This window comes from Rhipicephalus sanguineus, chromosome 4, assembly GCF_013339695.2.
Source record: "Rhipicephalus sanguineus isolate Rsan-2018 chromosome 4, BIME_Rsan_1.4, whole genome shotgun sequence".
NCBI classification, from domain to species: domain Eukaryota; kingdom Metazoa; phylum Arthropoda; class Arachnida; order Ixodida; family Ixodidae; genus Rhipicephalus; species Rhipicephalus sanguineus.
This window is the reverse complement of record NC_051179.1, coordinates 17,497,574-17,621,692: the sequence shown is the minus strand read 5'-3', so window position 1 is coordinate 17,621,692 and position 124,119 is coordinate 17,497,574. Positions and strand designations below refer to the sequence as shown.

General features: G+C 43.7%; 4 protein-coding genes across 11 annotated transcripts in view; 3 read left to right on the top strand and 1 right to left on the bottom strand.

Annotated features, from left to right (window-relative positions):
* Positions 1-4,270: 4,270 nt before the first annotated feature.
* On the top strand, positions 4,271-38,444 carry LOC119389508 (rabankyrin-5). The gene is made up of 23 exons (XM_037656802.2): positions 4,271-4,380; positions 7,013-7,199; positions 7,407-7,525; positions 8,275-8,410; positions 8,995-9,118; positions 9,759-9,908; positions 10,247-10,412; positions 12,726-12,921; positions 13,528-13,742; positions 14,391-14,488; positions 15,685-15,886; positions 16,384-16,616; positions 18,458-18,652; positions 19,946-20,064; positions 20,843-20,999; positions 21,702-21,902; positions 27,194-27,370; positions 29,759-29,906; positions 30,633-30,723; positions 31,927-32,051; positions 32,360-32,506; positions 34,199-34,289; positions 37,947-38,444. The coding sequence occupies exons 1-23, from the start codon at positions 4,368-4,370 to the stop codon at positions 38,080-38,082; spliced, it is 3,426 nt and encodes a 1,141-aa protein (XP_037512730.1). The 5' UTR covers positions 4,271-4,367; the 3' UTR covers positions 38,083-38,444.
* Positions 38,445-39,904: 1,460 nt separating this feature from the next.
* On the bottom strand, positions 39,905-55,782 carry LOC119389510 (NFATC2-interacting protein). Its single transcript, XM_037656806.2, has 8 exons — positions 55,641-55,782; positions 55,337-55,516; positions 48,740-48,833; positions 48,063-48,188; positions 46,426-46,600; positions 43,315-43,459; positions 42,744-42,853; positions 39,905-40,081 (listed from the first exon to the last, which is right to left on the bottom strand). Exons 1-8 carry the CDS (start codon positions 55,642-55,644, stop codon positions 39,917-39,919), a joined length of 999 nt encoding a protein of 332 aa, XP_037512734.1. The 5' UTR covers positions 55,645-55,782; the 3' UTR covers positions 39,905-39,916.
* Positions 55,783-56,195: 413 nt separating this feature from the next.
* On the top strand, positions 56,196-93,572 carry LOC119389509 (MLX-interacting protein). Of its 2 annotated transcripts, none has more exons than XM_037656803.2 (20): positions 56,196-56,698; positions 62,500-62,606; positions 64,274-64,347; positions 66,655-66,780; positions 67,451-67,583; positions 68,534-68,629; positions 69,235-69,305; positions 71,961-72,392; positions 72,824-73,270; positions 74,735-74,984; positions 76,711-76,883; positions 77,661-77,760; positions 78,395-78,438; positions 80,408-80,536; positions 80,898-80,985; positions 82,045-82,144; positions 88,638-88,761; positions 89,125-89,254; positions 89,944-90,055; positions 90,599-93,572. In XM_037656803.2, the coding sequence occupies exons 1-20, from the start codon at positions 56,352-56,354 to the stop codon at positions 90,633-90,635; spliced, it is 3,120 nt and encodes a 1,039-aa protein (XP_037512731.1). In that variant the 5' UTR covers positions 56,196-56,351; the 3' UTR covers positions 90,636-93,572. The 2 variants fall into 2 exon arrangements, with proteins under 2 accessions (XP_037512731.1, XP_037512732.1); XM_037656804.2 differs by having other exon boundaries at positions 56,197-56,698; positions 74,738-74,984.
* A 10,510-nt stretch (positions 93,573-104,082) lies between these two features.
* LOC119389507 (ubiquitin carboxyl-terminal hydrolase 32-like) overlaps positions 104,083-124,119 on the top strand; it is a 214,190-nt gene continuing 194,153 nt past the window's right edge. For 6 of the 7 annotated variants that reach the window (XM_049414446.1, XM_049414445.1, XM_049414448.1 and 3 more), the window contains exons 1-8: positions 104,083-104,275; positions 108,051-108,178; positions 111,737-111,842; positions 112,445-112,566; positions 114,268-114,427; positions 122,485-122,616; positions 123,091-123,198; positions 123,921-124,030. In XM_049414446.1, the coding sequence (XP_049270403.1) occupies positions 104,218-104,275; positions 108,051-108,178; positions 111,737-111,842; positions 112,445-112,566; positions 114,268-114,427; positions 122,485-122,616; positions 123,091-123,198; positions 123,921-124,030 (924 nt within the window). In that variant the 5' untranslated portion in view covers positions 104,083-104,217. The remainder of the gene's footprint in view (positions 104,276-108,050; positions 108,179-111,736; positions 111,843-112,444; positions 112,567-114,267; positions 114,428-122,484; positions 122,617-123,090; positions 123,199-123,920; positions 124,031-124,119) is intronic. The other variant, XM_049414447.1, reaches the window with a different exon arrangement.

Here is a 124,119-nt window from a genome sequence, read left to right as displayed (position 1 = left end):
AGGGTTCCTCTCCAGGGGGGGGGGGGGGAGAGGGGGGTGCGAAGGCGGGCGAAGGTTCATCTCCATATTAAGTCAATGTATGGGGCAGACCTTGCGCCCCCCCCCCTCTTAGGTGACTCCCGCTGCCCCCCCCCCCCCCCCTTGCGCACGCCTATGGCAATGACGATCAATCTTTGCGTCTAATTCATTTTTTTCCTGTGTTCGTCCGACTCTATATATTAGCGAGTTTTAGTATAGCGGATAACAGCAAACGCAAGGATTTAGCGTTAGCGTTAGCGTTGCGTGCTCCTAACTGCGCATGAGCAGAACGTAAACGTAGCCGGACCTCTTACGTACGAACGCTATTTCTGGAATATAGCGTTCAGCGCTAACGCACGCAAGAGATCCCGTACGTAGGGCAAGATGGCGGTGCCTGTTGAAGCGAGAGCCGTCCACTTCGAATCTTTGTAGCCGTCGTCCTGCATTACTAAACTTATTCATTCCCTAATAATGTTCGTATTTGATTTAGATTTGAGTAATGAGGCTTCGCCAACCGTGCACCGCCGATAAAATAGCTCCGTTTTTCAGATACAAAGTGGTTTTGCGCTGCAGAAGGCTTAGCAAGATTTGTTTGCAAGGTTCGCTCATGTTTTCTGTAGCAGTGCAGAGATGGCGACGCTGTCTTTAGTCAGCTCTTTCCAAGATACAGCCACAAGTCAAGCACATACATGTCCGGCGTCGCTTCCCTTTATGCCTTTCGCGACAGTGCATGAATGTGACGCGTGATGCGTCCCAGCTTAAAAAGGCCAGGTAATAGGGGTCTTGAAGAATTCTCGAACGCGGCTTGTCGACAGAAACTATAGTGCCTAGAATACCAATGTGTCAGAACTCAGCACTTCTGCAAACGCGACATGGAGACGCAACAGTGGTGACTTTGGATCAGCTCGACTTGGTGGGGCTTTTGTGGATTCTACAGTCCATTTAGTGTTTTTATGTCTAGATGGCGCCGTATGTGCTTGCGTTAGCGTTAGCGGGAATGCCTTCCGCTGTACTAAAAGACCACCAGTTGACACGCAGCGCGTTCCGTTTTAGCGTTAGCGTTTAGACACACGCTAACGCTAACGTAAGCGTTTCCCGCTATACTAAAACTCGCTATTATGCGCAACGATTCCCACCATAGACACACACCAACTCTCCCAGCAAGAAGTTCTTCTAAAATACGATCAATCTCGTAGGACTTGGCTGAAAGCCAAATAATGCAGCCTCTTGCCGACTGTATCGCATCGAATATACCGTATTTTCTCGCATATAACCCGCACCATACGGAAAAATGTGCCTAAAAAGCGGAGGTGTTATATATATATAACACCTCCGCTTTTTGTATATATATATATATATATATATATATATATATATATATATATATATATATATATATATATATATATATATATATATATATATATATATATATATATATATATATATATATATATATATATATATATATATATTGAATGTGGTTAATCCCGCTGCAATTAAACTTTGCAGCGGGATACATGGGGAGCTTAAAAACCCCTGTAACTTTGCTTCTAAGGCACCTAGGAACATGCGAATTTCAGATTCGTGTTCCCCTAAAAAAATACAGGAGGCGTACGGAATTTCTAAGCTCACAATTTTGAGAAAATATTTTCACACACCTGCGAGTATGGCCCAAGCATGCGCCCCAGGCACCTCCTCGTTGCTGCTTGGAACGGTGTCCGTTTTTGAATCGCTGTTTTGCAAAGCGTCGAAGCGAAAATGATTCGCGACGTCGCGTATCGCGGTGACTCTAAGTTCCAGAATGTCATCTTCAACACTAGTCGATACTTTTGACGGCGACGACGGCGATGCTGGTGACAAGGCACGACTGAACGTGCGCGCCTAGCAGACGAATGTTAGCTGAGGAGCTGATCCTCACGTCGACCAGATACCGCCCTAGTTCTCCATAGACGATGCCAACCAGTGATCCGCTTGAGTTACTCAAATGACTCGGCGGGCGCAGCTTCCGGGAAACCAAAGTATTTGGGTTCTGGGGGAAGTATGGTTGCAAAGCTGAAACTTAAGGAATTGACGGAAGGGCACCACCAGAAGTGGAGCCTGCGGCTTAATGCAAAGCTGACAAGGCCTGGGGTGCAGCCTCACTGGCGACCACAGCCAGCAATGCACTCCCTCACCAGAGCAGGATTGGCCACCCTGGTGTAGCCACTTGGCCACTACCTCCCACATAAATACACCTATTAACCCTCGGCCCTCAGTCCCCAGCGGCTGCGAATTAAGCAACTGACCAAGGCGGCGGTCAGACCTGCGACGCAGCAGAGGGTGCTATAGGAATCTCTGGCTCCGGACAGGCCGCCATTGGAATCTGAACTTGGCAACGTATAAACGCTAGAACTTTATCTAGTGAGGCAAGTCTAGCTGTCCTATTCGAGGAATTAGAGGGTGTTAAATGGGATATGTAATAGGGCTCAGTGAGGATAGGAGGCCACAGGAGGCTTATACAGTGCTGAAGAACGGACACGCCCTATATGCTATCGTGGCTTAGCTGACAGAAGATAACTGGGAGTGGGGTTCCTTATTCGATCATAAAAATATAGCTGGCAATATAGAGGAATAGCGTTAATGAGAGGGTGATTTTAATAAGAGGTACAAGACGAAGGTGGTTTAACCACCTTCGTCTTGTACCTTCATCTATAAAAGAAAGGTAATTCCATCCACTGTGCGAAGTGTGGCTGCCAGCCACGTTTCGACGAGACCCGGGTGCTGCGCTCATACAACAATTTGACAGCACGTGAACTGTATGAGGCTTATGTGATTAAATGTAAAAACGATACTTGTGCGAGCGCGCCATCGATAAACATTACAGACAAGGAGTGTTACTATCTCCGAAACTAATCATCATGACAAAACATTTTAGTTCCGTTGGACGCAGGCGCAGCTAGAAGCACTGATATGTACCCCCTTCCCCGATTTAATCTGTTCCTTGTATATATTTGAGCGTGTGCACAATAAACAGTTCAGTTGGCAGTCAGCGCTGGTCCTGTGTACTTCCTAGACCGTGTCTACGTCGCGCTGTTTTTTCACTATGGAAGTATAGTAAGACCGTGTTTTATGTTCAGCGGAACCGTCGTTTGAATATAACAACCAGTGGTGCCGCCAGGGGGTCACACACCGGACCCGTGCACCACCCCGAATTACTTTTGTGCCATGTGATACATTTCTTCTCTCTCTCTCTCTCTCGTCACACAGAGCACAAAATGACACTCGACCAAACTTACCTACCCGGACCTCATGTCGGATCAAAGGGATGCCCCCCCCCCCCCCCCCCTCGAAACAAATTTCTGCCTACGCCACTGGTAACAGTACTGTTAACAAAAAAAGTGGTCGTCTGGTCGATAAGAATCGAATTAATCGAACATATGGAGATTACGCCTCCGTAAATATTTTGAATCCACTTCCATCCCTCCGCCCGCTCTTTACTTGAGGATTACTCCTGAAGCTTCAGCAGCCTTCGGGATGAACTCAATGCGAGCACAACAAATAAGACAAATTTCGAGGGGGTTTGACCCCCCCCCCCCCCCGCCAGTGCTGCGGCGATTTCATACGTACATAGGCTCTCACACGGTATCAAAAGGGTGGCAGCGAAGTTGGGAGTTCCCGTAGTGTTTTCTGTCCCTTGGAAGTCGGCAAGGGCGCCTCAGAAGTTCCCGTTTGCCCCGTTGCTAACGGGATCAGCACAATGGGTTCACGGCTAACACTTGGCAGGTGTCCTGGAAAGGGGGAAGTGCATGGGGTTCTCTCTGAAAACACATTACCACATTACTGCGCGGATTGCTGTAGATCGCTGAGCGCCTGTTCTGCATAAGGATAACGGAAGTTGGAGGTTAGCGAAAGAGCAGCTAGCAGCTAATGAAAACCGAAACCCAAAACTGCCATGCTCCTAGATTACTTCACGCAGCTTTTGGTTCGAATCAAGCGTGAGAACAGCGCGACAGCGCTGCTGCACTATGGCTGCAGTTGGGCTAAAGCTCACTTTAGTTGGGCTCACCTCCATGCAAGCCCGTAGCCAGCCAGCCCCCTCCCCCCCCCCCGAAATTCTGATGGAGGGGGGTGTTTTACGGAAAAAAATGATAAAAATAGGCGTTTTTCAAGGCTTTCACCAAGTGGGCCCGCCCCCCTGAAAAAATTTCTGGCTACGGGCCTGCCTCCATGGGCTGCACTAAATCAAATCCAGCTCTGCCACTATTCGTCTGCAGCCAGAGCCAGCCAGTGCCTGACCGCTCCGACTCCGCGATTCGCGAGCGCTGTTCTGGCGCTGCTCAATCCTTCCCTGTCACCACGGGGCGGCGATGGCGGAAGGAGGTATTGCGTTCGTTTACTTTTCGCCTTGCTCTTTGCTAGATATGAATGATATGTAACTATCTTTGTGTCAGTGAGAGGTGCTCACTCGGCAAATTACGCAGGGCGCGGGTTTGAAACTGAACGGGAATGGGCGTCAGCTAGTGCGGTCAAGCAAACGTAACTTGATTCCCTACATGTTTTCTTTTTGAGCTTGCTTTCCGGCGTATGTTTACTCAACCTTAGCAACGCAGTTAACTCAGCGCAGAAGGAACTTTAGTACTCGCTTTAACCGTGCACTTTGGCGATTGATGCTGTGGAATAAGTCGCCACACAAATCGTTGGTCTGCAAGGCCTGTCACTTGGTCGGTGCGCTTGTGTCCGCCTCTTCAGTGGGCCAATCTGTTGCCCATGTCTTGAACTTGTTTATCGGTGGGCAGAGTTTACTGAGCGTTTTCAAAGAACAGGGATAGGGCGACGAAAACGATGCACAATCTTCGATTCGTTGAAGAAGGTGTTGATGGGGTTTCAGGTTAATGGGGCTGCAAAGGCGGGCGTCGCCTCTTACGAGTGTCGAAGTTCTTGCATGTGGGAACGTTAACTATTAGGTTAGTTTCAGTAACGGTGTCGTGTCACTAAGAAAAACGCTACATATGCTTTTGTCTGCATATGTGGTGTCATAGGACGTAACACAATTGTATTTGGGTCCCTGAAATATCTAAGTGCTAGCAATCTTAAGTTTTTAGATTATGAGTGCCCTCACCCGTATTTCGTTTAAATCGTCCGTGTTTTGTTTTTCTTAATGTGAATGTTGACGTAATGGCAGTGGCTGCTTGAGGAATTATAACGTGTTAGATGTATACACTGCTAGCAAGATTCAGTGGCCCATCTGTAAGGGCAGGTTCCAATAGTAAAATTTGCAAATTAGGTTCATCTGCTGAATCTGTAGAGAATCCTATATTGCCAACTCGAAAACGTTTTGTTGCCCTGTTTGATTGCTTACGTTACTGGGTGGATGGACGTAACTGTATGCACACGAGACTACCACAAACTACTGCTCGTAAAACCAGTGTGCATGTTGCACGTTGCAGCCCAACTGCCTGCCTCTTCCCTCATTAAAACAGTAATAATGAGCACAACACCTTCATTATTGCAGCTGAAAGTTCACTCCAATTTAAGGGTGCCTCGGTACTGCAATACATTTAAAAATGAAGGCGCACACACACAAACACACCATCACAAGAGGCTTCATAACAGCATAGTGGCACCAGGATAGCAGGAGGAACAAGAAAGGAGGCAGAGTCAGCAAAAGATGCCTTGTCATGTTATCAGTGTCAAGACGTTTATTAGCGGGCACTCGGCAACGGCGACAGTCAAAGCGGGGCCGACTCTCTCCACGAGGGGCGTGCTCTCAGAGAGGACGCGACCCACTAGAAGGCGCTTGAGAGGACGACCCATTACAGACTACGAACGCTTCGCTACATCAGGCTGTTTTTCTGTGATGATGAGCCACATAGCCCGACAATGTCATTACAAGCATTCATTGTTTTCACCTGACTTTTTTTCTTTTTTTGTATGACACTGCACTTACTAGGTATGTTAAAATATTACTGCAACACAGAAACACAGTACTGCTACTCAACTAGCCCAACAAAAAGTTCTGCTTGAATTCCCTACTCTACTTTGGTGCCCAAGTTTTCTAAGCTTTTTTTTCCCCTGCACAACGCATATAAAACCTACCATTATTAGCGTTTGCTTAAATGTCTGCAAGAGCACACGTTCTTCTTGCACTCATAACAAAGAAGTGTCCAAGAATTCACTGTCTAGCTAGCCGCTGCGGTGGTATAATGATTATGGTGCTCGGCTGCTGACCTGAAGGTCGCGGTTTCAATCCCGACTGCGGTGGTCACATTTCGATGGAGGCGAAATGCTAGAGGACAGTGCACTTAGATTTAGATGCACCTAAAGAACCCCAAGTGGTCGAAATTTTCGGAGCCCTCCACTTCAACTTGCTTCATAATCATATTGTGGTTTTGCCACATAAAACCCCAGATATTATTTCTATTAAGAACTCACTGTCTTGTAGGGGTCACCCACCAGGGTGGCTTTAGCATCTATGGCATTGCACTGTAGAGAACAAGGGTGTGTATTTGATTCCCGGCCCTGACAGCCACACTTCAATTAAGGCAAATGCAAAAATGACAGCATAAAATATTTTGGTGCACATAAGAGAATCACAGGTGGTGAAAAATAATCCAGAGTCACCCATTATAGTAGAAATGTTATATGGAAAGCGCAATAAAACATGGACACAAGAAGGAATGAAGAGGACGAGACAAGCACTTGTCTCGTCCTCTTCCTTTTTTTCTTGTGTCCATGTTTTGTTGTGCTATCCAGATAACATTCCTACTATGACTGACCAACAAGCCCATTTCGCCACCCTCATCCCCCCCATGGCTTGCCTCGTAATTCTATCTTGGTCTTGGCATGGAAAATCCCACAGTTTTTGTTGTTGCTGCAAAGTAATGATTTCTCATAAAGCACCTCAGCTTTTCTCCACTTTTAATTTCTTGTCAGCCAGCTTTCGTCACACTGCATTGTATGTTAGTCATCAGTTGCCTTCACCTTTGCTTCTAAAACTGCATGTCCTTTTCAGATGTGGTCAAACTCCAGCGCCATTTGTCCCTCCTGCGTGAGGAGTATGTTAAGCTGCAGGCACGCTACGCAGATGTTGAGAGGAAATACAATGTGGCCGTGGCAGCATCTGGCAATGCGGGCTCGGACAGCTTTGTCTCTCGCCTGCTCAAAACTGTGGCAAGTCTGTTTGATCAGGAGCTCTACAGGTAAACATTATCATTCGTAGTATGCCTTGCATGATTGTGGTATTGCAAATTTGTTATGCATGTGCAGCGTGAAAGTATATATTGATAATCCTAAAGATCTGTGTTGTTTAATTCACTTGCGAAGTGCCAAAACCTTTTACAAAGGATTCTAACTGAAAAACAGCACTGAAGTGGCTTAGATCATGTTTTATTTTCTTTATTTTGCAGTGACCTGACAGTTCAACTGAATGGCAAGTCGGTACGAGCTCACAAGTTTGTCTTGTCTTGCCGAAGCCAAACATGGGGAGTGGGAAACCTGGCCGATGTTGACACACTGGACTTGACAGGTTTGCTTCATCTGTGTGTCTTGAACTGTCTGTCATTGCTCTGAACGTACCATTCATATCTGTGGAACTGCATTAGGATGTGCCTGCCTCTCATTCCTCGTCACATTCTAAGAAATTTTTTCCTTGTAGATTGTGCCATGAAATTGCCTCAGTCGTTTATTAGTAAATTGTAGTGAACACACTGCACTCGGGTACAAAATGCAAAATGGCCAAGATCGGCACCTGTTGTGAGGAGGAGGAGGAGGACAACTTGCGGTGCAAACAGGCATTCTAGAAGATGGTTGAGGCACCTCCTTGGTCTTTTGTTGAAAGTGCCCTTTCAATCCATTCTTACCTCTCCCCACTAGTTTTCCTCCACTCATCCAGTTTAGATGTACAGCAGCTGAGAAAAATATGCACAGTGGAAGGCTCTACGAACGGAGCATCTTGGCTAATTTGTGCACAATAAAGTGTTGGCGTCACTTGTGCTTCACAAACACAATGCTTCCCTGGCAGAGCAAGGAGTTTCACAACACCGCATCACCTGAGCAGGGTTAAGGTGGGAACAGGGATAGCTAGAAGGAGGAAGGCATAATGAAATCAATACACTGACATGATGACACATGCACTTCTCTTGTCAATAATGCCTGAGCATTCTTGACCTGTAGCTTACTTTTTGGGTACCTACGTGATCTACAGCACTGCTTTTTTCGCTCATTGTTTAAGGAACGCTGTGTCCCATCTGAAAGCTTCCTTTGTTGGCATTCCAGACATCCAGCCAGATGTGGGCTTGGTATTGTTGCGCTGGGTTTACACAGACCAAATGGAGTCTGGGCTGCAGGACGGCTTTCTGCTGGACTTGATGAAGACTGCCAAGCGCTTCTCTCTGGACAGCCTTTTGAGCAGGTGCTGGTTTTGCACAGGACTATCTTGCTATTTGTCTGGCATAGGCACATTATCAGTTTTTAGAAATCTGCATAGTGTGCTAATCAAGTGTCTGTGTGTGTCTGTGTGTGTCTGTGTGTGTGCCTGTGCTTATGTGCAGGGTGGATTGATTTGCATAACAGAGGAATCGTAAGGCAGAGCCTAAAATGTGCTTTTTCTAATGCATTCCAACATCCTTAAAGCTGCTGTAGCTTTTACAAGAGTGATCTCACCCAGAACTTCGTGCTTGCTTATCTGCACTACGCTTCTACACTGAAGTACTGTGCTATACCATGTAGCTTTTGTCTTAGGTGATTGTGCAGCACTAGACGATATGGGATATCTACATTGTTGTATGCTACACTATTTAGCCTTATTGTCACATACTGATTTAGCTGATGGAGTTCAGGATAATGCCGTAACTGCCTGACCCCATCTTCTTTTCACGGTCTCGGGCCACTTCTGTCGTTTTCACGGTTGCAAAAATGGTCTCTGTGACAGTGACCGGTATAAAGATGAGTAATTAGCTCAAATTGTTTGTTTTCATCTTGCACACATTTTTGCAGGTGTGAAGAAGCCCTCATGTCATCCGTGAATGTCAAGAACTGTGTGAGATACTACCAGCTGGCTGATGAGATAGGTGCTCATAACTTGCAACATCACTGTTCTGAACTCATCTCTAATCATTGGGTTAGTAAATATCTCTCGCAGTTTTCTTCTGAAGAGCTACAAAGAGATTGCATTCTTTCAATCCACTCTGTTTTGTTGTCATTTATGCATCAGTATAATGCTAGCAGAAGCCTTCTTTGCATGATAAGCATTTAATTTGTTATAATTCAGTTATAGTAAATATGTTGATGTGTGTTCATACTTTCGTTTATTATTATTTGCATCTCATTATAATAGTAAGTACTACTCAAACCTCAATATAACGAACATGGATATAACGAATTATCGGTTATAACGATGTAAATTAGAAATATTCTTGTCATAGATACTGTGTTATGAATGCACGTTTATAGTGAATTTTCGGGTATAACGAAGTTATTTTCGTGTCAGATGTGACTTTGTTATAATGAGGTTATAGTGTATTTTGTAATTGCACCTGTTTGTTTGCTACTGCAAAAGTAGTTTGTTCTGCTGTAAAATAGTTTATGAAATAATAAATTTTATTTATTTATTTATTGATCCATCCATCCATCCATTGATCATGGATTTTTTTTTTCTCTCTGTTCTTTAAAGTGGGATCATGCATTATTGCCTAATGTTTCAATTGCAAACAGCATGTAAAGATGCCTTACTATTTGTCCCGTTCCTCCTCCCTGTGTAGAATGACTTTGGAAGTGAAGATTTTGCCCACATGAGTGCACCGCTCCTGTACAGCATGTTTAAGGCAAAAACACGCTACCCTTTGCACACAGCCATCAGGACCCATCGTGAAGACGTCGTTTTCCTGTACCTCATAGAATTCGATTCACTGGTAAGTCATCTACCTGCCATGTTTTGTTCAGTATGTATTTCAGCAAGCTTTCTTGCCGGAAGATAGTTGCCAATAAGTCTATTGTTATATTAGCAGTGTTGTAGCATACCCTTGCATGACCAAACTTGATTCTGATTCTGATGCTCTTGTGCTTCGAAAGTACTATTTCAATAAACAAACAAATCAATGAATAAATCTACCAAGCGTTTGGAAGCACGTCAAAATAATAACCAGCAGCCTGATTAATTTGGAGCCCGCCACTATGGTATCCATCATAGCAGCTGTACTACTTTGGGACATTAAAAGACTTAAATCAATCATGGCCTATGCGCTTGCAGCTGCCTGGCAAGCTGAATGAGCTGGATGACACCGGACAGCTGCCCCTGGACTTGGCTCTATCCTCTCGTCAGGAGGGCATTGCCAGCACACTGCTCAACCATCGAGCTGACGTGAATGCCACAGATTTCAAGGGTCACACTCTGCTGCACAAGGCTATTGAAAGAGGTGCGTGTACTTTGGCGTGGGCTGCAGCTGTGCATTCCCTTCAGCTGCAGTTTAATTCTGTGCACTAAAATTATGCCGGGAGTGCAACTTTATTTCATTGTCAGCATTTGTAAAGACAAGCAGCTGTAGAAACTTGTTTTATTTAGTCTTTTCTACAGTATTTGTGCAGGAGCAAACACATCCATTTCAAGCACAGTGTGTGAGGAAGACGCATGGCTGTTCTGGAAACTTCATGTTGCAGTTAAATCCGCCATGGTGGTCTAGTGGTTATGGTGCTCAACTGCTGACCTGAAGTTGGCAGGATCGAATCCCGGCCGCATTTGCCACATTTTCAGTGGAGGCAAGAATGCTTGAGGCCTGTGTTCTGAGATTTAGGTGCATTTTAAAGAACACCAGGAGGTCGAAATTTCCGGAGCCCTCCACTACAGCGTCCCTTGTAATCATATCGTGGTGTTGGGACATTAAACCCCACCAGTTATATTTATATATTGCGTTGCAGTTAACAGTACTATAACATGTTTTCAAGTGCTCTACGATCAATACATGCACAGCCAGGTAGTCATGGGGCTGGTCTTGTGTTTAAACATTTGCAAAGAGCAGCACTCTATGGAGTTTGCTTCCCCAGGTGTGGCTCGCAGTGGGATGCAATTGTCATTGATTAGTTTGCACAAATTTTGCTATATTTTTTCTTGCACTGACATTTCAGTCAGAATGTAGGATTTGTTACACATGTAAAGAGAAATTGCGCGGCTGAACATGATTGTTTTAGTCCATCGGTGTGAGTAGCACAAGGCAAAAAGGACACGAGAACGAATGACACAAGTGCCCTTGTTTGCATCATACTTTCATTACAAAGATTACGTAACAAGCCTGTGTTTCAACTGTCTTATTTTAGACCACGACCTACCTGGTAATCTGAACAGTCTGATTAATTTAACATGATTGATCATGCATATATTTTATTTGATGTAGTCTGTACGGTACATAGTATGTTGAAGTAAAATCTCTTGCCTTTTGCTTTTTTGGTCAGGGTAGTACCCAGGAACTACTTGTGCGAGGGATATAGCAGAAACATAGCAATATTCACTTCATTTTGCATGTGAATCAAGCATATCACTGTCATATAATAGCTCAAGTATATATTTCAATGTTACATATAAATATGTGTGTGTAAGCTGTGCTAAACATCAGTACATATATTGCCACAGCAATCATTTTGGGTGATGTCGGAACCCCCTTCACCTGGTTACAGCCGTGTTTCTTATACCTCTGGCTTTTGTAATAGTATTGCCGTTCACAATCATTAAGCAGTTTTACAGTATTTTAGCATATTCATTTTGACAACAGTGGTGATATATCTATACAGGGTGCCCTAGCTATCTTTTGCCAGAGTTTAAAAATATGCCGACACACTCTATGACGACGCGGCCGAGTGCATCTAGCTGACTATTGCCTGGAGTACATCACATTATTTCCTGTGTTCTTAATTGCCTAATTAGGCACATTTAATTAACTTACTTTTGAAGCAATGAAGCTGGGTGAATATTCCTATGAGAATGTTGTAGATCAGTTTGCAAAACGTTGGATTAGACAGTTTCAAATTTATATTTATTAAGTATTAGTGTTTTTCTGCTTACTACAGATGCCCACGAAGTACAAAAAATTATCATGTGACATGCCCGCTTGCGCGCCTACGTGCATCGTGATTGCAGTGCTCCCCAACGTTCCACGTATAACCGATATGCTTCCTTATTGGCAGTTCATGATAACGATAAACAGACGCAGCGATTACCGTTTGGGTTGCCGCTAGCAAAGCGTGTGTCATCACACAGCCCTGTCGAGGCAGCACATTCGGCCAAATGCTATAGTCGTTTTCGCACGGAACATTAAGGAGCACTGTAATACAGCGTGCCATCAGTCATGTCGCGTGGTATTTATTTTGTATTTCGTGGGCATGTGTAGTAAACGTAAAACAATAATACTTGATGGAAAGTTAGAAACTGTCTAATCAGATGTTGTGCAAACTGATCTACAACTTTCTCATTAGAATTTTTTGCCCAGCTCCATTGCTCTAAAAGTTGGTTATTTAAACACACCTAATTAGGAAATTAAGAGGAACACAAGAAATTGTGTGACATACTCCAGGCAATAGTCAGTAACATGCATTTGGTCGTGTCGTCAAGGAGCGCTTCGGCATATTTTGAAGCTCTGGCAAGAGATAGCTGGGGCACCCTGTATAATTAGCCTTGTATGAAATTCGTGCAGCGGAATAAACGCAGTGTGCAATAGAGAGAATTTCGATGCCATGTGCAGGGGACGAGTTCTCGGCCCTGTTCTTGGTTGAGCACAATGCTTCGGTGGAGCTGGCTGTGCCTTTGAAGAAGGAGACTGCCTTGCACATGGTTGCTGGATTTGAAGGCAGCCGCGAGTCTGCCGAAGGCATGGTTCGTGTGGCCGCCTGCCTTCTCAAGCATGGTGCTGACGTCAATGCCCAAGACAGCAACGGAAAGTGAGGGGAACCTGTGTTTGAAGCTTAGAGAGTCTCAAATTCACGATAACAGTAGCTGCTGGTAATGCGCTGGTGTTGATAAAAGCTCTTAAAAAAATCTAGGTAATTTTCTTTAAGCATATGGAAAGCGTTGTGGAAATGTCTTTTTTATTACTAACACATATGCTGTTTCACCATTTTAAAACAGTCATCATGAATTATGTTGCCACTGCTCTATGTATCGTGCAAACTTTGCCCACTTAGGTTCTTAGTAAGCTGTGCATGGAGTCTGTAAACAGAACTGAGAGCTTGTGATGTGAACGCTCCTAGGTCGAATACTTTTGATAGTGGAAGTGTGACTGTAGTCAAGTTGTATTTTAGCAGTTTTTAAGCTCGTAGCAAATCTGAATAGAGCAGTGTAGTAGAATTAGGTTAAAAAATATGAATTTCCTTGGGCATAAGTTATTTTTTCTTCTTCCAAGAAAGTTTGGTGCGTATTTCCTACTGGAACTGAAAGATGTCTCTTCACAGGTACTATTAATGGCAAGTGCTGCATCGGCATTTTAGTGTCACGTTGCTGAAAAGTTTCTTTTCCTAAACGTCATTGTACTTATGTTCTTCATGCAGTACCCCTGTCCATCGGAGCATAGAGGCCAAGAATATGGGTGTTTTCTGCCTGCTGCTTGAAAGTCAAGCTGTCAACCTGGAACTGAGAAACAATGAACAACACACACCGCTTGGCTTTGCGCTTCACTTTGGTGATGGCCCATATGGCTGGGAAAGCTTTGCTGGCCGGTTAGCAGATCGTGGAGCGAGCCTTGATGCTGTGAGCAAAATAACAGGTGAGTTGTTTACTCTTTGTGTTCTTTGCTTGTGTTCTTTCACACTTTTAATTTTATGTCTCCTGAACCAAACCCTGCAGATAATTAATATTTTACATGTCCTGGCAATAATGCTAGCCTCCACAAGTTTGTTGGCCTTATGTTTTAAAAGAACATTAAGTATAGACGCACATTTGTCTTAATGGTATCAATAATTGCTCTTATAGGAGGAGATAGACAAGTGGGAAGGTTGACATATTTGTTTTTATTTTTACTTTAACAGCAACTATTTGCTGCTAACCTCAGTATGAAGCCTGTAACTTATAGTTTGCAAAAATCATGTTATTCAGTGCAGCCCTTTGAAAACACGCACCAATTATGTCTTATGTCGCAGTGTTACAAAATGCTGATACTATATGAGCCACCAATTGTGGAGTGTCCTCAAGCAACGTCGCATTGCTAAAAGCAGAGAGTTGCGGTATAACCACATCAGTTAGCTTTCTCCCTGCGGCATAATTATATAGTAATGAGGGTTCTTCGGTGCAAGTCTTTAGGGAATATGGAGTATCCCTTGTAAAGAGTTTTGTAAAGACAGTTGCACTATCTGCAGTATAATGTGTTTAATCAGTCACTGATGATGTATGCGTTGGTTGATTGCATCTATTGCAGGGGACTCCCAGCTACATCTAGTAGCTCGTGCTGGCAATGAAGATGCTGGCATCTTTCTTGCTGAACGGGGGGCACAATGTAATATAAGCAATAATAAGGTGAGTATAAATAAAATACAATTATGTTCTGAATGCTTTCCACACGAGAATGCTGACCAATAGTTACCTTGCACAAATGCAGTGCTGTATTATTGCACCTTAAAAACAGGCTTTGTGCTCATTCTATTTGAAACTGCTGTGTTAATATACTTTGCTCTGTATTGCACTGGGCATGAGCAATGTTAAAAGTCGCGCAATGCATGCAAATGAACTTCTGTGCAGACAGGAGATGCAAAATAGGATAGCCCTGTGAAATGGACCAAGGGTCCTATTTTTTGGGGGGAGGGGGGGGGGGGGGGCCTACACCAATTGCAATCTGTAAGAAGCTATAATTGGAGCAGATTTGTAGGTCCAACAACATTCGGACGCCAACTAGCAAGCCATTTCTTTTACCACTTTTCATTTATTGGAATTCTCATACCTGCACTATATTTACTGCCACATTATATTCATGCAGAGATTGTAGTAACCAGAAACGCACTTTGTGGTCGAGCGTTTCCGCTAGGCATCCTTTTATATATTTGATGACCTTTATGTTTTGCTTCTTATAAAAGAAGCGCAGCTAAAATGTAGGGATGGGCGAATAGTAAATTTGAGGTTCGAAGCGAATCCAAAGCAAATAGTGATTTGGTCGAATAATTTCGAATTGAATAGTTCGAATAGTACTCACCACATATTATTAAGAAAAGTGAGCATTTTCGTCATGACCCTTGCACAATATTTTTAAGAATTGGAACTAGGTATGAGGGAATGTCACCTTTTTTAGTTTGAAATGAAGCGGAAGAAACCTTGAATAGTATAAAAATTTGAATAACAGTAGGGTGCAAGTTATAAGTGGTACAATATCTTACAATTTAAAAATTACTAGACTTAGCGCATATAAACCCATATAACACGCTTTTAAACTTTAAAAAAAAAAGTACATTTAACCTTGAAGTGTGGCATCGCGGCAGTGCAGATTTCCCCTGCATGGGTGGTTTCACGGCACAGCAACCAGACCCTGCAGTGAAACCACCTTTACAGGGAGTTATGTGTGATCAAATATATAAATATATTCGTTCACTTCAAATACTTCGAAATATCGAATAATCTAAATTCGTATCGAAGCGAATTCGAATACTTTAATATTCGTTCGAATATTCGAAACGCCCGAATATTCGCCCATCCCTACTAAAATGTCATGTTGTGCCATGCAGGGAGAGACACCACTGCACGCTGCGTGCCAGGCAGGTTTAGCACGACTGGTGCAAACGCTCTTGGAGCACGGTGCTGACCCGAACAAGCAGACACTGGGCTCTGCAGCAGATGATGATGACGCTCGCTACCTGGAAACACCATTACACCGCGCTGTGCTCAACAAGCATGTTGAGGCAGTTCGCAGTATCCTCCGACATAAAGGTACTTAATGGCTGGGCACGTTAGGAGAGACTTCATTTTAGAAGCAGTCTCTGTATGCTGTCTTTTCTCGTGTTTCTTCCTCAGCGTTTGTCTTTTTGTACAGCGCTACGCACGAAGTGAAATTCTGCTGTTAGCACACGTGATGAAATTGATATGATGCACAGTGCAGCATTTAGTTGACATGTCTAGGTGTAAGAGGGAAGGTCTTTCCACCTGTGTTTGTACCTCGTGAAGCTTTTTAATGAGCCCCTGAATAAGCATTTTCACGGTGTAGCTGTCCTATGCTGCAGCGAAACGAGTGTTTCAGGTTGGTTACATGCGGCAAGATATGTCTATTCGTTACTTGCGAATAGTTTGAAATTTTCTATATCTTAAATTCATGTCAAAGCAAATTTTAATGCGGTGACATTCGTTCCAGAATTCGAAGCGCTCGAATATTCCAACATGCCTGGTGCATATAAATTGCAATTTTAAGGACTTTCTCCATTTGCACGCAGAGCTGGCAGTGAAGACGCCCGGGGCGGGTCTGCTGATAGCCAATTTGAACTTGAAGAACTCCAAGGATGAAACTGCGCTGAGCCTGTCCCTCGAGCTGGGCCTGCACGACATGGCTCGTGAGTTGCTTGCTGCGGGTGCCAGCTTGGATGTGGTGGATGCCGAAGGCCTCTCTCTGCTGCATCGTGCCATTTTGCACCAGGACACTGCGGGAGCCATATTTCTCTTGGACCAGGTGTGTTGGACATTTGGAACAAGACAGGCCTTTTGAATGGTGTCTGTGTAACTTTCGGCGTTGACAAATACTTCACATTTAAGTCAATTGGCCTTGTGCTTGCTTGTTCGCTGTTTAGTTTAGTGGGGACGCAGGACTGCAGTAGGCGGATCCACTCGTGTTCCTCACAGCAGCACAAAAAATGCAGGTCCTATCGGCTCTGATAAGGAATCTAAAGTGCAGGCGAACTGTGAGGAACATTAGGACCCAGCTCAAAAGGGTAAGGGAATCGCAAAAGTGAGGAGCAGAGCTGCATTGGTTGCTTTGGTGTCTGTCACATGAATTTGAGCGCTGAGGAATCGTCGTATGAAGCCTACCGTAAAATGCCGAGCAAGTGCCTCCCCTACAGTGAAGGATAATCGGACCAGATTTGGAGGGGGGTGCTTGCTTGGTCCCGGACCGAAATTCAAGATGGCGGCGGGAGAGCCGCTAAAAATTAAAAATGCCCGTCCATGTTTCTAATGAAATGCTTTATTTATTAATGTTTTTATTCCCCCTCGTCACTGTCACACCATTAAAGGAGCGACCAGTTTGACCAATATACGACCGGCCTCATAACAACAGAATTTCATAAACAACATTAGATATGCATTCAGTGTACTTATTCTTGTGGTTCCTTTTACACAAGTGATGCTCATCTTGAAAAAAGATTGGCTTCGGGGGAAGGGGGAGGGGTCGCTTGCTCGGTCATTGGCACTCATTTCAGATCTCCCGAAAAAGGGAGGGGGGCGCCTGCTCGGCATTTTACGGTATGTAAATTTTACATAAATAGAGCAACAAAGAAATAGATGGGACAAATGTCTTGAGTAGTGTGTGTTTCTGGTCTGTTTGCCGTGGCACGGTTAGATGTGTGTAGGCTTGTGCGAATATTCGAGCACTTCGAATATTAGAATGAATATTACAATATTCGAATTTGCTTCGATTTGAATTTGAATTAGTGGAAATTTCGAAGTATTTGAAATGAACGAATAGGTGTATATTAGTCTGCATATAACCCCCCTGTAAAGGTGGTTTTACTGCAGTGGAGTGCTATGCTGTGAATGCACCTTTCCAGAAAAAACCCGCACTGCCGCGAAGCCCCCTTTCAATATTAAATGAACATATTACCCTCACATCGATTCATCATTTTTTAAGTTTAAAAGCTTGTTATACCGGCTTATATGCCCCAAGTATAGCAAATTTTAAAATGTAACATATTTTACAGGTTATCACTTGCATTCTACCGAAAGCCAAATCCAAGGTTGCTTCCCTTGAACTGACATTTACACATGCCTTGTCTCAATTTTAAAAAGCATTGTGCAGGTGGGTTGGGCCATGACAAGTATGGTATAATATTGTGATATATAATATTCGAATTCGATTCGAAATTATTCATCCAAAATCACTATTAGTTTCAAATTCGCTTCGAACCCAAAATTTACTATTCACACAAGCCTAGATGTGTGTTTTTCAGATGCTTTGTTGTTCCCTCAGTTTGTATCTTCATTCTGCTGCTGGAGCTGGCTTATGTGCTGACGGGCTGAACTGTTGTCTCAGTCCGGTGTGCAATATTTTTGTGTACTCATTGTTGGGTGTGCAGTGATTAAACCTCCTCTGGCTCACTCATATCCCGACCAGATAAGCAACTGTCAATCCAGACTGAGTAATGGCAATGGTGCAGTGTCTTTTCTGTACGTTTGTGGCACTACTTGTATCAGCGCTTAAAAAGTGTGCCATTTTGTTTGCATCATGTTGACTTGTACGAACTGCGTCTGTGGTTACTGTACAGGTTGTCTTAGCAGCATTACGTGTTCTCTGTGCAGGGCGCTGACCTCAACCTGCGCACTCAGGATGGGGAGAGCCCACTTCAGCTTGCCATCAAGCGCCACCTGCCGGCAGTGGTCAAGGCTTTGTGTGAGCGAGGTGCTGATATGTCGATAACGGATGAAGCCAGTAGCTGCAAGAGTGCCCTCTGGCTGGCCTTAGAAGGTGGTCAGGAAGATGTTGCCTCTGTCCTAGTGAGTACTGCTCGTTTCACAACTGACGTCCATTTTGCTTTTACAGCAAGCACGCCGAAGTGCTTATGCTTAGGGACACTCAAGTGGAACATCAAGTCAGTTTAGACAGATAAGTTGTTCTTCTGGAACTCTATTGTCATTAATTTCGCTATTATAGGTTAATTATGAGAAAAGAAAACGGACGTCAAAGTTTCATTTTTGAATTTCAAGCCGAAACTTCAGCGTGTGAGCATCAGCATCACGTCACAAATTTGTCTTTTTGCATATATTCACCACATTGGCTCAATGAAATTTTCTGAAACTCAGTATGTTAAGACTTTGGGTGTTTTAGAATGCAATGTAGACAATTTGTACCCACAAACAATTATGCAGGCACTAGTAGATGCCGTCCAAATCTGACGTCACGGTGAGCTGGTGAGGGAACTTCAAGGCAGCGTCGTTACCTGTATTTTATTTCTGCGTGTTTTCTCACATGCCAAGTGTCTTCTTATGGTAACAGTGGTGCTTTTGGTATTGTGGAATTCTAATTTATTAATACAAGAAAAATCGTTTTCGTGTTTAGTGTCCCTTTAATAGGGCACGGGCGCGGAGAAGACGCTGCATCTAGGGCTTTATTCCAATTCTCATTCTAACGAAGACTATTAATAAAGAGCGCTTCTCAGTTGATCAGTGCAGAGGAAGCAGCAGGGCTCATTCTCATATGAGAATAAGAACAATTATGCAGGCAGTGTTATCACTGTTGAGGTGTGCCTTGACTGCCTGCCTTGAGCTGATAGTCGTGCGACTGTGTTAACATAATATGCTTTGTGACCCAGACTAGTTCGTTTGAACAGGACAAACTTGATGAACAACTGTTGCTTTCCTGCAGTCAAGAGCAATCCCATCATTACTTTCGCTCTTATAGCTCCTGCACAACTATACATCAAGTGTGCTTTCTAATGCCAGTGCAACAACAGCTGATGGAGAGGTTGATTGATTTTGTGGGACCATTGATGGTACTCGTACGTCGTGACATGTATGTGCCATTGATACATTAATGGCCGTTGATAAGTCCATGTTGTTATTGAATTTACCCATCTGCTTTTTCCGCTTAACAGACTGGTGTGTGCTTCAAAGGTTTCTAAACTGTTCAGATTAGCAGTGTGTGCACATTAGCAGAGTTCATTTATTGCAGTCTAACCTGAAAATAGAAAATGGTCTACATGTTGACTACATACCAGTTCATCACTGTGCAGTTTTACCAGAGTGCTCTCATTCAGCAGCATTATTTGATATTTGGCAACATTGTTGTAGGTCCAGTATGGCTGCGATACCGACTGCTGGTCAGAGGGCCCTGGGGGTTGCTACCAAACATTGCTGCACAGGGCCATTGATGAAAATAATGACTCCGTGGCCTGCTTCCTGGTTAGGAGGTGTGTCTTTTGCCATCCTCTGCCTGCTTTTTCATTTAGACAGCACATTGCTGGCTTCTCTTTCCAATACACCAGTCACACAGAGCACTTTCTGTCGTGATCAAGCCTGATATGATTGCATTTCTTGAGTGCAATTGGCTCCCCTCTGAACCACACTAAGGAGCCAATTTCGGTTTAGAAAGTAAATTCCAACTTCGCTCAGTGCTATCAAAGGCGTCCCGTGTGACTGGGGTATAACATTAAAGGGGGATTGATTAAATTTTCTTGTAATTCTGTATGAAAAGGTTGCATTTTAGCAGTAGTATCTTTTCTTCCATACACACACAAATTAATGGACAGAAGTGAGAAATGTCACACTGCTCATGATAAAGGCATCTGTATTCATAATTTAACAAATACACATTCCTCTCACAAAAAAACATGCAAAGCATAGTACTAGTGAAAGATGGAAGATAACGGTGACATTGAGCATTTACGAAAATGTTTACAACCATACAAGAACAAAGAAAAGAAATCACAATCTGCTCACATCTATGTGTGATAACAGCAGTGTACAGTAACTTGGATATAAATTCTGGGTAGCAAGTAGTGCAGTGGTAAGTACTGCTACAGCATTAGGGTATGCATTAGTACTTCTGTCTGGCATTGCTTCCTCAACAAATTGACAACATTCATGGCTTACACTTATTGCTTGACGTGTGAGCCTTTTCATTTTTGTATTAAGAATTATTCCAGACATTATTGCATGACATACAAACCTTTCTCGTGATCTTTTCAGTGGGTGTGACCTCAATAGTCCTAGAAGGCCTGGGCCTCATGGTGAAGGTGACGAAGAAGCATTTGATGGGCAAACACCACTCCATCTCTCTTGCGCATGGAGCCTGGAGCCAGTGGTTCAAACACTGATTGAGCACAATGCGAACGTAAATGCTCAGGTCAGTTGCACAGGTTGAATAAAGCACCTGAAGACGTGTGAAGTGACGTAGTGCTATTGGGAAGGAAACTACAAATTGGAGCTCTGCCTTTGCTGTGTTTGTTGTATTGGTTAGATAATGAGGTTTGGCATGACATTGGTGACTTTTGACCTCTGTGGCAAGACCTTTAGTTGCATGCGATGCAGAAATGTTTGCGCATTACGTATTGATGTCTGTTCACAAGTTCAGTCCGCATTCAGTGGACTTCACAAGCACTGAAACTTGTTGATGTGTCTAGTGGCGCTGTAGCCATCCATGACCTTATCACTTATGCAAAACTGGCGTAAGAATAATGGTTATGGTGCTTTACTGCTGACCCGAAGGTCGTGGGATGGAATCCTGGCTGCCGCGGCCGCATTTTCGATGGAGGTGAAGATGCCAGAGGCCCGTGTGCTTATATTTAGGTGCACGTTAAAGGACCCCAGGTGTTCCAAATTTCTAGAGCCCTCCGCTACAGCATCCCTAATAATCATATCGTGGTTTTGGGATGTAAAACCCCGACAACTATATTACATAGCGTAACAATAATTTGCAACATAACAAAAGTTAAGCTCAAATCAGCAGTAGTGTAGACAAAATTTGTTTTTGTTTTTGTGCTCAGTAAATGCAGCTATATCCATCTTGGCTGTGCACCCAGGCTCACGTGATCAAATTTATCTCCAGGACTCTGAAGGTAGAACACCGCTGCATGTTGCCATCAGCAACCAAAACTCGGTGATCATCTCGTTGCTTCTCGGCCACCCTGCCATTAATCTAAGTTTGCGAGACAAGCAAGGATTGACACCATTTGCAATGGCCATGACCACACGTAACAACAAGGCTGCAGAGACCATTATTGCCCGAGAACCAACTGCACCTGAACAAGTAAGTGACAACCTTTTGATTAAACAGTGCTACTTTGATAACACTTCTCATGTCCCGTGTAACTATTAAGACATCATGATAGGCTTGGTGTACAGCATGAAACCAGAGGTATGTAGAAGCAGTTTAGGAGGTGGCTGGCTCACTAGTCTTTTGCTGTCATTGCAAAGGGACCCAATCTGAGCTTTTGGTGTCATTAATATTTATTGCACTTTCATTCCACTTGTTCTTAGTTTATTGTAGTATGTGCCCTAGAGTTCTGATCGCATAGTACTGTAGGAGTCCTTTGTAGTGAACAAGGATATAGCCAGTGTATTCGGTGTTCAATTTTTAGTAAATAGAAACATTACTTAGCTTGCATGATTGCCTAAACGGAATGACTCTTCATTAGGCCTCTATAAAATGTTCTGTGTACTGTATGTATTCAGTGATTCCACTCCTGCGCCAACTGCGCCAAAGTGCGCCAAATTGTATTTACTGCGCCATCCTGATAATATCGACGAAAATTGCGCCAAACTGCGCCAAAGTCTAGGGTTTGGGGGCGTATATCACCGGCAATCGCACGGCCAGCGCGTCAGAACATGTGCAGCTTGATCTTGGGGCTGCCAGAGTCGCAACCATGGACCAAGAATTATTCCGCTGAATAAATAGCGCTCGCGCGTGCGTCCCGAATAAGCCACGATGCCAAGCACGGTGCCGACGCAGCTTCTGTTCTGCATGTCGGCTCGACAGCAAAAGGCGCTCTCCGCAGAGGCTCGTGACGTCTAGGCCTCTCGGTAGCGAGAAAGTGCGACGGCGATTCATCGGCGGACGTCGTCTGTTCTAGAAACGCTGCTGATAGCTCGTTTCAAGCGTCGCACGGCACGTAAGGAAAGCAATGTTCAGTAATAACTACATGTGTGCTGTTAAAATGTCTGTCACTTCTGTTTCCGGACATCGCGGAATGAAATCTGGGATCGCTAGCAGTATATATATGGAACAATATCGAATTTTCCTTGCTTCGCGTTTATGGAAGAGCACACGAACGGTGGAAACGCGTTCACACTTTTCCTCGGATATACTTTATCCATGGATCTTCATTAGGAAGAGCTTTTTCGTAATTGTTTATACCAGCACGTCCGAGTTTAGTCACTCTGCGGTGAATACCCCCTAAAAGGCCCTGCCCTTTCGAGCTCACGTGCTAGGGTTCCAATTCGAATTTTTTGCTAGCTTTTTAAAAATGTCATCTCAATAATAAAAGCATATATCCTGGTCGGAGCAGCCGCAAATACGCAGCTGTCAGTAGCGGGCCCGTCGCTGACGGCCCACAGTGAAGTGGCTACCCCATGTTACACGTCCGCCCCTCGCTTTCGGGTGTTAATAGCTGACGGGTAAAAAAACTCAGTTTCGCTTAAATGGGGAAGAGGGTTTTTAAAAATCATCAAGATTCCCTTTACCAAATTTAATGAAACTGCACAGTCTTGTTTAGTTTTCTTTGCTGATTCCAAATATGCAATTATTCTTCAAATATGTCCATTAGTTCCAAAGTTAATTAAAATTAATTAGCATTGTTTGCAGGAACAATGGAGCAAGAACTACTCATCGAAATCTTGCTTTAGGCACATAGCCAGATACTAGGAAACATAAGCTTCAAAAGGGTAGGAATACTTTTTTGATGTGCAAACTATTAAAAATTATACAGCATATCAAAGCTTTCTGTTCAACTAGGGTGGCGATGTGGGCTTGTTGGTTCATCATACTTGAGAAAGAGGTAGCGCCCTTAATTCTTAATAGTTTGCACATCAAAAAAGTATTCCTACCCTTTTGAAGCTTATGTTTCCTAGTATCCGGCTATGTGCCTAAAGCAAGATTTCGATGAGTAGTTCTTGCTCCATTGTTCCTGCAAACAATGCTAATTAATTTTAATTAACTTTGGAACTAATGGACATATTTGAAGAATAATTGCATATTTGGAATCAGCAAAGAAAACTAAACAAGACTGTGCAGTTTCATTAAATTTGGTAAAGGGAATCTTGATGATTTTTAAAAACCCTCTTCCCCCCTTAAGGGCGAAGCAATGAATGCGATACCAACAAATTGTATTGTTAAACGAAGTAAGGCTAGCAGCTAACTCTTTTGGATTCGATCTCGCGTAACTCAACAAAACACTAGTTTAAGGGAATATGGCCGCTCCAGGAACCGAAGCGTTTTCTCTTGCTCTGAGTTCTCTAAACACGAAGTAAGCGTTGAGAGCACAGCAAGTTTACGAGCCATCTCCTGATGCCTCGAGATGGTGCGCGCGCAAGCGACTGCGCCCTTTGAACGATGCGCGCCCCCCCCCCCCCCCGCTCCTCTGGCGTCCTTTCGTGCTCCTTACGAAAGACGGGCGGGGCGTTTCCTCTCTGTTTGATGAGCAATCGACGGCAGGCCCGCACGCGGGAAGATGTTATCTCATGCGCTGTCCGTGCGATGGAGACAGACGGCCGGCTAGCTTAATCTCCGCTTCAGCCGCGTTCGTCGCCAGCGCTCGCGAGCTTTTACCCGCGGCTAGAATGCGCGTGGTGATATTAATTTCGTCTTTATACAGAAAATTACGGCAATGGCGACGACAAAAATCTGTGGAGAGCGTCCATATAATTGTTATCACATTAAACATTTAAAAAAAGTTGAGGAGCCATTTCGCTCTGTGAAGTGGATAAGCGAAGCTGTTTCGCGCATGGCAAGGAGGTGACATGGTGGAGGACAGTTGGTATGTAAGGCCAGGTTGTTAACGTTCAATACGCAATATTAATGCGAAAGCATCAGATGCTTTATCAAACACAAAAGTTGACCGTCGGCGGCGTCAATCGATTGATGCAAAAAATAATCATGTGATGGCGCCATCACGATGTCATAGATCGTCAAAACTTGTGACGTCATCATGGCGTCATATATCGTGATGTCACGTGATGACGCCATCACGACATCGTCGCTTTACACTGCTTCCGTAATCGGTGCGCCGATCATGGAGCTAGCGCAAAACCAGGTGAGGTGCAGAAAGCTTGGAGAGAAGGAGGGGAGGATCAGCCCGTCGATCGAGAAGAAAAAGAACCTGGCTTTCGCCTAGGAGTTTTCTTAGGGGAATGCATTAGGGACCTAGAGAGAGAGAGACAACGAGAAGAGGAAAGGCAGGGAGGTTAACCAGACGAAAGTCCGGTTTGCTACCCTGCGCTGGGGATAAGGGAATGGGGTATAGAAAGAGGAAGAGAGAGAGAAGGAGAGCACTGCACGTGCAAAGGAGTACAATCAGTCACTGAGGCTGGAACTTCTCTGACCTACGTGACATCAGCGCTCTGACATTCCATTGGGGAATCGCGGCATTTGAAAGGGCCATGGGCGAGCTGTGGTGATTACTGAAGCGCTGAAAACACTGGATCGACAATCTCCAGCAGTTGCAGGGCAGTTCGGGCTGTCGGAGTGTTTAGCTTGTTCAAAAGCATGAGTATGGTGTCGAGGAGAGAGCAAAGCATCGCAGCAATGTCCTGGTCTTTCTCGGGCATGTTGTGGGGAACCAGTGCTGTCGTTGACTCGGTCAATTTCTGCTGCGACAATTGGAGTCGCTGTGGATTGTGCTGTGGCTTTGGCTGTTGCTGTGGTTCTGGCTGTGGCTCTGGCTGCAGCTTTGGTAATGCCGGCCATGCTTCAGAGTCCATGTGTTCTGGTGCGGTCTTGTCCTGAGAAATCGACTCGGACGTGTCTGGTCTAGGAAGCAGAGGAGGAGGTGTCACCTGTGAACTGCGATTCACAGAGTTCCTTGAACCTCTACGGCGTCGAGAGCGTCGCTTTCTGACGACAGCAACAGCTTCCCGACGAGACGAACGGTCTCGCACCATCTGCTTTAGGATCTCGTTTTCCTTCTGTTTCTTGGGGCACTCATTTGACGAAGCGTCATGGGACCCGAGGCAATTGCGGCACTTGAGGACCGTGGCATTGCAGGAGTCTGCAGCGTGTGGTTCGGCGCAGCGCGAGCAAATTATCGTGCTCTGACACACGGCGCTTACGTGTCCAAACCTCATACATTTGTGGCATTGCAGCCGCCTTGGAATGAACGGTCGTACAGGATGCCGAAAGTGGCCTACCTTGACATGCGAGGGCAGAGATTCACCCTTGAATGTTAGTTTTAAACAGCGAGATGAGCCCACGCGCGACATATGTATTATAGGGATGCCATCTACTGCTGGTTTCACCAGACTTGGCAAGTCTGTGCTGGAAAGAGAGACGTCCACATGTGTGGCTCTTTGGCATTGAGGCACTGCTGTACATCACGGCGTTTGTCTACAATGTATGCTGATAACCACACAGATGTATGTAGAGTGTTATTTCATAAAGTTCAATTTTATTGATCTGGTGTGGCTCTTTGGCATTGAGGCACTGCTGTACATCACGGCGTTTGTCTACAATGTCTGCTGATAACCACATAGATGTATTTAGAGTGTTATTTCATAAAGTTCAATTTTATTGATCTGCTATTCTGTTTATTTGCTAGTGTCGAAAATAATCGCCGAAGAGCTTAATCCAGAACACTCAACTGCATGAGCCCTTATTTTTTCATTAGCGCGTGAAGTATGGAGTTCTCCTGAGATGATTTTTTCCATGGGATTTGCAATGAATCGAAATATTTCTAGCCTTCATAAGAGCCCCATAGTAATATTCCGGTGCTTGAATTTATTGCAATATGCTTCTGTAGTGCACTCCAGGATGTAAAATTCGCTGCTCCAGAGTGCTCCCAGATGCAAAATTATCTGCTCCAAAGTGCTCCAAGATGAAAATTTTGCTGCTCCAAAAATTGCTCCAAATCAGAAGTCCTCGGTAGCATCACTGTGTATTATATATGTATTTGTATACCTGAACAGTATATATTTAACATTCTTTTAATGCCACATTTGATTAAAGGGGCAGGTTTAGAAAGTCTATGCATGAGCACCTATAATAATGATGTTTTTTTGTTTTTGTTTTTTTTGTCATACAAAGCAAAAGAATTCGTGTGGTCTTAAATCTTCACAGTAGTGCAAAAATATACTAAAGGGCATTTATTGCACATTCTATGCAAGAATGCCAGCTATTAAGTATATTACCTGTTTTGGTGATGTCACTAAGTTGTATTGCTTTGTACTTTGGTCAAATGCCAATTCCATTAATATGAACAATCATACTTGGATGGTTTCTGCCAGAATTTCTTTTTTTGCTTCAGTGCATGTTGCGTGACGTCATGCTAAGTTTTTATGTCTGAATGGTGTATTAACTTTCTCCTTTTTTTTTCTTTTGCATTCTTTCAGTATGATAATCGAGGCCGTAATTTCCTCCACGTTGCCATTCAAAAGAGTGACATTGAAAGTGTGCTGTTTCTTCTGAGCATACACGTCAACATCCACTCAAGGACGCAAGATGCCTCACAGCTCACTCCACTTCACCTGGCCGTGGAAGCAGGGTCCGAAATGATTGTGCGCAACCTGGTAATGTACTGCATGTTATCAAAAAATGTCAATAGATTGGTGGCTGCCAAGAACAATAACATTGGGCAGTTGCGTTATGTCAGTGTCTTGTGCTGTTAAACCTGATGTGGTTACAGTTAAACCTGATGGGTGTTAAACCGGATGTGGTTACGTATTTGCAGTAGTGCAAATCAGTTTTGCAGAATCCCAAAAGGTGGCGGAAGGGTTAAGGACGGGAAATTGACAACCACCCGTTTGTACCACAAAGCCACAAGGAAATCCAACTAAGAACTACGGTAACTAAGAAGCTTTCATCAAATAAGAACTAAGGCAGCTAAGAAGCTTTCTTTCTGAAAAATCTGTATGGATTTCCTTGTCTTCATAATGCAAATGGGTGGTTGCCAATTTCCCTTCCTTATTTCAAGCAGTGTTTGCCACAACATCAGGACAAGTGCTAGATAAAGTTTTATGAAAACTTTTGAACAGTTTAGTCTCAGGACAATCTAGTCTCACAGTCACCAGTAAAGTTGTTTGGAGCGCTGGTCAACTTGGAACGACCTATTGGATCATGCGCCATAAAACAGTTGTTTATGGTTACTATTAGTTCACTTGAACAATTTCTGGTTAGTATCTATTATTTTCTGGCTTTGAGTCGTTTAACCCTCATAAATCAAACAATCAATATGCCACTAGTTGCCATTTGATTGACAGGTTTACTGCTGTGGGACTGCTGCAGGGGCTCAGTAGCTGCCGATTCTGAGATCACAAGCTCAGCTCCTAGCCATGGACGTTAAAGTGGCAGTTTATGTACTTGATCCTGATGTATTTTGAAGAAACCGAAGGGGTCGGAATTCATGTTGTGTTATCCTACAGCGACTCATGCTACCCTTTGGGACTTAGTTATTATAACTGTTATTTACTACATTAGGGCTAAAATGAAATGCACACTTAATAATATCAATGTGAGTTTGTTAATGTTAAATGTTTCCCGTGTTGCTTGATGTATCCAGTGTGAATAATTTTGACGGATGAATTCACTCTGAGTGATTAGCTGTCAATTAGTTGTACACAGTGAGCGCTTGTAGTCATGTGCTTGATTATAGCCTAATAATTAGAGCTGTGCGAATAGCAAAATTTTGGGTGCGAAGCGAATTCGAATATTGAAGTGTGAGTGCAAATCGAATAGAATATTTTTCGAATATTTCTCGAATACTTCTAGAATATTTTTCGAATACTTCGAAGCGAAATTGCAGAAAAAAAAGTTGGAGAGATTCTTATGAGATAGCAACATGAAAGTGTTTCTTTTCGCTAGGTTGATGAAGCACTGGCGGGGTGGTGTTTCATAGTTGTCTTATCAAGAATGAGGCAATGTAGAGGCCGAACTGTATTTATGTACATAATTTGGTGCAACCAAAGTGTTGCCGACAACACTTTACATGTGATAGGCAAAGATGCCATTTCCTCAGCCTCTCCTTCTCTTTCAACTTCTGTGGAAGCCCAACTGATGTGGCAGACAAGAGTGTGATCCCTTCAAGTCCGGAGTTCCAAATCTGCCTCGTAGACGTCGATGTATAAGAACATCTGAAATTTTGGATGCTAAAAAGCTTCGGCTTCCGATTTTTCGGACTTCCTGCCCAAATTTCAGATCCAAAGCATCATTAATTGTGCCCCCACCTCTGCCACATCTTTCATCTCCACGTTGGAACCAGCATTTTTTTTAGTTAATACATGTGCGACCATAGCAGCTTGAAAGGCAGCTTTGCCTCAATACCAGATTGTGATGAGGTGAAGCATATTGAAAATTTAGGGACCATTTCTAATCAGACGTTGACTGTCTCTTGACAGTTCAACCGTAACGGAGCTTGAAAGGCAGCTTTGCCGCAATACCAGGGTGTGGTGAGGTGAGGCATATTGAAAATTTAGGGACCACTTCCAATTGGACGTTGTCTCTTGGCAAAGTTCGACCATAACGGAGCTTTAAAGGCAGCTTTGCCGCAATACCGGGGTGGTCTTGTTCCCTCCCTCTGTGTCCCTGTCTGTGATGAGGTGAATCATATTGAAAATCTAGGGACCACTTCCAATCAGACGTTGACTGTTTCTTGGCCAAGTTCGACCGTAACGGAGCTTGAAAAGCAGCTTTGCCGCAATACAAGAGTGTAATGAGGTGAAGCATATTAAAAATCTGAAGGGGTCACTTTCAATCGGACGTTGACTGTATTTGTTTTTGGAAAGTTCGAATAGTTTGAATAGTAAAATTCCAGTGCGAATCGAATCGAATAGCAAACCCTATTCGAAAAATATTCGAAATTTCGAATATTCGCACACCCCTACTAATAATACATCCCGAGGGCTTTTTTTTTTGTTATATGCAGTGTTTTAACACTGCTCTTTTCTCTTCTTTTTTTGTAGATCCTGGCTGGTGCCAATGTCAATGACCTGACCTTGCAAAAGCAGACTGCTTTGCACCTGGCCGCAGCCAAAGATCACAGTGCAATATGCAACGTGCTGATAGAAAATAATATTAATTACGATTTGGCTGACAGCGGTATCAATAATGGTGATTATATTTTATTTATAAACTGAAACTGTGGTTCTATAATCCGTACTTTGTGTGACGGCAACTTGCTTTCATGTAGTAAAGGTAGATCTGAGGCATCTTACAGTGGCAGTTTATAAAATGAATATGCAGAACAGAAGAAGTGAAATGGAAGTGAAATGTTTAAAACCCATTTGTGTTTGCTATTTTCGCATGGGCAGTAAGATAAAAAGCATCTGGCTATCCAAGACATAATAAAACGGTGCTTTCTGAAATGATTTAATTGAATATATATATTGTGCGTTTTTTTTGTGAATTCAAGTTTTCATGTGCGACCTGTTGCAGCAGTGTGCCCTTTAAAGAGTGTCACCCACAGTGATGGGTTGCTTTTTGTGCTGTGATGTTCCAACAGATATGCAATGTATCGCTTGGAAATGGTTAATATGCATGTGCCAAGGTAACTCTGTATTGAAAACTTTAACCAGCCTATTAACCACCTCTTTACTGCCTTTGCTCTCAACCTTTGAAGAAGACGCCAAATGCGGCGTGCTCGATCGCATCAGACTTAACTGTGCTTTTAAGCACAAAAATTTATAGATTGCCTCAGCTGAATGTTAAGGTGAATATAAATGTTTTCATTTGGATATGTGGTGCTGTATCCCTTGTCTCTCGGCAGTATGATGTCACAGTTGTTCTGTGTCACTTTGTGCATCATTTCTGAAAGCTCGAAATATTCCCACCTTTCAGCTCTCCATGTTGCTTGCCTGAAAGGCCACTTGGCAACATGCAGGGTGCTGCTCACGGAGAGTCGAATAAATGCCGAAGCAGTGAACATGAGGCAAGTGTTCCCAAGGAAACCTTTTTCATGAACCTTGTCAGACTTCTATGCAGACTCCATGGCTGGAAGATTAAGGCACTGCTTTCACCACATTTCTTACAGTAAGGTTCTGACAAATGGAAGGCAGGATTAATAGGATTAGTTGTATTTTAAAGGGAGATGCGTCTTGAGAGATTTATTTTTGTTACCTCCATGGAGAGTTTGTGAATTCGTCCAAGTACTGGAAAAAACTGGAGATTGAACTGCTGCCACTTCAGTCAGATACAGTGCTCACCTGTTCTTGCACCACGAAGGTGCACCATTTTTACAACAGATTGGTTGTTAGCGACATTATTTTAGCATGAGTGGAAAAATTGCGCTCCTGCAGCTACCATGACAAAATTAGGATGATTTTGAGTCTCTTGTATGGAGAAAGAGCTCAATTTATTTGTTTTATTTTGTTTGTTATATCCTATAGGCACAGTACTGCACAATATAGCACAGTATGCAAGCACAATCTTGCCAGCTAAGACTAAAAAAAATTTGTTAAAAGATAAATTCGTTTCCAACCACCATCTTCACTTAAAGATGTACTTCTTAGAGAACAAATCTACGAAGAGCTAAGAACTTCGAAGACAGGTATCATTGTAGTTGCTTGCTCTTTTAGCCTGTACTATGGCTCTCTTTACAAACGTGCACCTTGTCTGTGTGGCTTTGGACATAGCCTCTGTCAGCCACAGGATATACGTAAAGAAAGAAAAGTTACAATCTGGTTCCACCTCAGAATTTGACCCCACATTTGCTGCCTGTCGGACAGGCACTGTATTACATAGCACAGCTGCATTGCCAAACCTTGTGCCATGGGTGAGAAAGGAAATGTCAATATTGTGCAACCCGTACCATAGTTAACTGAATAACTAATTTGAAATTAGTAAAAGGGAAGTACGTCGGTACGTTTTTCTTTCATAAAATGCAACACAACACTTGCATGAATATTTTCAAAGACCATCCTTGCCCAGGCATTTGTATTTGGCCCCCTGCACCTTTTTATCAAAATTAATTCACTGAGAGGGCAACCAAGAACGGAGAGGACCAACAATTAAGGCTGCAGTTATCACTTCACATATCGTCAATTGCATGGGACGGTTACCTTTTTATAATTTATGGTGTTGTGGAAGTGTGTCCATGATATGTGACACCCCTTCCCACCTCCTTTTTCTACAGAGGCCAAAACCCGCTGCATGTGCTCTGTCAGCACGGCAAAGAGAATGCAGCAGCCATTTTTGAGCTTTTCTTGGAATGCATGCCACAGTACCCCATCAACAAACCTGACATTGAAGGAAACTCTCGTGAGTCATTTTGCATTTGCACTTGTGCATAGCTCACTAGAAACATATCGACAGTAAGATTTCAGGTTTTTGGTAGCACACATCTGGGTTTGGCCAAAGAGTTCAATGCATGTCTAGATCCTTCTTAGTAGGGCTTGTAATTGTCAACGAAGATTATTGTTGTGATAGGTGATTGTTTCACAGTGAAAACAAGAGTTTACTGTCACGCATGAAGAAACAAACCTGAGTATTGTCACTTTTGCTTTGTAAAACCACTCCTTCATTCATACTGCAAAAGTCAAGTGGCATGCTCCATTTGCTTTCTACAGCTCTGCTGCTGGCATACATGCAAGGCAATGGCAATCTGTGCCGGTCGCTCGTACGGGCTGGCGCATGTTTGGGTGCTTGCAACCAGGCAGGGGTCAACATCTTCAACTACCAGGTGGCCACCAAGCAGCTTCTAGTACGGCTTCTAGGCAAGTTGTGCTTTGTTCTCAATTCGTGGGCGTATAAGCTGCAACTGCCATTGCTTTATTTATACGTGCACACAACTTTCCTTTGGTGTGCATTGATCGAAGCAGTACTGAGGAAACTTATTTGGCTTGGAGTTAAGTAGCCATACTGAACTCTCAGGAGCCTGACGAAACAGCACCAGGAAGAATCAACAAGACACATCAATCTTTTGTGTTCACCATCTGACATATGGCAGAAGCAAGATAGATAAAACGAAGAAAACTATTTAAATTAAATGTAAAGCAAGAGAAACATGTTCACATTGTGATGTGCCATCAAGATCAGGGGCCACATGAATGCAAAGGGTATTCAATCTTTTCATTGCTAGTGCAATGGATGATTGGCTTGCACATTCATATTGAAGTGCAGTAATCCTTCATTATCGCTTGATTCGAAATTTCTTCCGATACCAACCTAAACGCATGCATATTAAGCCCATTACTCGAAGCGAACCCGCTTAGAACGAAGCGGCGAACCTTTTGCGCATACATTGTCAAATTAATGCCGCCGACGAACAGGCCACGGAAGTACCAAACCCATGACTAATGATCGCCTAGTGATGGGTACCAAGCGAGTGCCCAGTGCTCCCAGCTGTTTATAGTACTGCAGAGCAAACGGGAGCTGTCAAAGTCCATGGTTCAGCACGCCAGAACTGTTAATCTCGGTCGTAATCACATTGCTGGTCTCCCCCGTAGTGGTTGACACATTTTTCCACAAAATAATGGGGGCCGGTATACGAAAGGAACATTGCATTGGATGAATAGCTGTGTGTGCTTTACACCACTCCTGGATGTCCACGCTATTGTCCTCATGTTTTAGTTTGGATCTGTCAGGAATACAAACTCTAGACAACTGACCCAGTAAAGGGTTCACTATTAACACCATGTTAATACTGCGTATGTCATCAATATTCTTTAACTTATGCAGCGACTTGTGTACATACGAATTGCAGTTGGCTTCTTTTCATGCCAGTACTCTTTTACTTTCCCTGTTTTCTGATTTACCCATCTCTCGTATTTGTCACATGCAGCAGTTCTGGTAAACTGCCACAAACATTCTAGCTAATTGCTCCTGAAAGCTTATTTTCATGCTGTGGTCACAAGATATTGAGACGGCAAAGTGCAGGCAAGAAAAAGCAGTGACATTCTTTATTAACTTCTAATGGCTGGATAAAAATAAAGGACTTAGATCATGGCTGGTCGTGCCAGCACGTCCTTGTACAAAGGATACATTACATCTGGAAACTTCAGTTGGCTGTCACCAAATTTTTCATAATGAAACACAGCCCGAGGCCTTCCTCACACTAATGTTGATTGCAGTTCCATTATCTGTAGCCTTGCGTACAGCAAAATTATGAATCAACATATTGCAAAAAATGCTCAGTCAACTCTGCTGAGGAAATGTGCTACCTTCAAGAAGATGCAGACTGTGAGGTATAGAAAGCATCATTCCAACCAAGGAGCAGGCTTCTTTTAACTTTGCATTGGCATGTTAAAGAACCCCAGGTGGTCGAAATTTCCGGAGCCCGCCACTACGGCATCCCTCATAATCATATTGTGGTTTTGGGACGTTAAACCCCCATCAATTATTATTATTAACTCAGTACCAGCCCACCTTTCAGGTGCACTACAAATCACTTTTGCATGTTCCCTTAGATTTCCTGCCAAAGGAACCTCCGTGGTCTGATGGGGACATCTGCCTGGAGTGTGGCAACAAGTTTGGCATTAAAACAAGGAAACACCACTGGTAAGCATCTAGATCCAAGGTTTTCCTACACCGTATCATCATTGCATTTGAATGTGACTGGACATTACGAGGTTTGCTTTGGTCACTTCAGGGTTCATTCCATAAAGCAGTGTCCATACTCGATAGTAATCATTCTGCCATATATTATAGTAGAACACATGGCTGTTCATTTTTTCTTTAATCTTGAATTCAGGCATTTATTTATTTTAGGCAAGGTCCTGTATGTACTGACAACTATCTTCATCCACGCAACTAAAACTAGAATTCAGGCAAAACGTCTGAGAGTAGTGTCAGGGGTTTTTTGAACGCGATAGGGTCGGACCTGCTGTAGTGGCTCAGTAGCAATGAGTTCTGCTTTTCAGCACACCACCCCGAGTTCCATGCATAGCCATGAGAACCGCATTTTGATGGGAGTGGAATGCAAAAATGTCCATGTTCTGTGCTTTAGGCAAACTGTAACAAACTGTAACTGTGGTCTGTACTAATCTTGAGTCCTCTTATTGTGGTGCCTCTCATAGCCAGTGAGTTGCTTTGGAATGTTAAACACAAATTTTTAAATGGGGTTACATAATCAATTTTAAAGGGTGAACCCTTTTAAATTGATTATTTTTCTTTCTAAAAAAAAAGTGCAGTGGAAATGGTTTCGAAGTCCCTTTCAAGTGGACAGTGTGCAGGACTTTAAAGTACACAGCACCAAAACAAAAAAAGAAATTAACACTAAAGGCAGGACAAAAGGGGAGAGGATGTTGACACTTGATGTGCCGAATTTTAGCAGACTTTATTGACAGGAAACATTGCACACGTATATCAAAACAGTTGCATATGCTTACTCTATGCAGAAATCACCTCAAGAACTCTGGTTTCTTCTCTGAAAGTGCAATAGGTTTTGGGATCTTGTATGAAGCGAGTATGCATGAATGTTTTTATATATGTTGCAGTGTTTCCTGTAAACAAAAAAATTGAAACTAAGCACATCACACGTCTACGTGCTTTTCCTTTTGTCATTGTTCTTTCGGGCACTGTGTAATTGAAGTCAAGATGTACCAAATCGCCTAAAGTGTCGTCAGGGGGGACATAGCTTGTGGAGACCAAAAAATCATCAAAGAAAAGTGTTTCTTTCATTGCATTATTGAGATCTACAGCTACTCTTTCGCATGTAAAGCTTATCTTAAAGGAGTCCTGCAACACTTTTCGAGCATGGTCTCGAACACTGCCAATCGGTGGTCGAGGCTCCCGAGAACACGCAAGCCAAACATTATAGCGCAGCACGCGGCCCGGAATTTACAATTAATTCTCAGTCAGCTAGAAATCGTTCCCTCTTCTCTACAAAGGATGCCATATACCTAAATTACTGTGCCATATGCCGGAAGTCACCGCCAGTGGCTGTTGAGCGTTGCGAATGGAATAGTTACCGTGGTTGCCGCAGGATGCCGCTACATGCCCGTATGCGTGCTTGCAATCACACTGAAAGTCAGCCGCGCGTTCAAAGAAAAAAAAGTGCTCAAGGTCATGACGTGCGCTGACGAAGGGCCGCATCTTCTTGCCCTCTTGTAATCCTCCTCCCTGCGTAGCTTTCAATGCGCTCGCTGGTACGAGAGAAGTGAGAAGGCGCTTGAAGTGTGCGACAAATCCCTGTAACTCTGCTCGTACTTTACGGATTCTAAAAATTTTTGCGGCATGTGATTCCTGAAGCATCATGCGCTAATAGTGAGACTATACCATTATAACTCACAGAAGTGTTGCAGGACCCCTTTAAGTCTTGCAACATCAGTATTTCATCTGCAGTTTAGATCTGTGCAACAAGTACAAGCTGAACGTTAAATGTTTTTGGGTCACTTATTCAGCTTTTCGGAGTGATATCCCATGATCTAGAACAGCTAGAGCTGCAATTCCTTTTTTAACATAAAGCCCAAGCTGTGTATCACAAAGTGCTGAGAGCTGAATTCTCATTTTTTGCTGAGATTTTTAAATTTTGATTGTTTTTTCTTTATGGTAGTCATGGTACAAACATTGAATTTCGATCATCTATAGAATGTCTAGATATGATTCGATCTGAAAACTGTTTGCAGCGTTGCACTTATTGCATATTGTATCTAGCTATCTGATAACATGCAATTTCTGCTGAACGTCTTTACTTTTTCCATATTGTCTCCAGAAACAAGAGAGGCAGCTTTGTGCATAACCAGCTTACCTACAAGAAATATTATTGCATATTTGAAATCAGCATGAAAAACTAAATAAGTCTACAGTGAAACCTCGGTGATACGATCACAGCTCATACGAATTTCGGGGTGATACGAATTTTTCGTTGGTCCCGGCCAAGGCCCATTGGCTGCAATGTAATGGAGTACGGTTGCTGCGAACGGATTTTCACCAGCGACGTTTGATACGAACGTACGCTACCGCCCAGGTAGGAAGAGGTGCTGTCCCCGCTGTCGTGGAAGACGCGCCAAGCACGTGCGAGCGCGGGAACGCAAGCGTGGCCAATGCGCGCCGCACCGCCAAATCGTCAGAATCACGGTGCAAGAAAAAACACTTTTCTTAAGGTCAGAATAAACATTGAGAGACGCGTCACGGCCTCCGAGATTGTGTGCGTGAATCTTTGAGGCTCTTATGTCCCTCCGTGTTTAGATTACAGGGCACATTAGCGCCATGCTTTTTTCTTCTAACGCACCGACGCGGGCTGCTGTCTTTGCACTGTGTTTACACGTGCCTGCCTCGTGTATCTGATATCCTACGAAAGGTGGACGAGGACCGAAAGAAGGCGAGGACGGTCTTCGCGAAGGAGTCAGGCCTCACAACAACATGCGCAACCGTTGAGGCCGCACCTGTGCGGGCACGGCCGTAAATCTCCAATACCTCCGCAATAACAAAGTCATAACACAGGACCACGGTTTTGTAATTTTGTGGCCTTGATGCATCGCGTCAAAGCGCTTCTTTTGTTGCTTTCGTTGCAGTACTTCGGTGTCATGCAAAAAAAGGCTACCAAAATTTGGAAGGGGCTACCGCTGTCACAGGTCACAAGGCACCTGGTTCATTAATGAAATACCGGCGTACCGGCCGTATATTTACGAGCGCTGGTATGATCGTCGACATCTAAAAACTTAACAGGGTTCTTCCTGACGTTGCTGCGGCCCTGAAAAACAATAAATGAAAATGTACTTCAGCTTTCTTTCGTCACATGCTAATTTTCCATGCTCCCTGGTGATACGAATTTCAGATGATATGAATATTTTTGGTGGTCCCGTGAGATTCGTATCACCGAGGCTTCACTGTATTTAGTTTCATCAGGTTTGGACATAAAATACAGCAAATATCTCTACAAGCCATGTCCCTCTTAACTTAGAGTTCAAAAATTTTTTCTGAACAAAAAACAGACAAAATTTGAGGTCAGTCATGACGTGTATACATGGGAAAAAAATTTTCATGGGATTTGCAAGAGCATGTCGGAGTGCATACTAGAGCCCTCCTACAAGCACATTCAATTCTGACCGTTTCCATTTGCTGCTCTTGTGGGCTGCTGTGTAACACGTCCTGCATTAATACTTCCTCAAACATGCAGTAACCAGCCTAGTTACCAGCGGTACTTCTATTTCTGTCCTCTTCGTTGTGTGATGCCTCATGTTTTCATTTAACCGAACGCTTTTACCATTCCAGTCGCCACTGCGGGCGAATTCTGTGTGCCAAGTGTTCCGAGAAAGACATTCCAATTCTCAAGTTCAACCTCAACAAACCGGTGCGGGTATGCGGGGTGTGCTTCGACGTGCTGACGTTAGGTGCATCAGCCACCTGACAGCCGGCGAGAGAAACCGTTCGTCAGGCTGCCACAACGTTCAGGCTTAGAAGGTGGTTCCGGTAGAGAAAAAAAAAAAAATGTACGTCCCACCGCTGCTCAGTTCAACAGAAGTCACATTCTATTTTCTTGTCCTGGAATAGAGGGCGTGTTACTACGCTAAACCATTTGTACAAAGACGTATGCATATATGCCTCTCTCTTCTCTAAAGGGAATACAACTCCCGCTTTTCTGTAACCCACTATTTATACAACTATGGTTTAGCCCCTTCCAGATAGCCTCGTAGGAAGGGGAAGACGATCACAAGCGTCTCCCGGTTGTACATGGGACAACAGAAATAAAAACCAATGTTTTTGCATCAAGGGTTTGTGCATGCTTCACTGTCTTGCGTAAATGAACTGGAGCAAGGGGTAAGATTACAGCACATAGGAATGCATGGGCCATCTGCTAAACTGTCGAGATAGTGCACACGCTAAGCATGAACAGGGTGGAGACGCCCTCAGGACCCCCTGCACCATCTTGCAGGTTAGTAAACAATCCTCCGGAACGCTGAAGCAGGCCACCAACTGTAACTGATATCTATGAATAGCTCATCGATTGTATGCTGGAGGATTTACGATGTTCTCGCCAAGCAGACTTCATGCATGGCGTCACAGAGCGACGCAGTCGCGCAGTTCACAAAAATTTTCCGGACTATATTTTTTTTTGTGGGTTTTATGCATAATACATAACTATACAGACACGGAACATGACGGCTACACAGACAGAAAAAACCCGTAGAGTGTGTCCATAGAATTGCTGTCGCAATAAAATGTATTTTATTTACACAAATGTACATTCTCTTCAAATATGCACACACTAAGATGTCTCCTCTTAAACTCATTATATTTACACACAGGACGAAGATGCACCTCAGAAATCTTAACAATAAATCCAACTAAAGTATGTTATAGGGCATTATCTCATTTCAATGTCAGTTTTTTTGATAACCTTTAGCTCCACATCTTTTGAAAAACCACTCGGCAGTGTTTTCAATAATGGCAGCCGACATTTTTGCCCCCTTCAACTGCAGCAAAAGCTTTTTAGCTTCTCTGCAAGGCGTGTGCCATGTGGAACAACACATGCTATTTTTAAACACACTTAATCATGATAAGAAATTCCGTACTTTTCCTGCCTTTCAGGAAACAACATTTGATAAACCAGGAATACATTTTAAAAATTGGAGACTAATCTTTAGAACACAAATTTCATCCAGTTAGCTTTAGTAATGAAAATTACTTTTGAGGTGCATCCCACCCATATCCCATAAAAACGCTTCTTTGCAACAAAATAAATAACATGGGTGAATACAAGCAGTGCAGTGCGACAGACCTTAGATAATTACCTGCAAAAAATAGAGTGCTGCCATTCACAAACAACCGAATTAGCCTCACAACACGTGTTTGATCATAGGTACACTTTTTCAAGTTCAAATAAACTTCAGGTACAAGGCAGCCTCAATTAATGGCAACATATTTCACAGTAAAGGGCACAATGAACAAGCAGGAGGCAAGAAACCACTGCAGGCTAAAGCCCTAGTCAGCAAGCTAGTCTGAACCGGTCTTTATAAAACATAGTGTTATCATGAGTCTTATACATTTAAAAAATATACCGCATGACAATAATGGGTGTAAAGACATTTTCAGGTACAGCACTGCAATTTGTGGGTACAGAGTAGAGCATGCTCTTTGATCTTAAATACACTCCTAGATGCATATGTTAGTACCCCCTCGCCTACTTCCCTGAATATTGGCGATACATTTAATTTAAAAATTTTGCGTGAAACCATTTGGCTTCAAGATCGAATAGAAACGTCGACGCAATCGCCGTCCTCGATGCCCAGCTCTTCTGGGGTGCTGCGAAGCTGCACTTTCTCCCCATCAAACTTGTAAACAAGCTTGGAAAATGGAAGACCAAGTTTCTCGGCAAACATCTTGGCCCCCTTTTGCAAAGGCTCGTCCTGCAGAAGATGAAAATGATCGCGAACAATTCAAGCACCTGCACACGAGAGAGAATGGCGATGGTGATTGCGACACAATACTAGTACTAGCCACGCAGTTTGCTGCCAATATCTGGAGGAAAGAAAACAGCGCTCATCAGAACTGCAACTGTGGGCAACTGCAACGGTGGGCTGCGACTTCTGGTGAAACGAGTAGCCAGTCCGGGTCGCCTAATAAGCCAAAATTGCTGGTCCTGCAGTGAATTAAGCCAGTGTACTAGATCTATGCCTAGCAGAACCGCTATGCATATAGCAGGCAACTCTGCACAAAAGCTAAGCTGTGCACCGTATATGAAGGAAACATATACCTAGATTTGTGCGAAGTGGTTTGATACAACATTAAATCTCGTGCTCCAATGTTGCACAATACTACAACAATTATTATTTGGACTGAACCTTTCTGCCGTTGAATGAGCGTGGTGACACGTTGCTGCAACCAAAAGCTACCGTGCATGCTCCGCATGCACTGCCAACCAAAATGGTATGTTGCGTACTAGGAACACAAAGGTAAATAATACCCAAGCGATTTGATTCAGCATCAATCCACAAGCTGTAGTGTATGTCAATACTATGTGACATGATTATTCAGCAGAAAAGCACCGTAGATTGAAAATAAGAGAAATAACACCAAGTGGGTGAGCTCTGCTGTCTCGTGTTATGTTCTGAAGCTGGCTCCGGATATTCAGTTCAGATTATTCAGCATCATTGCATGATTTCAGGAACACATGCGAAATATATTAAGTGCATTCTTACGATGGCAATTAAGCAAAAAAGAAGGGTTTCATTTATGCAAATATATCGCGTTGGGTACCTGGTGTGCTATGAAGGCCATTCAGCAACTGCAATCATATTTAAATAAATTTTTAGAGCTGTGCGAATAGCAAAATTTTGGGTGCGAAGCGAATTCGAATATTGAAGTGTGAGTGCGAATCGAATCAAATATTTTTTGAATATTTCTAGAATATTTTTCGAATACTTCGAAGCAAAATTGCAGAAAAAAAGTTGGAGAGGATTCCTAAGCATATTCTTATCAGATAGCAACATGAAAGTGTTTCTTTTTGCTAGGTTGATGAAGCGCTGGTGAGGTGGGTTTTCATAGTTGTCTTATCAAGAATGAGGCAATGTAGAGGCCGAATTGTATTTATGTACGTGATTTGGTGCAACCAAAGTGTTGCCGACAACACTTTACACGTGATAGGCAAAGGTGCCATTTCCTCAGCCTCTCCTCCTCTTTCAACTTCTGTGGAAGCCCAACTGATGTGGTGGACAAGGATGTGCTCCCTTCAAGTCCGGAGTTCCAAATCTGTCTCGTAGACGTCGATATATAAGAACATCTGAAATTTTGGATGCTCAAGAGCTTCGGCGTCCGATTTTTCAGACTTCCTGCCCAAATTTCAGGTCCAAAACAGCATTAATTGAGCCCCCAACTCTGCCACATCTTTCATCTCCATATTGGAACCAGAGTTTTCTTGAGTTAATACATTTGCGACCGTAGCGAAGCTTGAAAAACAGCTTTGCCGCAATACGGGGGTGTGATGAGGTGAAGCATATTGAATCTAGGGACCAATTGCAAACGGACGTTGACTGTCTCTTGGCTAAGTTCGACCGTAACGGAGCGTGAAAGGCAGCTTTACCGCAATATGGGGGTGTGAGGAGGTGAAGCATATTGAAAATCTAGGGACCACTTCCAATCAGACGTTGACTGTCTCTTGCCTAAAGGCTCTGTTATACTCCGACGTGCGTTCGCGTCAGCCCGCGGGTGCGGGAGTTGGCGACGTCAGGTTCGTCACGTTACGTTGACGCGAAAACAGAGCACTCTATACTCCCACTTCCGCGACGCAGTACGTCGCCTTGACGCATGCGCATTTGAGTGCACTCGGCGTCCCTTCTTCACGAAGAGACGCAGACGGAGTGCAGTCTGGGTAACGTCGCCGGCGCGGAATGCAGCATGTCGCATCTCGCGCCGGCTGCAGCCGGGGCGCGCTGACGGACGCCGGACGCATCGGTAGCGCCGCGCGTCGGACTATAAAGTGCGGCGCGTTTGTTAGCGTAGCGTCGCTGTGCCGAGAGTGCGCGCGCGTCGACGTTACGCTGGAGTATATCAGCCCCTTAAGTTCGACCGTAACGGAGATTGAAAGGCAGCTTTGCCGCAATACGGGGGTGTGATGAGGTGAAGCATATTGAAAAATCTAGGGACCACTTCCAACCGGACTTTTCTCCTGTCTAAGTTCGACCGTAACGGAGCTTAAAAGGCAGCTTTGCCGCAATACGAGAGTGTAATGAGGTGAAGCGTAATGAAAATCGGAAGGGGTTACTTTCAACCGGACGTTGACTGTATTTGTCTTTGGGAAGTTCGAATTGTTCGAATAGTAAAATTCCAGTGCGAATCGAATCGAATAGCAAACACCATTCTAAAAATATTCGTAATTTCGAATATTCCCACACCCCTATAAAGTTTGTCAGACTGAAATATCTGTCAAATTTTCAAGGAATTCCTGATAAGTGATGTCTTTTACAAGGAAGCTTCTGCATTCTCATGCATTTTTCTTTTTGCAGAGGCACTTGCAGCAGTGTAATTATGCTCCCAACGCTTGATAGTTTTTCACCAGTCACAAGCACTTACCAGGGCTACTTCAATGCTCTCTGTGCTGCGTTTGTTGGCACACTGGAACCTCAATGTGATGTTATTTGCTGCCTTGCTTGAAGGACCTGCGTACTTCCTTATGATGCAGTCTGCAGAAACCAGGGCAACAAAATGTTAACATCATGTTTTTTTAAGCTGCTCTTTCAGTAAACACATGCATCCCAACTCTCGAAATGTGAAATGCTACAAGCAATCCCACTCCCTCAACCTGTCTTACAAAATTGCCAATATGCCTTCTAAAAAAGTATATATATATATATATACATACATATATATATATATATAACAAGGTCAGGAACGATTTCAATCGTTAACAGACCAGCCTGCTCAATACCTCTTTTTGTCTGCTCTTTAGGCTTGCGCATAAAAAATAGGAATTGACAGTGCATCGCTTGCCTTAGGCTTTCAAGCCTTTCCCCCATCATATGAACGCCAATCGCAATAAGCCTTTACCAAGTAGCATCATAGCTTCCATTCTAAAGACACCTACTGAAGAATGAGTGGGAATTAATGAGAAAACAGAAAAAACAGCCGTGAGCTAAGAACTAACCTAGGATATCAGCTGATGACAAGGCAAGGCTCTGTGGTGTGTCCTCAGGCTGCACAGGCTGCTCCTTTGCCAACAGCATCACCTGAGATGCTTCCACTCCGCACTCTTGAGCCAGCTTCTCCAAGATTTCGGCAAAAGGTTTGTCCTGTTTGTGGAATTATGGTAAATGTGGGACACCGAATGGTCCTTATTCTGCTTTACACTGACAAAAGCTTATTCAAGCAGCACAACATAATATGGTAAATTTTACTCATAACCAAAAAGTGACCATAAATACTAATTTAAGGCTGCTCTTTCTCTTGAAGTCCAGTCTTGCACCAAATCAGCTTAGCTAGATAACAACAATATCAACTCCAGTGGCAGCGTGATGTCATAAATTTCATAGGTGTTTTTTTTTTTCTTTTCATAATTTGGGCATAATTCTTCAAACATGCAAAGTTCAATTTTTGCTCCCTCTGAAATGTATATAATGTATTTCACATTTAGCACTAAAATATGTGGGGATTGAGGCTTGCCCGTCGCCATTGCGCTGGTTTTCGCCTATTTCTGCCATCCCCACGTCTGATCATGCCGTTCCCCTCCTCCGCCGTCTTACGGCGCTGGGCGAGCGGGGAGTGACGTTAACCTCCTCTCTCCCAGCGCCGGACCTCGACGGGGGGCGCTGCGCTCGAGTTTCGCGTCTCGTGAGACGTTTTGCGCGGCGGAAGGGAGAGACTCTCTCTGGACCTCGTAGGGTGAGCACATCTTTTCTCTCCCGTCCGCCGGCTCCTCTTTTCGGGCTCGCTCGGTCGGAGTTCGCTAACGGTGCCTTGCGCCAGCAGCGAGCGCTTACCTTACGTTGTCCGGTTCCGAACGCTAGGCTGAAGAGCAGTGCGCTGCATTAGCGCGTGGTCATACTACGCCGAAACCGTACTTATCGAAGCCAACGCGAGCGGAGTTTGCCCTCACTCGAGCGATCGGGCTCTGTGGTCGCGGATCGTAAGAGTACGCAGCATAGTCACGAGGGACCCGTTTTCCCTTAGCGGCGTGTCGCCGTGAGCCCATTGCCCGCGGAGACGTGCTAGCGGCACCCTTTGTGTTGTATTTTCGCCCGTGGCATGGTAAAGCCTGTTTGCTTTTCCCGCCGCCTTTGGGAGCGGGCGTTCTACGGCGTTTTGTGGTGTTGCCGCAGGCAATAAACTGTTGCGGATCTCGAGAGCAGTACTGTGTACTTGCCGCGTTGCGCTCGGCGCCTTTGCGCTCAAACGTACGTGTGCAGCGGCGCGCTAGTTCACGCGAGGCGACGGCAAACGCGGCCCTGTGGCTCGCTAAGTCCGAACCCACGCTAGTGGCCGTACTCCTGTGAGGTACGTGTACACTACAAATATTAACTAGTCCATGCAGGTGCCATAAAAATCCATGACGTACTGGCGAAGTGGTGCAGGAATTTCAATATAGCATGATGTGAATTCGTATTTCGATTGGCTTGTTGGGCTTTTGTTTCACAGTAAGAGTGCCTTCTTTAATATTGTCAAAGCCAACCTCTTAACGCAGTTCATATTTTGATAACCTCTAAAATACACAGAAAAGTTTTTTTTTTCCTTCGGCTGTTTTACATTATCTACTTTTTTCTTAACCTCTGCATTTATTCTGATTGGAAATACATCTCCACTGCTGCTTTACATTATAACTTTCTCATTGTGTTTCCTGTTACCTTTTCTCCAACATTATTGCATTATAGGATGTTTTTAAGCAGCAGGCAGATTTAGCCTCAAAGACATACAGTCGAACCCGTTTATAACGAACTTGAAAGTGCCGCGAAAACTGGTCGTTATATCAGTAGTTCGTTGTAAATGGACTCACCCTCAAAACACGCACTTAGCAACCAAGCTGTTTTTTTTTTCTGTGCATTTTTATTGAAAAGTGCTAACAACCTCTCCAGTGAGAAGCTAGGCATTTTAGCGTTGTGAAGCGATGCCCGCTGAGTGCACGAGTGAATTAAATCACCTTTGCAGTTAATCGCCACCGTTTCAATGAACCGCGGTACCGCCACGTAGAGCCGATTATCCCTGGCTAGTTGCGTGCAGCGCGTCGCCTATTCGGCTCACGCCATCATTGCTGGGCCGCTTGCTGTATTATGCGCATTTGTGCGCTCTTTGTGCCCGCTTCACTTCAGACCGTGCACGGGTGTGGCGAGAAGCCTGTTCGTTCAACGTGGCGAAGAGAAGCACTTTGGAAGCAACACGCACTCTGCGTCTCCGCGATGCTCTGACGGTCCTGCAAGACAGGCGCGGCGCGCTTGGGTCGTCACCTAATAAAACACGCAGTATGCACTCGCTGTAAGTGCATCGACGTTTCTCGGTGCCCGTGGCACTCAACATCAGCGAGCTACTTCATCGTGGAGATCAGCGTGGAGAAGGCGCCGTCGGAGCTGAAATTTGTTTTGTCATAACAGCGGTTCCGCATATCAGACTCGATGACGTGCTGCTTCTGAGATCATGCTCGCTCCCTCGACACAAAGCATTCAGCCTGCTCAGAGAATTTGTAACTCATTTATGAGAAAAATTAATTTTTTTTATCTTCTACTTTTTTATCTTCTCTTTTATCTTCTACTATTTCAAATTTTGTGCACATAAATAAAAACAGTTACGAACCGTTACGGAACACTTTTTTTTTTTTCATTCCGGAACAGGAGCGGAACTTTTTTCAGTGAAACAAAATTAAAACCGAAACGAAAAACATTTCGTTCCGACACCCTAATAATAATAATATCTGGGGTTTACCGTCCCCAAACCACGAATGATTATGAGAGACGCCGTAGTGGAGGGCTCCGGAAATTTTGACCACCTGGGGTTGTTTAACGTGCACCTAAATCTAAGTACACGGGCCTCAAACATTTTCGCCTCCATCGAAAATGCAGGTTCCGACACCCTGATAGGTGCATAGCACTCATCGATTGTGTAAGCAGGGATGGTCCTAGGAGGCTATTACTGCCCAGAAAATTAGAACTAAAACTGTAAGAATGCTTAACCATGCAGGGAAATTGAAACTGGTTCATCTAAATAAGGTTCCATAGCATTCCCAGCTTGCAAAATTACATTGAACACAAACTGCTGAGTGAAGACAGCGTACTTGAGGTATGGAGTACTTCAGCATCCTGGACTGGCACTGCACCATGAGAATCAGGTCATCATCTTCTTCTGGCAGTGATACAGGGCTTTCATCTAAACACACCAAGCTGTCCGTCGAGTCATCGTCTGAGAGGATAATGTCTTGACACGTTACTCTCTCCAACATTTCCAATCTCCTGCAATAAGGATGTTGACGCAGCGCATTGAAGAATTGCACTGCACACAAATGATGTGCCTTTGTATTGTTCACAACAGCAGAAATACTGGATGCATCACAGCCAAACCGGACACAGTTAAAAGGTCATGAAGTCATGCCTGCGGTGAAGACTTTGTCATGGTGCAAATTTCATTGAGTCAAGGTTCCTATCATTCAAAAGGAAAAGTAACCTTACAGACTTCTAGAGCGGTCCTGTACCCTTAACAACAGCGGAGCACACAAAACTCAAAGCACCAAAAAAATTCCCACATTCTATGTAGTCTCAACGCCAGGGATGTTCTAGAGAGATCACTGATTAGTTATGTCTTCTAATCTACGGAATTAAAAATAGTTTGCTTCATTGCAAAAAAAAAACTGCTGCATTGTTCGCACACTCCGTCATGTCGTCAGCCCTATTGTTTTTCGTTTTGCTCTTGGCTTGACTTGGTTTATGTTGTGCAGCTGTGAAAAAGTGTTTAAAATGGCTAAGCCTATATTTTTACAGCAGCATTTAATTAATAAAAAAAAATATTTGAAGAATATACACTAGCTAAATGAAAGATTCGTTAGCTTCCCCCCTCGCCTTTAGGTCATAGCACTAGAGGCTGTCATCACAATCATCATTTCAAACTACATTTAATTATGGTGTGGGAGAGCACGCAAGGAAAATGACGTCAAGTTCACTTGATGTCATTCAAAGGAAATAACCTTATGCTTTGACTGTGACAGGTGTATTACAGAAAGGAACACAGGTGCAAATATGCGATTTTCGAGATAAGAAGTAAGCAGTTAGGTTTCAGATTAAGGTATTGAATTTAAAAATTAAACATTCAATTATGACCAGATGTGCAGGATTACGACTGTTGCAGTGAGCCTGACACGGAAAACAGTCCATGCATCTGGTCCATCTGCAACTTCTAAGCACACTAACCACACGTTATGAGCCAACCAAGAACTCTAAAAAATCCTTTCACTTTCTCCTAATGACAACATTCACAGCGTAAGAGATTTCTAAACAGCATTTCCATGTATTCGAAGAAAAAAAGACAACATTTTTCTAACCTCACCCTTCATGTTTCGTGTGACCTCGCCATTTTATTCATGCATATACGGCAAAAATTTCACGTTCAAACAACAAAGAATTAGGAAAGTGTTGAGGTGGTAACCTGAAACGATCAAGTACTTTTGACTGGTATAGACAGGGTAAGTTGAAAAATACAATGTCATACCAGAAACCTGTAAGGTGAACACTACAGAATTTGACGTATTTTGTGCTAGCGACAAAACTTTTATGGAAAATGAGACAAATTTTGCCATATCAAACATGGCGTACTTATCTCATCAACAGGAACTAAGAAAGGTGTTAGAAACGTAATATATTTTTCTTTGTAAAATGCACAGCTGAACTGAACACAATTGTATAGCACAAGGAAAATTCTCACTGCAGAATTTGCGATGTCTCTTTTGAGGGAACCACAGGAGAGGGAGACCTCAGTTGCCTGATCCGCTTTCTCGGACTTCTCCTAAGAGACTTCTCACTGGAAGTACTGGTTGTGCTACCTTGGGACCTGCAAGCCAGAGCAGTTGAGATGTTGTAGATCATGTATGCTGCTCACTACATAAGCAGAGGCATGAGCATAGTCCTTAGAAAACATTGGCTTAGAAGATCACATTACAGCATTTCCAATATCTAAAGGGCAGTTAGAAAATTTGTTAAGCAGAGAACCTTCTTCTATGTTATGCAGCATAAAGAAGCCTCTGAAAACAAGGGCATGTATTACAAGAAATAAAAGTTATTTGTCCTGCCAGAGGGTTAATTCCATTGTTTGCACAACAGCCTGAAAGTCAACAAAGTAATTTGTCCTAACCCTTCACAAACACGTGTTTTGCATATTGGTACAAAATAGATGTTGAGGTTGATTAATCGCAACAAGAATGAATGATCGGAAAGAACAATGGCACAAATTTGTGTGCTGCATGAAATTAGTGTAACAGATTGGAGGAGAATAAACAATATGTATGACAATATGTATGTACTCACTCCTGTGATATCTTGTTATGCAAGATGACAGCATATGTAAACAAACAATCAATAAAATTTTTAAAAAGCTGTACTTACAGGATGACACACTCTTCATCAACCTCAGCCGGCTTCTCGGTCACACACTTTGTCTTTGGTGTACATTTGCTGGCAAGCGCAGTACTCTGGTTTCCTTGAAAAAAAAACAAATCCGGCTTTCATGATGCGAGTCACTCTCATTACTGACTGCACTGCATAGTTAAAAACAGCATGCAATTCCTGTTCGCACATCCAGAGTAGTTTGGGAAGACATTAGATATTAGGTCAGAAATAATAATAGCATCTGGGGTTTTACAAGCCAAAACCACAACATGATTATGAGGCACGCCGTAATGGAAGGCTCTGGAAATATCGGCCATCTGGTGTTCTTTAAAGGGGCCCTGCAACAACACTTTTTGAACATGGTCAGATAATGCTGCCAATCAGTAGTCAAGGCTCCTGCGAACATGTGAGCCAAACATTATAGTGCAGCATGCAGCACGGAATTTACAATCAAGTTTCAAAGTCAGTCAGAAATCGTGAAATCGCTCACTCTTCTGATGCCATCAGCTCAATTTGGCTTATGGCCATTGACTGATTTGAGCACTGTGAGCTGTATAGTTACCACGGCCGTTGTGGGGTGACGCAACATGCCCGCACTGCGCTCTATAGTGCTAGAATTACACACAATATGGAATTACACCAGCACGCTAGTGCTCACACTGAAAGGGAGCTGCGTGCATTAAAAAAAAAGGTGGTTGATCCCTCTGTCATAGGAATCGGCATAACACGAAAGTGAAACGTGTCGTCACAGAAGTAGTTGATTCTTTACAGTGCATTGGTATATGAGAGCTTGTACAATGTCCACTGTGTGGCAGATATAGCCCCGCTCGATGTGGACGCACTCACGTTGACGCCTAGTGGCAATCTCTGGACCGACGACTAACACCCATGATTTCACATATATGTGGACACCGCATATGGTGAATCTCGCGCAAATATGGCATCAACAAGCACGTAATAAACACTGATACTCGATAAGCACTCCTTCAAAGCGTCGTGAAACGTGAAGAGAAACGCTACGCGCGTCATGTCTTCCCTCTAGCCTGGCCGTTAATCCTCACAGGACGAGCGGGGAACGCGGTGCGACAGCCAGGCGAGCGTCAGATAGCTATTTTTCGATATGGATGGATGCTATGAGCGAGGCTTGGGCTAAAGCCACCACCTCGCAGTGTATTAAAGCGTTGACGAATTTACCCTTACCCTTTTATTAGAAACGCGCCGGATGAGACGATCGTAGCAACGGCGCGTTTTTTTTTTTTTTTTTTCGTGCCTAGTGGCACACGTGTTACCGCCCTGTTATAAAAAGGACGCTCATAGCATCCATCCATCCATCCATGAGCACTGTCAGAGCAAAGTGTGAAAGATAAAAGGCGCGTTCATGTAGCCTCCGTTATGTGTTTGGCAGTAACTCAGTGGGCTAAGCGCCCGCCAGCTATCATCGTGCGCCGAGAGGTCCGGGGTTCGACTCCTGTCAACAGAACTTTTTCTTATAGTTCTTTTTTTTCTCTGCCATTTTATGGCGTTCATTTTGCTTGGTGGACCCCGGCATAAAACACTTTCGTGTTAAAAAAAAAAAAGCTCAAGGTCATGGCGCGCGCTGACGTATGGACGTGGCTTCTTGGCCCCTTGTCATCCACCCTTGTGTAGCTTTCAGTGCGCTCGCTGAGTCGAATGGAGAGAGAATGCACTGAAAGTATGCGACAAATGTCTGTACGTTACGGATTTTAGAACTTTTTGCGGCAGTCAATAAACTCGGTTAGTGAGGTCATTCGATCATTACTTGGAAAAGTGTTGCAGGGCCCCTTTATCGTGCAAACATCGCAAAGTACACGGGCCTCGGCGTTTCGCCTTCATCGGAATGCGACCGCCGCGGTCTATCAGGTCGGAAAGAAAATTACAGCAGAGATATTAAAACAAGCGGCAAAATAGCCTGCGGGTGAGTGCGTGTTACATAATAAACTCGAAACTGTTGTGTCGTGCATATCAATTAAGGCACATCAAAGGAAACATTCGTTCCTCATTCTTTATTTCCTCTTCGTCGTCTTCGCTGAGGCGGCCGCCGAGCACATGCCATCTCCTGGCGCCGTAGTCGGCAGTGACGCCTTATACGACATATCCCCTTTTGCGAAAAAAAAAAAAAAAAAGTTGCTACCTAATATAGTCCTTGAACTTCTGCGGTGTCTTCTTCTTACGAGTGCTCCTTCTAATACGCGCTTGAGATCCCGACATATTGGGTGAAACTTGCGCACTGTCTGCTGCGAGTGGTTCAGGAGAGTCCGCATTTTCATGATTATCCTCTCTTGACGTGCCAGGATGCGATAGATCACCCATAACTGTACCAGACGATTGAGTGGATGCCGGTGACCAGTTCATAACAGCAGATGTGCCTGATCTCATTTTGCTGACAGCTGCAGGGTGAACAGCAGCTAACTTGGACGCGTTCCACACTCGTCCATCTTCCAACAAGTACGAGGCTGGTCCACGCTTTTCAACGATCTTCTTGGGCGCGGAGAACTGTGAAGATAGCTTCCCAGGAATGGCAGATAATCACCAACGGCGAAGTTTGGTTCCTTGGCTCCGCGTTTTTCATCTGTATAGCTCTTCGACCTGGTTTGCTTGTTTTTCACGCGCTCTCGCAACTGCTCAATCGCCCTCGACGGGTCCGTGCTGAAGCATTTGTCGGGCATGCCCACTATGTCGAGCCTTGTTCGAGGTTGGCGTCCATGAAGAAGTACAGCGGGCGCAACACCAGTTGTCGCGTGAGGCGTACATCGATATATTTGCAGGTAATCAAGCATGGCTATTTTTATATCACGGCGTTCAAACAGAGCCAGTTGTATGTATGACTTCAATACCCTGTTGAATCGTTCCACCAAGCCGTTAGCTTGCGGGTGGTACACAGAAGAGTTGTAATGCTTGATTCCACGTTCTGCGAGAAATTCTTCAAAATTTGCTGATGAAAACTGTGGCCCATGATCGGATACAAGACCACGTGGGTATCCTTCGCGTGCAAAAAGTTCAAGTAAGAATTTCTTCACTGTAGGTGTGGTCGCGTCTCTTACGAAAGCCACTTCAGGCCACTTGCTGTAATAGTCAATGATTGTAATGGCAAAACGGCAGTCGGCTGAAGCTTGCGTGAAAGGTCCTACGATGTCGATTGCAACTTTTTCCCAAGCTTTGTCAGGAAGAGGAACGGGTTGCATTGGCGCTGCAGAGGTACGTGCAGACTTGTCACAGGACTGGCAAATCACACATGTGCGCACAAGCTCTTCAATGTGACTGTCCATGCACGGCCACCAATAGGACTCTCTCAGGCGAGCTTTGGTGCGACTAATGCCTGGATGTGACTCATGGGCCAGATCCATAAAACGGCGTGTCATAGACGCTGGCACGACAATCCTTTCACCCCGGCACAAGATATCATTTACAACTGAGAGTTCAGCTCGCACATGAAAGTAAGCCAGCAGCTCTTTCGACAAGGATTTTTTGTCAGGCCAAGAAGTAATCGTGAAGTGCTTGGCTTGAGAGAGAGCGGGGTCGTTGGCACTGGCTTCTTGAAGCTCTTGCATGGTAACGACTGGAGACAGGAAGCATATGAATTCTTCTTCAGGTGCATCGCGGAGTAAACTCTGTACGGGCAGCCGGGAAAGAGCGTCAGCCACGACGTTTTCGCTACCCTTTCTGTATTCCACGGTGTAGTTGTAGCACAGCAACCGTGAGGACCAGCGCGCAATCCTTAATGGACGGTGACCGGTACCTTTCGTTGAAAGAAGCGTAACCAATGCCGCATCCGTAAGATGAAAGGTCTCCCCCACAGGTAAACGTGCCAATGTTCGCAAGCCCAGACGCAGGCAAGAGCCTCGCGTTCGCCAACTGCCGTTCATGTGGCTGCAGGGTACGCGAGGCGAACGCGACAGTTTGCAGTGAGGTTCCGTTATCTTGCTGAAGTACCGCACCTAATCCATATCCTGAGGCATCAGTCGTGACGTACACCGGTAAGTGAGGATCGAAAAGATGAAGAACCTCGCAAGATGTTAGAAGAGCTTTCAGTCGCTCCAAACTGCCTTGTGCTGCCGCAGTCCAAACGAAAGGTGCATTTCCTCGAAGCAAGGCACGCATTGGCTCCACAACGTCAGAAAAATGGGGGATGAACTTGGAGTAGAAACCTGCAAGTCCCAGCATCGAACGAAGTTTGTTGATGTTTTTAGGTGAGGGTGCCTTGGTTATCGCCTCAATGGATGACATAAGTGGGAATAACCCTCTAGCGCTGACAACATGACCAAGAAAAGTCAGCTCTGCGACGTCAAAAACACACTTGTGGTTCAACCTGAGGCCCGCATCAGAGAGCCGTTTCAAAACAGCGCGCAAATTGCCCAGATGATCCTCGCGGGAGCGTCCATACACGATGATGTCGTCAATGTAAAATAAGACGCATTTGCACCCTTTTAGGATCAAATGCATCATCTTTTGAAATGCTGAGGGCACCGATGCTAGTCCGAAGCAAACCCTTTTGAAGCGAAAGAGTCCGTCATGAGTTATGAAGGTAGTAAGGTCACGGCTCTCTGGACTGAGTGGTAACTGGTGGTACGCAGAAGCTAAGTCGAGCTTTGAGAATCGCTGCGCCACAGCCAAGCTGTTCAGTAGTTCTTCAGTTTGTGGCAAAGGAAAACTGTCCACTACCACAGCTTTGTTTGGCTCCCGTAGGTCAACGCACATGCGAATCGAGCCATCCTTTTTCCTAGCTACCACAATGGGTGACACCCACTCTGACGAGTCGACGCGCTCAATGATGCCCTGGGCTTCTAATTTTTGTATTTCTGCCAAGACTTGCTCGCAAATGACAAGTGGCAGCCGTCTCAGCTTGCTGGCCACTGGTTGAACAGACGCGCGAACTTTGACCTTGTGACAGAAGCCTTTAACAGTTCCGAGCTCTTTTGAAAATAGGTGCTCGAATTCGAAACGTAACTCTTCAGGCAACACAGGAGTTTCTTGCGTCATAAGAAGACATTTAAGCGGTGACCCCTGAATCTTCATGTCCAGAGCCGCGATGCCATCTAATCCAAGAATGGTTGTTCCTCCAGGCACAACGTACAATAAGATAGAAGTGCATCGACCATGGAATGAGGCCGCAGCAATGAAACATCCTTGAATTGGAATGGCAGACTTGGAATAATCGAGAAGCTGAACGGACGTAGATGTCAGAGGATACACTTTAGAAAAGTGACGTTTGTAAAGGTCCTCAGCCAGAATGGAAACCGATGATCCAGTGTCTATCAAGAATGACACAGAAATTCCCTCAATTTCTAATACTGCGTAAATTCCTTTCTTTCGGCTCCAGATTTGACACACACTTAAGTGATCGTCTGGGTCAGCTGTATTGCTATCTTCCGCGACATGCTGAACATTTTTCGCGAACTTTCGTAGCGACTTGCACACCTTTTCCAAATGGCCAATTTTCTCACATTTTCGACACTTATGTGTCTTGGCCTTGCACTGAGGGCTATTTGCAAGGTGCTCCGCCGAACCACAACGATAGCATTCCTGCTCTTTGAAGGATCGTTGACTTTGACTTTGCGTCTTATAGCATGTGCATGTGCTACAATGCTTCTCTCTCTCCTTTGAATTATTTTTAACACGATGAACTTGTAATTCCTTTCGGGACAGTTCTCTGGCTTCACTTGTCGCCTGATCATGCTGCTTTGCAATAGTAAGGGCCCTTGAAAGCGTTAGGGACTCTTCCAGCAGAAGGCGTTCACGTAAATACTCGCTGGTCGTTTTCTCTATCAGCTGGTCGCGTATCATGTCGTCCGCCAAGTCACCGAAATCGCACGCTCCTACCAAACTTCTCAGAGCGGTGATGTAATCCGCCGCAGTCTCACCTGGGGCTTGTGTACGTCGACGAAACCGGTGACGCGCAGTAGTGACGTTCACCTTGCTCCTGAAATGACCTTCCAGCGTCGAGATGGCACGGTCGAAGTCATCCGGGCTAGGAGACGCCAACGTCCCTTCCGTGGGGCTCGAAGCCGCAAGGCCCGGGTCGTCCGTTGCCGTCAGAGTCTGGAAGATGCGCTGTCCTTCCAAGCCCAAGCAGTTGAGCAGAATCGCCTTCCGCCGAAGAGCAGGTAGGTCGGAGGCGCCCGAAGCAACCATGTAATTCTTGAAGGCTTGTATCCATTGCTCCCAAGGGATGACCGGGTGTCCAGGTGACGGCAGGAACGGGGGTGGTGGTTGTAGTCCAGAAACACTCATCGTAGAGGACGACAGGCGTACGTACAACACTCACGAAGATGAAGGTCAGACCGGTAGCACATGGGCTCGTAAATCTTCGTCGCCAAAGTATGTTGTGTCGTGCATATCAATTAAGGCACATCAAAGGAAACAATCGTTCCTCATTCTTTTTTTCCTCTTCGTCGTCTTCGCTGAGGCGGCCGCCGAGCACGTGCCATCTCCTGGCGCCGTAGTCGGCAGTGACGCCTTATACGACAGAAACTATGCTGTCAACTAACACACTGTGTATCAGGCAGCGCTCCCATCCCTAACCTTTCAGCAGAATCTACGAAGTCTGAACTTTAAGAATGTGAACGTAATACATACCTGGCGACTGTTTGAGGCGGTTCTCCACCGCCCGCATGGCATCTTTAGAGAAGATATTGGACCCGAAGAGATTTCTAGAGTTACCGATGTCAAAAAATTGTTCGACTTTCTGGTTTTCCGACTGTTCCTCTTGCTTGAATTCGACGGGTTTATTCGAAGGCGGGATCTTGCGCTTTCGAGCTGAAACGAAAATCAAGAGGTTAATTTAAACCCACAACGTACGGCTTCGTCCACAGGCGCGCGAAACAGATGGACCTGACAAATAGCGCGCGCAAATGCGTAGCTCAAGTGCTCATTAACTTACGCATTAGGAGATTGTGCGGCGACACTCCTTGACAGTCGCTTTGCTTTCGTGCTAGAATAATCAAGTCGACAATAACGGTGCCTTCCTTCTACGCCCTTATCGCTAATACCGCTAATTACTGTTCGCACACAGCCAACACAGCCAAATAACAAATACCCGACTATCCTGGACTTGGCTGGGCTTGGCTAGACTCTGCACAGACATAATACTCGCGATGCTATTCAGGCTTTCTCGGCGGCACAACATTTCAATGGTTTCGATCACTGGTTTCCATCGTTTAGATCGTCGCATTTGATTAAGAACACAGCGCCGGTGACGTAGTTTTGTCCTCTGCAATAGCTTTTGGCGCTTGCAGCACTTTAATGTCCTAGAGCATGCAAGGAATCAAGATCTTTTTTTTCAAGTAGCAGTGTGGCTGAAACGAAAATTCAGTAAATTTAGCAATTGTGCTCGCAAACTCGACAAGGTAGTAACTACAAGATACAAAATACCTTCAATGACAGTGGCATATTTACCGAGAGCAGACTCTCACTTTCGCTTCCTTTCGCTCGCTTTCGGTTGCGTTCTCCAAGAACGGGAGGGAGGGAAAGCGCAGAGGAAAGTAATGGCCACGCCACTATGGCGCGTAGTGCTAGCTCGAGCTCCAGCTGTGAAGTGAGAAATGTGTGTCGTCGAGGTGTTTCGGTAGCAGATCTGCGCTGCGAGTGAATCATGACTGCCAGCAGCATGCAACTGAACCGGGAGACGCTGCCTCTCGAAGAGGACGAACTGGCAAGGCTGTCCCGGAAGACTCCGACGGAGATCATCCACAGTGGACACTTTATGGTATCCGACATCGACGATGCAGACAACACGGACGAAGTGGCCCGCGCCAGCGAGTCGGACTGTGCGACCGAAGTGCCCAGCTCACTGGCCACCCCTCTGGATGAAGCCGTTGAAGAGATTACTTTTGACACAGACGAGGGAATGGAAGTGGACAAACATTTCAAGCCCCCGTGCCATATAGCCATCGACGGTTCGCTGACCAAGCTCTTCGAGTGCATGACTCTGGCATACAGGTAAACACGCGAGTCTTTGAGTATTACACGAACTGGCTCGTGATTCGAGATCGTTGACACACCGAGACCAGCCGTCGTTTCTGTTGGAAGTGCTTGCACCAGCTGTTCGCGGTGTGCTTCCTCGAGCACAGATTTAGGCGCACATTTTCTGCTGGCTGCATACCATCGCTTGCACGAGCCTCTTTGTGACCCAGATAATCGATCGATGAACATCCATGACAGGACAGTTTCACGCGAAACCGCGTAGAACGAATCAGGAGGACGCGTGAAGTTATTCACCTGCTGAAAGGAGGGGAATGTATTGCCCCGACCTGGCTGCTTCTGTTGTCAGGCGTGCAATTCCAACGGCGCGGCGCGTGTTGACATCAGCGAAATGGCGCATATCGGCTCGTATGTTGCCCTTGATTATAAAGAAAGTCTCTCCGGCACGATAAATGCGATTGATAGGCAGAGACGACATTGTAGCAGCACGACACGACGAATTGCCCTTGAATCGCATCGGAATTTCTATTCTAGCAAGGCTTCATAGCCGCGATTCCACATCGCTAATGGAAGTGCGCTGTAGAAAAAGTCGCCACCACCTCTATTGTTTGTGGATGGTGTGTCTTCCGTGTCACGTTTCTTTCCCTGCGCACATCTGCCAAGTATGAGATCCGAAACCTCTTCACGTTCCTAAGCTAAGCGTTGCCGTAAAATTAACTAATAAAGTTGAAGTGATGGCGAGTATTTACGCATAGTGTCGATGTGTGTGTAGAATAAAGCAGTGCATTCTTATGTGTATCGCAGGAACGTCATGTTGGTCTCGGCGTCACCCCATGCTGTAAACTTTGTATTTGCATTAACGTTTATCACTCGTTAGATTCGCGTAGTGAACCATTGCAAACATTGTCACAGTGTAATTTAACTTATTGCAGGATTGTCGAAAACTCTTAAATTCTTCATTTCTTAGCAGGCTGTAACAATAGAGAAAAAAACAAATTTCAGCAGCACTGGTCCACGTCCTGATCACCACTTCTTGTAAAGTGAAGACCATGAAGATGTGCTGGCCTGAACTATTTCGTTGAACATGTCATGCAAGGCTAGGCGCTACATAACCCTTTATGATGTTATCGTACAATCACAGTACTGCAGCAGAGCCTAATTATCAGCTGCAAAGGAAAAGGCAGAAGGTTAAACTTCCTCCTCTTTGTTATATTGAATCTTCATCTAAAAGAGCAGTGCTAAAGGCTTATTTGCACCAATTAGCCCGAGTCGCTTTCAGATGTTAAACCCGATAAACCGACCATTCGCACTGCTGACTCCCAGTGGCAGTGCATCCAAGTTGGTCACACTGAGTTGCAAATGATCGATTTAATCAACAAGTGACTTCTTTGAGTAAGTCAAACGCTGCTAAATTTTTCAGTTGCGTGACCTAATGGCGGTGCAAGCAAACGGGAATGGCACAAATTACAAGGCAATTTGTTGCAGCGACAGGCAGGTCGCGTTAGCCAACGTGAACTATGGTCACCAGTCACAAACGGTCTCATGACCCCGGTTAATTGCCTGTACGGATGTGTCTTAAGTCAAGGGCATCTGAAAACGTTTTAAGCATTTGTAAAATGAAATGAGCCGGAACGCTGTGCTATCTTAGGAAACAGGCTTTTGTGGCCAGCATTATGGTCTCTCCTGGCATCTGTTGTTCAGATTGCTGATTATATTAAGTTGCACATCAAGCTATAACCTGCAGTCAGTTAAAACTACGAAAACAGGTGAGGTGATAAGATCAAAACGTTTGACTTGGACAATGACTTTATTACAATGAGGCACGTGTGTATGCAAAATAGCATACTTTGTATGAGTCTGCTGCCTGAAAACAAAAATCATCACTGAAAATTTACAATTTGAAGCAACAGAATCTCTATCAAAAAGCAGTACTGAAAATGCTAATTACAAACACAGCCAATTGAATTATATGGAGAGAGAGAAATTCAGCATCTTCCTGATCTGGCATCGAAATGTTCCTTGCTCATGTGAACAAAACAGACTATTGCATAAGATAACTTCTCTCCCTCCCTATTGTTATGGCATCTAAAACCCCGTAATTACAATTAATTTTATTATTCTGATTTATCGAGCCAGAAATAGAACATGCAGAGTAAACCAAAGGCTTACAATGAATCCACACAGCTGCTCTTGGGCTTGTCTCATCACCTCATCTTCATTTATACAAAGATTTTCAGTGGCTGCAATGTGCTCTAAAGTAAAGGCCGGTTACCCTTTGTTGTTAAAGTAGTGCTTTTGCGTAGATCTGTCTTCCTATTGGCCATGAGAGTCACCCAGAGGTGGAGGCACCATTGCTGCATTGACTAGGCAGCTGACTGCACTTGGCATTGCTTTGGTGATATTCATTCGGGTCGGCAATGTGGCGGTCAGCTACATTATTCCTTGAGTCATGTCACATAGTCTTGTGTCCTTGAATTTTGACATTATTTGCAACAAATTTGCTTTCAGAACTGATTGCTGGTCGGAAATTGACCAGTCAACACAATTTTCAATTAGCTCTTTAAAATGGATGCCCAAATTGTACGTAGCATCTGCAGTTTATGGCTTATGAAAATTTGTCCAGATATTAGTATGTTCTTCAAACAGCTTTCAATGAAATGACTGATAAGATGCTGGACATGGCTATGTTAATGGGTCACTGCGCACGTAGGATGGCCCCTAGCATGATGAAACCTCTGGGACAGTGAAACAGGATTTTCCATCTTGAGGGCTGTCTAAAGTGAGATCATTTTGTTTAAGCAGAAGTAGAGATCCATGCCCCTCTTCAAAGGGACTCTTGTGAACGCTTAATTGGGCCGCACAAATTTGTACTAAAACACTGACAAAAGAGCCGGGTTGTCACCCGCCACAGTGGTCTAGTGGTCATGGGGCTCGACTGCTGACCCAAAGGTCATGGGATTGAATCCCAGCCGTGGCAGCCGCGTTTTCGATGGAGGTGAAAATGCTTGAGGCCCGTGTGCTCAGAATTAGGTGCACGTTAAAGAACCCCGGCTGGTCGAAATTTCCAGAGCCCTGCACTACGGTGTCCCTCGTAATCGTATTGTGGTTTTGGTACCTTACCCCAACAATTATTATTAAGAGAGCCATGCTATATAGCAGTCGAGGATAATTTATTTTCTTTGAAAGCTGAAAAGCCTTGTCAGGAGAAATTATGCACCATTCTTCAGCGTTCGTGGTGTCTTGACTTCTCTCTCTTTTGTCTGTGTTTGCATGCCCGGTCTCTTTAACACCGTTCTTCAGTTGGGCTCAGTTGAGAGCATACTGGAAAGGCAAATAGCAGGGATTAAGGTGTGGGTACAGATAATCGAGACACTTGTGGAGGTAGATCTTCCATTTCGTAGGTCTCATGCTTTGTTGTCATTTATACAGCTTTAAGGAATAGGAAAAGACAATAAGGCACAAGTGAGCTATGTGCATTTGTGTGTGCATACCACACTGTCATGATCTGAGTATGTATTGAGCATTCTGAGGTGGAAGTACATGGTAGAAAAAGTCCTGACTCCAGGATTGTCATTTAAGAAGCAGTAGAGAATATGGGGGTATTTTGTAGTGAAAGGCAAAAGGTACAAAAGTTGTAATTTGGCTAACTTTTGAAAATTAGTCTCTGGTCTCACTGACAAGAACTGTGCACTAATAACCAGTGCACATTGTAATGATAGTCAGCCACGACAAACAATGATCTGGAGTTTAGTAGGGTTGTTCAGAGTTCATGGTGGTGTACCATGTTACTAATTATAAAATGAGAGGGAGAGAAAAAAGTAACCTGGTTTTGCTAATCCTGAATAAGGTTTTTCAAAAAATCTATTAGTTTTATGTCCATTTGTTTTACCCTTCTCTTTGGCCCTTTCCTGTTTTTTAATAGTAGATTGCAAAGCTAAATTTTTGTATGTTGAGACATCACTGCAGAACAGAGCTTGTTTGAGGAATATAGAATCTCAGGCCTTGTGATTTCGGCATTTAAAATGGTGATGAAGAACTGCAAAAATGCCTGGCGAAAATCTTCTTACGTCTTTGAAGCTGCAGTTGGAAAGCTGATGAGGGAAAAAGATGCTAAATGAGACAGTGGGCAGAGATTGTCTGAAACAATAATGATTGATCTATGATTGTGGCAAAAGTTCAGTGTGAGGAGAGTGAACCTGAATTCCTGGCTAGTCATCGTTCACAGCTGTGTTTATAGAGTGACCTTTTTATGTCTCTCTTAAACTAATGCTGGAACCATTCTGCAGCGTCGCGCTATCAGAATTGTGTTGCCTGCTGTGAAGTTGCACCAGTTAAAAAAATTTTGGCAGACTACCTTAGCTAAACGTACTGCCACTGTTTCATGGTAGTGTTGGGTCACTGTCGTGAATAAAAGCTTATCATAACCTGAAACACCATAATTTTGCTGAAAGTGCAAGAAGCTCTGAAGAATGGTACTGGATAGTGTGATTATTTTTTTTCTTTTTGCAGCCATTTCTGCAGTGCAAACAGGGGTTGTACAGGGGTCCTCTTATTTAATTACTAACAGTTTGTTTATACCTATGCATTGGCGATACAAAATAAAATAACATACTGCATGACTACTGCATCAATATGATTTTGTTGTCCTGATAATTGAATGAGCTCTCACTAAAATATTAAGTTCTCATGATAACTGAAGCAATGAAACCAACTGATAATTAAGCCAAGGAAAGCAAAGGGGACATTATCTGTTGTATTTAGCTGTAGTGTAATGAGTATCACCTAAATTGAACGGAATTAAAGTGTACGAAAAAGCACCCTTTCTCTCAGTGGGAGCCGAACCCACAACCTTCTAATTACACGTCCTGGTCTAATCTAATCGGATGCGTAATTTGAAGGTTGTGACTTCGGATCCCACTGATGGAAAGAGTGCTTTTTTTTGTCCACTTTAATTCCTTTCAATTTAGGTGATGGTCAGTACACTACTGTTAAAAACAACAAATAATGTCCCCTATGCTTTCCTTGGCTTAAAGGGGCCCTGCAACATTTTTTCAGCATGGTCAGAAAATGCTTCCAACCGGTGGTCGAGGCTCCTAAGAACACACGAGCCAAACATTGTAGTGCAACATGCGGCCTGGAATTTAAAATGAATTCTCACAGTCAGCTACAAATTGTTGCCTTTTCTCTTGACAAATGGTGCTGTAAACCCAAATGACCGTGCCATAAACCCAAAGTACACAGCCATTGGCTGATTTGAGCATCGTGAGCTGTATAGTTACTGCAACCGCCACGAGATGCCACCACGTACTTGTGAGCGCGCGCGCGATCACACTGAAAGTAAGCTACGTATTTGAAGAAAAAGAAAGAAGATGAAGTGGTCAAGGTCATGACGGGCACTGACGAAGGGACACGTCTTCTTGCCCCCTTGTCATCCCCCTCCCTGCGTGGCTTCCAGCGCGCTCACTAGTACGAAAGGAGAGAGAAAGCGCTTGAAGCGGGCGAGAAATCCCTGTAACTCCGCTCGCACTTGACGGATTCTAAAATTTTTGCGGCAGTCGATTTGCGAGGCGATAAGCTCTTTTAATGAAGCCATTTGACAATCACATAGAGATGCGTTGCAGGGCCCCTTTAATTGTCAGTTGGTTTAATTCGTCGTGTCTACTTGCGAACAATTTCCCTTGTTTTGTACATGATAACTTAAGGGCATTTAGTGTCATGTTCATTCTTTTTACCCTTTGCATGTGTGATATGTTATCAAAACAAAAGTGCCCTCGAGGCTATCAAAGGTGTTCTTTGGGTACTTTTTTGTTTCTTCTTAGTGGCAAGCTGACATCGCCTAAGTGGAAAACCTTCAAAGGACTGAAGTTGCGCCTGAAGGACAAGATTCGTCTGAACAACATCATCTGGCGAGCTTGGCACATGCAGTGTGAGTGGTCCTGTTCACTTAACTGAAGGATGTATTACTTGCATGATTGTTCCTCGGTATTCTTTTTTTCTGCCATATAAATGCAAACTGAGCTGCTGGTAATATGTACCAGATGACTGCAGTATTGAAGTTTGAAGCATATTTACCAGCATGCTTGGGGAGGCCGAATAAAATACATTCTCTTGTTCAGTTACGTGACTGGGCAGCACAGATGTACTGCAGTAACATTAAAAAAAAAAATTTTTTTTAATCCTTTAAACGCTGTGGTTATGCTTGTCTATCAAACCACTTGAGAGCCCCACAACACACGAAATAACACGCAAGGTATGATACCAAGTGAACAATGCAATACTCCACATTATAAACTAGCGATTTCACATGATTTATGGCATGCTAAGCTGAAAACAGTAAGATCTACATAGTTGTGCCATAAAACTGGGTCCACTCAGTAAATGGTTGCAGTGTGTGACACAAAAATTCGCACACTCTGCTGAACAAAGAATGCACTAGATACAGAAGTCCAAAAGGACGAGGTATAGATCTGTCAAATGATAGTATCTGTTGTAATCTCTGAAAGAGACATTTACCATTGTGAAGTATTTTTAGTTCAGTGCGAATTAGTCATGTGCCAAGACTCGTGCGAGTCAATTACTGTTATAGGCGTCGTGTCATGCTATCTAAACAGCTCAGATACTAAAAAATGAAACCGATGAAGAAGCAGATACACAAGAACAGGGTTTGCATTAAATGCACTGACACTGGCTTAGAGATGAAAGAAAAAAAATGCTGTTAACTGGGTGTCCCCTCTGACATAGGCTTAGCTGTTTACAAGGAAATCAAGCTGGTCCAATAGAGAATAACGAGGCCCATGGTGTGTGACCATCAGACCTCTTTTGCCATCAGGGACCCTCTAGCTATGCCACTGATTGCAGGCAGCTGAAGTTCTGAATTAGTGCCGTCATCAGTTACAAGCAGGAGCAAAAAGTTGGATGGCGTGTCTTGTGCATCTTAGAAGCCATGTCGTGTTGTTAATTTGCATTGCAGCTTGACTAGCTTGTGGTTGGAATCTTGTAGGCTGTATGCATCACCTGTTCTTCTCTTGAAGGTAAAATTGTTATGCAGAAGTCTCAAGGTATTATCTTGGTTCATTTGATACATTCAACACACTGCTGTGCTGATATCGCTCTCCTGTTTTGCCTTTGTAATTGCACTGTAAAAGGCAGACTACTTGCCTTGGATATACAGTGGACTCTCAGTAAACGGAAATCTCTTAAATGGAATTGCTGCTTAACCGAAACAACTGCCTCTACTATGATTGATTTTGTACCTGAATACTGCAACCCTCTTCATTTCTCAGTAAATGGAACTCCTGTTAAATGGAACCTATTTTCCTGATCTCTTCAGGTTCTGTTCAGTGAAAGTCTACGGTAAAGTGTACCTCCTGTATATCTGAAAATAAATATAATGGAAAGGCTACCAATGCTTGCATTGATGTCTAGCTTTGAGTGCTGCTGTGCATTTGTTGAGTATTACCAATAGCAGATTTAAATGTAGAATCATACATACTTATTCATAAGATTACATATTCACGGTTCCATTGTTATACGTGCAGACGTTTATAATCATTGAATGCTACACCTCTGTTTTATTCCTTCTTCATTATCCAGTTGTCGCTAGAAGGAGTCCCTATGTGTGCCAGTTTGCATCGCCACTTGAAGGAGACACTCACAACAAACCTGAGGCAAGTGTGTCTTCTTTACAGATACGTTTACTGGCAATGCACTCTCATTCAGTGCTAGTATGGCTGCTGCTTTTGCACAACAGTAAGCAGTTGTAACCTAAGCAGCAACTGGAGTGAACCTTAGTGAAGGATTTCTGCTGATATTTTATGTTTTTAATAGGTATACTTACCTTGTATTTCTGATAGTCATAAATGAAAGTAATTCAATGTGTTCGAATATGTGTAAGCAGGTATCTGCCTCAACGAAGCATGTAAAACATCCACTTTAAAACAGTGCCCAAATAACTTTGTATTTTTTGTTATGCATTGCTTGTGACACAATCTTAATCTTTTATCGTTGTGATTTAGTAAATAGTTCACATGCGCTATGACAAATACAGCCATGTAGAGTCATTGAGCGGAAAACAGGGTAAGAAAAGAAACGATGTGAACGCGAAATATGCTCACTTGCAATTGAAGTTGAATGAAATGTTTTCCTAGGAAGGGGGGGGGGGGGGGGGCGGAGCATAAGTGCAGTAAGAAATGAAGCTCGTATGTAAACACAACAAAGTTTCATATGTAACACATCTAAGTTTCAATCATGCTGACTCCTAGCAAGATAACAGCTTTTTATCCGTCAGTGCTACTGACGGAATACCAACACACATGCCTGATAGTGTGTGTACTATTCGGCCAGCCTGAATGATTTCCTTAACCAGTCTGTCACTAGACATGTTTAACATTGTTGCGTCATTAAAGAGCGGTGTGCAAGAGCAATCTTTGACGTGCGCAGGTAGGTGCATGCCACCCACTACAGGTGACAAGTGCTCCCTGAGTCGATTGCTTTTTCTCACCCTGTTTTCCGCTCAACTCTACCTGATGCACCAACTGACCCAGCAGTCAACGCTCCAGACATGACCTTGTGCTTGCAATGGTGTCGTTGCTTTAGAGTTTGTCGTAATGATTTCACAATAAGCAAAACACGTGTATGTATTTAAAGGTGTGTGTGTTTTTTGTGTGTTTTTTTTAGGGCATGTCACCTTGTGTATCCACCTCCAACAAGCTTATAACTATCCACCATAATGGTTGCTAACATTTAGTCGTCTGAGCAAGAGCCTTGTATTCACATTTTTCTCTTTCATTGTCACTGGGGGATTTGTTTGGTTTATTCTGGCTGCATTCCCGTTCCAAGTTTATGGCCCTCGTGATGGTTGGCCGTTGTCGCTTGCGTTGCCCATTCTGATAGCGGGGGACACTTGTGTCGTTCAATCGTGTACCCAGACTTATCTCGCCTTTCTAGCCTTTTTCGTGCGTTTATTCTTTTCTGATAACTCCTTGGCACTGTTTCCCTCTGGGCCCTACGTGAATGCGATGTTTTCAATCTGCTCCTGCATATGGTAAATGCTTCCGCAAACAACTCCTTGACTCGGCACCTCAATTTCTGCGCCTGGCTGGCCCATCTTGGCCCGGTTCTTTGCGGTGCCCTCCACGATCATGGAATGTTGCTGCACATGTAATGCGTGAGCGCACCAATGTGGAAATGTACGCAAGCTCTGTTCGAGTGCACTTTGTCTGCAAACAACGACTTTTGCATAACTTTTGTTTTCATACGCAAACAAATAAATGGGCTGGCAGTGTGGGTCAGTGGGACAGCTTTGTATGGCTGCCACATTGAATGATCAGTTTGGGTCGGCCATGCCATAGTTGTACATATATCGTTGGGCTGAGCTTTTCCACATGACAATGTTTTGAAGATCCGCTAATGGATGGCTAAGAGGTTGTCGTTAGTGATTCTAACCTCTTGAGGCACACGTTTCCACGACAATGTTGCACTCATTGTCTATCGTTGGAAAGCAGCGTTTAATTCCTTCAAAACATTCTTTTTTTCTTTTTCTACTGTACCATCGTGGCCTAGATTAACCAGCGAATTTACATGTATGCTCAGGGTATGACAGATTGCATATAGAAAAGATTCTGGTGGTGAATTTTCAAACCTTGGAATGTTACACGGTGACATACATAATTTCTCAAGGCGGCTTCTCAGTCATTTGATGGAGACCCTCTAGATACAACTTCTGGCACATGTTCTGACAAATCTAGCTCCAACTGGCTATGGCACTGATTTATTAATAATTAAGATTGATCAATGGCTATTGGCAGCTAGATTCCATTTGTGCACAATGTTGTGTTATGTTGTGTACAATGAAGATTTGTCTAAGGCAGAATCTGTTACAGCTATAGTATGCCCAAGGATGGGCCCAAGAAAGCAATGAAATTTCAACACATGCCCAAACTCTAATATTTTTGTTTGACCTGCTTTTGCTGCAGGCCATTGTCATGGAGGGCAAGTACTGGAAGCGCAACTTCGACAACATCACCGCCGAGTACAAGAAGTGGAGAATGTTCTTCTGCAAAAAGAACTCGCGGTTTAGGACTGGGGATGACTCCAGCACTGTGAGTCACGTCAAATTATGTTGTGTTCGTTATGTACAGTAAAACCTCGTTGATGTGTTTCTGTTTATTGGGTTTTCTCACCTTTTTCACTCCGACTCACCAGTTTCATTTAAGTCCCGTAGAGACATGTTCCCATAGAGACATTTAATTCCAATATAGCCTTTTCATTAGTAGCTTCGCCTTTTACTTAAACCATTTCACTCGTGTGACATCTTAAACAATGATTTTGTTTATCCACATGATCTCTTCACGTACATAAGGGACTGTTTCATGTAAAAAAAGGTAAAAAGAGTATTATGTAAGATATTTGAAATTCTTGCTTGGGGATTACGACAGTGTGAGCACCAGTGTACTATTTTATTGTTCTTACACAAACAACAAAATAGAAAAGCAAGGATGAATGCATTTATTTTTCATTTGTTTGAAAAGTAAAGCACAGCAAACTTGTACCAAATAGCCGTGGCTGACACCTTATTTGTGTTCCGCTGTAACTGGGGATCTCTCGTGTAGTTGCTGCCGTCATGTGAAAATCTAAGCCTATATGTTAACTCGCCAGCAAGTTCAGTTAGAGGGCTTATATTGTAGCCATACTGCAGGACTGTTTTCTGCCATCTAAAAATTCTGTTGTATGTTTTTTTGCCTACTAACTTATCCGTGTGGGTGATTGCAGAATCCTGTAGACTTGGACCTCCGCTGGCTCTCTCATGGAGGTTCAATGGACGAAGACTTCTTTATGGACCTCTCAGAGAGCCTCTTCAGCAGCTTGAATCAACCCTTTGACTTCCCAAACCCTAGGGAGATCGGTAAGCTTGCACTGCTTTGTGTAATTGGTCTTCTCCACACTATCGACTACAGGTGGCCTAAGTGCCATCTGCTCTCATGGCTCACATGAAACCGTTCCGTGTGACTTTTGTAAATGCATGTTGGTCATAGAGGCACTGCAGATTACTTACATGCCCATTGTCACAAAACGCGATGGTATAACAGTGATCTCACAGTAACTTACAAATTTCTTAGAACTTTATGCAGCAATTTTGAATGCAGATGAGTTCGTGTATATTTCAAATTGTGAGGGTGTGGTCTTCCATGAAGTGCTTGGGTCATATTGATATAGTATATCACTCCATTTGAAAGTTTTACAAGGATGTGTTGTTTTCTAGCTGTCCTCAAGCAAATTAATCTTAGTAAAAATTTTATTATTCACTCCCCATGTGGTGGCTCAATATTTGCTGATCTTCTTCACATTCTTTAGTTCACATAATGTCAGTGTGCTGACATGCCAGCTGGTTACATTGTTAGTCACCATGGAAGTTGGAATAAAATATTAATTTGCTAACAATATTTATAGAAATCAAAGTTTTTCAATATGTAAACTCTATCCAGAGCTGTCAGTAAGTTTCTGAGCATCAGGCACTAACTTGTGTTATCTTGATTAGATCTCATTAGAAACAGGAATGTTTGGAGTAGTTGAAGCAAGATAACGAAGAAATACTGCTGAATCATGTTCTTATTGTACAAAACAGCTGCCGAGTCACTTATACCTCCAGTACTGAAAGCCAGAGCTTAAAAAATGCTAAGCACTTTAAAATGCAAGTAAAACACTACCAATTAAACATTTATCCGAATTCACAGGACGTTAGGTCGCATTGTACCCTTGCACATTGTTGTATTTGTTGTTCATTTCTGTGGTGCTGTAGCATCGATTGTTATTTCAGCTGTTAATTTTGTGCATTTCTACATGCTCCTCCCACAGCTACGAGGGCTGGCATAGCCGATTTCATTCAGCCAGGCCTTATTCAGCTGCAGCCAGCATTTGAGGACTTCATGGACACACTGGAACCTCTTTCAGGTGATTGACTGGACTAATCTTCTAGGAGGTATTTGTGTGAGCTGTAATTATGCCCACAATGCTCTTCTCTTTGCAATATTCAGTTCCTAGCCTCACTCCCCCTACCCCCTTAAGGTTTATTCAAAGCTACCATTTTATAAAAACGGAATGGCTTTTTTGTTTTTTCTTTCTCTGTTATAAATTGATAAATCAACATCGTGGTTTCCCGTGTTCTGTGACACAGTCTTGTGTCACTTTTTAAACGTTACAAGTCTAGCATCTTTCTGAAAAAACACCCGATATGGCAGGAAGAAAAATTTTTTTATGGTCCTATGAAGAATAATTGTTACAAACAGCTATTCATTTGCGAGATTTTTATACCTTGCTCATTCTTAAGGTGTAGAATAATTTGCTTGGAATGATAAGTCCTGAAGTTAATGTTTTCTAAATGTCTAAACTGGCCGACTTTTGGGACTTAATACATTTCTCACAAACCAGCCACTTGTGAGGATCATGCAAAGTGGCATTCATGGGAAAATCAAGATGTCGACATTGTAAAGCTGCCTTTTAAATTTTATGCCCGCCTTATTATTTACTTTTGCATGCGTATGTACGTCTTCTCGCAGATTACTTCAACTCAAAGCTTCCAACATTGCCGGAAGAAAGCTCACTCAGCACTGAAGCTACTGCTGTTCAGGTTAGCACTTCTTTACTTACATTTTGCTCATATCACACTGCAGTGAACTTGCATCAATTCACTGCTGTTTAGTTTAAGTCTTCCATCAATTCTTCGTGGAGGTAAGCTTGCGAATTCAAAATTATATGTTACATGTCAAATTGTTCGTTTATTCGAAAAAAGGTATTAGTTGCAGGTACCCCACAACTGTATTCGTCACTCTTGATCTGTAAGTAATGCACGTTATTGTTGTCATAATTGAACTGGAGTGCAGTGGCCATTCATAACATGTGTGCATGGCATGCCAGCAGTGCTTTCTTGCTGCTATACCTTTGAGTTTGCAACTAACATGCCTATATTTTGTGGGGGTGCTGTCACCCCCTGTAAAGTCATTTTCACCTTGTGGTGCACGCGCATCTGGTAGATTAGATGCAATTAGTTTCGCCACCGGGCGAGAGATGGCGCTGTGGTCGCGCGGTGGCACCAGTAGCGCCACTTGGTGGGAGCGAGGTTATCCGGGCACTTGGGAAAGATGTCTTTTGCTCTTTTTGGGGTTTGGCGTAGTCGGCAACGGTTGGCTGGCGGGAGGGGTCCGGTGGCTGGCGGGAGGGTCATGGTCCCTCATGGTGTGTCAGACATCGGCGACGGCGCATTCACGGTACATTGTATGTGTTTTGTTGTGTGTGTTATGTTCTCTATGGAGTGTATTGTCACTATATTGGATTATTAGGAGCGATGCTCCTTAGGTCCGCACTCCTCCGTGCCGTCGAAGCTCCCTTCTGTTAAGCATCGCTTTAGGTTGTAGTGGCAAGTGATTTAAGAGGAAATGTTTAGGCCTTGAGTGGTTTGGTTCTAGCGCACCAGAAATTCAAGGTTGAAAGAAATAAGCTCTGTGCACAACTGGTTATAATGGTCGTCTTCATTTTCACCACCTTTATCATGGATTGTGAAATGACAACCATCATTCTAGCGCACTATGGGCACTTTGTCGAAGATAGTAGCAGACGGTCTCCCCACCCGGCGCCGGTGCAAAAAAACAGTGAAACGCTGCGCGCGGTGTATCGTTGCCGCTCTCGAAGGTCCCCGCCGCATCACTGTTCGCACCCCTCTCCCACCTCTCTCCCCGCGCTGCGCGCGTCGCACTCTCACTCGCTGAGTCGTTCCCGCCACCGAGCGCAGCAGACGCTCTCCGCACCCGCTCCCCACCCTACCGCCTTCATGAAAGCCAGCAGCGAGATCAGGTGCCTAGTCGTTTGCGTCCCATTTCTAAGGAGCTTCACTCATCGGTTGTATTCGTACACGGAACAACTGCTAGTTTTTTGTCATGTTACCAGCTATTTATTAGATTCGGCTGGCAAGCTCGCCGTGATGTAAAGCAGTTAATAAATGTCCACGTGTTCGTTTGCTCGATGGTATGTACTGTGTCCGTGTGTTCCATGAGCGTGGCTCATCTCGAGACCCCACAATTTGTTTCACTATACTTGTATCATTCACTACGAGGGCAGAATCCTTGTTCTTATAAAGACGTTTATTAGCATCAATTTGAATTTCTCATTGAGCATTGAGTCACTTATAATAATGTGCTTGGAAATAGTGTTTAATACAGCAGTTTTTCTCTGTTACCTTTTTTTTTGTACATATTTAGTTATTCATGTAAATAAAATCGTTTGAAAGCCAGAGCTCCTTCACTCTGCTTGTCGCTTTTAAGTTATTTGCGTATGCTTGTCTCTTGTGAACTCCACCGAAACGAAAACTTAAGTGCATGGGTTTCTATAGTATCTGGAAATATTGTTAAAATTCACTAATATACAATAGCTTGTTTTAAATGATTTTGTTATGAGGTCAAGGGAATTCAAGGGAATGCACAGGTGCCTTCACCAAATTAAGGGCACTTGAATATAGGATGCCATAGGAAGCATGAGACATCCAATATGCTGAGCAAAACCAGTGCTTTCTCCCACACACCATTTTCCTAAGATTTCTGTGTTCATTGAAAAGCTCTCGGCAGTGCTGTCGAGGCCTCGCTGCCAGGTACCCCACAGAACAAGTGTATATGAGCTGTGCGTGTAACTACGGCTCATCTTGTAATTGTCTTGCAATTTCAGCAAACCAATATAGTTGTCATGAGAGCATTTATATGTTACAAATTCAAACAGATATTTCGTGTCAGCAGAGTTTCCATAAAATTGCTGCTTTGCACACCTCCTTTCACTGAAAGGCAGTGTAATCAGTAGGTTTACTGTTACATAATGTGCTTCAGGGCCGTAGCCAGGGGGGGGGAGGGTTCAAACGTCCCCCCCCCCTGAAATTTTTCAGTTTTGCTTGCGTATATATACACGCACACAAACGCACGCACGAACATACATAAAGTATGGTTGACCCCCCCGCCCCTGAAAAAATTTCTGGCTACGCCCCTGATCGATGTGCTTCAACATTTTCTTTTTATACTACCCTTAGCATACATGAATTTCTAGCCAAACAGCAGCCAGCCAGGTACTATACCTTCCACAAACTTAAAAGTTAACTGAAATATCTTTTTGTTTTTGGAATTTTTCTCAGATAGGGTTCTTTATTTTTCTTTCTTTCATTCTTTAAGTGTGTAATGCAAGAACTAGACCCAACAACATCATTAAATGATAAAATGTGTTGTGTCTTTTATTGTGTTTTCATTTACAGCCATTTGGAATGCAGCAGCAGCGGCCTTCCTCTGTGTACGGAGCTACGTCCCGACAGCAGCCTGTTGTAGCCAATCGTCAGCTGCAGCAGCCACCTCCACCTCCAGGTGTACAGCCACAGGCAGCACAGCAGTCACCGCAGATGCAGCAGTTGCAGGGCCAGGCTGCTCCCTTTGCTCCTGCACTGTCACCTCAGCAGTCAGCAACAGCAGTGGGCAGCATCGAAGGACTCCTAGCATCGGCCGCACAGCAGCAGCAACAGCAGCAGCAGCCTTCGCCACCAGCCGCCGCGTTGGGTGAATACGAATTCCTGAGGCAAGCACCGGCAGCCCCTATGATTCTAACTGTGGAACAGGCAGCTGCTGCAGCACCGCCACCACCACAGCAGTCACAAGTAGTCCCCCCAGGATTCACAGCCCAACAGACGGCACAGGCAAGAACTGGGTCTTGTTTGTGGTGGCTCGTTATGCAGTCCATGTGGAGAAAGACAGGAAAAAAATTACCGACGATTGCGATACTCCCTAATTCGAAATTTGACTGCAGCTGTACGCGTGTTTTCATTTCGCGAGTCCCTTGGCAGTGGTGGCAATAAGCTCTCGTAGTCTTGTGCAGCGCTCTGCTTTCCTCCTCACCCTCTCGCCATCCTCTCCACGTTTACTTTCATTTTTCACTGGGTCCAAGTCTCATTTTTGGACAAATAAAGCACAGATCATTTGCGCAATTTTAGACATGTTCCCAAACTCTTGCTACTCTGAACAATGATTTTCATCAGTATTGCTATGCATAGTACTGCACTATCTATTCATGTTATTTCTTTGTGCTTTTCAGTGATATTAAAACCCTTTTTTCTCCCACTCTTTTCAGCTTCCCCTGGCAATTGCTCCCAGGCCACCATTAGCAACCTTACCTTTTGGAGCCGAAGTACCACAGTACGTGCCCAAACAGTCGGTGCGACCTCCACCGAAGCTTATGCCACGCCCTCCCATCAGTACATTTCAGCCAACTCCAACAGATCTGCAAGCATTCCCTCGACTGCCGGCATCTGTTGTGCCGCATGCTAGCATGAATGGCCTGCGGCAAGGTGCCAGGCTGGTCGCTGAGCACCACGCAGGTGACAAGGTTGTGCATGGGGGTGCCACAGCCAAGCGGCCATTGTATCCTGCATCGCAAGAAACAATGGAGACCGTTGAAGGCCAGTACAGCAGCAGCAGCAACCTCGTGCGTCCGATGGCAAGTGGTTTCATGCCAGCTGATAATACAGTCCCTGCTGCGGGCAAGAACATCAACTTCGCCATGCCAAAGGTTGCTACGGTGGGTACTATGCTGACCGTCTGAGTGCATGGTGAAAACTGCAGTTTTATGGCAACGCAACGTCATTAGTAGGCTTGTGCAAATATTCGAGCACTTCGAATATTCGAACGAATAATACAGTATTCGAATTCGCTTCGATTCGAATTTAAATTATTGAAAACTTCAAAGTATTCGAAATGAACAAATAGGTGTATATTAGTCCGCTTATAATCCCCCTGTAAAGGTGGTTTCACTGCAGTGCAAGGGTGTTATACCGTGAATACACCTTTCCAGAGAAAATCCGCACTGCCGCGAAGCCCCACTTTAAGGTTAAATGAACACATTACCCTCACATCGATTCATTATCTTTTAAGTTTAAAAGCTTGTTATACCAGCTTATATGCTGTAAGCATAGTAAATTTTAAAACATAACATATTTCACTGGTTATCGCTTGCATTCTACCGAAAGCCAAATCCTGCTATTATTCAAAGTTGCTTCCACTTCCTTTGAACCAAAAAGAATGACATTTGCACATGCCTTGTTACAATTAAAAAAAAAAACGTTGTGCAGGTTGGTTGGGTCATGACAGATATGCTCATTTTTCTTTGTAATATGTGATATATACTACTCGAATTCGATTCGAAATTATTCGACCAAAATCACTATTCGCTTCGAACCTAAAATTTACTATTCGCACAAGCCTAGTCATTAGATAAAGGCTGGAATAGTTATGGTTTATACATCTCTTATGCGATGCGTGCTGCTCAACGAATTAAATGCACGTGTGCGTGGTCTTCGGCAAACATTGCGCCCTCTGTTGCCAGTTTTCCACCATCCCTTTTGCATTGAGGTCAGGATGATGATGGTTAGTAGTATTAGTGGGGAAACCTGTGTTCTTTCTCTTGTGAGCTGATGCCTGTACATTTTGCCATGCTGCGATATATGCTAGAGAGCACAGTAGTTGTCTGCAGGAAGTTTATCAGTTATCAAAAGGAAGAATGTGTAGGGAGGCAAGGTTGTTTATAATATGCACTACAGGATCATTGGCATGAACATTGTTCTCTCTGTTATGCACACACATTGAACAGCCCAACAAACGAAGACTTCCATTTGTAGCATCAATCATGTGCATTGATAATGGTCATTTGCAGACGGGCACTGTGAAGTTGCTGAGGGTATTTTACTGGGGCTGTGCTGAAAAAGAAATATAAAAAATATATGAGCAGACTTTGCGTACTGATTATTAGTCTGTTGTAACAAATGTCATCTGTATTACACTACAGATTTTCTTTCATTCAAGTAATACCTTTGCCTCAGTTACCTAATCGATGTTCATTACAATCTATTTTAATAATCTAGTAAGAAAGGTCTGCAAGGTTGTTATTCGCCTCAATAAGAAGCCGAAAATATTTGGTGAAGGCATGAATTTAATCACACAACCGATTGTTCAGAGTCTAAACATGCATTTTGTTTTTTCCCTCTAGCAGCCAAAGAGCCGGACCAGGTCTCGCAGCATGTCTACACCGCAGAGCAACTCCAAAATGTCCACTGCGTCGGCTGCTGCCCCGGTTGCAAAGCAGGCTTTGTCTCTAAATCAGCTACCCCAAGTCAACTCACCACCACAGATCTTGACACCCAACCTCTCGGTGTCCTCATTGCCAGGATCCATGCCATCCAACTCAATATCTCCACCCTTGCAGCAAAGTGCTGTTCTCACTCAGCTGTTAACATCAGGTAAGCCTTGCATTACGACTGGGTTGCTTTGGAGAAGCATTGAATATTCACTTAATCTCTCCACTCAATCGCAACAAGTGGCACACTTGTTGAAAATCTATCCGCCATGGTGGTCTAAGGTTATGGTGCTCGGCTGCTGACCCGAAAGTCACGGGATCGAATCCCAGCCACGGCCACGGCATTTTCAATGGAGGCAAAAATGCTTGAGGCCCATGTACTTAGATTTAGGTGCATGTTAAAGAACCCCAGGTGGCTGAAATTTCCGAAGCCGTCCACTATGAGGTTCCTCATAATTATATAGTCGAACCCGGGTATATCGAACTCACCAAAAAACGTTTATTAGTTCGATATATGGCATAATTCGATATAAGCCCGCTATAGGATTTTGACACAAAGGCACATAACAATAAGAAAAGTACTTTATTAATATGGTGGCTTACTTGCGTGCCCTACTTTGGAACAAAATAGTCCTGGATTTTCTTCTGTGTCAACGACTTCGCTGCCTGCGACAGCACACACGCCTCCACGTTGTCCAACGAGTCGGAGCAGCTGAGGCTGCAACCTTCCACATTCACGCAATAGCGCCGGACCAACGCAAGTGCACTAATCACTTCGGAGGATGTAGGCAATGGGCCATCGTCAATTTCCTTATTGTTGTCGCTTTGGCTCGTGGTCGGCACAACGTCTGCAACGTAGTCCTCATCTTGTAGCTCACCCATGATGGCGACATCATCGTCCGCACTGACGAACTCGTCGAATGTCGATCCGTCGATAGCTCCCGGGAACTCTGCCAGCTCGCTCCAAACTTCGGCAGAAACACCTGCGGTGTTTTCAGTGCTGTCATCGGAATTTGGGGTGTCATCACCAGGCATGCGGAAGCCGGCACGCCTAAAGCAGTTCTGGATCGTCTCCTTCGTGACATCTGCCCACGATCTACTCAACATAGAAAGAGCTCCGAGCAAGTCGATCTTAAGCTCCCTGCCACACGAAGGTTCACAGAGCACCAACAGGCGACACCACCAGCACGGACCACGCTGAATGAGGACTCGAGGAAAACAGGCAGCAGCAGGCACACAAGCATAAAGAAAGAAAAAATGGCGCTCACTTCTACCGCCTCTGTACCTCGGAGAAAGCACGACGGCCTCTGATTGGCTGTAAGCGCTGCGAGCGGGCCAGGATCATTTCTTGCAGGGGGGTGTTCGCCCGTGCCCAACCGGGTCTAAACCACTTTTTCTAGGGTGGCGCCGGCAGTTTTCCCCACCACCGCGAGGGAAAGCCAACTTGCTGGGGCACTTTTGAGGCACATGGAGTTTGATATATCGGTTGTCGTTGCTATTTTTGTTCGATGTAACAGTAACTTTTGCTATATATTCTCAATGTAAATTTACCGTGTTTAGAAATTGTTCGATATACGGGATAATTTGATATAAACAGGTTCGATATAGTCGGGCTCGATTGTATTGTAGTTTTGGGACGTAAAACTCCAACAATTATTATTAGTATTATAATGATGATGATGGTGCTTATGTTGAAAATCTACTTCATTGGGTAGTACATTGGACTAGTGCAGTCTATATAAAGAAGGCTATGATGACACAATGTCGCAACAGTTTCTGAAAATAATAATAATACATTACCAACTGCAGAGGTAACTTAAATTAGGGTTTTGTCCTAACTTTTGCAGTTGTGTTTAAAAGTTGACCTCTGGTCCTGTCTTTGCGCACAGGCAATGGCTTTTCGTGGGAAGCTCAGGCGGCGGGTGGGAGCCCCACAGCAAACAGCACTGGGGGAGCCCCCAGTCCTCCCACAGTCACCATCATCAACTCTGTGGCACCATCACTACCCGCAACAGTTGCACAGCCACAGACGTTTGTCATCTCTCCAGTCACACTCTCTCAGGTGAGTTTCCATGCATGATGGTAGAATAGTGGCACTCCTTATGTGTACTTCTGTTTTATGTGGCAGTGGTCGAACAAGCCACTGCACGCACAGTCACCATTACTACATTCATGGTTGAAGTTGAGTAGTTTCAGGTGCTGTTGAAAAGGACATTGTGACTTGTGAAAAGCAGAAACCTTAAGGCTGTGAGAACTTCTGCTGTGAGATGTGCTAGAGGACTATCATGGTGACATTGCGTGGCAAAGAAAGCCGAAATGGGGAGTCTAGGGCTTGACGGGACCAGTAAGCTGGGCCTTGGGACTCGGGTGAACCCTACAAGGCTGAACAGTAGCGATCTTTTTTTTTTTTTTCTGTGTTTCACAGCATGCAGTGTAAGTCATAAATACATGCATTTGTCATTATGTACAGTGACTGCCGAAACTAGATATTAAAGTGGGGTGTGCCCGGTGCCTTGCTTGTAGTCATCGCTCATGAACGCTATGCAGACAAGGCCAGAAGTGGCATAAAGTGCTTACATTATCTTTGTGCCTGACCACACACAAGGAGAATTGTTTCTTTGATTCTGGCAGTGCCAAAGACATTTATGGCCTGGGAATGACCTGTATTGAGTCGACCAAAGTCATATGTGTGGTTACTTCAACTCAGGTGGCTTTTTTTGCATACGAAAATGCAGTTGACAACCTTTTACCTTGTGCTGAAAATGTAAGCAGCGACATTTCGATAATCTTGGCTTGTCATCTGTTCTTCTTTTCTTTTTTTTTTTTCTTTTCTTTTCAGATCTCAAGTACAAACAACTTGCAGCGTAACCTTATTGTTGGCTCAGCATCCATCATGTCATCATCCATGCCCATAATTCCTTCAAAACAGCTCAATCCAAGTGAGTGAACAAGAATGACCTGCATATGTGAATAGTTCTGTGCTCACGGTGCAAGCTTAATCATTTCTATTCAAATGTCAGGTTTCTGTGATGTACAGCAAGTGTGGGTCGGATATTGATGGGGCATCACAAGTGCATAGCATGTTTTCATGTGTTGCACATCTTCGCAAGGTCAGATTATTGTGCATTTACGCCATTGACATGTAAGGCTCTCGATAATTCAAACTTGAGGGGATCCCGTGATTTCGTTTGAACTATCCAAAGGTGTCATAAATGTGACTCGGGGCAACGTATCAACTTGTGTTGTAATATTTATTGTTTCTTAGGGCAGCAGCACAGACAGCTCTGAATGATTGCCAGTAAAGTGTTTAGACGTCGGTAATCATACTGGTACTCATTATTATACGGCGCGAGCACGCATGTGTAATTAAGGGGCAAAATGTGCGGTGTCCGTGACGGCTGGTAGTCCCTTCCCTATATTAGTACGCTTTTTCAAAGAACGAGTGTACTGCTGCAAAAGTGACTTAAGCGTTCGGCATGAGTAAACCAAGGCCAGACTGCCTCCCTTTTTTGTGTGGGTTTGTTTTTGGTCTTCTTATTACTGCCTAACGAAAATCACCACTTGGCATTCCAGCTGTTCCAGCAGTTGGGCCGCAAGCCAAGACTGCAGATGTCCCTGTGAGTCTTTTGTAAAAAATAATCTAGAAAAATATTGCATAATTATCTGTGAATTCTTAGGCACTTTAGAACAGGTAGAACTTCAAGTAGCTAACAAAACTAAGTGAATTTTATTATAGTTAGGCTTTAAGGTGCTGCAAATAATGTTATGGGTGCTTGTTTCTTCCATCTTATGCTCTTGGCATGAAATTGTCATACTGTCCAGCTCACTTGTTGTTACATCTTAAACCGGCAAAATGGCATTCATTGCACAAGTGCTTCAACTTATAACTGCACAACATTGACAGAATTGTATAAAGCCCGTTGTTTCAATATGTCAGGGGCCTGCTAACCTTAAAAGTAACCATTCCTAACCCCCGTAATCAGAAACATGCCTTAACTTAAAGCCATGACTTGACTTGGTCAAGTCAGCCCCAATACAGTGTGTGACTTCAAGCTCCTCAAGACGGCCATTGCATTTCATAGATGCTCTGAGTGCCTTCCTTTGTCAAGTCAGCGCTTGCTCATGATGCGACACAACTGGATTCGTGATTATGATGCTAACTCGAACACAATGTCTTTCTTCTTCTTTTAGAAAAAAGTAGGCTTGTGCGAATAGTAAATTTTAGGTTCGAAGCGAATAGTGATTTTGGTCGAATAATTTCGAATCAAATTTGAATACTATATATCACACATTATAAAGAAAAACAAGCATATCTGTCATGACCCAACCAATCAGCACAACGTTTTTTTTTTTTTTTTAATTGTAACAAGGCATGTGCAGATGTCATTCTTTTTGGTTCAAAGGAAGTGTAAGCAACTTTGAATAGTAGCAGGATTTGGCTTTCGGTAGAATGCAAATGATAACCTGCAAAATATGTTACGTTTTAAAATATACTATACTTGGAGCATATAAGCGGGTATAACAAGTTTTTAAACTTAAAAAATGATGAATCGATGTGAGAGTAATGTGTTCATTTAACCTTAACGTGGGGCTTCGCGGCAGTGCGGATTTTCTCTGGAAAGGTGTATTCACGGTATAACACCCCTGCACTGCAGTGAAACCACCTTTACAGGGGTTTATAAGCGGACTAATATACACCTATTCGTTCATTTCGAATACTTCGAAATTTTCAATAATTTAAATTCGAATTGAAGCGAATTCGAATACTGTATCATTCGTTCGAATATTCGCACAAGCCTAGAAAAAAGTAAAGCTAACGACGAAACCTATGAAATGCTGTGGTTCGGCCATTTAGGATATAGAAACACAAAATGTGGTAATCCAGCATCCGTAAATAGGCACTACAACAAAGCCAATCCGTAGCAACGCAGCCAAAAAAAAATAAATAAATGCATGAGAATCATACATGAACGTCATGTTGGCTACGTCATTTCAGACGGCAAAAACGGCAGCAGCACTCATGCTGTTTCCTTCCAGAAACAGTATCGTGGAACGTGGCCTCCGCGATTAGTTCCGGCAATTCGCCGTTGCTACGGCGTAAGTTTCATGTCACGATACAGCTCCATTTGGTTTCCTTCGTCGCTTAACCATGGCCTCGGCACACTCATCAAGAAGTGTGCGTCTCCTAATGTGCCATCACAGGTTTTGCATGCAAACTGAAACGCTCATAGCGTCTTTGTGAGGCTGCATCTGCGGTGATAGGCTGCATCTCTCTCGCACGCCGCTATGCTTCAGCTTTGAAGACCGATTCAAGACTGCTTGCATGCAGACTTGGTTTTCAAGCCAATTTGATGGAGCAAAGCTCGCCGCATGGACGCTCTTTCAGTGAAGGAGGATTTCTGAAACGCTTTTGCGTTGTCTTGAGGTGGTAGCAAATCAATTTCAAGTGAAGGCGCGTTTCTGAATACGGGGGTGAGGAAGTACTAGGAAAGATTGCGTGTTTTAGATCATCATAGAACTCCTAATGCAACAAGTTCAGTGGTATAAAAGGTGGCTTTTTAAACTTAATTTTACGTTTGCTCACAGGCAGGCTCAGTTTCATCAAGCCCAGCAAAGCCATTTAGGCCCAAGTCAGATGAGGAGCGCTTTCAGTACAAGGAGCACCGAAGGGTGTGCCACATCAATGCGGAGCAGAAGCGACGCTTCAATATCAAAGTAAGGCTCACGAAATCTAGAATCTCTGTATTTTTGTGAATTACATTATTTGCACGCGTAGATCATCACATATAAAACCATGCTCCAAGGATTCCACATATGGAAGCATGCTTTGCATTGATCTCGTGAAGGTGCAAGTGCTATTCACTTGTGTTTGGTTTTACTGAGGACAAATGCTATTCTAAAACATCTATGACATGCTTACACACACCAGATGAACGTAAGGCCTTGGTACTTAATCCTAAATCTCTCTAATGATGTGGCTGCAAGCAAACAAAGCAACGCGTTTGGCACGTAAAAAGAAATCTTGGTGTATTTGTGATTTGTGACGTGGGTTTCAAACACAATATGCTCATTCCAGAATGGCTTTGAATCCTTGCGGCATCTGCTGCCATCTCTGAGCCAGAACCCAGACTCAAAGGTCAGCAAAGCACAGATGCTGCAACAAGGTAACTACAGTTCGGTTGCTTTGCACTACATGATGCTTTAGTAATGAATGTTTCCAATTAACAAAACATGGATTTTGAGATGCAATTAGTTGTACATTGGCCAAGTTCACATTATTGACAGACCAACGAGAAATTTTGCTACGGCCACCAACAAGCTCCTCAATTAATTAATTTATTCACTTCAGCAGAGGTGCTACTGTTGCACGACTGAATACACTCAGTACTCAACATACACATCACATTAGTCGGAATCCTGAGAATTTCGCAAGTGTTGAAGTAGCTGTTCACAGAGAGATGCACTTGCATTTCATGCATCATTGTTCTGCTTTTGAGCACTTGAGTACTGGAGGAGAAAAATTTGTGAAACATCAGGATATCTTACCGCCAGTTTTGGGAATGAACATTTTCAAATTGGTGTTTTGGTATGCTAAACCTTATCAATAAAGCATTCATTCAGAATTCCTTTGAGCAAACAGACTCCTAAGCACTTACTGCCTTCAAATCAACATTGGCAGTATCTACATTGAAACTTTTAATTAATTAAACAATTGGCAGAACTTAGTTAATGAGACATTTATTTAATGACAGTATTGTAGAACCTGCCTGATATGCACGTTATACAAAAAGGCGCAGATGAAAATCGAATAAGTAAGCTTTCGGATGCGGCCTCAGAGGTACAAATTGGTTAATTCCTTCTCTAAACGATCTCTAAAGGCTGTATGGAGTTTTTAGATAAACTTCAGATATGTATCTTTTGTGTTTCTAATTAATAATAACTGTAGTATATCAAACTATTTCGCGTTACCCTTCGAGTTCAATATATCTGATGGTGCTCTTTTTTCATGCATGGCCCTAGCACCATAAAAATGACACCATCATCTGTATATATATGGTCTTGACATTATGATGATATCTTTAATAAATGTTAATCAAAACAAATCATTTGTCTTAGCACCCTGATGTAATAATTGGAGACACGTTATTGCTGCAAATTCTTTTATGTTGGCCCTAAAACTCTGTGTACAGTAAGCAACTGTTTGTGTGCACTTTAAAACGCAGCTGGGGAGTACATCCGAACGTTAAAAAATGAGCGTCAGCAGCAGCAGGAAGAAGCAGACAGGTTGAAGAAGCAGATAGAGTCCTTCAACCAGGAAATCAGGTAGGTGTATGTCATAATTTCTTTGTTTAGCTGTGATATATACAGTATATATAATCAATGCTTCCTCACTTACGTGAGGGATCAGGTTGAATTACTCATTTGCACAACATAAAATGAAAATTTTTTTTCTTGAAATTTCATGTTTTGTTAACAAACTTTTTCTGCTGAAGTTAGCAAGCTCCCATCCTTAGCATGTTTACTAGACAGGATCATTTATTACCTTCCAAAGATTGTTAAAGACCACTTGTAATACTTCTCTTTGGCTAAATTTGGTTATCAGTAAGTACTACCATATGCTATTGAAGCAACCATTGCTAACTTGCATAACTGGTTATACATTGCTTTCGGTGAGTGATAATCTGTGTGTGTGTATGTGTGTATGTCAGTATTAGAATCGTTCATTTTTGCTAACTTTTCGTGACACATGCACTGATAAAATTTCACATGGAGGCAACTCCATGTGAACACAGCGCCTGTGTAGTGTGGTATCTTTCATGTCCCGTTTGTGCACTGTTTTGGAATAACTATCAATATATCTATGCTATCTGAAAATGTGCTTTTTATAGTGTCCAATATTTCGTAACAGTTGGCCTTTAAAGGATGCATGTGCACTTTTGTCTGTAGCTTTACCATTCCTAAATCTTGAGAGCTTTCGAAAATCAGTTAATTCCACATGTGGCATTTTTTTTTTTCTGAAAGAGCCAAATGTGCCTTAACTGAAACCGAGAAAAACGCACTTTTTTGCTACTGCCAATATGGTCGGGCCTGCTCCAACAATTTTTTGCCATTGTGTCCCTGTCCCCTAAATACCTCAAATCTATATTGCGGCTGAAATCTATACAGCCCACTATCGTCGGTATTCAAGAGTAAACTTTGTACAGTAAAAGCTCGTTAATTCGGATTTCTAGGGACCGGAAAAAATGTCCGAATTAACCGAATATCCGAATTATCGAATGGTCGAAATAAACACAATAAATGCACGAGTTTTTTCAACATACCTTTACTTAACAAAGTAATCGCGGATGCTTGTCTGTTTTCGAGCAGAAATTCGCGCGGACACAATTTTTCTGAGCCCTTCAAGGTGCTCAGCAGCTCGCATGATGTCTGCAGTACCGCAAAAGTTTCACCCGTCATCCACGCTTTTCGGTTGGCACGGTAATCCACGGGAAGATTGTTGATGTTCTTAAAGCAGCGTGGCTTTTGAACCTTTCCGATAACGAGAAGCGGCAAGCGCTCTGTTCCCGTCACGTTGGCGGATAAAAGTACGGTTACTCGTTCCTTGCTTCTTGCCGCCGATTGAAGGATCCCCTTTCATCACTCTTCATCACTTCTTGTCGGGAGAGCCCGTTATTCAGAGCACGCAAAATTTCTACTTTGGTGGTGACGTCCTTGGCCTCGTACTTGGGCCGCTTCGCCGGCGTTGCCATCGGCGGAGAGTGCGGTCGCACGAGAAGTCAGCACAAAAGCACCAGCAACGATCAAGCTAAAGGAGCCGTACTGAAACGTTCCTCGATAAATCGGCGATCAACGATGCAGCACACCAACGGGAACAGGCAGGGTTCTATTTGGTGTCGCAGAAGTCTGTTGCCAGACTCGGGGGGTCAATGTTGCCAGACTGCCGCCAGATTTGGCGGATAAATTTGCCCCTGCGGTTTCAGCTTTCCCGTACGGCTTCTGTGTCATCCGCGGTGCATTTCGAAAGTGCCTGTGCGACATCGGCTGTTTTAATGAGCGGAACGAACGGACCCCGCGTGTTGCAGAAGTCGGGACGCGTTTTTTCGCTGCGTGCGCCGTACAATTAAGATATCTGTCTTGAAGTAGGGAATCCACGCGCAACGACTCGTTTGAGTCCACGTACGCGTAGGGGAAACTGAATTAATCGCCGAAGCCCGGACACGCGTGTGCGCCGTGTTGCAATACATCGGACTCGTGTCCCCGAAGTACGCGTCGACGGAACGCGCGTCGAAATGCTCATATTTGGTCAATTCACCCATCGAAATGCCCTTATTTGGTGTGTTCTGTCTCGGCCGCCATCCCCCGCCTTTCACATAGCGAGCCTTATAAAATGCCGTAACGTTAGCAATGCAATCAACATTGTCCCCAGTCAGGAAGCGGTTCGTCATGGTCACGCCACGTATGGACCCCAGCATTCTCGAGATCGCCGACATCATCAGATACCCTGCCGCAGAAGAGGCCTTTCTTCGTGAATTTGGACTGGTGCCGACGCCATCTGCTCGACCCCAGGCAACCGGAACACTACAAGGGTGGCCATCGGCTTGCGAGTACTGGGGGATATGCAAGGACCTCGGCTTTAATCCAGGCGAGCCAGGATGCGACGGAGAAGTCGTCACTTACAATCGCCGATGCAAGAAAGGGATCAGGCCGAGCTTCAAGTGCAATCGGTGCAAAAAGCAGCTGTCTCAGCTCCGCGGGACGGACGCCCTGCACGGTAGGCAGGGGGCAGGGGCAAGGCTCCTTTTTTGCTTGTCGAGACGTACTTGGACGTCCGAACGTAAAAATCGCTCGAAGAGGGGTGATATGGCTGACCTACGCAATGATTAAAGGGTTCTCGTCGAGGAACACGAAGGAACTCATAGAGAAGGAGTACAAGATGAGTAACACCACGCGGACCGACTGGAGAAATTATGTCAGAGAAGTGACTCTCGCAGAGCTTCTCGAACAGCCGCCGATGGGAGGAGTAGGACAGGTGGTCCGAATAGACGAGTGCCTGATGAGGGGACGACGCAAGGCGAACCGAGGCCGCCTTCTGACTGGCGACCGCCTTCTGACTGGGGGGAACCAATCTTCTGATTGGTTCCCCCCAGGCGCCGCAACAACCACGGTGGTGTGTCAGACAAGGGCCCGTGGATTTTCGGCATGCTGTGCGTGTCCACGAAGGAGCCAAGGCTGTTCGAGGTCGACAAAAGAGACGCGGCCACCCTTGGTCCTCTGATCGCAAAGAACGTTCTTCCCGGCACGACGGTGTTCAGTGACGAGTGGGCCGCATACCGGTGCATACCCGGCCTCGTGAATGCCAATGGGACGCCGCTAAACCTCGACTGGCACACCGTGAACCACAGCGTCAACTTCATCGACCCTGCAACAGGCGCCAACACGCAACACATCGAAAGCGAGTGGCAGAAAGCAAAACGACGACTTGTTCGCAACGGCAACAAAACGACTCCCGCTCTGATGCGTTCTCACCTCGCCTGGCTGTGGTGGAGGTCCGTGAACGCACGTCCCAACGTGAAGGACAAGTTCCTTCGGCTCATCGAGGCCATCGCACGCCGGTATCCCCTTTGAAGAGTGCGGCAAATGCAGATTGATCAACCTGCTGTGTGCGTTTTTTTTTTTTTGCTTTGTTTTCATTCACTTTTGTTACTTTTTGATAGCGCTCTTTCAAGCCCGGAGAAAATAAACATGCATTAATTGGAATTTTGGTTGTTTGTGGTTATTGTGGGTGGAGCCCCTCTTCCATGTAGGGCCCCCCATTTACAGTTCCACGAGTCGCGCGCCTCCCACCACCAGCTCAGACCTAGCAGTGTCGTCCAGCAGCGGCGATAAAGCAGCCTACGGGCGTAGCTAGCACTGATATATGCGACGTGCATCAATTCTCCAGCCGTGGTATGTATGTTTCATACTCGTCGAGCGATGCGATCGGAAGTGTGAGCGTCGTTGGGCATGGTCAACACAGCACGCACAGCTACGGAGATAATCTGTACTTCGGGGACACGAGTCCGATGTATTGCAACACGGCGCACACGCGTGTCCGGGCTTCGGCGATTAATTCAGGTTCCCCTACGCGTACGTGGACTCAAACGAGTCGTTGCGCGTGGATTCCCTACTTCGAGTCAGATATCTTAATTGTACGGCGCACGCAGCGAAAAAACGCGTCCCGACTTCTGCAACACGTGGGGTCCGTTCGTTCCGCTCATTAAAACGGCCGATGTCGCACAGGCACTTTCGAAATGCACCGCGGATGACACAGAAGCCGTACGGGAAAGCTGAAACCGCAGGGGCAAATTTATCCGCCAAATCTGGCGGCAGTCTGGCAACATTGACCCCCGAGTCTGGCAACAGACTTCTGCGACACCAAATAGAACCCTGCCCGGGAACAAAGCAACAAAACCCACATGCGAAAAAAAGGCGTTCAACCAGTCTCAATCCAAGCCAAGTCGATAATTGATGTCCATGGCGATGCTGCGTTTGAGCTTCACTTTTGTTCCGAATTGTTCCTTTTTCGTTTTCGAGCCTTGCCAGCGGCCCGAAAGTCGCCGAATTATCTGATTTGCGGTCAAATCTGTCCGAAATAACGAGCGCCCAGTCTCATAGAGTGATGCGTATATTTACAGGGACCAGATGACGTGTCCGAATTAACCGATTTTCCGAATTAACGAGAGTCGAATTAACGAGCTTTTACTGTATTTGGCTCTTATAGAGTGGAACATTTCATTTGGGCTTGAATTAGCTTGCAAAATAAGTCTAAAACGATTCGAATGTACGGTATAGCAATATTTTGCGATAAAATGAACACCATCCTTGTGCCTCCGTCGGTGCCGTCCTCCGTGGCATGCACATAATGGTGATGACAAGACTTGAAGAGCTAGTGGTCGTTCCTGGCAAAAGGCGCACTACTCTGGATTGTCAGCAGCGTTTTCTTGCTCTTGGCATCTATTGAAGGCCTGGAAAAGTGCTTCAGCTCTTCTGAGCTCGTTTTATGCCGTGCCATTTCAGATCACTTCTTCTTCTTCAAGGAATAGATCGGTGCCCAATATCTTCATTTTATATATATTTTATTTCCAATATACCGTCTTGGAGCGAAAGAAGGACATGACACTGTGGCGCTAAACTTGAAAAGAAACACCAAGAGGCAAAAAGAAGTAGGAAAGTCGAGCTCTTACTCTTTACTATATTCGAGTTCTGCCCTACAACATCATGTCCTTCAGTAAGTGCCAACTCGCCCTAGAAAAACTAATTGTAGAACATAAACACGATGGCAAAGCAACAAGGACACCAATGAAACAGATTAAATGACACCATGTTGGTTGTTTTGGTTACGATTGACGCAGCGCTTGTTTAAGGAATGTGGCTCAGTTTGATTCAAACAGATCCAGCACTTGGCTCATTTTTGATTAGAAACTACTAGGGGTGTGCGAATATTCGAAATTTCGAATATTTTTCGAATAGTGTTTGCTATTCGATTCGATTCGCACTGGAATTTTACTATTCGAACTATTCGAACTTCCCAAAAACAAATACAGTCAACATCCAATTAAAAGTGACCCCTTCAGATTTTCAAGATGCTTCACCTCATTACAGTCTCGTATTGCGGCAAAGCTGCCTTTCAAGCTCCGTTTCGGTCGAACATTGCCCAGACACGGGCAACGTCAGATTGGAAGTGGTCCCTAGATTTTCAGCATGCTTCACCTCATTGCACCCCGGTATTGCGGCAAAGCTGCGTTTCAAGCTCAGTTACGATCGAACTTTGCCAAGACAGTCGTCAGATTGGAAGTGGTCCCTAGATTTTCAATATGCTTCACCTCATCACACCCCCGTATTGCGGCAAAGCTGCCTTTTACGCTCCGCTACGGTCGCAAATGTATTAATTGAAGAAAACGCTGGTTCCAACATGGAGATGAAAGATGTGGCAAGGTCGTTGCTCAATTGCTCAATTAATGCTGAATGACATATTTGTGATATATTGACATGTTTTGGGCCTGAAATTTTGGGAGGAAGTCCGAAAAATCGGGTGCCAAAGTTTTTTAGCATCCAAAATTTCAGATGTTCTTGTATATCGACGTCTATGAGGCAGATTTGGAACTCCGGACATGAAGGGAGCACACCCTTGTCCGCCACATCAGTTGGGGTTCCACAGAAGTTGAAAGAGGAGGAGAGGCTGAGGAAATGGCATCTTTGCCTATCACGTGTAAAGTGTTGTCGGTAACACTTTGGTTGCACCAAATCATCTACATAAATACAATTCGGCCTCTACATTGCCTCATTCTTGATAAAACAACTATGAAACACCACCCTGCCAGTCCTTCATCAACCTAGCAAAAAGAAACACTTTCATATTGTTATCTCATAAGAATATGCTTATGAATCCTCTCTAACTTTTTTTCTGCAATTTCGCTTCGAAGTATTCGAAAAATATTCTAGAAATATTCGAGAAATATTCGAAAAATGTTCGATTCGATTCACACTCACACTTTAATATTCGAATTCGCTTCGCACCCAAAATTTTGCTATTTGCACAGCTCTAGAAACTACCTTTTTGAGTTCACGGTACAATCAGGAATGGTCCTATTTTGATTCCAACTGCTTTTGAAGTTAAAGATACTTAGGTGCGCTTTACGCTCCCGCGAAATTTAGCACAGTTTCGGTTTCTGCATTTGGCTCTTTTTGAAAAAAAAACACCACACATTCTCACTAATATAAAGGCACATACACGCAGGCTAATTTTGTTATTGCTTATCGTTTTATCACATGGCAGCTTGTACCAGAACCAGCTCCCCGCAACAGGTGTTCCATTGCCGTGCCAACGAACGAATCATCTAAAAGAAAGCTTCGAAGAATATGTGCGGACCAGGACACTTCAGAATTGGAAGTTTTGGATTGTATCCTTCGGTATAAGTGCATATATTATTATGCCTCGCATGCTTTGTGTGTCTCTTTCACAGTACCAAATAGAAATTGATGGTTGTACACTCAAACCTCATTATAAAAAGTCGCGTGTGACACGAAAATAAGTTTGTTATATCCAAAAATTAGCTATAAACGTTTGTTTGTAACACTGCATCCGTTATAACCAATAATTCGTTATATCCGTGTTCGTTATATCGAGGTTTGAGTGTAGTTTAAAAAGTTGTTGGTGAGTGTGCAAGGCAGCACATATGCCTTTATTGAAAGTGCAATTTTTGTAGGCTAGCTCCTCTCATCTGTTTGTCACCCTTCCATGACTCAAAAACTGCCATGCACAGTTCAGCCTTCTTTTGGAGCCCCTGTTGGAGTCGTACAACCAGACTGTCTCAAAGGCCGGGTTTGATGAAATGTGCAAAACAGTGCTCGTTTGGGTGGAACAATACTGTTCACTCAGGGCTCTAAGGCCAGGTAAGTTATGCTTACTACACGGCTGCGTTATCTCTCAAGTTTTTCCATGTGTGGGAAGGTGGGTCCCTTGCACTCTAGGAACTAAAGGGCTCAACACACATTAGTGCAAACAAAGAAAAGGATGTTTATTGCACTTTTTATACAGTGCGCCTGCTAGTCCCAATACACAGTCAATGTGGCATGCAAATGGAACATGTTGCAGAGTTAAGGAAGGTCACTTACCATGCCAGGATATAGAGCGAGTATCGCTCGCCACTGCCAGGAGCCGAAGCCTATGTCATCCGTGAGTAATGGCTCACGAACAGAGGTGCATTTGAGGGAACAGGAAGACGACCGTAGTACAGTCTGGTCAGGACGTACAAATGTTCTCCGTTAGTCCTTATTGTATGTTTTCCCTTCCTGGTCTGCGTTCATAGGTGTAGCCCCCTTTATATATGCACAATGCAAGTTTGTAGATGGCAGGATTTTACTTGATCGCATTAATTACAGTGAGCAGTACATGTATGCACTCCATATTAGAAACTTAAAATATTTGCGTTTGCAAATGTGGGACTGGTAACTGCTCCGAAAGGCTGCTTTGCTGCTCCAAAGAATTTATCCAGCCCAAAAGCTGCGTCGAAATGCTTTCGGTCAGTCACGCTGTATTTGATATTTCATATATTTGAGTACCTCTATCTTTATTTCACTAGGTGTCCTGGATTCATTGAAGCATCTTAGCAAATCTACAAATATCCTTTCTGACCCAAGTCGGCTACCGGAGGAAGCCACACAGGCAGTTACCAAGAAGGAGTCAGTGCCACAGTGAGTTAAAAGTTTGATGTGATGTTACCATGCCTAATACATGGTGACTTCCAAAAACCTTATGAGGGCTTTTTTTTTTTTTCTGAAGAAAAGATTCTCTTTTTCGTTGGCCAGTGGTTTTGCAGAAGTTTCAGGATTGAAGTAGCATGGGAACACTTGCACCTCCACCCCACCCCCCCTATTTCGCCGCTTTTGTTCTGCAGAATCCTTTTGCCTTGCAGATGCAGGTGGTGAGAATGTAATTGTTGACCTGCACGTGCAAAGCTCTTCCATTACTTCTCGACTTTCACAAATGCAGTACCTACTATGAGTAATGACGAACAGTATGCATCTATACTTGTTTCAAGTCTGGTACGCATTCATATTCGTGGTTGCACTTCGCTAACTAACATACAATGGAAATGTAGCTGTTGTACTAAAAAACGCTCTTGGGCTGTGGTGCCAGGTTTATAATTAGCAGGATTATCACTAAAGCTGCCATGCTGATGTACATGTTTCATCATGCCTTCCTCTGTCTTCCACGTTTTTGTTTCTCTGTACAAGGTTCAAGTTCTCAACTCAGCGTCAGAAAGAAAGGTAACAGTTCCTGTGAACCCACCGACTAGCAATGCAAGTAGTGGTCCACAGAGAAGTCAGCCCCCCAAGGCTACAATTGGAGTCATTGCAGCGAAGCCATGGCTTCCCTTTTCGGCTGGGATATGCTACCCCGTCTGCAGTGGCACAGATAAGTCACTTCAGCTACCTTCAGCCACTGGGGCCACCATGTGGCCACATTGTATTGTGTAAATGCCGACAGTGCCCATTCTTTTTGGAGGCAGCTTGCAGTGTAAGATTATGTGATTGTGAGAGAGATTCTCTCTCTTCATTCGTGCCTTTTTGTCGATTGCTTGCTCTTGCTTCTGCTTTGCTGAATTACCTCCTCCTCTCTGTTTAGCCACATGTGACCTTTTTGTACACACTGTCATCATTATCACTTGAATATGTGGTCTCCTTATGGAATTGCATGAGTAACATGCCTTGCTCTCTCTTTACCTTATCTCTCATCTTTGCAGTCAACAAGACTTCTGAATTATTTTTTCTATTTACTTCACATCTTTCACACATCTAATGTGTCCCACCTATCAATGCCACTGCCCACTTCAGAGTTCTTTAATCATACTAGTTTGTGAAACTCCATTCCAAAGTTTGGACATGCCTATAGACGAATTTACAGAGGTTAGCAAAATCGTGTGCCACCTGCGTGCAGCTACAGATAAGGCACCATCGTTGCAGTCTTCACTTTCGTTGCATGAGTTACCGTGGCGAGATCAGGCAAACACTAGAAAGCTCGAAGAGTTCTGTGGCCACACTACCATGTGTAAAATGTAAGCCGCAAACGTTAACCCACTGCTCGCTTTATCAAGCATGCAGTCTTCGGCAATGCAAAATACAAGAGAATACGACTTATTAGTTTGTACCTTTGCCAGCAGGTGTCATGAAAATCGGCAGACCTCTGTGATTCTGACAAAATGCCGTGTTTGGATTCCGATACGTGGAGCCTGGGGAGTTTTACAGTCGTATGGTTAAAGAACTCTGGCCGATCTTCTGTAATTTGAGCGAGGGAAATATTGGAACCTGGCATCATTTTGCTGTGGCTTGCAAAATTTGCCCTCTTGCCTATCTGTGAGCTAGAAAGTTTAGTTTTGCAAGTGCAGTCCAGTGTGTGCCATCAGGCACTTGTCGGGACTGCAGGAGTGCATTATGTACTTGGTTTGCGACATCACAAACTGTGTTAGTGCAAAGATGCTGGACAGGCATTATTTTAATTTAAAAAGGTTTATTCCTTTACTGATCGTGTTTTGCTAGCAAGGGCTTCTTATACAGCTTGAAAAACTATTTTTGTACTGTGCTGGCACCAGTTGCAGGAGTGCTAATTAATTTATCGCCTTTATTTAGAAGATCTTATAGAACTGGGTGGTGCGTGAATCATGAAATTTCGTTGATTTGCCCTCAGCATGGCTGAAAAATTGGAAAACATGGGATGTTAACCCAGCTTGTATACTTGCGAGGTGATTTGTATATATACCTTTACGCATGCCTACGAATATACTGTGTGTGTCATTTCCCGAAGCTTTGTACAGTGTTTACCCTTTTTAATTGAACGTAGAGCTGCAAGTGCTGCTGTAGATAATCCACTGGCACAGTAACGTTAAGAAGTAGTTACCCTATGCTTCTGTGCACATTAAACTTCCATTAATTTGGCCGCTGTGACACCTCATTAGAATGAGCCTCATTAATGCATTTTTCAGACTGATAAACATCGGAGAAACTTTGATCTATAAGCCTGTCATTCAATTAAAAATATTTCAGTACTACGTATTTCAAAGCACCAATTATTTTAAAATACTGGCCAAAATTTGATGCTTTCTTAGTATAAACAGCACCTAAAATTAATTCTTTTTTAATCAGAAATTTTGCACATATTTGCAAGCAACTCAGCTATAAAAAAACTACCAGATGGACTCATGCCAGTGTCACATCCCAAGCTTGGAAGCCCGAAATTGGGGAAAAAGAATTAAACTGAGAACAAAGATCGAATAACAGAAATTCCCATCAATGTATTCTAAGTAATAAAGCATATTTCAACTGACAAATTCGAAGTAATTATTAACAGCTTTGAAGTAATGGGGATCTCCAATGACGTGGGTGGCATAGAAGATTACTTAGTTGACGAATGTTCTTCGCTGCTGTAATCCAACGTTGCTCAAGTTACTGCATTTCAATCCAATCCACTCAAGCAGCTTGCCGTACTTGGGGCTAACCTGTTAATACCATCTATTGGCTTTTCCTTTGTATATTCCTCCTGACATATTATCTGACTAGAAAAAGTACAACTGGCATTCCATCTTAACACCGATAGCACACAAAAGGAACAACACACAGAGCTACGATGCGGGCACAGTGCTACCTCTGTGTGTTGTTCCTTTTGTGCGCTATAGGTGTTAGAATGGAATACCACATACCCAAGCTCATGTTCTTTCAAGTTACAATGGGTAGTTAACCTGCTTATCTTAGTGCAGTCTTTATCTCAAAAAAATAATAAAAGACTGACTTTCCTTTTAGCTTGCTTTCTGTTTGGCATTTACATAGCAGTGAAACACCTGTGAAAAGCACCTTTTGAATATTCCCTTAATAATCATGTTGGTTGTGTCAGTCTCATTACTGCTTAGCCTATCTTTTGTAAAAAATTTTTCCAGTCTCATCAGTCTAGCCAGAGGTACAATTCCTGGCCACATTTTTAATGAAATTTGTTTCACTCTCTTGCAAACAGCAGTGAAAGCTGCGCAGTTGCCTTAGTGTGTACATTCCTTCGTCCTTAAGGGGAGATGCTACTCGAAGACACTTTTTCTTTAATATTCATCCTAGAGCAATGAAACTTGAGTTGATTATAGAACTTTTTATGCTGATTTCAAATATATAATTAGTTTTCTTGCAAGTTGCATACTTTTAGTTCTGCAACATGACAAAGTGAAAAACTTAAGCCTTTTGCCCCCCCTCTTTTCAGACCTAAACTTCAATAATTTTTTACAATTGATAGTTCATAATGTTTCAAATAAAGTGTGGAATGCAAATAACTAATTAAGAAGTTCATACAAAATATGTACTAGACGTGAAAAATTTTAACGTGGAAAGTTCATATTTCTCCTACCCTAGTAAAAGTTTACATGACTTTTTTTTATTATATAATAAGAGTATTGAAACGTGAACAAGATAATTGCATTTCTCATACTTTGGAAAAAATTTGAAAAAAATTTCATGCAGATCTGTGCACCAGAAGTACCCGAAAAAGGAGGGGCACATTGACAAAAATGGCAAAATTTGTGTTTTGAGAAAAACGAGTTTTAAAGTCCAAATTGCATGTTTATTTATCAAAGATGTCATTGAATGCGACAAAATTTGTACACAAGAAAGAACAATCCTCCTTGTAGTGGCCACTGCCATTAAAACGCGCCAGCACCATAGGTTTCGCCCTCACGGCTCTTTCGAGCTGACTCTTCGACAAGAGATTTTTTCTTCAGCGCACGCCGACGAGCCCTTGCTTCTCCTGTTAGTTTTTGAGACATTTCTTTCTGGCGTGTGCTGTCCTGTGATGTGCCAAGAGCAACCAGATCATGAGGCAGGAGCACGCCAAGCTCTTCCAGAACACGTTCAAAACTGGAGTGCCCTCGATTAAACCAACATGTTCAGTGCTGTCATATCAGCAATCAACGAAGACTCGTCGTCCTGTGATTTTTCTTCGTCTTCGAAGAGTCCGATCTTTTCCTGGGAGGCGCTCACATATTCGAATGCCGCGGCAAACTCGTCGGACGCATTGGTGTCACTGCCACTACGCCTTGCGGCAGCAGACGATCTTCTCGTGGTTTGAGTGTTCGGCTTTGATTTGCGCCGGCGTCCTCGAAATTTGTGCGCCGCGTGAAACTTGACAGGCCGGTGACAGCGCTTCCTACGGCTTTCTTCATCCATAACGGATAAGCACTCGAGAAAAGCGCTGTTCAGCTGCGCTGCTCGACGAGACACGGATCCTGCAAGTAGGCTTCACAGCACACACGCGCGCAGCGTCCAACGGCGGCTCCCAATCCGTACCACGTGATTTAAAGCCAGTCGCGCCGCTCGAAAAAGGCGGCAAAAGCGTGCTTCTCTTTATTATTTCTTGCGCTGCAGAAGCGCGGGAAACCGTCGCTATTTGAAGAGTGAGGCTCGGCTCTTCGCCTCATGCGGTCGACAATGGCGAGCGGCCCATTATCAGCGGCAAGGTGCTCGAAGATGTCACACTTTCGGCCTTTTGACAGCCACCTTGTGCTCTTTAGACGCAATTTTAAAGCATTTCCAGTTGAGTCTCGACATTGATTTTTTTTTCCAGAACAGTAGAGGTACTAATCTTAACAAAACAGGTGAAAACAAAAAATCGATAATTTTTTAGAAAACTCGCGTTTTTCGACCCGCATCTCCCCTTAAGCGACATCCACCACCTGTATCACAGTGCAAGGTTCACGACAACACAGGTGTCGACCTGTGGCCATTCCTTTGGCTGTGCGGAACAGTGGCTGAAAGAAGGGAAGGCTAGGTGTGAGTATGTGAGGAACTGCCAAGGAATGGATGCACGCTTGAAGAATGTAACGATTAAGGGCCGTCCACCTGAGGCACCAATTAAAAAATTGCAGGAGTGTCCCATGACCTGGGGAGCTAGGGTGTTTTCAAACAGGAATGTGCAACTATGCTAATGCAGTTGGCTTCCGTTAATTTGGTGCTAATAGGTCTGACAGGTTAATTGGTGGAATCATCTGATTCGTTGCATTAATGGTGCGCAAAAAAAGGCGTTTCCAAAGTCAAAGTTACATTATTTTTAGCAGTATTTGCCCATTTCTAACATGCTTTCGAATGTAATGTGTACTCTGTTTTTGTAATTAAAAGTAGAAAAAAAATGTTCACGTAAATCTGATGAGCACCCGATCTTGTAACAAGACAAAGAGCAACATCCCACTGATTCTGGCGATCGAGAAAAATACAAAAGCAAAAGAGGGGCGGGCTTGCAGAGTTGACATTCACAGAATGGAAATTCATTTATGTTCAATGTTTTTTACCATCATCACTCTCGGGCAGCTCTTCATGACCATGAGCTGTGTATTGCTATCTCTGCAGTCCACTGCATTTCATATTCAGCATTTTATCAAAACAACTGTGTAACCATTGCATACAGGAGGGTGTTTTGCACCTAGGCTAACTACTTTTCCAGTTCATCCTGTGGTGCACTGAAACTGCTTGCATGTGGAAATTTGGGCATTACTGCCACTTATGTACATGAAAGCTTGTTCTTTTGTCGTCTTGCGATCACAGTGACAATACCATTGACTTTGACGGTCAGCTATTGTCTACGCAGTTTCAGTCTCATATCCAACTGTAACATGCAGGCTCTTTTCACATGCACAATCTTAAATGAAAGGTGCCCATTATTTATGTGTTAATTCGTTGTGGTAAACCATTAAATGAGGTAAATATTGCATTGTAAGCAGCTGTGGCTGCATTTAAATTTTAAAAATCTGTGTTTTCTGTAAGAGATTGAGTCGAACGTTGATAGAACAAATTATCAGATATAAATAAGTAAATAAAAATTGTGTGACCATTGTTGCTGTGGAAAAATCATACATTTATGACAAATATTGAATATAACCAGCTATTTCTGTGTTTCATCCGACTTGCATGCCGACTACTGAAGCTTTAATTATCCTGAGAAGGCCAATGTCGGGATTGAAATTAATGTGTGGCTAGTAGATATGTGTGTCCACCAGCCGCAACCAGCGCTTGCATCAAACTAACTGAAAAATTTAATTAACTGGAGTTGAATTAACGGAACTGCGCTGGTCTACTTATTGAAACTATTGCACTATTGTTCCTGTACATCTGAGACAAGGCAATGGATATGTCGCTGAAGTCTGTTGTTGCCATGCAAAGGAGGCCATGCACATGAAGTCCATTCCCACGCATTTTCTCTTCCATAGAAATCCTGCCATTCTTTAATACTAGGCTTGTACGAATATTCGAGCACTTTGAATATTTGAACGAATATTACAGTATTCGAATTCACTTTGATTCGAAATTAAGTTATTGGAAATTTCCAAGTATTCGAAATGAACGAATAGGTGTACATTAATCCGCATGTAACCCCCCCCTGTAAAGGTGGTTTCACTGCAGGGGAGGGGTTCTATGCCGTGAATGCGCCTTTTCAGGGAAAATCCGTACTGCTGCGAAGCCCTACTTCAAGGTTAAATGAACATATTACCCTCACATCGATTCATTATTTTTTAAGTTTAAAAGCTTGTTATACCGGCTTATATGCTGTAAGCATTGTAAATTTTAAAACATAACATATTTTACAGGTTATCACTTGCATTCTACCGAAAATCAAATCCTGCTACTATTCAAAGTTGCTTCCACTTCCTTTGAACCAAAAAGAACGACGTTTACATATGCCTTGTTTCAATTTTTTTTAAATATTGTGCAGGTTAGTTGGTTCATGGCACATATGCATTTTTCTTTATAATATGTGATATATACTATTCGAATTCGATTCAAAATTATTCGACCAAAATCACTATTCTCTTCAAATTTGATTTGAACCTAAAATTTACTATTCGCACAAGCCTAGTCAATACAGAATCAGGTCTATCATTTTGTGGGCTTTAGGGAACTGCCTTGAATGCATTATCTTTTGATGAGGCAGTAGAGTTCTAAATTTGTTTGCTTTTATGAACAAGCACGTTGTAGTTGTGCTTCTGTTTCATTCTACTCTATGGCTTCCCTGGAGTACATTTTTATTCATTGTTTGTTAAATATGAGCAGAGTAGTACCTCTGCATTCGAGTACTCCTGTGGGCAGAAACAAGCAAGATATCATTTGAGTTTGCTCAATTTCATTGGGCTGTGTTATAAATAATGAACCAGCTTGCTTTTGTAGAGTATGACCTTGAAGAGATTATCGCTGCCTTACCACTGAATGCGCTCAATAATAGCATGAGTGATGGTTGATGCCCATGTTGTTGCTTTGGAAGGCCTGTTTTGCAAAAATGAAGTTTGTTAAAAACTATGATACTAGCACTCTAAGGCTTCTCTTTAGCAATAGCAACATTTCTGTTTATTTATTATAAAAACATTCTGTTCTGTTTACAGGAGTAGTTCTAAAGTCCCGCTTAACAAGCCAATGGAAGCAATTCAAATCTGCCGCTTGAATCTTCTGAAATTGAGATCACACATTTTTTCTTTGCAATAAAACAATGCTTATTGCTCCGGTTAGCTGAAGTGATGCAATGCAGTATTGGAAGCAGCTATAACCTTTTCAAAGACGAAAAGTGTATGTGTGTGTACATATTTGCTGTGTCTTTCTTCATTGTTATGTTTTCAATAATCATTATTTCATGTTATTTCATCCTTTAGCATACAGCTTATCCTTTTTCATTTGCTGAATTTCCTGCAGTCTTAGCAAGAGCTGTTTCTTCAGGGCCTTGATGAGCGGTTTATGAATGGCATGCACTTAAAGTAATTGTAACTGCCAAAATGATGGGCTGTGGGCAAACTGATAACCAACATGCTGGGCGAATCCAAACATGGCACAGGAATGTGCAAGCTCTGCTAGCTCCGACACTGGTCGCTTCACGTTTGAGCTGGCGAAAACGTCTGCAACTTTGTGAAGTAAATATTTAGCCGAATTGTGAGCTAACCAGCTACTTGGGGACAAATAATAAGATCCTCAGTTCTTCACTTTGAGTCACAACTACACATAAGAATCCATGCTGTCCATGTGTTTGTTTTTTTTTCTTTTTTCTTTTTCAGAGACAGTGCACTGAATTTCAAGTTAAATGTCTGTTAAGTCTAGTCACCAAATTGTGCCTGAAATAGTGTCTTTCTTTATATATGTATACTTGGTAGAGCCTTAGATGAAATACAGCATCATGAATAATGTCAGACATGCAATTCTACATGATAATAGAAACGTGCGTGTGTGCCAAACTTAATTTCGTGTCTGGAAAAAAGCAAAATCTGCCTTGGTTTGCAAAAAAAAAAAAGCACAACTGTTGCCCTGAGGCATTCAATTAATTGCCTGCTTCTAAACACAGTGATGTGTTCAGTGATCTGTATGCCCTTCCTGTGTTGTCTCTGCAAATAAAGAGCAGACTCGATTTTTACTTTGTGTTCTCATTATATACATACTCACACCATTAGACTGCATATGTCACTGGGTAAACAAGACATGGACTTGTACCCACAAAACATGCTGGCATTTTATGGATCTCGAGGTAAGTCAGAGGAACCAACGTTTTCGCTGCTACTCTGTGCACAGTGAATGCCAGTACAGTTAACCTCGATATTACCAAAGTAAATTTAAGTGATCCTCGTCGGTGTCGGCACATAATGAATATATGCTTATAAAAAAATGCTGCAACTTTTCCAAAGGGGAATTGCCATGCACCGACAACCAGTATTAACCAACATTAGGCAACAGTCTGCGAACATTAGCCAATGTTGGCATTGTGTGTTCATGTGCCTCTCACTTCTCATTAATGTCTGCAATGACTTTTCTAATGGACTTTATTCAATAAATAATCTTGTGCTCATTATTTCATCCCGATTATAGTTTTATGTGACAGTTTTCATGTCCTGCTTTACTTGACCGAATGCCTTTTTTTCTTCTTCAATTCTAGCCCTGAAAATGGTGCTTTATCGGTGAACCCAAAACTAATTCTCCTACCTCCGTTCACCTTCTACAGAAGGCTTCGCCTTAAAGGGGTGGTGTCATCACATTTCAAGGCTATAACAAGCCTGTTGTGGGTTTCCTCTGTATGCAAGGACACTCCACACGAAGGGTCGGACACAGCAAACGTTTAGAATATATTTTAATTCACTTCCAAAGTGTACCTAAATACTCATTCTCCCGATCGAAACCCATCACTAGCGCACCAACACTGACGTAGATCTGTAGGATGGGCAACGAAAGTTGTAGTGACGTCACACCAAATCTGCTGTAGTAACGTGAGTGACCTCCGGACCCCCGCCACTTCCGCAACGTACGTACCGGCTGTAATGAACTAGAATATATTCTAGTTCACTATAGTACCGGCAAAGCATCGGTTGCTACATCACTCGCCGAGTTTCGATCGCTTTATGGCTATGTGCGTCACAGCCTTGTGTGGTCACGTGACCACGCCTCCTACACTTCTACGTCACTGCTCAACCTCGGCGCCCAGAAACCGAAACCAAAAGTTGTCCAAGTCAAAAGGCGATATTAAATTATTTAGCGAGAACACATGAATCTTGGTGCGTGCATCATACTTCCTGGAGCTATAGGAAACGCTTACAGCAAAGAACGCGCAAGCCACAAATTTGGTGGCACCACCCCTTTAAGTTGAATACACCTAAGCCAAATATATTTTCGTGTTGGGTGCAACTTGTTATGGGGTTCGACAGCAGTCACTATGCACGAGATGGCTCGCAGCTGCATTTCAGAGCCACCGTGGCAAAAGGATACCAAAGATTCATTCAGTCAGGAAGAAAAGTGTGCAAATCAGTTCAATAAAGTCATTTCGTTTTAGGTTTCTCTTGCTGTGTCTGCGTCAACTGCAAAATTCTGAAACGACATGGAAACTTGTAGTGAGTTGTGTCCTCCTGATAGTGCAAGCTTTATGGTTAAGAAAGTGAACCGTTTGCTTTCCCTTGCATGATCGGTCAGAATCTATTCTGGACATCATGAAATTTTGCCATATTTCTGTCAAATGTTGCAGTGACAACTTGTATTAGTGACTTAATGTTTAAAGCTGTAATAATGCAATTTTGAGCCAAGCTTGGTTGAGGTGGCCATGCCTGGTAAGACAGCTTCATTGGTTCATACAACCCTCAAGGAGGAGCCTGATCTTTTAATATGGTGTTTTAAAAATAGAGCGTATATAGGGTGTCTTTCTGTCGCACAACAATAATCAGCTTCTTTGCTAGTGTTTTCTTTCTTGAAAGACAGGGTCGGCATTCTTACTTACCTGCCAGGACTCCACGTTGGATGAAGGTCCAACATGGGGTCCTGGCAGGTAAGTCTGGTGTCATTTTGTGGTCTGTATTTCATGGCAGAAAAAAATTGGGGGGGGGGGGGGGTCGCGGGCCCAGTGTGCCACCCCCTGGCTATGCCAGAAAAAATACGCGTGCTGCTCAAATGGCTTCTCAAGACCATGCACGAAACGCCAACTGCATGCGGCAAGCCGGACAAGATGACCCATGTCGTGGCAGAAGGACGCATGCTGCTTAAATGGAAGACTTCAAAGGAGCATACGCTACATATTCGAAAGGGATTTTCATGAAAATTCTGTCCCTTTCTGTACCTCATCAAAATTCACTCTCGTCTCTGTGCCGTGTGCTACACAGCTTTGCTGTTCATCCATCTACGCAGGGTGGAATGGCTCCGTGGGAAACTGGGGTCGCCTCTTCGGCTTCGCTGGTCTCCAGAGGGTGTAAGGGCGGTGATTTTCTTTTTGCACTCAATGCACTTTTTGCACCACGGTCCCGGAGCGTCCCAGTCACGAGCGCGCTATCAGCATGACAGCTAGCATTCTTGATAGAAAGTGGCGAGAGCCGGGGTTTTAAGAAAGGAAACACGAGCAAGCCAGATGGCCGATTATAGTTGTGTGGCAGAAATACTCCCCAGATACTCCATTTTTCTTAAATTGTACACTCTGAGATTGACTAAAAAGGGGCGTTTTTTTGTCGCACAGCGATAATCATCATCTGGCTTGCTTGCGCTTCCTTTCTATAAAACTGCTCTCAATCGTAGGCAAACCTTTTTTTTCGGGACGGGGGGGGGCACGCCCTTGATCCGACGTGGGGTCCGGGCACGTAAGTGGGGCCGAGTGTCATTTTGTGCTGTGTATCCCATGGCAGCAGAAAAAAATTTAGGGGAGGGGGCACGGGCCCGTGCCTCCCCCCCCCCCCCCCCCCCCCCCGGCTACGCCACTGCTTTCCTATCAAGAATGCTCTGTCACGCTGATAAGGCGCATGCCGTTCGTGACAGGAACGAAATGCCGGGCGCGCGGCGATAATGCGAAGAAAGTCACGAAAAATTTAGGGACAAAAATACAAGCTTTTTACTTGTTCTTTTCAGTGTATACACTAAGAAAAAATCTAGTATATCGGGAGTATTTCTGCCACACAACAATAATCGTCATACAGCTTGCTCGCGTTTCCTTTCTTGAAAACCCGGCTCTGGACACTTCCCTATCAAGAATGATATGTCATGCACGGGGATAGCGCGCGCGCCGTTCGTTCTAGAACACTGTAGAGGAAAGCAAGCGAGGTGGATGACGCTTATTGTTGTGTGACAGAAATACTCCCCAAATGCTCGATTTTTTATTACCTCGCGTTATCGCCGCGGTCCAGGCACTTCCCGGTCACGAACGGCGCGCGCGTTATCAGCGTGACATATCCAAGGCTCCTTGGACATATCATTCTTGATAGGAAAGAGTCCAGAGCAGGGTTTTCAAGAAAGGAAACGCGAGCAAGCTGTATGACGATTATTGTTGTGTGGCAGAAATACTAAAAAGAACGAGTAAAAAGGGTGTATTTTTGTCCCACAACAATAATCGTCATCCGGCTTGCTTGCGTTTCCTTTCTTGAAAACTCAGCGCTGGCCACTTCCCTACCAGGAATCCTATGTCACGCTGATAGCGCACATGCCGTTCGTGACCAGAAAGTGCCGGGCGCGCGGCGATAATGCAAGGAAAGGAAGACAAAATAAATGCCGATTATTGTTGTGGGACAAAAAGACTCCCTTCTTACTCGATCTTTTCTGTGAGTGTAGACAAACGCGAGTGTTTTGGGGCGTTTTCTTGCTCGCGTTTTCTTTCGCAAAAACTGCGCTCGCAACTTTCCTATCAAGAGTGCTGACAGTTGCGCCGGTTGCGCGCCGTTCGTGACTGGGAAGTGCCAGGATGTACCGGGCGCGCAGTACGCAAGGAATGCACGCGATATCGTTGCGCGGGCAGAAAGGTGCCCTCGGTATACACCTTTCTGATCCTTGGTAAACTCTTGGATAACGTGCATATAGGTATGGTGGCACCTAAGTGGAGGGGGGGGGGGGCAAAGTCTGCCCCATACATTGACATAATAGACGGGGGGGGGGATGACAAATGTGTACCGTGCGGACCACGCCTCTTCCTTTCTTGAAAACTCGGTGCTCGCCACTGTCAAGATGCGCTGCGCCGCGCCACGCTGATAAGGTCGCACGTGGTTCGGGGTCTGAAACAATAGGCAGTTTTAGAATAGCGTACGCTAAGTTAGCGTTTGCAGCCCGCTATTTTTCCGTCACTTAACGCGGGACCCCGCAAGCGGTTAGCGTACGACGCATGCGCAGTTGCGCGAAAAGCCAACGCAAAGCTTTGCGTACGCTATTCTAAAACTGCCAGACTTCCGGGGGGCGCGGTGATAACGAAAGTCGTTGTGGGACAGAAAGACTCCAAATACGCCCTTTCTCAATGAATAAAATGATGACGCAAGGAACGCACGAGGTATGTATGACGCGCGGCAGAAATACTCCCCAAATACTCATTTTTTTTCTTATCACTCTAAGAAAAAATCGAGTACTTGGGGAGTATCTCGCGTACTTTATTTGCGTTATCAAGTCCTGGCACTCACTTCCCGGTCACGAACGGCGTGCGCGCTATCGGCGTGACATATCCTTGATAGGAATTAAGGCGAGAGCTGGGCTTTCAAGAAAGGAAACGCAAGCAAGCCAGATGACGATTGTAGTTTTGTGGTAGAAATACTCCCTAAATACTCGATTCTTTGTAGGTCGATCATGCTTAGGACACGTTTGTCTTGAGCATCGAGCATTTGGAACTGTAACCCCGCCGTCATCAACCCATCCATGTCAACTTTGGTTGTTGCTAAACCCCATTCTCAAGAAACAGTGCAGCCAGAGAACATCTACGATGCAGCAGCGGAAAACGGACAAAAAAAAAAAAAAGGAAGAAAGAAGAAGAACGAAACAAATGCAAGAGCGCTGTTCTTGTTTCCTTTATTTATTTTAATTTTAATTTTTTTGTCTATATCCGCTGCTGCGTTGTTGTTCGAAAATGTCCGACTGCCCAGTCTCGCACTACGTTTAGCACACTATAGTTTAGCGTTACCTCGAGTGGCCAGCTATGCCAAAGCAGGGTTAAAAAAAAATAATTAAAGCTCCTTAGCTGTGCCAGATGAGCACAAACAGGCACCCATAATTAAAGCCTTAGGCTCTTTACCCATAATGCATAAATAGTTCACTGTAGCCATGCCATGACTGTAGCGCCTAACACTGCGCCAGAGGACATCTACAACCACATAACACGGCGCATAACCGGCATAACCGCATAACTGCATAACCAACATAACCAAAACACTAATATTTTGATGATGATAGCGGGTTGGAAGAAGCCTGACATCTGCCGCCAACTTTCCCAACTCAGACATTCACCTGACCAAAAACACTCGTGTGTTTAGTCATGTGACCAACCAGCATGGCTAGCATTTTGGAGTACGGTGGTAGTGGTTGTGCATTCCTTTCGTTCAAATGACTGGAAGAAGCCTCGGTATGGAGCTACCGTAAGACGGAGGTGTGCCATGGGTGCTAGAGACTCGAAGCCTTGTTCAATTAACAATGAAGATGCTTCTAAAAGAGGTAATACTTCGTCTACGACGGGGCTCATCGGCGTTGTTAAGCCTAAATTGTCGAAAAGTGACGGTGATTTTACGTAATAATGCGTGAAAAGCGACCTGCGAACAAACATCGGCCTTTTTCCTAGTGGCGAGTCATCAAGGACGGTTGTACTACATTTGCGCTAGCGTTGACATATGTTTTCGGGCTCCAATAATGCTGCCTGTTATCTCACGATTGTTTACTCGTTCATTCAGACCGTCTACCTTTTTCGTTATGTTTTAGTCCCTCTGGTTATGCTCGATATTCGTAGCGAATAGATTGCGAGCTGAACTCGGACGTACTTATCAGTGCTTTGACGCGATTTACTAGAGTAATCTGAGTAAACATTTTTCTCTGGGGCAGCGGACGTGCCCCTCGTTCAGTCAGCTGTTACTCCTAGACGTCTTTACAACGTTTAAGTCTCTAGAGTAAGTTTCGTTTGCTTGCAACGTACTCTATTTTACAACTACTGATGTTCGCCGGACGCGGTGGATCATCCCCACACGGTCATAGATGGGCCGTTCTTGCCCCGAGTTTATTCTCGAACTGAAATTTTCTGTGTCGTGCATATTACGCGCGTTCTGCGTTTACTTGGACCTATTCGGACCGCGGAGCACTGGAAAAACCCTGCATTAGTAAGTGCACCTTCCGTGGGGGGACTGGCGAAATTTCCTCGTGTTTATAGCTCTGAAACTGCTGACTATGAAAAACAAAACGCACGCACATAAAAAAAAGATAAAGAACGCATTTGGTAGGCGTTACTGATGTGTGTTAAAAATGTCAGAAAGGTAGCTTTCTTCTATCGCGACTTTATCAAGACTAGCATGATGCGCTTACTTTTTCAGCGTAGATAACTAGGTGTCTATCATTATGTTCAAGTTGTACTTGTTATCACTGTCCTGCATTTGTGTCTGTTGGACGGTTTGCGATTTTGTTTGTATTCGCTGCGTTTTGCTGTACGGCGGCTGAAAACATGTGGTTATGGTGTGCATTGCGTTTTTTTTCCGTCTCTGCTGTAAACTTTCTTAATACAAAACTTTTGTTCAAGCAGAACCCACTCACAGCACTGTGTGTGATTCTGTGAATTAAAATTATGTTGAAAACTAAAATTTTTTACTAGTCGTAACATTTCTATAGCTGTGAAGCTAGTCCGAGAAGGTGGTACATTTCGGGCAGTCATTATTCCATAATAGCCACTGCAGTGTTGAAGAATTGAAGTGGTATGCTGAACATTTATAGTCTCATTTGGCTAGACTGTTTATTAGTTTATTCGGAGATGTAAATACATTGCGTATTTTCTCGTGTCTTTAATGCTCACCTTAAATAAATCCGAAGAAGATGGATATCCAGCCTTGTTGGTACCACATACTCCTAATAGAGCACGAAGAACACGTGAACACACAGATGGAGATGTCTTTTCTCTGTCCATGTGGCCTTTGTTGTTCAGTAGCTGTAAACCTGAAGAGCGCATCATTTGCAGTAATGGCAGACAAACAATGCACATTTTCTTGTTTAATGGAGACGTGGTTCTGCCTGTTATCAGGAAGGCGAGGCTGATCGTTACTGCGTCCTTTCTCCAGCAGGTGTTGTTTTGCTCTCCTAGGGGAAGACAGGGCTACCATTAGTTTTGCAGAGGAAGTTTTGTTCGGGGCACTACCATTGCCCACGTGTACTTCTGATTTCTTCTCTGGTAAATCAAACAAGTAGGCAATTGATCCACAACATATGGAGTATGTAATATTATTGAACTGTTCAAAGTTGGCATTCTGTGCAAATTATACGTCAGCAGAGGGTCAATTAAGGAGTGCAGTAAACTTGCTTGTCATATCATCATCAGAGGAATTAGACTAAGACACCTGTAGTGTCTTTGCCTCATGTGGCCGACTACTAGGGAGCTGATGTTAAGAGACCAAATCAGCTGTGTTGATGCCTTGTGTAATTTGCACAGTTCTGTAAACCTGGATGCTCTGCTTGCTTATTTCTTAGTGGCTCATTTTTTAATGTTTGGCCTTTGAAGACCAGACTGCTTTTATCTTGCTGAGATCCTATATTACTTGTTGACCAAATTTTGGGTGTCACTGTACCATTTCCACGTCTTCAAATATTGTATCGAGGTTTTACCATGTCCTTCATTGTATACTCATTGGCAGCATACTGTTGCAATGAAAGAAAAGGCTACGATCGGTACTTTCGTACACATATTTCTGTAACAGGTTGTCCACCACACTTTTGACAACGCAGTCTATTTGGGTTTCTTGAAGCAGACACTGAATCAGCTTGGCTTACTGCTTGGGTTTTACGTTTTCTAAAACTCTGAAGACCAAGGCAGAGAAATAATTTTTACATTTAGCACCTAGGGGTGTGTTCTGACCTATTTTAACTGCTGCAGTAAATAATATGCTTCTCCTTTTAACCTTGCTCTCCAGCTTAAATGTGATGAGGCTTTTGAACCATTCTCTTAACTCAGGCTTGACTGAAAATCTTGCTATTTAGCACTCGTAATAATGGTTAAAAAACCTTTTTTTTAAATTGGCAAAAGTTTTATTTGTAGTAAACATTTGTTTGATTAGTTTTCTATGCCACCAGTCACCTGTCTTAGGTGAACATTAATGCTTGCTTATCGTGAGTTACTGTTAAAAATAAGGATTTTTTTCTTTATTGAGTTCAAGGTTCTGCTTGCTTGCCATTCATTCATGCACAAATTCCATTATGAACCTGCTATTTGCTCCTTGTATTTTTTCATGGCATATCTCTTTCTTCATTCCATTGGAATGTCATTGCCTCATCTGCTTTCTGGCAGTAAAATCTGCATCAAATATCAGAAGGAAGGCTGGCATGCATACTCCACAGGATTTCTGAAGTGTATTGAGGGATGCACTGTATGCTTATAATTTAGGACTGCCTTGTCAGCTTGTTGCGTGTCTTTTGAGGTGAACATTCTTTTGTGTCACATACTAAAGAGAAAGGATCCCAATAACAGTGTTCACAAATCACTTGTTACTCTGACGAAGATGAGGCTTGTTAAAACGTTGGGTTTGTCTATTGTTGGTCGCGTAAAGTAGTTCCTGCAAAAAAAGTAATTACTGCAAAATGTTTACATGCTCTCATACCTTGCAATGAAAGTTTGATGAATCGTTGCAAGATAGAATTTTTAGCAGAGATTAACTGCAACCAGCTGTTGTCCTGTTGGAAACTTAATTGAAATTCATGATGGTTACCCGACATACAGTCTCTGGGAATTTGGCACAACATTCAAGAAAATGAATCTTTAACCTTGATCTCTTTATTTGTAACCATTAAAATTGACAAAAAAAGATTTAAAAGGATACTTTTATTAGTTCACATTGATTTAACGTGCATTTTTAGTGCCCCTTCATAACATCATAAGTTGATTGTAAGCGTTGCATTGCGGTTTTATGCCAAGCACATTTCTGGTGACTGATGAGCATTCTGTGACCAATTTTACTCAATTATATTTTCAATCAATCAATCAATCAATCAATCAATCAATCAATCAATCAATCAATCAATCAATCAATCAATCAATCAATCAATCAAAGCTTTATTCACAATCAAATATATATACACAATTTACATACATATATTTATTTTCTGACTTTGATAAATATCACGGTAGGAAATGAATCGTTATGATAGCTTTTACAGGAAAGAAGAGACAGGCCTTTGTAAGTGTAAGGAGAGTAGGACAGAGCTTTCAGGCTGGTGTCATTCACGTGCTGTTTCCATTGACATGCAGTGACTGAATCAGAGTTGAAGCGGCTAAGAGATGCCTTCAAGAGGGCGTCAAACCTTAGCGGCATCATCACCAGGCAGGCATTCATCAAGGAAGTGCTCGGTGAATTTGTACCTCTCAAGCTAGCCGAGGTAAGCAAGTCTTGATTTTTTAAACTGGCACGATTAATCTTGGGTTAAGCTATGCAGAGACTAGAGCATTTTTCTGAGGACCACACTTTTGAAGGTTCGTTTACTTGTGAGGATAAATTAATGACACTTCACTCACATTGTACTTTTTTTGGTGGGCTTAGGTGAAATGCAACTTTTATTTAATGTCATAATATACTCATATGAGGGCTTCACTTTTTCTTTTGACGGGATGCATCTGTCACACGGAGGCAGGGAATTCAATTTTCAAGTTTTCCACCTGCGCGTGGTCCCCATGATCTCTATACAAAATGTTAGCCCGATTGTTTTAATAATCAGTTGGTTTGTCCTTGCAAGCTCCTCTTATTGTGCGGACATCCAACGCGCGCACTTCTTGTCAATGTTGAAGTTTGGCTTCATGTGCTTGCTGTGGTACTCTTCAGGCTAAAACCTATAACTTGACTGTCACATGTTTTATTCTATGAGGTTCATGTAAAGATACAGCTTGTTCTAATCGGAGCAGTCGCTGCTCTAGCACAATTTTTTTTTCAACAATCATCCTTTCAAATTTTGGGTGAAACAGTTCAGGAAACAGCCCTTATGTGAGTATGTATGGCGTGCAGCTCTTAGTGCAACAGTGAAATTTAGTTAGCAAACTGAAATTTGTGGTACGTATACCTAGTAAGGTAAAAATGAAAGTGCCGCCTGTTTGCTTCAGTTTCAAGACAACACGTTTTTTTATATCAAAATTTCTTAGTGATATTTTTTTAATGAATAATAGAACAAGGAGCTAACACCTGTTCAGATTTAGTGAGCCATCATATTTGTGGTTATAAAGGAATGCAGAAAAATAATGCTTAAAACGAGTAATAATTTGTGTATTCATTAGCATTCCATAGTATAGACATTGTTCTAAAATAGTGTCCGATGCTGTACATTATTCATCAGATCAAATGTCATCAAGGAGTTTGTTATATATACACGATGCTCTTTATACACCAGACTTTGAAACAGTTCTTTAGAGTGTTTTGCAACAAGTCATTCAGATGTTTCAGGCTTGATGCTAGAAAGACATTGGAAGTAAATCACCAACTGCACCCTTACATGTAGGTCTGACTTGCTTGTTAGTACTATAAGTATCTCTGTGATTCTAGAATCTAGAACATAAAATAAAAATTGTATAACTTAGCTACAAGCGGTCACGGTCACTATTGGTTGAAAATTTCAGGGCTGTTGCAAAGGAGGCTTCAGTACCTGAAGAGTGTTATCACAATGGCTGCAAAACATATGTGCCAGTCTCGCACAGTTATTGAGACTTGCTTTCTTTGAGATTATCTGGCGGCTTTTACTGCATGCGGCACGTACCACATTATACGACCTTTTCTCCCTTTTACTGTGTGAAGGTCTTGTCTTATCGCGGTTGCCTGCCCACGTAAAGGTTTTTTTGTCTTGCATGCGCAAATTCCTATGTAGCCTTATCTTTTCTTCAGTGGATGTAGTCTTGCATTTTTTCTATAACAAAACTATTGCATACAGTTTAAGATTGTGTCATTCATTGAAATATTTTGACCCCTGTATTTATTTTTCTTGTATTTACAGCCATTGCCCTTGTAGTAACTTTTATTAGCTAGGTAAGAAATGAATACATATGAGGTAATAAATAAGCATGATGTGGTAGTAATGTGCTGTAAGGTTCTAATGAAGATATTTTTGGAGCTTTCCTATATATAACCCTGTGGGCAACATTGTAAACCCCTTATGGCATGAATTATGATGCACTGTCTGCAAGTGCATCAAATTTGCACAGCATAATTCCAAGGCACTCAATATTAGATTCCAACAAATAAATGAAGGAATGTGTTTTGTGTGAGTTTCAGTAATTGATGTTAATTAGCATGTAATTAAATATCTAACTATTCTGTAATCAGTCAGCTGCTTCAATTCTTGCATAAAAAGAATCAAATGTTAGGCCCAAATGCATGCCCAGTTTAATTTTTTGTTGTATTCGTTTTGAGCAAAGAAAAATAATACTCTTGATCTTGGTTCTGGAACACGGCATGTCAAATGATCATCGAACATGGTAATGTCTCCAACAAAGTTATCCTCTGTAGCAATACGCAGCACAATGAAGTTAAATGATCACTAATTCTCCACTCAGGAAGCCTACACAAAATATGCACACTGCATTTCAAGCCATTTGAAGTAACACGCGGTGCGTGACGCGCCGCTGAAGGGGATAAGAGCAGGGCTTACTGCACATTTTTATATCTTGACTTTCACACAACAGAGATGAGTATTTGTCTTCGTCATTCTTGCACAGACGGCTAACAAGTGCAGCTTGTTCTAGCTTGCAAAGCAACTTGTGCTAACGGTATTTATAGGCCAACTGCAATGAAACTCAGGACCTTGTAAAAAGCCTGGTATATGTAGATAGTGTAGGTGCAGGAAGGCTCTGTGCAAAATGCGACGTTTTGAATACAAGCAGGAGTGTCACAAGAACCTCACCAAAATAGGCATTTTTAATACCTATTCTGGAAAAAAGGTGAAGACTAAGAAAAAGCCATTACCACTCGTCAGGAGCAACACGTGATGCAGAATGCTCGACGCGTGACTTAGATTAACAGCTCCTCTGCAAGGCTTGTGAGATTAGGTGGTGCTCATAATTGCCTGCAGTGCACTGAAACGTCTTGTAGGTAGTGTGCAGGGACTCAAGCGTATGGTAGCAAAAACTGCCAGGTGCACAGGTCTTCTTGGTTGTTGTTAAAGCTACTAACAAGAAAATAACAGCTATCAGTCCTGTGGCTTTGCCAAGACTTGTCAGCAGTGCAGGCTACTATTTTATGACAAATTGAGCCAGAGTGGAATTTCGTTGCAATTTGCCTTCAATAAATGGTAGTAATGACTCTCTCAATGGACTTAAGTGGATGAAAATTGTATCTGTGAACCTCCTGCATGATTATTACGTTAATTACTGCAGCCCTTTTGATGACTTAGTCTAGAATGCTGTTTTATAAACTTGTGTGTTGTCTTGGGGATATGGTTCCTAATGTATAAATACAGCTTCCCCCACTCCCCTTAAGAAATATGAGTGTCTTGTTTAATGTTAAAATTTTTTTGACGGTTGGCGTTAGTTGTCGAGTAACATACCCATTACAGTGGTTGTGGTCTTCTGGTTGAGAGCTACACTATTGCGCTTATTAAAAGGAAACCGTAATGTCAATGTTGAACAGAGATGTTTTACATACATATATTGTGGCACTTATTCATCTCCATCGAGTGTGTCTTTTTCATGTGCAGTGCGCAACCTGGTAACCTTGTGAAGCCAGAATTATGGTTTATAAACTTTCTAATAAGGCGGCAATAGGGGCAATCATGTCCTTTCACTGGTTCCTTTCGCGGCAGCATCCTGTGCTGCAGGCTTTTCAGTGAAATGTGATCGAAAGCCATTTGACGTTTCTACACTTTTCTCAGTGCAGTCATTTATTTTTAGTCATTGTGCGTAGCTGAGGAGCTTTTCCAACTCTTCACTGAGGTTCCGCATTCATTCTTGTCTGTGTCCAGCACATCTTCCAGGCATGTGGTGGCACGAGCAAGGGCATCACGTTCAAGGACCTACTCTGCGGCCTGGTGCTGCTCACACGAGGCACCCGCGAGGAGCGCATCCGATGTGTGTACCACTGCACCACTTCCTACCAAATTTGCTCTCATAGCCTGCCTTCGTTTCGTAGTTTACCCCTCTGGCTTCCTGTATTCAACCTCTCCCTTATCACTGCTTGGTTTCGATCATTCCTTCTTTTATTGTGTTTCATACACGCATTGTCTTATGACCCACCCATCCTGCGCTGTTTTGCTGGACTAACATATTTGCTAGCTCTTTGTTCCATTCTTTTTCTTTCCGAATTCCCGAACACTGCTTTTCTCTCTTCATTCGACATGCTTGAGACCACTTTATCTCTTTCACAGTTGATGCCTGTCGGGATACTGCATCACCATCTTCTGTTCAAGCTTGCCAATCACTTCATGCGTTAAATGGCTTAGCTTAGTGCCTACACTTAATGTGAATGGTCTCGGTGCAACGTTCCGGTTACTGCATGTCAAAACTGGTAGGGAGAAGCATGCTGGCTGCACATCCTTTCTAGCCTTGTCATTTTTTAGGGAGGAGAAGCACAAAGGTTTGAGTGCTTGCTGGAAAGGTGGCAATGTGTACATGGTTCCTGGTGTTCCCCCCTCTACCCCCTTCCCCCACCTTTGTCTCTGTTGTGTTTGCAGTTATTTTCAACCTGTATGCAAACGAAGGAGGCACACACATCCACAAAAATGACATGATCAAGCTGGTGCTTGCCTGCGATGGCGGTTTCATTCCAGAGGCGGTGGCTGACTGCTTTCTAGAGGTGTGGCACTTGTCTCTCTTCTTCTCTAGTGTGTTGTGGCTCTTGGCAAGGGTTTTTTTTGGGGGGGGCTTGGTTCAGTGTTGTCACACAGTGACAAGTCTCCTCATTGTGATGTTGGGCTTTGAATATTTGCTCTGGTTTGTACAGCTCGTACAGTGTGGGATTCTGGTAAACAAAGGCAACAATTAGAGAGATTAGATGTTTAAATTGTACACCGAATGTAGAGGATGTTGAAGGGATCGCGGTGTGTTGCCTTCTGTGCACTCATTTTCCTGACCAGCTTTTAGATGAGGTAAACAGTGCAGATTAGCTTGCTAGTTACATGAGTGATCTATGAAATCACTGAGCAGTGGCACGTAATTTATTTTATTTGCTGTAAACAAGCAGTCTCAGCAGTTGCAGTATACCGTCTGACGAGATTACTGCAGAGACAAATACCTAATTGTGACTGTACATAAAGTTTTGCTGAAGATAAAAAACATTGTGGATTTTATTGGCCGTGATGGTATGTGAAAAGCAACGAGTTTCACGTTTAGAAAATTAGGAGTCTTAGTGAGATTCTTAGATTCTGGAGCACTGACATATTATCAGTCTAAATTTCCTGTTCTCGTACACTTCTAAGACTCATTTTTCTGTGACAAGATCTTTCTGAGAAATATCAGTTGGCACGATTAGGTTCTGATGCAGTTTTCAAATGAAACTAGCCTTCCATTCTTTCATTCTTTTGTTTTATTGTTGTTGTTTGGTGTTTATTCAAGGGTGTGCTTAAGCGTTAGCTATTTCCAGCAGCACCACGACATGGATAATGCAGAATCAAGGGGAAAGAAAAAGCGCAACAGGTGCTTCGAGTATGGGTAATTAGTGAGAACCAGGGCTGTGTTGCTGCTGTTCTTGTTTATTGTCATGTCTATTCGTTGTACGTCTACTAAAATGGGTTTGTGCCTGAGGCTTGATCTCATTACAATAAAAGCTAAAGAAGGGAAAGATGGAAGCTTGCGATGAAAAAAATCCATAAACAAGGGGTGGGTGCTCTAGCCCACGTTTCGACTAGTTGACATGTCTTCTTCATGGCTGGAACACTGAGCTTGTCATTGAAGAAGCCTTGAAGAAGACAAGTCCACTTGTTGAAACGTTGGCTCGAGCACCCACCCCCTGTTTACAGATTTTTTCATTACAATGTAAGCTGTACCACATTTGCTTGCCACCATTTATAGAGATTGCATGTACGTACCTACCTGGGTGCGTACTAGGGTACACATCAATTTTAGTGTTTCAAGTTCAGGATAGCAGTCAAAATAGAGATGCTTTCAAACAGAAAAAGGCTGTTTACATTATGTGTAGACACTTCGCATTGAATTTCAGCAGCAAGTGCAGTGCTGCTGCCACAGATATACATCCTTTTATTAATGCTCTGTTTAGTGAACATTTCAGTATGTTTTAGGAATATGGACAAATTTTTCTCATGACGGCTTGCGATATATATTTGACGGCCTTTTTTACAGACTTGTATCAGACCTTTTTGTTTGAGTATTGTGCTCCTTGTTGGGAGCCAAAACTTTTTTAGTAAGTTGGTGCTTGTGTCAGTGTTGTTAACGTGCCTATAAATTTTGTCTTTTCTTGCTTTCAGTCGTGCTTGCTGATGTAAAAGTGCAGCGTTGAGCTGTGTTACGTATATCTTTGCAATTTGTTTTTTCTACCCAGAGTGAGAAAGTGACCTTTGAGGAGTTCCAGGAATGGCTTGAGCAGCACCCAGACGCCACCTCCCTCACCAGATGGCTCCTGAACGAACCATCATCGGTGACCCTATCAAACGACCTGGAGACGCCTACCTTCTACCAGACACTGGCTGGAGTTACTCACCGTGAGTGGCTGCATCGAAGAGACCTTTCTCTTTTTGTCAATATACAGTAAACTCTCGTTAAACAGAACCTCAAGGGACCAGGAAAATGTGTTCCATTTAAGGGGAGACACTGGTCTGGGAGGCGGAAAAATTTTGAAAAAAACAATTTTCTGAAATATTTTTTTTGATAATCTAGAAGGTCTAAAAAAGTAATTTCCAAAATATTACAGACATGTAATGGATACTTGTCGAGTTATTTGGTCTTGAAGTCAGTTTCATGACCATTTTTGCTGGCCAAAGCACCTCAAAAAGTCCCATTCAATAGCACACCTTGCAGGAACCACATTAAGTAGCACAGCCATTTTGGTTTCATTTGAAACACACACTTTTCTATTAGCTGTTCCTAGCACAAGAACGCTTTTCATCTAGCAGAGGCAAAGCCATTGCGCTTTAAAAAAAAAAAAAAGTGCTCGCACAGCATTGGTGCATTTCGATCCCACGGGGTAAATTATTCCTTCCATCTTGGATGCTTGAGGATGCTTCTGCTAGACAGTGATGCATCGTCGCATTGTCCGCCATTTTGCGGAGATGCCTAACTGATGACAGTGCAATGGCAGGCAGTCGTTAGAAGTTCAGAATTGCTCGTACATTCGGGAGGAAGTGATATCGGCAGCTGCAAGAATGCAGCATATCACCAGCGAGACCAGAGTGAAAAGAAACCATACTAAGAAGAATAATCATGACTATGTTCCTGGTGGCTTCTACTATCCTAAGAACACCAATTCATGCCTCTTCCAGTTCAAAATAAGTGGCCACCATGTTTCTAAACTTCTTTTCTCATTTTCTCAAAACCACATTTTTCATCACATTATAGGCTGTTGCCCACAATATCTTTTGATGTAGCGGTCAGATTTTGATAATTTTTGCGGTATTTGAAAGCTTATGCATTGATTAGTGCAAGAAAACCAAGAAATTACAACATTTTTATTAATAACTGTGATTTAATTAGCAGTAAAATTAAGCAACAGTTTCTGATTTCTCATTAGTGTACTTGTTAAGGCCATAACTTTTGAATGCATACAGCTAAAAATTAAGTTATGGTTATGTTGCACTCTCTGGTCTTTATAGGATGCAGTGATATCAAATTCATAAAGGTATTTTGTGAGAAAACCGTCAAAAGTCTGGACAGAATGCAAGTGCATGGAACAGTCAATATCTTACAATCTGTGCACGATAGACAAAAAGTAATTGCATATTTGTTTTCAGCAGTCGAAAATACATATTGTGTGTAAATTTCAGCCAGAAATACTAAAAATTGAGACAAGCAGTTTTCAGACCAGTGTCTCCCCTTAAGGGGGGACGCGGCTTTCGTACCGCGTAAAATGGCAAAAAAAATCGATTTTTTGAAAATCACATTTTCAGTTTCTGTAGCCCTTTTTATATCCGATTCCAAAACATCTTCACCGAAAACCGCATAGAAGAGCTATAAAAAATTGTTGCGCCTGGCGAGGTGGAAAAAATTATTGGGGAAATCGCAAAAAAACACTGATTTTCAAAAAATTATAGCTACGCAACGACACCACCGGGCGCCGATATCTTGGGCTCATCGGAAAGCGCATTTCTCCGTCTTCAAATTCCCCGCAGCTGGCTCCTCCATTCGAAAACAAGCGCACAAAAAGCGAATGTTCGAGGGTCGTTTCGAGCCCTCCGATTGGCCGCGTCTGCCATGTTGCCCCAGCGCGCCTCGCCATTGGTCCGATGCTCGCTCCGGGAGATCGTTGTCTGCAGCTCGTGCGTCTCACGGCTGTCGAAAGTCGCGCTACCAGCGCTACTTTGTGGCGTATTCGCACTCGCTCGGTGTTCACGGCTCGTCGATCACTTTGAATAGAACTACGTTTTAGTTTGGAGCTGCTAGCTGAAGCTCGGTGGGATTATGATGGCGCGCCGCACTCGTCGAACATCGCAAACGCGCGTCTCGGACCGACTCTCTAGCGTTGACTCGTCGGATCCGTGGTTGGAGGTTCTGCTTATGAGCACTTCGGACGTTGTGACGAAGATGATCGCAGGACGACTCTTTGTACTCGCGACCACGCATTACGTACTTTGAAACATCGGGCACCGCGGCCGGCGCGTCTACTGCTCGGAGCCGTCACTAGGCCTAACTCCACTTACGGCGCCGGCACGCGAGACGAACGCGAACTTTCCGGGCAAGAACAACGCGTTAGCGGACTCGCGTCAGTGTGCTTCGTGCTTCTTAGCAAGCAACGAAGCGCTTTGCCCGCCAGCTCCTCGGTACAGCGGATGGTCATTTTACGCATCGGCAGCGGACCCCACGGCCAAGCTCGTCGCGCAGCGGGCGTGCGTCGGCGTCCCGAAATGCGAGGCCAAACGCGTTGCGCGCCTATTTTTCGTCGCCGCACCTAGGCATATTGCGCATCGTCACCGAATGCCGCCACCCAGCACATCGCGTGCCGACTTCCCGGACTATGCGGCCGAGCCCTTAGAGGTGAAATAAAGCACTGGTGATGCAATTTAGGCGCGCTTGAGGCCGTGCTTGGTATCGCCGTAAGCGCTCATGAATCATCTGAAAAAGTAAAAGCCTCGCAGATAACCGTGTCCGCGACCGGGTGAATGATGAAGCGCATCGCAGGCGAGGTTTACAAATTAGCTTGAGTGAAACTGGGAGATGAATTCATATCTTTCCAATTCGCGTCTTGAATAAACTGCTAAGAAATTCCTATTCCACCAATGTCTTGGCCATAACTGCCTGTTATTTAGGAGGAAGGGATAGGTTGTCATGATGAGAGCCACTCTTAGTATCCTATAAAAATGATTCAATGATCAATTGCAATCAAGACTGTTAATTATGTCAGTGATAGCATGAATACAAGAAAGCTGGCAAATCATCATAGTACATGGCCTAATTGCATTACAATATCTTGTTTTTTGTCATGCTTATTACACCACTTCATAACTTCGTTTAAAATCCATGCTACATGTTCTTTATATATCAGAAAAGGATTTTAAGAAAAAAGAAAGAAAACAAAGGCACAACAGATGAAAGGCCACATGTGCAGAAGGTTCAATGTTATAAAACACACCAAAGATCACAATCTTCTTGTGTTTTAGAGAAGCGAGGCACTTTAAACTAAAGACAGGGCACTCAAGAAACTGCACATCACGAAGGACTCAAAAGATTACGACCCCAGTGCCTTTTGATGAAGTAATACCGTTGGTACAACTTTAAAAGCCGTTTTCTCAAAATGACTTTTCTTGCTTCCTGCTTCGCTTGTTCCGCTGATTTCTCAGTGACTGCTGGGTCTATTTCAGTTCCGTTTTTTGTTCTATATTCCTTGGAGCACAGTTCAGGGCGTGACATTCTTGCTTTTTCAGTATGGCCTTTTGATAATTAGCTATTTGACGAGTTGCACAAAGCCTCGATGCCTGTTGCACAGTCACCTCATGAAAAATGTGAACTAAAAAAAATTTTGTTGCAAATAACAAAATCTAAGAATATCATGCCCGCAATCAGACATCTTAGAATGCATAGCACTTTGAACGAGTTTTCTATCGCATTTTTTAAGCGAGTCAGACTCGGAACAAGAGCAGAAGGTGAAATATATTGTACATCAAAAAGTTGTAAAGATATATTCATATATTCATGAAATTTCTACAGTAGCATTAAAAAAACATTTCAAATAAGTGTGCCAATTTTCATCAAAATCCATGAAGAAATAAGAAAGTTGGTACCGAAAGCCACGTCCCCCCTTAAGGGGAGACACTGGTCTCGAAATGAAAAGTTTTATTATTGGAGATATTGTAATGAAATTGGGTGTGTATATGTATTTCTTCGTCCTGATTTCAAAAATATAATTAGTTTTCATGTACTTCAATTAGTTATCAAATTGTGAGAGCATAAGTGAAATCTAATTAGGTAATTTCTTACGGGTCATTAAGACACTTTCCCTCAGTATTTTTAAGTTCTGTTTAAGATGCAGCTGTAGCCAAAGACCTGCCATGTGGAGCTATGCTATTTATATTGTCACTGAGATATATCATCATATAAGAACTTTCAATTGTATTGACACTGTGTAATCTTGAAATGCAATTAGCTCACATTATTGTTCACAAAATTTCATATGTTCATCTTAGCCACAAAAAAATAGCATAGCTCCACAGTCCTATTTCTTACGAATTCAACGGTATAAAATTTATCAAAATTACCTTACAAAAACATAATGAAAAGATCCGTAAGGCTGGTCAAGTTGGCAAAAAATGTGAAGCTGAGAAAATCGCGTTTGAAGTTTGACACGCACTGTATAAATTTATGAAAGGAACCTTTAACCATAAATTTTATTCACATGTTCCCCATCTGTTTCCCTTCAAAACAAAACAGAAAGTGTCTTGTTCCACCCAAGGAATCATATCTAAAAAAATTTTCCAATGTGTAAAGCATGATCAAAACCCCACCATGACAAGCGGCTGGGGGGTTCTGGAAAAGCCATGGGGTATGAGGCTCAAGCGACTGGCTGCTCATGTCTTTTCAGTCTTTAGGAAGAACCTTCTAGATGTTAGGCAGCATGTTACCCTGGGTAATAGGCTGCTATGCTTGAGAGAATACCTTCAAAGTAGTCCAGGACTGTAATCTTCAGTTGCACCCGTTTTGTGTCGCCTTGCAAGAGTTTTTTGTGTTGGTGCTCTTCAGATGAGTTGCATTTGCCTTGCGTAAACGCAGAGAGTCTTTTTCTAGGCTTCGTCGAACAAGGCAATCCCCAGCAACATAGCCCAAACTTGCAGCAATGGACTCATTGGTTGCCCTTCTTCCTTGGTTGTAGATGGCAACAGCCTCAGCGGCAGCTCGCTTCACACTTTCCAGCGAAGCGTTCCCATTCTTTGAAGTTTGGGTCCAGATGACTGAATGAAGACTCTCACTCGCGTTCTGGGTCTTCCCTTCACAGCACCGTGCCAGCAGGCTCTCATCACTGAGCCTCGCAAAGACTGGCTCCAGAGCAGCCACAACACAAGACGGCAGGGCATTCTTGTGTGAAGGTGGACTCTCCCCATTGGCCAAGGCTCTATTGTACTTGCACCAAGAGCTAGCACCCTCGGGGCACTTTGAGTGCTTTGGTGCATCATCTGTCGATGTCATGTGCAGCAGTGTAGCTTCGACTGCCCTCTTCATAGCTGGCACGTCATTGATATTGCTCCTCAGGGCATATCCGTAGTAATTCGCGATCTTCTTGATCTTCTCTTGTGTGAGCTTTCCTCTACCCCCAAGAGACTCACCCTGAGCCTTCTTTTTGTCCACAATGTTCCGTAAAGCTGCACCCATTCGCTTGTGGACATGGTTGATGCAGTCCTTTTTGTCTATTTGGATAAAGCCGTACACCTCGGCTTCGGACAAGGCATGAAAAGTGCGGCTGTCTCCATCAGAGAGCACAGTCGTGTAGCGCAGACCATGCTTGGCCCAGGACCTCTGAAACATGGTCAGCGCAGCCTCTACTTCCATGCGGCCAGAGTTGCATTCGATGTTTCGTTGGCACTCGTGGGTTGCCAGCCATTCGGTGTACCCTTCGTCTTGCGGCTGTGGTCCCAGGGCACAGCCGAGACAAAAGTTTGAGTAAACAACATGGTCAATTACAAGGCCAGTGTAGAGCTCAATGATGCAGCCCACACCTATGTGTGAGCTCCGACCTCGCGTCATCCATGAGCCGTCAAACACAACATCGATGTTCCCTATGGGGTTCAAGAAGTCTGTATACAGCTCTTTTATTACTGCCACACTAGCAGCTTCACTTTCAGTCGCTGTGTTTTCGCAGGCTTTCACTAAACTTTTTAGGTGTCCCTGAAACGTCTTGTGGTGCAAGCCTCGGTGCGAAAGGTTCATACACGCACAAAAGTCTGAAAGGGCAGTAACACCTTTGCCTATCATCTGTATCCCCTTCATGGCCCTCATGTTGACTTCGAAGGGAGTGATGGTGGCAGTTCCGCTCACTCTCGGAGAAGAAAATTGCTTCTTCTCGAAATCACAACTGCTGCAAGAAAAAATAAGCTTTACCGCAAGGCCGTACTCCTTGTCCGTTGCCTTCCTCACGCTGAGACTTTTTGCGTCACATTTGTCGCACTTCGCTTGTGCAAAAAAGTTATTCAAAACTTTCATATCGACGAGCAAAAAATCGGTCCCGGAGTCACCGGTCTGGCACTCCGCGCTGACTCCAAGAAGGTCGAACTTGCGCTGGGTAGCCGACTTTCCAGACAGAACGGTCTTCGTTTGCGCCGATCTCTCAACTCGCTGCGCCTGCTCCGCCGTTGAGTAGTACGCGGCATCAACCCGAAGTGTTTCGTTAGTCGAACTTGGTCCCACGGTGTCGTCAGTTGAAGTTCCCGGCAGATCCAAAGGGTCCGGCCGCGACTCCAACTCCGCTGCCGACGGTGCACTTGTAGCCGGCGCCTTCTTGTTCCAAGCCCGTTTTTTGCGGCTTCCAAAAGCTCGTTGCGTCGATGGTTTCAGACGAGAGTCTCCAGGCATCTCGATCGCGTGGAAAAACTACCGGCACAAAGTGGAAACACGGTCCGTCGAGAAACACGCACGATCGCCAAAGCAGGCGCACACAAACGGACAGCCACGGCGGAGAACCCAACACAAAGAAAAAAAATTGACGTGTCGGTCGCGCCAGCCAATGGGAGACTCGGAAAGGCGCGCTTGAAAAGCGCGCCGTGTGAGAGCCAATCAGTGGCCTGGAAACGACCTTGAGAAAACCCGCGACGGCGGCCGTTCTGCTTGAGCGACGCCATTTTGAGATGGCGCAAAATGTGCACAAAGAAAACAGCTTCAAATCTAGCCCAAGATGGCGGCGCTCGGCCCGCTGCCATAGAGTTTCCTAAAATGACCTAGAGGGAACTCTGGCGCTGCGATCGTTCAGCCACCATGGGAATGATGGGTAGTACACGGATTTGCCTAGTCTTCGTGCTTGTGGGCTTCGAACGCACTTGTGGCTTTGTTTATTGCTATGTTCAGGTTTTCTTTCGGATAAAAGAATGGATCGTTGTGAACTTCGTGACCAGATTTGAATCGGTGAGCCTAAAGAAGTTAAAGTGGTAAAGTGAAACTGCTGATTTTTACTGAACTTCGTTTTGCGACAAAGCGGATGCAGGCGACGCGGAGCCAAACGGAGCCGAAAGAACGAAGTTTAGACAAATCCGTGTACTACCCGTGATTCCCATGCTGGCTGAAGCGCGATGCATTGCAGCTCCCATAGACACTAGCGCCAGAGTTCCCTCTAGTAAGTATTGTAGGAAACTCTATGCCCGCTGCAACGCTCATGGCGCGCGCGGGAAGTTCGAACAAATTTCGTCCTTTTGGGGACATTTTAGTGCTGCCGGGGTGCTTTGAAAGCCGATTTTATCGCGTTTCCCGACCGAATTTAGCGTTAGCAATTTGAGAGTAGGTGCTCAGAAGTACAAACGCCTCGAAAATAAGCTTTGCGAAAAATCGATTTTTTGACCATTTGTGGCCGTTCCAAGACCCGCGTCTCCCCTTAAGAGGCGCAAGGGTGCAGAATCCAAGTATGAAACCAATCATATAAAGGGCATTCGTTTCGTTTAAGCAGAGATTGCATTTAAGGGATTTTCATTTACTGAGAGCCTACTGTATACAGTAGAATATCTTCAGATGGAACCTGAAGGGTATGGGAATGTATGGTCCATTTGAGAGGAGTTTCACCTACTGAGAAATATGTGTTGGCGCGCAGCACCCGAGTACAAAACCATCCAAACTACAGTTGAACCCCTTTATAAGAGACATACACCAGGGAGCAGTTCATGTTCGTTATATGAGCGATCTCCTATAAGCAGGGTACCACGTTCTAATTTTCTGATAACCCCTATTTCAATGTGTGCACACTGGTGTCTCTTATACCCACATGTCTCTTATATCAATGTCTCTTGTAAAGGGGTTCAACTGATTGCCATGGAACAGAAGTTCTTACAAGACCAGCATCAGTTGTGTTTTGTCACTTTGCCTCACTTGCTGTGAAATGTGTTGTTTTTGCATTGTTTTTGCATGCCCTGCTGTGCAGTGGAAGAGACGGACATCATAGAGCTGGAGAAGCGCTACTGGCAGCTCAAGACTCAGTCTCGGACGGGGCGCTTTGACCTTGAAATGCTGGGGCCACTCATTTCACCACCTGTGCCTCCTGTTCTTTGCCAAGGTACCCAATTGCTTGTCCTTCGGCTCATTTTATTCTATGCCATAGGCTTGACCACTAAGCAGTAGTCAACTAGCAACACATAAGCCCCCCTGATCAGCACAGTCACCCCTGAAGAAGAGACCAAGCCGGTCTCAAAACGTCGGGTTTCCTCCAAGAATTTGTGGCTGGAGGTATTTCAACTTCTTAATGGATGGCATCGTACTGTAAAAACCAGAATGTAGGTCAACCTCTCCACTTACAAGTACTGATAATCTCTAAAAAAATTGCCAAAGCTAACCAAGCTAACCATGAACACAAAATGGTGCTATTGCAGGACAAAGGCAAGAAAAAATGGCATATGCTGAAATACATTTTATGAAAGTAATGCTATGACGAATGTTTTCTAACACACTAAGATTTTGCTGGATGGAGGTGAATTGAAGTTCTTGGTACTGCCTAGGTATGGGTGACTGCAGCTGCATGTTTTGTCTCCAGGGATATTCAATGCCTTTGATGAGAACAGGGACAACCACATCGACTTCAAGGAGATGGCCTGTGGCGTTTCCGCATGCTGCAGGGGACCACTCACCGAGAGGCAAAAATGTGAGCTACGAAGTTGATTTTCTTCTAAACTGTGTACGAAACTCGTGGGTTGCAATGCTAGGTGCTTTTGGCTTGTCTGGGGCCACAATAGAGCTATTTCTTTCTCTCTCTCACTTGCTTCATGAATGAAATAGAGGCAAGCATGCTTCCATTATGGGTGTCATTTTCTCTCTTGTAAGTTACCTTGTAGTGGTAGCCGTTGCTTACCTTTAATATGGATTTGGCTTTCTTTTTGTATTTGTATGCGACACACTCGTAGTAAAGCGCTGGTAATGTCTCATTTCGTGACATGCAAATACGTATTGCGCTTCCTTGTGGTGGTTGCGGAAGCCATCATGGCGTGGTGTCAACCGGTTCCCACCTATGACATTCCTACCCATTCTTCTCCCTCATGAGCCTTATCATGTCATGTGGTCACACCACTTGTTCATCACGCATGGATTTTTTAAACTAGGGCACAACTCACGAGGCCGTCTCCTGCAAGCCGAAGTAGACTGGTTTTGGCAATCCATTTCCACATCTCTGAAAAAAAAAAAAAAAAAAGGAATGCTATTAGAAAGAAGTGTAGTTATTCTTTCACATGCTAATGCTATCTGTTGCCACTGGCAGTTGAGCGCGTTGCTTGGGTGCCATAACCATGAGGAATCTGTCTTTTCTTTCTTTTTTTTCCCTCCCAATTGTTGTGCCGGGAAGATAAGCCTTTCATTTTTGATGCTGTGCAGTCTGCTTCAAGGTGTTTGACCAGGACATGGATGGCATGCTTTCGCGGGAAGAGGTGGGAAACATGCTGAATCTCCTGCTGGTGCTCCACCAGGAAGAAAGAACTGATGAGGTGGGCACTTGGGTCTTTTGTGTGGAAGGATGTTGCTATTATATCGAGCAATGTGGAAGGGCAGGAAACCTAATTTTAGCATTGCAGCT

What these genes read in the sequence shown, in the direction of transcription:
- LOC119389508 (XM_037656802.2), top strand. An exon ending in TTTGATCAGGAGCTCTACAG is followed by an intron (nt 7,200 to 7,406) that starts GTAAACATTATC and finishes TTTATTTTGCAG; the next exon opens with TGACCTGACAGTTCAACTGA. An exon ending in CAGTATCCTCCGACATAAAG is followed by an intron (nt 15,887 to 16,383) that starts GTACTTAATGGC and finishes ATTTGCACGCAG; the next exon opens with AGCTGGCAGTGAAGACGCCC.
- LOC119389510 (XM_037656806.2), bottom strand. An exon ending in GATGAAGAGTGTGTCATCCT is followed by an intron (nt 48,189 to 48,739) that starts GTAAGTACAGCT and finishes TCTGGCTTGCAG; the next exon opens with GTCCCAAGGTAGCACAACCA. An exon ending in GTCATCAGCTGATATCCTAG is followed by an intron (nt 42,854 to 43,314) that starts GTTAGTTCTTAG and finishes TGGTTTCTGCAG; the next exon opens with ACTGCATCATAAGGAAGTAC.
- LOC119389509 (XM_037656803.2), top strand. Translation starts at nt 56,352, where the DNA reads ATGACTGCCAGCAGCATGCAACTGAACCGGGAGACGCTGCCTCTCGAA. An exon ending in CAGCCCAACAGACGGCACAG is followed by an intron (nt 72,393 to 72,823) that starts GCAAGAACTGGG and finishes CACTCTTTTCAG; the next exon opens with CTTCCCCTGGCAATTGCTCC. An exon ending in TTCAAAACAGCTCAATCCAA is followed by an intron (nt 77,761 to 78,394) that starts GTGAGTGAACAA and finishes TTGGCATTCCAG; the next exon opens with CTGTTCCAGCAGTTGGGCCG.